At 41.2% G+C, this 144,179-nt stretch overlaps 5 protein-coding genes and 2 long non-coding RNA genes across 11 annotated transcripts in view; 4 read left to right on the top strand and 3 right to left on the bottom strand.

Annotated features, from left to right (window-relative positions):
- Positions 1–39,814: 39,814 nt before the first annotated feature.
- LOC307021464 (dynein beta chain, ciliary-like) lies at positions 39,815–54,641 on the top strand. Of its 3 annotated transcripts, none has more exons than XM_079653592.1 (5): positions 39,815–40,109; positions 47,266–47,448; positions 50,666–50,919; positions 51,013–51,148; positions 52,683–54,641. In XM_079653592.1, the coding sequence occupies exons 2-5, from the start codon at positions 47,290–47,292 to the stop codon at positions 52,908–52,910; spliced, it is 777 nt and encodes a 258-aa protein (XP_079509718.1). In that variant the 5' UTR covers positions 39,815–40,109; positions 47,266–47,289; the 3' UTR covers positions 52,911–54,641. The 3 variants fall into 3 exon arrangements, with proteins under 3 accessions (XP_079509718.1, XP_079509717.1, XP_079509716.1); XM_079653591.1 differs by lacking the exon at positions 39,815–40,109 and adding an exon at positions 40,532–41,110 and having other exon boundaries at positions 51,034–51,148; XM_079653590.1 differs by lacking the exon at positions 39,815–40,109 and adding an exon at positions 40,532–41,110.
- Positions 54,642–73,769: 19,128 nt separating this feature from the next.
- LOC307021607 (dynein beta chain, ciliary-like) lies at positions 73,770–117,846 on the bottom strand. Of its 2 annotated transcripts, none has more exons than XM_079653863.1 (12): positions 117,278–117,846; positions 105,529–105,725; positions 105,297–105,455; positions 104,564–104,694; positions 104,221–104,432; positions 80,854–81,087; positions 79,089–79,256; positions 78,702–78,818; positions 78,469–78,619; positions 78,116–78,278; positions 77,939–78,007; positions 73,770–77,185 (listed from the first exon to the last, which is right to left on the bottom strand). In XM_079653863.1, the coding sequence occupies exons 1-12, from the start codon at positions 117,695–117,697 to the stop codon at positions 77,137–77,139; spliced, it is 2,070 nt and encodes a 689-aa protein (XP_079509989.1). In that variant the 5' UTR covers positions 117,698–117,846; the 3' UTR covers positions 73,770–77,136. The 2 variants fall into 2 exon arrangements, with proteins under 2 accessions (XP_079509989.1, XP_079509990.1); XM_079653864.1 differs by having other exon boundaries at positions 78,116–78,230.
- LOC307022475 lies at positions 97,738–99,149 on the bottom strand. The gene is made up of 2 exons (XR_013803409.1): positions 99,072–99,149; positions 97,738–98,516 (listed from the first exon to the last, which is right to left on the bottom strand). It is a non-coding gene; the product is annotated as an uncharacterized lncRNA (long non-coding RNA).
- Positions 113,010–116,288, bottom strand: LOC307021609 (uncharacterized protein). Of its 2 annotated transcripts, none has more exons than XM_079653866.1 (5): positions 115,210–116,288; positions 114,875–115,032; positions 114,385–114,431; positions 114,214–114,270; positions 113,010–113,132 (listed from the first exon to the last, which is right to left on the bottom strand). In XM_079653866.1, the coding sequence occupies exons 1-5, from the start codon at positions 115,256–115,258 to the stop codon at positions 113,099–113,101; spliced, it is 345 nt and encodes a 114-aa protein (XP_079509992.1). In that variant the 5' UTR covers positions 115,259–116,288; the 3' UTR covers positions 113,010–113,098. The 2 variants fall into 2 exon arrangements, with proteins under 2 accessions (XP_079509992.1, XP_079509993.1); XM_079653867.1 differs by having other exon boundaries at positions 114,875–115,229; positions 115,663–116,288.
- Positions 113,750–114,821, top strand: LOC307021610. The gene is made up of 2 exons (XR_013803206.1): positions 113,750–114,480; positions 114,690–114,821. It is a non-coding gene; the product is annotated as an uncharacterized lncRNA (long non-coding RNA).
- Positions 117,847–125,674: 7,828 nt separating the features above from the next.
- On the top strand, positions 125,675–132,039 carry LOC307021841 (E3 SUMO-protein ligase ZBED1-like). The gene is made up of 4 exons (XM_079654318.1): positions 125,675–129,520; positions 129,640–130,114; positions 130,397–130,523; positions 130,645–132,039. The coding sequence occupies exons 1-4, from the start codon at positions 128,538–128,540 to the stop codon at positions 131,016–131,018; spliced, it is 1,959 nt and encodes a 652-aa protein (XP_079510444.1). The 5' UTR covers positions 125,675–128,537; the 3' UTR covers positions 131,019–132,039.
- Positions 132,040–143,275: 11,236 nt separating this feature from the next.
- Positions 143,276–144,179, top strand: part of LOC307022629 (zinc finger protein 862-like) — a 2,661-nt gene continuing 1,757 nt past the window's right edge. The window contains exon 1 of the mRNA XM_079655470.1: positions 143,276–144,179. This exon is cut by the window's right edge and continues 629 nt beyond it. The gene's annotated coding sequence lies outside the window, so the exon portion shown is untranslated.

Genomic DNA, 144,179 nt, shown 5'->3' with positions numbered 1-144,179 from the left:
TGACAGATGAACTGGGGGGCGAGACGATTGAAGATTTTTTTTCAGCAGGCCCTAAAAGTTATGCTTACCAAACCAAAAATAAAAAAAAGTTTGTGATGCGTGTGAAGGGAATTACACAAACGCACGAATGTTGTGAACGAGTGAACTTTGACAGTCTGGCAGATCTGGTGGAAGGCTACGTTCAAAACTCTGAGAGGGGGAGGTGTCTTCAGGCCCCGCAACACAACATTGTACGGAATAAAGACGGTTTCGTTTTGAGAAATGTGTCATTCACCAAAAAGTTCAGAGTTGTGTTTGATAAGAGACGTCTCCTAGACGGAGGAAATACTTTGCCTTTTGGGTATTGAGAAATAACAAGAAGAGACTAAATATTTTCACCCAGCCAAATTGATTTTGAGCCCCGACTACGTGTTCCTTTTTCTTGTTTAGTAGTTGGCCCTAGTGGGTGTGGAAAAACTTTTTTTGTCAAGAATGTATTGCAAAATTGTATTCATGTAATGGATGTACAACCTCAGAATATTGTGTGGATTTATACTTCTTTCCAGCCAATGTATGCAGAACTGCAGGAAAAGAATACAAATATGAAATTCATCAAAGGTCTGCCTGAATCATTTGAAGACGAGTCTCTATTTCATCCTGATCAAAGTCATTTGATTATATTGGACGATGTTATATTTCAGGCCTCAGAGCATCCGGAAGTAGTCAGACTTTTCACGCAATACCGCCATCACAGCAATATGAGTGTTATGATGCTTACACAAAAAAAATTTGTACCATTAGTTTGAATACTAACTACATGGTCTTGTTTAAAAACCACAGAGACAGATTACAAATGAATATACTTGCTCAGCAGATATACCCTGGTAATAAATAATTTTTACTGCAAAGTTTCGAAGACGCCACCAAGGAACCTCACGGTTATTTAATCGTAGACATGACCCCCAGCTGTCCAAACATCTACAGACTTAGATCGGGAGCACTACCTAATCAGTGGTTAGTTGTTTATGTACCAAAACCAAAAACTTGAAACAGTATGTCGGCCCAGTTACATGTGTAATTGCTGTGCAAAGCTGATACCAACTGCACAGACCTAGTCTGTCACTTTATTTGACTAAATGTGTTTACTTTAATAGTTTTACACCTTCTGTCCATATGTGCTTTTTATTTAAAACATGTTTGATTAAGTTTTGGTTCAAATTTCAATAAATTGTATTTCTATTTGCACTCCTTTTGTCCATTATTTTTACTGAAAATGTTAGATTACACATTCACATCTGACTGAAGATTGGCCCCATTTATTTGTGACATTGCAAACTCTGCGGTACAAGGCACAAGTGATGTGAAGCTCATAAAGCGAGGCAAATAGAAATAATCAGCTGATGGAGTGTAGATGTGGAAATAGGTGCATTCGATCAGCTGACTGTTTTTACAATAAAAGTAGTTGCTTAGTGTACTGGTCTTAAAATCTCATAGCATCAGCTTTTAATTTTCCTCTTGGATGTTCTTCTTGACCCTCAGAGAAGGAGAACATGTCGTGTCTTTCAGGCATGTCCTTTCCTAACAAAAATTACAGGAAACATAAAACATATTATTGCAGAACAAGTATGTTATTTATTAAAGAGGTGTGTTTGTGTGTTTAGGGGTTGTAGATATAATTATTTTGTAATTGTAATGTTTTTTTTTTATTTCAACAGTGACAAGACAAAACAAAACAACAAACAAAGACAATCAGATTATGAATGAACAGTATGAAGTTCATCAACATTGAAATATATGTTATTATCAAAATAATATTTAACTGTTATCAAAACGTAGTGCAACTGTAGAAGCTTGCTCTGTTGTCTCACTGAAAGAATAACTTTTACCACGTTTTTTACAGACAATATTGAGAGATAAATAGTAGCAGTTCTCACTATGTGTTAAATATCTTTGCCTTTAATACATTAAATTAGAAAGCTGACAAAATCATATTTTGCCTGTTAACATCTAAATGTAACTTTTTGCATGGAAAAAACCCTAAACTTCACTGGTGTGTAGGTGATCTAGTATTGTTTAATGGAATGTATATCAGTGTATTAAAGTCATTACTTCATTCATTTAAACCAATATCTTTCTTGATTCTTTGTACAGTATGAAAACAATAGTCTTTGTACCTGAGCTGAAGTTCACTGCTGTGAGGAGTCCAGTTCTGTCTCCCACTCTCTGGTCCAGCCTGTCTGCATCACCTGGACAGCTTAAACAAACAGATATATATGTAAAGTACCATGTTTACAAACAATATAAATGATTATCTTCTGTTGAACATCTTGAATTGTGTATTGTCCGAGTCAGGGTCCTTTTTATTTTACTGTAACTTTGGGAGTTGTGTTACCAATGCTTACTGTTTATTTGATACCCATTTGGTAATGCAATTAATAAAAACAACAAGGTTTGGGTTCGTTCTTCAGATGACTGTGACGTTAACGTGTAAGCTCAATAATGAACTCCAGCTCAACCAACCATATTGTAATATCTAAGTAATCATCTTGAAATATGACATTAATAATTGTAATATACACACATCTTATTGTGAGGTTGATTTCACATACACTACTACTTCGACATTAGCTTGTCTACATACTTGAGCATAGCCAATTTAAATTAACCTTAGTGATGCATACAGTTCCTACCTACATAATAAAATATCACTCTAAGTTACAAGGATGACCTTATTTTATCAACCTCAAACAGAAGCTGTTTGTTCAACAGTATTATCCCACTTTAAACGTAACACTTCTCTATTTCATTAAAACCTTTATATATACAGTCTATGATTTTAACTTGGAGGCTACTATTAGCATCGTTAGTACCAATGTAGCTACCACTCGCTTACACGCTAACCCAAGCCTTAACATTAATTACATAGATTAAAATCATTAACACATAAATAAAGCACTCAAATTTCACTTGCCGCAAAACCGCATTCATGCACCGTCTGTTTTAACCGCAGAGCGAGTCACAATAGCCCGATATATAAGCATGAAGAACAAACAACCACGGCCGGCTTCAAGTTGTGTTTCCTGGATGAACTGACCAGGCAGAGTCCCTGTAGCTAGCTTCACGGAGCAGCTAGCAGAGAGACAAGAAGCTAGCAGTAGCAGTCACTTGACAGAGTGGTCACTCAATGTGACCACGCCCTAATTTATGCAAACACTTTAAGACTTAATATAAATAAAAAGGTTGTGAAACAATTCACTCACAGATCCATAATCATGAAGGTGGAATCTAACTATATCGATAATAAAATGTATGGAGCCAGGGGTAGAAGCATGTTTTTTTCTGCTGTATAATTGGGCATTTTAACATGGGGTCGATGGAAATTGCTCCTTTCTGCAGTCATCGCCTATCGGCCAATATATGAACTGCAGTATGTATCATTTCCGTATTGGCATCCCGGCTCTTCCCCAGAGTTTGCCGCATGGAGTAAACGCATCGTTAGATCTGGTGAGCTTGATTCTCAAATCTACAGAGTTCAGGAGAAGCCTCTCGCTGAAAAATATATCGGTGTGTAGGGCCCCCATCAGATGAAGCTCTCGAGATTCAGCTGTGAATACAGCTCTCTTTACTAGACCCTTGTTAGGGCCATTGGCTATCACTATCGAGTTCATAGCTCCCGCGGTGTCTTTATAAAATAAACCGGCAGTGAACTGAGTTTTAAAGTAGAATCAGAATAATTCAATAGCGTTTCAATCATCGCTCTTGTAAGGATGAGTCGAGCTGGACTGAGAAATCAGCCTGTCCCCTAGAATAACGTCGCATGGGCTAAAAATTGTCTTCAGAGGATAATTAACGAGGGCCACGGGGGCATCAGCTGCCAGATTAGTCCCATCGGCGTTGGTTATTTTGATCCTGAGATGTATCAAGGTGTCATTCATATCAAGGTATTTATCCCCGTCCCAGGGAATGAAAAATTCAATGGGTCCGTCCTCTGTAATGGCAGACAACGGAAGGACCTCTGTGTAGTGTTTTTCATTGATAGAAAGCTGCGTCATGGGGGCCGAAAATAAATCCAGCTTTGCCATACTGCATTCAGCAGATTTGTGATGTAAAAGAGCCATATTTAACACTCTAAAATATATCTCTCCCCAATACGTTCCTTCTTCGGGGGTGTTTTTTCCCTAATGATTTTCTCTTGACTGAGTGCTTCCCCTTTTTAACGCCTGCCGGAACCCGTTTTCCTGGAGGTCTCTTCCTTCCCCTTCTTGCTAAAACCATCAGAACTACTGCTCCTTCTTGAGACCCATGATCTGATTGGCGGCCAAATTTATGGACCGCATTACTGATAACATCTGATGCAATATCTTTGGCCGCCGATTTCAGATGAGGTTTAGCTATTCCAAATCCCTTTATCACCAGAGGTGCTACAAAACAAAATAGTCTTGAGAATATAGAACCAATACCTCGGCCGTACATAACTGGTGTTCCATAAAAACCAGGCAATGACCCCCCAGCTTGATTTTCATAGTAACTCACAAAACGTTGTGGATCGTGATGAATCATCGTTTTGCAAAAGATTGCCCGGCTTTTGAAGGTCGGAAATGAAGTTTCACTAAACTCTTACCGTAGGTAAACTTTATCGGTTCGTTCTGATCGTTTTTTTATCTCTATCTGTATATTCTCGATATGCGTTTTTGTTACCGGTAAGTAATACGCAGGACTAAAATACTGGCTGACGGTGTCGCCAAATGTCCCTTTTATATCTACGGTTCTCAGGAGAGGAGCAAAAGCGTCACCTACCCGCTGGTGACTGACCACGTTACTATAGCAGTAGAGATGAGTTACGCCTGCATTTATATCCGCGGGGTAGGCTGCTGATTTTTCATCATATTTGAGCCACTGGTCTGGTTTTATTCCAAGCATATAAGCAACGGGCTTTGGAAAGCGAAATTGATATTGTCCACCTCCCTGAAATTCAATTTTCCTGTGAATTGGACTATAGTACCGATTGACCTCAGAGTCAATTTTTCTGTAGCAGGACTCCGGTTCCGCCTTGAGCTGACTTATGCTACTATAGTAACCTCCTCGAAACATTTGAAGCTTTACCTTGCTCACTATCTCGGTGGCTTTTGATGTCTTTATCCATTCAAAATAGGCTACTTCTAAAAGGTATGTTATACCAGGTGTGGGGGTATGACATTTCTGTCATGGCGACCTGCCACGAACCATTCAAGTGTAAAGGTTGTGCTAGGTTTACCTGATAACTAGAGCTTGTATTGTTTTGAAATACATCAAGGCTGGCATTGGACGGCAGCGTAATGTAGAACCCTTCATTTATCTCCATGGCTGTAATGAAGGACTGAGCGCTGAGTCTGTTTGTTTTCGCCAGCATCAACCCAGCTGTTGAATTTCTCGGGCCAGTTCTTCCAGCATACAAACATTTGTTTTTTCCCTCTCACCACACGCCTTTTCAGAATTTTCTCCACTTGGAAAGCCTTGTCACTAGATACCTTCACTTTTTGTATCTCTGTCTCATAAAAAGTCCCCTTGATCTCTTCTCCATCATAATCTTTGAGTTTGTAAACAAGTGGTTGACGAGATATGCCTTCAGACACCGTAAATAATTTGTCCTTATAACTCACATTTGTTATCAAAGACCGCTGTCAATTTGGATATTCTTCCAAGCAATATCAATAAATATCTCAATATCTTTCAAGGGTAAACGTTGTTCCGCCTGTGCTCTTTTAAAATGTAGATAATTAAATAATAAAGAAATAACACTACACATTTACTTAGTTATGAAAAATGGTTTTGCGTGTAGATAAAATGTTAGGAATGTAAATTACAATAAGCCTTGTGTTGACTTTTGGTCTTCAGGACATACAGCAGTGGACTCCTGGGTCTACATCTGTATTTTTTATGCATTTGTATCAGCAATTTTTAAAACATCCAAATATAATCCGACACAATACTCTTCACTCACTCAGTTTTTAGGAACTTGCTTGGTATTAACATGCAATAGGCCTACATACATGAATACTTTGTCTGGATAATCAATTCCTTTTCCATTTTAGGGGATTTGAATTTCCTCATCAACAGAATTTACATACCATTTTATCGTCAAAATATTTCATCAGGTGTTTACATAAAAAAAAATGTAGATTTCTTTATTAAAAAATGTTTTTTAACCACAGTAAGTAATCCTGCTGTTTGAAAGAGCCACCAACAACATGTCATGTTTTTCTATAAGATCTGCCTGTCTAATGCTCTGAGAAACTGGGCAGCACGTACGTGATTGGCAGATCACTGGACTTTGCGCTCTCCTTTGAAGAGTCGGGTGCAACTACGCCCATGTTCTTCATCCTCTCTCCTGGAGTCGATCCTTTGAAGGACGCGGAGAAATATGCTAACGCATATTGAACATATCTGTCAATCTTTCTCTTGTGGGAACATGCTACATTTCATTTGGAAAAGCCTATTGAACTCAAGTGCAGGCATTCCTACAAGTTGAGTTACACTTTGATTCCCAACATCACGATACTATGTACAGCAGGCTGTGGGTAGATAGAGACATTGTACTAAAGGTCACAAATATATGAGAGGACACTGGTGTATTAGGGGCTGCAGAGAGTAAATGTCACCTGTTCTAGAGTTCCTTTATAACCTGAATCCTGTGGATGGCAGCAGGACACGCCGTTATTATTATTGACCACAAATATGCTTTTCAAAGCCTTTGTGCTGACCTGGCACGGGGCGCAATCACGGATCGCTTTTGAATCTGCTGTCAAACTATTCAGTATGTGGATATTTTAGGTCAGCTCTATGAAAAGTTCAGTTTGCAAGGATTGTATCAGTTTACTAGAACATAGAGATTTCCCTGTGGTTTCTACTAAGTGAGTCGCCATTCAAATTATAAATCATGATGGACCCATCGTTTTGCCTGATGTTACTTTCTTGGATTTCTATTTCTGCTTTAATTTCCTCCTTAATTGAAATGACATGTTGGTGATTTCAACATGATAGTAAGCTTTTCATTTACTGAAAATAATTGGCAGCCTGCTCAAAGACACTACAAAGAAGAAGAGCCGGTTGGCAGCAGGTGGTGGACAGACCTCGGCCCACCCTGAGTGATAAGATGGAGCCCTGCCTTTAATGGCTGTGATTATGGATTATCTACACCCTTGAGCGTGGTCAATCACATCAAAGCTAAAAGTAAGCAATCAGTGCAGCTCAGAGCATGGTGGCCACATTACGCTGAACCACATTCTGCAGGTCTGCTTTTCCATTATAGCTGTGACTATTAGCTTTCTTATTGGTATTAGGCCTCAATTAGATTTTCAATAGATAGATGATGTGATTATGTATGCTCTGCAGGGGACTTCTCTCCCTGAGACCAAACCTCACTATATGCCTGGTTTCAGATTCAAGCTTTAAACTGTTAAACCCCAAGGTCCCCGTCGGCAGGTCCTTCTTTTTCTTATTTTTTCACGACACTGTGTCTCATGGGATCTTAATATTTAAGAACCTATTAATGTGTTATACCAAATTAACGGGAATAATCTCAGCTAACTGACGATACAAACCATTTTTACCAAAACAAAACACAAGTCTCATAAGGAGCATCTAAATGACCCCTGAGCGAAAAATGCTAACCCACTTTGGCACAGAACTCAAGATAAAAGCGGGGCTGCCAACACTCACGCATTGAGTTTGAGAGTCACGCAATTAACACTCACGCCACACTTGCCTTTCCTCACGCTAAGGTCTCGTCCAAAATAAATGTATATCAATATAAAAATAAAGTGAAGGAACAGCAAATCGAGCGGTCTACGAAATGAGACGGTCTTCTGGCTTAGTTCAGTAAAGTTGGAACGATATTGTGAGATTCTGATTTCACGGATCAATAACTCATGAACAAAACGTTATTCAGACACAAATGACGTCTCCTAAGTACCGTGGTAAGGCTGACAACGAACTACAATCACATTTTGATAAAAAAAAAGCCAATACGCGCCGTCCTCCGAGCTGGACATATTACATTGGTTTCTATGCGCAGCAGGAGAAGAAACGAGTGCTCAGGGACCGTCTGCAAAGTGCAACTCCGAAAAAAGAGAATACAATAATATTCAATCACTATAATACAGCTTATTACTACCAAACTCACTACACACATCAATAGTCTCCTGTGTGTCATACTACAGCAAGGAGTTTGGAAGAATATGCTTTTGAATAATTTTGGGGAATATTTATAATGTAAAATCTTCAATAAATATGGCATCATCTTAAATAACTTTACTATTATACAGTATATTGCTACCAAACTCACTATTTGCATTGTTGTTGTTAGCATCTGGTTAGCTAGCTGTGTTAACGGATATTAGAAGCTGTTTCTAAAACAATGAGGGAGAGCTCTGTCCTGTCAGACTGAGAGAGATAACTACAGCTCAGTGAGGTAAGGGACTCTCTGAGTGTTTAGATAGTTAACTTTAGTGTAGTTATCTCAGTGGGTCTCAAACGTTTTAGTCATCATTTATGAGAATAAATGAAAAACAGTTATGAAATACTATATGACAGTAAAACAAGAATAAAGTTTAAAAGGGGAGTGATTTGTAAAATATCCATAAAGAAAAAGAAAATCTGTTTACAATTTTGTTTCATATGGGTGTTGAGAGATGTATCCATAAATTCATTTTGCTCTCAAAATGCACCAGGTTGATGCATTTAACTTCAATATTTAAAAAAAATAATCTTCCTGGGGGAGCATGCCCCCGGACCCCCCGAGAGGAGGTGAGGACCCCCCCCCCCCACTTATCAAATAGCACTTTACCTCTGCGTACACCTATATGCCATTTTATATGCTGTGAGCTGATTATTGAGCCTTCATTGTAAGAGTCGCGGGTACACTGTGTATGTGCGTGTTCCACTGTAGCGCCAGGTACATTAATGGGAAACCCTAGTTTGTACATGTTCAATACATTTGTAAGACTGTACACATGAACATTTCTTTTTTGGCAGCCCTGATAAAAGATACCCTTATTACTTATCGTAGCTGCACATACAAGATATCCGATTAAAGCTGAGGTTCCACAGATTATATAGGTACAGTATATATATCATCACTGAGTGATCCAAACTCCCGACAGGGGAAGCAAACACAGACATCACAACACGTACCTTTGCGGAGCTTTTACGGGAGATCGTCTCACCGTAGCTGTCAATCTGATCAAAAGACTTGTTCAATAGCATTAAAACGAGAAAAAACGCGGCTTAATCGGTTAATCCATATGTTGATAATGTTTCTGAGTAATCATTTTTTTATTAATGATCCATAATTCCATTTGTATGTAAAAATCAGAGAGTAAAAGTTAGCTGCTAATGGTAGCCACCAGAGTTATCACAGCTTCCGGTCTTGGCTATGCGGCAGTCTCACACACACACATTACCAAATAAGGAGTATGTGGGAGTTCCACTCGATTCCATTGGCTCTGACGGTTAGAAAGAGATGTCAATCAGCAAAATCGAGCAAGGGGGGCCAGAGATAGATCAAATCCACCCAAATGACCCCAGAAGTGTTTTTTTTTTCTAAATCTCTCTAAAATAGTCAAATTTCACTTGTTTTGCATCAATCTTGATACAGGGTACTTATTATATGTTGTAGTTTGGATTCCTAAAGCTTTTAGTCTACCATCCCATCATTCAAGGGTGGTTTTCACTATAAGTAAAAAAGAAATTTTGGACGGACACAATAATTTAAATTGTTTTACTGTGTTCAATCTGAATTTACTTTAAAATAAAAACATCTTTATTGATTCTGACTTTTCTACATCCAACTCACAGGTGTAACCTTGCTTTGAGAAAAAATGTAACCCTTTTAGAAGGGAAGATATGGTCATTTGTTCTGAGAATGTCATTTTCGAGCCTGAGACCTGAAAAACAGGCTCGGGGCTTAACAGGTTAATGAAACAGAAACAGTTTTATTGTTTGAGTTACATCTCAGTGTAAGTTTCACGATCACAGGTACAGATCAGAACCCAATAGCACGACTCAGATACAACCAGTTTTTAGAAATGTTCAGTGTGTTCAGGTCTGGGACAGGCAGGGTCAAAACCAGGAAATCCGTCAGACAGGCAGTGTTGTGCTAGTTACTGAAAACCAGTAACTAGTCACCTTTACTAGTTACTTCATTTCAAAAGTAACTCAGTTACTTTACTGATTACTTACACCAAAAAGTACTGTGAACAGTAACGCATTAGTTACTTAAAAAAAGGGCTCCTATTAATGCCCTTATAGCCTTCATTTCAGTACTGTTATCGCATTGGAGAATAATACAATCTGTTGATCAAGAAATAGCAATAGAAATAGTAGAAATAGCCTGCATGTATTCTACAACATACCGTGCAATGGCTTTATCAACCTTTCCCTGGCTAGCAGTCCCTCGGTTAAAATCCAGCCGCTGCTGCTTAGGTGGAGGTAGAGTGGCGTCAGATGAGCCTGGGTCTGTGGTCTTAGCTACTAGCTTCGTCCCAGCATGTTGTTTCTGCAGATGTTTCAACAGATTTTAATTGCTGTTTTGGGCAGTAGATAGGATCTTTGACCTGCCAAGACACAACTTACATTTAACTAAAACGTTCTTTTCTTTGTGCTCGACAAAAGTGAAATAGTGAGAATATCTCCAGGCGGAGAAACTCGACCTGAGCCCACAGCGCGTCTCCGCATGTGACACAGGAAGTATCTAAGTACATTTACTCAAGTACTCGTCTCGCTGTTGGCGCAGCTCACCAACGTCTGGGAGCCGAGACTATATACAAAAAATAACGGAGTAGCGCACCATGTAGTAACGGTAACTGAAATACTGAATTTAAAAAATAATGCGTTAGAGTACTAGTTACTGCCAAAAATAATGGCGTTACAGTAACGCACAGCAGACAGGCAACCAAAACCAGACGGGGGGCAGGCAGGAACTCGAGATCCGAATACAGGCAGGCAGGGGTCAAAACCGGGAAGGACAAGAATCTAGGATAGAGAGTAACAAATACCGGCGAGCTTGACAGAAAAGACAAGACAATCTGGCAAAGGACAAGAGATAGTGAGGTGGTATAAGTACTGCGGAGTAATGAGGGAATGAGTAACAGGTGAGGGGAATGACTGGGGAGACCAGGTGAGGGAAGTGAGCTGATTACAAGAGCCTGGAGAAAGGCGGGATCTGAAATGACAGGAGAGTTAACATGAGCCAAACCAAACAAACAACAATAAATGTGTCTAACTTGTGACAGTAAGGTGGGAAAGTGAGTCATGGACCGCCTGCTGATTATGATAATAAACACTGGCTTTTGAGGAAACTTTTATCAAGATTATTATCTTTTCCTTTTCTGTGTTCTGTAGTAGTCGTAGTGTGTAGCTCAATCTTTCACTTCAGTGTGTTACTGGTTTGTTAAGTTCTGTACAAAGCTTATATAAGCATTGTTTGATGCACCGTAGTTTCATGCTCTTTCACTATCTTTAAATAATATATAATATATCAAGCAGGAAAACTGAAACTGATTACACAGTATGCTCAGAAGGCCTTGGGGTTTCTGTGTTAAATATTGTTCTGTAAATGTGCTGACCACTTTTAGCCGTCTGCTGGTATGTGTATTTAACTAATGTAGAGCAAAAAACAGGACAACGTCCTTTGGAATATTCACAGTAATGCTGTATATAAATTGTCCTGTTGCTCTAATTAGCGCTGGCTTTCTGCACTATCCAACTCTGATCTATCAATCAATGTTTATTTATATAGCCCAATATCACAAATGTTACATTTGTCTCAGTGGACTTCACAGTTTGTACAGAATATCAGTATGACAATACGACACCCTCTGTCCTTAGACCCTCACATCGTACAAGGAAAAACTTCCAGAGAAAACTCAAAGTTTAAAGGGGAACATGGGAGAAACCTCAGGGAAAGCAACAGAGGAGGGATCCCTCTCCCAGAACGGACAGACGTGCAATAGATGCCGTGTGTAAATTGAAAAGATAATACATTTGCAACATAGGTAGTCCAAATGTTTGGAAATGCATGTATGAATAATAGGAAGATGAATCCACAAGGATATCCATCCAGGACTTATGATCCAGGACCACAGCCACGACTCAAGATCCAGGGCTCGTGATCCAGGACACAAGACCGCAACAACAGGATCATCCATGACTCCGGATCCCGGCGTATATAGACACCAAAAAGAAAGACATTTGGGGAAGCTGGGTTTAACGGAACATGAGAGTAATAATAATAATAATAATGCATTACATTTTTTTTTGTGCGCTTTTACAGGTGCTCAAAGCCCTTTACAATTTCAAATTACACATATTAGACATGTAAGAGTCATTCGTTACTGTGGACATTACCCACAGGAGCGAATGCGGGTGAAGTGTCTTGCCCAAGGACACAACGGCCTGACGCAGTGGCGTGAGGCGGGATTCGAACTGGAGTTCACCAACGCCTCTTGATCTGATCACCAACGCTCTAACCATTGTGCCAAAAATACACAGGTACAGACAGAGAGAAGGAAGGACTAAGATCTCCCGTGACAAACTAAGCCTATATCAGCAAAACTAGGAGCTGAATCTAATCAGCCCTAACTATAAGCTTTATCAAAAAGGAAGGTCTTAAGCGCACTCTTAAAAATGGGGTGTCTGCCGCCCGAACACAAACTGGAAGCTGATTCCACAAATGTGGAGCTTGATAAGAAAAGGATCTGGCTCCCATTGTGCTTTTAGAGACTCTAGGAACAACCAACAACCCTGCATTCTTGGAACGCAATGCCCTAGTACAGGGGTCAGGAACCTTTTTGACTGGGAGAGCCATAAAAGCCAAATATTTCTAAATATATTTCATTGAGAGCCATATAGTATTTTTAAAATATAATAAATTAAATATGTCTTACTTTTAATGCGACTTCTGGTGCTGCATGGTTTTGCTGATGGCCTTGTAGTCTGGTTCATACGTGGTGAGGTTGAGCTTCATGCAGGCGTTGAGGCTTCCATCAGTTAAACGTGAGCGTAGGTTGGTCTTAATGTTCCTCATATGCGAGAATGACTGCTCACATGCATATGTAGAGCCAAACATGGTCAATACGGCAATACTCACACGCTGCATTGTGTGGTATGTCACAGGAAGCTCGTTCCAAGTTTTAAGAATCAGCTGGTCTTCAGGTTGAAGATTTTTCATTTTTGTCCACTTGTGTTCCCTCGCCAGCTCTGCTCGCTGTCGCGCAAGACTTTCCAACTCTCCATTAAGTGACTTGAACTTACTCATCCACATGTCTGATGCCTTCAGGTCAGCAACTTCCAGCTCAAAGTCTCCCGGGGATGCATGTCAGGTCGATTTTGTCCACTGCACACTCATGTGGATGAGTGATGAACTTGAAAAGACCAGTGCGCGCACGAAATTCTCCAAAACGTGCTTTGAATGACTGCAGGAGATTGGACGTAAAGCCAGCTAGCTGCTGGAGATCCAGATGTTGAGTGGAGTCACTTGCTAAGCATGCATCTCTAAATTGTTGCAGTCTTTCAAAGTGCAGAAGACGACCTGTTTCAATGTCCCTGAGAAAGACTTCCAGCTTGCTTTCAAATGCAAACACTGCTTGTTGAAGGGATGAGATTGTATTTCCAATACCTTGCATTTTCACATTGAGCTGGTTCAGATGGCCAGTTATGTCAACGAGATAGTGAAACTGCAGGAGCCAGTCAGTGTTGTCTAGCTCGGGATGCTTGACGCCTTTCATTTCAAGAAAAGTCCGGATTTCACTCAGGCAAGCTGCAAAACGGCTGAGCACCTTCCCCCTTGAAAACCAACGCACGTTGCTGTGTAAAAGCAGACCGGGATAATGATTCCCAACTTCTTCTAACAGAGCTTTAAACTGGCGATCATTTAAAGCTCGGGCAACAATAAAGTTGACCACTCGAATGACCAGCGACATCACCTCACCAAGCTCCTGGCCACACGTCTGAGCGCAAAGCGCCTCCTGGTGCAGGATGCAATGAAAACTTAGGATGGCTCTCTTTTCATGTTCACGGAGAAGCGCTACAAATCCTTTGTTCTTCCCCAACATACAGGGTTCACCATCAGTACAGACAGAAATAAGTTTATCCATCGGTAGTTTTTTTTCTTTAGCAAACTCCATAAAAAACGTGAATAAATCCTCTCCTCTTGTTTCATTGGCCAAACAGCCAAGCTTTCCTCACGCAGTGTGTCACCTGCAGCATACATGGCAATTATACTGCACTGAGATAGATGGCTAACGTCTGTTGACTCATCTAACGCGAGAGAAAAATATGTCCCGGCATTTATGTCCTTAATTTGTGTTTCCTCGACTTGATTTGCCATCATGATGCTACGATCGTGCACAGTTCTTGCTGACAGGAGCATGTCTTTTATTCGTTTGATTATCTTGTCTTTATTTGGGAAGTCATCAAACAGTTCATTGGCCACATCAAGCATGAATGTTTTGGCATACTCGTCATCTGTGAATGGCTTTCCATCCCTTACTATTGCCAAAGCTCCCGCAAAGCTAGCGGAATTCCCGTCACCTTGCTTGGTCCACACACGTAGTTGCTGCTGACTCGTCTGCACTCTCCGCTCTAGCTCCTCGCATGCCCTTTTCCTGCTGTCCCCCGCTGGATATTTCGATGCAAATGAAGCATGGTGTGTATCGAAGTGCCGCTATATATTTGACTGTTTCATCGATGCAATTTTATCATTGCATATTAGACATACCGCAGATCCTGCTCTCTCCACAAACGCAAATTCCTCTGTCCATGCAGCAACCTGGAATGCACGGTAATCATCGTCTTTTTTTCTTTTCGCCATCTTTTCCGTTACAACCCACGGGTGACCCGTGACCCGTGACATTTATCTTCAAAACTAATTTCTATTTACTTTAAAATTACACAGTATTATTAAGAAATATCACAAGTATTTTAAAATCAGTTCCAAACTGATTTTTTTTTTTTTTTTTTTTTTTTTTTAACTCAAAATTGTCTGGGAGCCATATGCCATCACCGGAAGAGCCATATATGGCTCGCGAGCCATAGGTTCCCGACCGCTGCCCTAGTAGGACAGTAGGGTATAATGAGTTCTTTAAGGTAAGATGGCGTCTGCCCATTTTATCCCTCTTTTTGTCTCCTGAAGGTTTTTTTTGGTTCATAAACCTTTTTTACCACATAAACTCTGTCTCCTCGTCCTGGTGTTCAGCATTGTGAGTTAAATACTGTAAGCTCCCGGAGAGCGTAACAGTACGAACTGGTCAAAATGAACTCCGTTGACACTGGATCGGATCCCGCCGCTGTCCAGCACGGCCTTTCTCATCAGGGAAATCTTCTGGGCCAACATGAGCAGATGATTCGAGCCTTTGTTGACAGCAATCAGTCCATGGCACTACACATCTCGAACCTTGCTGCTCAAATATCAACCCTGACGTCTTCTGCTGCATTTCCTGCCCCCTCCAATCCACCTCTGGATTCCACTCCATGCCGGGATTTCCCCATTGCCGACCCTGAGCCTTTCCATGGAGAGGTGGAAAAATGCAGAGGATTTCTTTTTCAATGCAACAAGGTATTTCGCCAGCACCCCTTGTCTTTTTCTTATGAGGTGACTAACATTAACTATGGGTTCAGTTTGCTTTGTGGAAGAGCATTAACCTGGGCCGAAGCATTGAGTTCTTCTGTGGATTACGACACTCTTTCCTTTGGAGTTTTTTCTGATCATCTTTCCACTGTTTTTGATCACCCCGACCACTATGGCTCAGCTGCTAGTCGTCTGTTAAATTTACAACAAGGGACTCGAACCGTTGCAGATTACTGCACGCTGGCGGCAGAAGTCCGATGGGACGAAGCGGCTTTAAGGTCTGTGTTTGTTAGGGGATTGATGGATCAACTGAAGGATGAGCTGTCAGCAAGAGATGAGCCTGCTGACCTCCAATCCTTAATCTCCTTGGTGTCTCGTCTCGACGGCCGGCTGCGGGAGTGCCGTGCGGAGCGAGCGCAGCGTTCACCTTTTGCTTTGCCAAGTAAGCCAAACATCTCACCCCAGTTAGCCCCCTCCCAATCCAGACCTTCTGGCTTCACCTCACCACCTCGCGTGCCCACCTTTGCTAAGGAGAAAGCAATGCAGTTGGGACGCGCCGGATTATCCCCTGAGGAGCGCCTTTGATGTATGAGGTCTGGAGAGTGCCTGTATTGTGGTAAAGTTAGGCATCTCCTTTCTGGCTGTCCTGTCCGCCCAAACGCAGGGGCTCGTCAGTGAATTTGGGGGTCCTGACGAGTCCCTAACCTACACCTATTGTAGCCCCAACTTTGAGCCGTTTTCTGATTCCTGCCAGACTTTGTGCTAACTCTCAGACCTTGCCCCTCTCTGCCCTCATTGACTCTGGTGCTGAGGACAGTTTTGTGGACTTTGAACTAGCCAAGCAGCTGGGTCTAAACTTGGAAACATTACTGGAACCTTTGACTGCTTATGCCTTAAATGGTAAAAGCATTTCAAGGGTTACACAGCAGACTCAACCCGTAACCCTGTTAATTTCTGGAAATCACAGAGAAGAAATTCAACTTAAGGTTATTTCCGCCCCTGCAACCCCTTTGGTTCTTGGTTACCCATGGCTTCGCACCCATAATCCGCATATTGATTGGGCAGGAGGAAGAATCATAGAATGGAATCAGTCGTGCCACCTTAACTGTTTACAGTCTGCTGTGCCTCCCGTTCCTGTAGACCCTATGCCTGCTCTATGTGTCTCAGCTAATGTAGACTTATCTGGTGTTCCTGAGGTTTACCACAACCTGAGTGGGGTCTTCGACAAGGATAAAGCTCTCTCTCTCCCTCCTCATCTTTCGTGTGTTAAATAACATCACAGTTAAAAACAAGTACCCACTTCCCCTGATTAACTCAGCTTTTGAACCTCTCCAAGGTGCGACCATCTTCTCCAAACTCGACCTCAGAAATGCATACCACCTGGTTCAAATTCACCAAGGAGATGAGTGGAAGACAGCCTTCAACACCCGCCTTGTCACTTTGAATATCTCGTCATGCCCTTTGGACTCTCTAATGCCCCAGCTGTTTTCCAGGCCCTTGTAAATTATGTCCTACGAGATTTCCTCAACCGATTTGTTTTTGTTTACATCGACGACATTTTGATCTTTTCCAAGAGCCTGGAGGAACATCAGGACCACGTCAGTCAGGTTCTACAGAGGCTGCTTGAGAACAAGCTGTTCGTCAAGGCTGAGAAATGCCAGTTTCCTCAGGAACGGGTCAGTTTTCTTGGTTACATCATCAGGCAAGGCAAGTTGAAGGCAGATCCAGGAAAGATTCTAGCTGTCTCTGAGTGGCCAGTCCCCACAACTCGGAAGGAGCTGCAGAGGTTCCTGGGTTTTGCCAACTTCTATCGCCGGTTCATCAAGAACTATAGCAAGGTAGCAGCTCCACTCTCCAGTCTCACTTCTGTCAAAGTCAAGTTTTCCTGGACAACAGATGCTAACAATGCCTTTCTTCTTCTAAATTCCCTGTTCACTTCTGCACCCATTCTCATCCAGCCGGACTCAAGCAAGTAGTTTGTTGTCGAGATAGATGCATCCGACATTGGGGTTGGCGCTGTTCTGTCCCAGACTGCAGGGCCAGACAATAAGCTTCACCCTTGTGCTTTTTTCTCTCGTCGTGTTTCTGCTGCTGAGAGAAATTATGATGTGGGAAACAGAGAGCTTCTGTCGGTGAAGATGGCATTGGAGAAGTGGCGACACTGGCTTGAGGGCAGTGAACAGCCTTTTCTTGTTTGGACTGACCACAAGAACCTCGAGTGCATCCAGTCAGCCAAACGACTAAACTCCCGGCAAGCCAGATGGGCCCTCTTTTTTGGTCGTTTCAATTTCTCCCTTACATTTCGCCCTGGTTCGAAGAATGCTAAGCCCGATGCCCTGTCCAGATCGTTTCCTTCTGAGGGTCCTGTAACCTCCTTGGACTCTATTCTCCCCCGGAGTTGTGTGGTGGGTGCCCTCACCTGGGAGATCAGTAGCTCGATCCGGGAGGCGCTTTTGGAGCAACCTGACCCTGGTAGCGGTCCGCCTAATCGTCAGTTTGTCCCCAACTCAGTCCATTCCCAAGTTCTGCAGTGGGTCCACAGCTCCTGTTTTGCCAATCACCCAGGTGCCAACCACACACTCTCCCTTCTCCGGAGACATTTTTGGTGGCCAACAATGGACAAGGACACTAAGGAGTACGTTTCAGCCTGTACTACATGTGCTAGGAGCAAAGCCTCTCATCAGGGACCTGCAGGATTGCTTCAGCCCCTTCCAATCCATAGCCGACCCTGGTCACACATAGCACTGGATTTTGTCACCGGCCTACCTCCCTCACAAGGAAACAATATTGTTCTAACCATTATTGACCGTTTCTCCAAATGTGCCCATTTTGTAGCTCTGCCCAAGTTCCCCTCAGCCCTGGAGACCTCCCAACTTCTCACCCAGCATGTTTTCCGCCTGCATGGAATCCCGGCTGACATCGTCTCCGACCGTGGCCCTCAGTTCACCTCTCAGGTCTGGAAGAATTTCTGTCTTTCACTTGGGGCATCTGTCAGTCTAACCTCTGGTTACCATCCCCAGTGAAACGGTCAAACTGAAAGGGCTAATCAAGACCTGGAATCAACTCTCCGCTGTGTTGCCAATAGCAATCAATCTACCTGGAGCTCCCTTCTACTTTGGGTTGAGTACTCCTTCAATTCACTCACGTCTTCAGCTACTCGTCTCTCACCTTTTGAAGCCTCCTTAGGGTACCAACCTCCCCTGTTTCCTGAGGAAGAGAGTGAATTAGCAGTTCCTTCCGTCCAGCAACACATTCGACGGTGCCGTAAAATTTGGAGGGACACTCGCTCAGAACTCCTCTGGACTTCTGCCAGAAACCAATGGTCAGCCAACCGTCACAGACATGCCGCTCCCCCTTACACCCCTGGACAATCTGTTTGGTTATCTTCCAAGAACACCTCCCTCCTCACAGAGTCTAAAAAGCTGTCCCCTCAGTTTCTCGGCCCCTTCCTCATTGAGCGCATCATTAACACCCTCTGCTTTCCGCTTGAAGCTCCCCAGTACCATGAAGATTCATCCCACGTTTCATGTGTCCCAAATCAAGCCAGTCAACACCAGTGACCTGTGCCCTCCAACCGTTCCCCCTCCTCCCCCCCGAGTCATCGATGATCATCCTGCCTACACCGTGCGCCGGCTCATGGATGTCAGGCGCCGGGGCAGAGGCTTTCAATACCTGGTTGATTGGGAGGGTTACAACCTGGAGGAACGTTGCTGGGTGCCTCTGTCACGCATTACGGACCATATCATGGTGAGGGAGTTCCATAGGGCACACCCTGACAAGCCTGGTGGTCGCAAGGAGGCTCCCATTGAAGGGGGGGCACTGTGAGGATTTTTGCAGTTCTCCCTCCTTCTTCTCCCCTTTTTTTTGTGTTTGTCTGTCTTCCTGGCAGGGCCTGGCTGACCCACTTCGGTTTCCCGCCAACTCATCTCCTCAGCTGTTGCTCATCATCCGGATTACAACTACTCACCTTTACCTGCATATATACCCGGTTTTTCAATCCAGTATTACCCAGTTCGTAATTTCACCACGCTGTATCCGTCTCCCTACTCCTCTGCTTGCCACGTCCAGCCATCAACCCCTCGTCTGTGTTCCTCCGTGCTTCAACGCACACTGGCTCAAGCCTGTCTACTCTCACCGGCTCTGGATCCCTGGCTCTCCTCGCCGGTGTTTTCCCTGTGCTTCCAAGCACACAAGCTCCAACTCCGGGTAATCCTCTGCTCATCTCACCAGCGTACCTCCGTGCTTCTCCGCACCTCCGCTGGTGATAAACCCTGGCCCTGGATTAAGTGGACATCTTATCCCTCTTTTTGTCTCCTGACGGGTTTTTTTGGTTAATAAAACCTTTTTAACACATAAACTCTGTCTCCTCGTCCTGGTGTTCAGTATTGTGAGTTCAATCCTGTAAGCTCCCGGAGAGCGTAACATAAGGAGTTACAATAATCCAGCCTTGAACTAACAAATGCACGGACTAGTTTCTCTGCATCGGTTTGAGGCAAGATAAGCCTGATTTTTGCAATGTTACGTAGATGGAAGTAGGCGGTCCTTGAAATTGATTTTATGTGGGCGTTAAAGGATAAATCCTTTACACCAAGATTCCTTACAGTCTCACTGGAGGCCAAATTAATGCCATTCATAGTTAGTATATCTTTAGATAATTTGTTTCATAGATTCTTCGGACCGAGTACAATAACTTCAGTTTTGGTCGTGTTTAACATCAAAATGTTTAAGGTCATCCACGTTTTTAAGTCCTTCAGGCAGTCTTGAATTGTATTTAGATGATTAATTTCATCAGGCTTGATTGATAAATATAGTTGAGTATTATCTGCATAACAATGAAAATGTACAGAATGATTCCTTATAATATTGCCTAGCGGAAGCATATACAATGTGAACAAAATAGGTCCGAGCACTGAGCCCTGTGGCACTCCATGGCTAACTTTGGTTTGCATGGAATATTTATGGAATATTCATCGTTGACACACACAAACTGAGAGTGTTCAGATAGACAGGACCTAAACCAACCTAAAGCAGTTCCCTGTATGCCAACTAAGTGCTCTATTCTTTGCAATAGGATATCATGGTCGATAGTATCAAATGCAGCACTGAGATCGAGCAATACAAGAATAGACACAAGTCCCTTGTCTGAGGCTATTAGAATGTCATTTGTGACTTTAATCAGAGCTGTCTCTGTGCTATGATGTGTTCTAAAGCCAGACTGAAAATCTTCAAATAAATCATTGTTTTTTAAGTAATCACACAACTGTTTTGTCACTGCTTTCTCAAGAATTTTTGAGAGGAACGAAAGATTAGAAATAGAAATAGGTCTATAGTTGGCTAAAACCTCTGGATCGAGGTTGTGCTTTTTAAGAAGCGGTTTTATCATTGCTACTTTGAATGATTGTGATCATTGTGATTGTGGAGCCTGAAAATAAAGACATATTCATAATATTTAATAAAGAAGTGTAAACTAATGGAAAAACTTCCTTCAACAGCTTAGTTGGAATTGGGTCTAAGATACACGTTGGTGGTTTAGAAGAGAGAATCATTTAATTTAATTGTTCAAGGTTTATGGCTGAAAAGCATTCTAATTTGCTATCTAGTGTAATATTAGAACTTACGTTTCCGGGAGCTGTTGATAACAAGTGGTCAAAGGCAAGAGATCATTAATTTTGTTTCTAAGAGTAACAATTGTATCGATAAAAAAGCACATAAAATCATTGCTACTGAGTGCTATGGGAATAGAAGGCTCAATCGAGCTGTGGCTCTCTGTCTGCCTGGCTACATTGTGAAAATAAATCTTGCATTATTCTTATTCTCATCTATTAATAAAGAGTAGTAAGCTGATCTCGCTTTACGCAGTGCTTTATTTTATTCATTGAGAGTAATATGCCTAATTAAACGAGATTCTTCAAGTTTAGTGGAACGCCATATCCTTTCAACTTGTCTCGACTTTTGCTTTATTTTGCGGGTTTCGGCATTATGCCGTCTATGTTTTATTATCTTCTTTTTCAAAGGAGCAACAGAGTCTAATTTTATTCGCAGCGCATCTGTATCTGTGGCGCACATCATACAGAGGGGAATCACAGCGGCTCTCTGTGACAGAGGCCATGTCCATGCTTTAGCTAAGTGTCGGAAGATTGTCGGACTTCAGGCCAATAATTTGGTTATAATCAAAATCATGTTATGTAAAACAAACCTCTCTAGTTAGTCTTCTGAGTTATGGGTACATTGCGGTTATCCACAATGTACCCATAACTCAGGTCAGCTCCTATAAATACCTGAGAATCCACAGTGATAGTGCACCAAGCTGTAAGGGTCTAAGTTGAAAGTGTCTGAACCAGACTTCAACAGCAGCTTTATTTTTTACGCAGACTTAGGGCCTACGGAGTAGAGCAAAAGTTTATGCTTTTATTCTGCCACCCAGAGCTGCAGCTATTACCTTCCCGTAGGAAATTCAAGGTTCCTAAAAGCAGGCTAAACCGTTACAAACACTCATTCCTACAAACATCCATTAAGCTTCTCAACAGACAGATATAATGTATTCTTTTAATGTTGGCCATGGGGTTTGTGCAATAGGGCGTCAGTGTCAGTATGTTGTCTATGCATACTTTAATGTGCTATCTGTGTGTACATGTAGTGGAAGTCATGTGTGAATATGCTGCAAATGTCCTTACAAGGACAATAAAGTGTATCGTATTGTATCTCTCACCAGTCAATTAAATTATTTTAAAATTGTGACATTATTGTGAATAACGGGATTATTTTTTTCTTTGCAAAAATGTTGTGTTTTCTTTCAGGGAAGAGGCTGGGTTACACATTTGACAACAAGAACTTCCACAATGTGTCCCTGGTTCAGGGGCAGGAGGTGGTGGCTGAGCAGGTATGAACACACACATACAGGCACACACACTAATACCCTAATACCCAGTATAGCAAAGACAAGCAGTTGTTTAAGTACCTTTGCAAACAAATCAAAATCAATAAGCTTAAAAGGCCTTGTTCCCCTCGGCAACAAACCTCCAACTCACTTTATCATCATCATCATTATCTGTCTGTCTGTCTGTCTGTCCCCCCCGTGTAGATAAAATGGTGTCTGTCCTTATTACCTGAGTGTTTTTCTCCTAATTTCTAATTCCACTCTCCTGCTGCCTCTTTGAGGGGGGGCTGGGTCAGTCGGCAAGTTCCCCCCCGCTGACAGGCCATTATTCTGCAGAATAATGGCTGCTCAGATGGGCTTTGGAGACAGTGATGCAGAAACTTTAAAGCAGCGGGTTGGGGGAGGGGGACGTAGAGACAATCAATCAGCAGATTGGAGTTAAAGGTCCTAACGTGGCCCGCCTTGGGACTGCAGTGGACTGCATCTCTGTTGAGGGCACGTGAGATTGTGTAATCATTAGCTCCTGCACCTGGCAATATATAAATATTTGTTGAGTTATCCTTGAATAAAATCTGATCATGTAACATTTAGGGTGTACATTTTCATTGGTGTACACCTTTGTTAAGTTTGATTTAACATTTAAGAACTTGAATTACCAATGTGCTATAAGAGAGACCTGGCAGGCAACACTAAACAAATATGAAACATTTTAACTCAGAAAGGGAAGTTGTCAAAATCCTGTGACATAAATGTATGTTTTTTGTGATGGGATGTCTCTTACAATGATCCTCATCATCTGAACATCTATCATCTGAGTGCACCCACAGTCACATCCCCCCCCCCTCAAACTCTCCCCCTCTAATTGTGCTTTCTCATTTCATTCCCTCATATAATTGAAATGAGCAAAAGGCTTGAGGAAGGTTAATTTCAGCTGTATAGATCCGGTTTTTTTTTTTGTGCAGCACATTTCTGTATTTGATTGTGTTTTCTACAGCAACCACGTTACCCTTCATAGAAAACAGACAGCCAACATCAGAATACATTTCCCATGGCTAGAATGAAATATGAATTGAACGTATAGCGGAGATTTAGCGGACAATGGAAAATAAAAGCCTTCACAGCCTACAACAGTCCAACAGTCTGTCTCTCACCGCAGGGTGCTGGGGCCCAGCTGTGCAGTGCTCCTCATGATGCTGCTGGATGAATGTGTGTGGAAGAGAAATGCTGTGTGTGTGATCTGCATGTGTTTCTATCTGCTCTTTAGGAGCCAGCATGTGTGTGCATAAAATACAGTTTAACGTGCCATTGTGCTTTCTTTCCCTCAGGTTGTGTGTGATAGTAATGCATCAAAGACCTTGCCAGTGGTGTCTTCTAATGGGTTTTAGATTCAACTTTTATATTACTATGTAAATATGAGACTCTTTTTGATGTAGTTTCAGCTCAGTCATCAGAGGGCTGGAAGGCCCCTATCATGAGGCGTTGAGGGAACACAAATGTTGCACCTGGAACTTAATTAAAAAGCCATAAAATAAAACAGCTGCTCCTCTGTCTTGTTTGTCTTTGTCAACCCGCTGGTTTCTCTCCCTCGCATTCTCGAACCCTCCCCTCTGTTGTCCCCCTCACAGCCAGAGGATGAATGGTTTCATTACAGTTTGGAAGCAGTCTCTGAATTCTCTGTTGGCTCTCTTTATTGCCAAACGATTTACATGCCAAAAGGAATGGTTGATGCAAAAGCGCTTGAATTTAGACTTTTAATTTGCATACCATTCATTATTCTCTAGAGCAAAATCACTTATCCCCCCCTCAGCTTCAAGCTCCTCCCACACTTTTTCCTCACAGACATGAAACTTCTCTAGTGTCTGTTTTTTTTTATGACTCTCCCCAAAAATGAGGTTCCTCTCCCTTACTTTAGCCATCATAAGGAAGATTAAATATGAAGAGCAAAGGGAGTGAGAAAGTAAAGAGGCTTATGAATTAATGACTGGAGTTATTAGTGCTGTAATTAGATTTAGGGAATGGGCAGTGCTGCATTGTGAGATGTCACCCCATGAGATCATGAGATGTCACCCCTTATCATTCACAGGATATCCTGTAAGTGTCAGGGCAGTTGAGTTGGAAAATTGAGCTCATCCAAGCTTGCGTGATAGTACAAGACAGCTCCACTGCCCGAGACACACTGAGATATGAATGTGCAGAAAAGTGGAGGAAGCTTATGGCGCATTTCCACTGCAGGGCCTCGCACGGCTTAGTACGGTATATAGTTAGGCCTTGGTAAGCCAACATCAGCCGTTGGCTGTTAGCCCTCAGAGCTCACAGCTCCTCATATCTGTTCAGAAACTAGACAAAAGTTAAACATGTACAAACCACAGACTGTCTGTGTCATGGCGAATACAGTCGCTGGTTTATTTATGTCTGTATAGGCCGTTGTTGTGAGCGTGGACGGAAGGAGCATATATTGCGTTAGCTTAGCCGATCTCCATTCAGAAAACACGCATTTTAAAAGGTTTTTCACCTGCCGTCTGTCTGCAGACTTGTCAAAGCATTAATTCATGGTTTTTACTAACCGGTATCAGTATATTGTTACTTCGGCATCATTTTGAAACGTGTATTACTAAAAGAGCAATCTTTCCACCTTTCTTAAGCTCTTTTCTGTTCTTTGGTTTTAGTGCCTGGCCAACACGCTCACACATCACTCAGAGATATATTGTTTGTTTTTTGGAACATTTATTTCCATGTTATCGTTTCCATGTATTCACTGTTCGTTCTCTTCTTTAAACACAAATGAAGGTTGACAATGTTGAAACAGTTTTTTCGTCACTTAAATAAACAAATCTTCTCTTCTCTGCAGTCTAGAGGTCCAAAAACCGTGTGGCTTCACAACCAAAATAGAACCCAGAGTATAATCAGCAGGACTCTTTTAACCAGCTGAGGCAATCGCAGCACCAATCAGCCGCTCCGCCCAGCCGTGGCTGCGGATCCCGATCAAATGACACCAATCAATTATACTCCATTACATACATTAAATGATTAAATAATGAAAATAATAAATCAACGTTTTGGCTCCTACAATTACAAATAAATCACGGTAAAATATGTTCATTTTGTTGTAGTTACCAGCGATTCTCTCACTAGTTTAGCATACTCAGCCCGGTTGTTGTGGTGTTATTGTATATATTTGTGTGTGTTAGCCAATAGGAGTGAAGCCTTACGAGCACGGTTCAGTGACGTCATAGGAAGACGACATGTTATGGTAACGGAGCATGTGAGCTAGGTGTGTTCTAACATGTGAGCTACCAATAAAGAGACACGTAATTGTGACAGTTGAACTCACGTGTATTATTGAACAACACGACATGGTGTCAGAAGTCCTGTCGACAGTACGTGGGGTGTGACCGGGAAAAAGTATTGTTTGGAGCCAATTGACGGTGAAAAGGGAAGAAAGAGGACATGGCAGACGAGAATGCTAACGGAGATGCAGCGCGACCCGCGGCGGGACCGAGTGCTACCTTTAGCATCCAGCCACCGAAGCCTTTCGACTTTTCAAGACCGCAGGAATGGGCCAAATGGATACAGCGGTTCGAGAGATTTCGCCTGGCAAGTAATCTGAACAGTAGCTCAGAAGAGAATAAAGTCAACACATGGGAGATGAAGCAGATGATATTTTACGTGGATTGACTCTGACAGCGGCTCAGAGAGACACTTACCAAGGTGTGCGGGATGGCTTTCAAGGCTTCTTCGTTGTCAAGAAAAATGTCATATATGAGCGGGCAAAGTTTAATATGTGCAGACAGGGAGAAGATGAACCAGTGGACTCGTTCGTCACAGCTCTATATGCACTAGCGGAGCATTGTAGCTACGGCGTGCAACATGATGAACTCATTTGAGACAAGCTTGTTGTCGGATTGACGGATAAGCGGCTGTCTGAACGGATGCAACTGGACTCAGACCTTACCTTGGAAAAAGTCATTACCATGGCTCGGCAGAGTGAAGAGGTGAAACGGCAACAATCTTCTCTGCGAGGTGATGATAGAACTGAGGCATGTGGCGCTAAATCAGTGGACAGAGTGTTTAAGAGCAGTAGCAAATATGCTAAAAACAAAGCTCAATCTGCTAATAGCTACCATGCCAAGCCAAAGTACAACAAGGGTAATGATGCAAAGTGTTATAACTGTGGTTGTTCTACTTCACATGTAAAGGCTGAGTGTCCAGCTAAGGATGTAAAATGCCATGCATGTGGGAAAATGGGACGTTATATGCGTGTGTGTAAAGCAGCTAAAAGCGTGCATGAGATTAATGAAGAAGAGGAAAGCTTGCTCTTAGGCAGCATTGAGGACGACAATGATCTGTGGATGGCAGACATTGACATTAACAACAAAAGTGTGCAGTTCAAAATTTACACTGGGGCTGATGTTACAGTCATTCCTCACTCCGTGTTTAAGGAGGTCTATAAGCACAAAGCTCCACCAGCTCTTCAAAAGCCAAGGAAGCCACTTTGGGGTCCAGGGAAAAATCCTTTAGACGTAGTGGGTTTTGCTAGTATGCTGCTGAAGAAAGGAGAGCGAGAACTTATGGAGGATGTGTATGTCATTCGACGCTTGCAAACAGCATTGCTCGGGAGGCCTGCCAGTGTAGCGCTGAAGCGAGTGGCACGACTAGACAACGTCACTATGGACACGCTAAAGACTAATTACCCAACAGTATGCAGCGGTCTTGGAGAGGTGCGGCAGCCATATGCCATTAAACTGAAACCAGGGGCTCAACCGTTTTCTCTGAAGATGCCTAGAAGGATTCCACTGCCACTGATGGACAAAGTCAAAGAGGAACAGTCCCGCATGGAAGACCTGGGGGTGATCAGCAGAGTTGAGGAGCCTACAGATTGGTGCGCTGGCATGGTGGTGGTGCCTAAAAAGACAGGGGTTGTTCGCATATGTGTGGATCTAACTAAACTGAACGAGTCTGTGTGTCGAGAAAAGTACATTCTACCTTCAGTGGAAGAAACACTGGGAAAGCTGGCTGGAGCCAAAATATTCAGCAAGTTGGATGCTAACATGGGGTTTTGGGAAATACCTTTAACAAAAGGCTCAGCCAAGTACACAACGTTCATCACACCCTTTGGCCGATACCACTTCAATCGGCTACCTTTCGGCATAGCCTCAGCCCCTGAGCGTTTCCAAAACAGGATGACAACTGAGGTAACCGAGGGACTAGAGGGGGTTGTCTGTCACATGGACGATGTACTGGTGTGGGGCCAAACACAGGAGGAGCACAACGCTCGTCTGTATGCTGTGCTGGAGGAGATCCAAAAGGCAGAAATCACCTTGAATGTGGAAAAGTGCGACATATCCAAACAGGAGGTGACATACCTGGGCCATGTGATCACTGCTAGTGGCATTAGACCAGACCCGAGCAAGACAGAGGCGGTAAGGAAAATGGAAGAGCCAAAAAATGTGAGTGAGCTGAGGAGCTTTCTAGGCATGGTCAACCAGCTGGGGAAGTTTATACCGAAGCTAGCAGAGCGAGACAAGCCACTTCGAGACTTGCTCTCTAAAAAGAACTGCTGGCTGTGGGGCATCGATCAGGCCAGAGCCTTCCAAGATCTGAAAGACTCTCTGGTATCTCCACCAGTGTTAGCCATGTATGACACAAACAGAGAAACCAAGGTCTCAGCAGATGCATCATCATACGGCTTAGGGAGTGTGCTTCTGCAGAAATGGGAAGAAGATTGGAGACCGGTAGCCTATATGTCACGTTCTCTCACACAGACGGAGCAGGGATACGCACAGGTAGAAAAGGAAGCTTTAGGCTTAACCTGGGCTTGTGAAAGGTTTCACAACTTTTTCATCGGTAGACACTTTGAGCTGGAAACGGATCATAAACCTCTACTGAGTCTCCTGGGGTCTCAGGCATTGGATGCGCTTCCCCCACGGATTCAATGTTTCCGGATGCGCCTGATGCGTTATTCCTCAATCACACATGTGCCAGGGAAAAGCCTGTGGACGGCTGATACACTGTCACGTGCACCTGTGAAAAGAGACTCCACACCAGATGAAAAAGAGTTCATCGTGAGCACGAATACATATGTGGACATGATTCTAGATAGTTTGCCAGCAAGCACGGCTTACCTGGAAGAGCTAAAAGAGCAGTTGGCAAAGGACAGTGTGTGCGGAAGAGTGATGCAGCTGTGTGAAGAGAAATGGCCAGCACACAGCAACAGCGAACCAGCCATAAAGTTATACTGGGCGGAACAAGCGTTCATAACTGTAAAGGACGGACTACTGTTAAAGGGGGACAGACTCGTCATCCCCGCAACAATGAGAAATGATGTGCTCGCCAGACTACATGAAGGTCACCAAGGAGTGGTGAAGTGTAGGGAGCGTGCCCGACAGTCTGTATGGTGGCCAGGGCTAAGTCAGCAGCTGAATGAGTTGGTTCTCAACTGCCGGACATGCAGCAAAGAGAGACAGAACCCCAAAGAGCCGCTGATGCCAACACAATACCCAGGCCGACCATGGCAGAAACTGGGTGCCGACTTGTTTATGCTGGGAAGCAAGTCATATCTGCTGGTAGTGGATTATGCATGAAGGTATGTGGAAATGGCTTTGCTGACACCCACAAGATCAACAGATGTAATCCACCATCTCAAATCCATCTTTGCACGACATGGTATCCCTGAGACGCTGGTCGCAGACAATGGGCCGCAGTTCTCTGGAAGGGCATTTGAAGAGTTTGCAGAGTCATATGGATTTAAACACGTCACCAGCAGCCCGAAATATCCACAGAGCAACGGTGAGGCAGAACGGGCTGTAAAGACTGTAAAGAGTCTCCTTAAGAAAGCAGCAGACCCATATCTGGCTCTGCTGGCTTACAGAACCACCCCACTACAGAACGGGTATAGCCCTGCGCAACTTCTCATGGGGAGGAGGCTTCGCACGACGGTGCCAACATTACCAGCACTGCTGGATCCTGCTCTTCCCGACAGCGAGGCTGTAGTTCTGCGAGAAAGAGAGAGGAGAATAAAGGATGCACAGCGGTACAACCTGCGTCATCGAGTGAGAAGTCTCGAGAGGCTTGCACCCGGAAAAGAGGTTTGGGTCACGGATCAGAAGGCGAGTGGAACGGTTATGGGAAGTCACAACACGCCGCGTTCCTACATTCTTGAGGGACCTCATGGGACAGTCCGGCGTAATCGCCATCATCTCATCCCCATGTACTCCTCGTCAGAGCAGAACGGCATGGATGCAGCTGAGCAGCATTCAGGAGGTGTTCCAGAGCAGCATGTTGCAGAACCTCCGGAGCCCGGTGTTCAAGATCTGCCACCTTCCCCGAGAACCAGGTCTGGGAGAGCCGTGGTGAGACCGGCTAGGTTGGACTTGTAAACAACCAGAAGCCTAAGAGATATTATATATAGTCTTATAAGAGAGTAACAAAAACTGGTTATTATTAATGTTGTGTATTAATGTTGTGTAGTACACAAAATATCATCGGGTTCCATTTAGTTCATGAAAGTCTGGAGTTAACTGTTATTTTATATCTGGTTCAGATAGGAACAGACCTTCCACCCTACAGAGGCAGAATGATCCTCTAAGGCAGAGGTGCCCAGTACGTCGACCGCGGTCGACCGGTCGACCGCGGGGGCAATGCTGGTAGATCGCGAGTCATTCATAAAAAAAAAAAATCCAGCTCCGTTAAAATAGACAAAACAGGTTTTGATCCCTCCTCCCTTGGCCTCCCTGCCACTTAATTCAGGAGTTGACTTGATTGACAGAAAAAGCGACCTATTTCTTTCCAGTCTGTTAACCCAGAATGCAAAGCGATACAAAGTCAGTCAAGTGCCGGGAGAGACAAACAACAAAATGAGTGCGGGAACGAGCAAAAAGCTAAAGACATACCACTTCCACACAGAATGGGAGGGAGAATCTTTTTTGTGATGTCACATTCAAAGGTTATTTGCCTTATTTGTAAAGCAAGCGTCGCTCTGCCAAAGAAAGGTAACGTGGAGAGGCATTATCGGAGTGTTCACAAGGCATATGACAGCGACTTCCCTCCGAGTAGCGAGTTGAGAAAGAGAAAGGTCATGTATTATTGCTACACAAACATTATCTCTTAGTCTTAGTGTCGCCAACTCGTTTCTAACATGCAAAAAGACAAACAAATGCGTCTATGGTCGGTGTATTTTCTATCTTTCCAATCCAGAAGAGATCTCTCTCTCCCCCGTCTGTTTGCAAGGGGGCGGGGCAGTTTACACACACGCATCTGCTACATGCAGCAACACACGGAGGAGATGGTGGAGAGAAGCGCTCCAAGGTGTGGTTACATGTTACCCGTCTTGAGGTGGACAATGCTCGTCACCAAAAGTGTTTAGCATGTAAGGGCGGTAACACGAGCAATTTGTCTAAACATTTAGCAAAAGTGCACCACATTCAGACGGACGAATGCACCGGGTTCGACTATCTTTCTAGTAGCTCTGTGGCCCCATCCACGAGTAACGTTTCCACGTCAGGTGTTATGTATGCTAGCAGCAACACACGGAGTTAACTACATTATACAAACATGGGTTAATGATTAGAGGTAACTGAGTTATTTATTTTGTTAAAGTTTCAGCTATTCTGTTTCCAGTTCTGTCATAAGATTATTTAATAAGATTTGTTAAAACATTGTTGTTTCTTTTGATGTGAAATATTATTTATTTAATTCAAATACAAAGCAATGTTCATTTTGTTCACAATTTGTTAAGTTAATTTAATAATATTTGTATTTTTGAATCAAGTATTCATCTTTATTGTCTTCATTGTTAGTTTCCACATGCCTAAAACAACCTCAAACTAAATCTAAAAGTTGATGGCTAAATAAGAGCGTTTGAGAAATTGTGCAAGGCACACAGTAGTAGTCCGAATAGTTGATTAATCGTTTCATTAATCTATAGATTAATCGATAATCAAATTAGTCGTTTGTTGCAGCCCTATTGTAGTTATCCCATGTAAAAATAAAATGTGTTATTCAGCAACCCTTGCAATTTGGGATTTTATTTTTGGTTGGTAGACCTCGGTTAGCTGGTCATTTCAAAAGTAACTCACCAGCCAAAAAAGTGTGGGCACCCCTGCTCTAAGGTCTGTGGAGTCAATGGCAGTCTACCAATTGATTCATAAAAAGGGAGATGTGGTGTTATTGTATATATGTGTGTGTGTTAGCCAATAGGAGTGAAGCATTACGGGCACGGTTCAGTGACGTCATAGGGAGACGACATGTTATGGTAACGGAGCATATGAGCTAGGTGTGTTCTAGCATGTGAGCTACCAATAAAGAGACACGTAATTGTGACAGTTGAACTCACGTGTATTATTGAACAACACGACAGTTGTTGGCCCGGAAAGTACCTCGATTTTGGAGAGCCAGAAAACTGTGTAACACCAATTAACCATGGGCCAAGAAAATCAAAACAGCTCTGAAAGATACAACTTTAAGAGGTTATTCGTCATTTTTTGTAATTCTTAGGCAATATGTATTTTAATATAATCATGTGAAAGGGCCTTTTCCATTTCAAAGGTTCCATCAAATGGTACCACTGGTTACGTAACGTTCATAATTCCTGTTGTAATCTTTAAAGGAGTTCAGTGGCTATTTAACTGGATCAGGTATGTTGGGACCACCTTCCTCTGAAGCCATGAAGAAGAAAAATTCCCCAGAGGAAATTCCAGATTGAGTGGCAGTTGAAACTAGACATTCCAGTTTCACTCCAGATTTCTTATCAAGTTGCCAATTTGTCTAAATGTAGGAGCTAACAGATGTGGGGGGTCATCTTTACTCTGGCCATGGAGGACAGATGTAAACGTATTTCATCTGAAACATGGAGCGTTTGTGTGGCTGTAGAGTACAAGGACAAATTTGTACGTAACCGGAGGAGAGATCACAACAAGTCAACATGCAGGAGCCTCTTTGCTTTCACTTCTGCTCTCTATCCAAGACCTGCTCCACCAACACATCTCCCCCACATCGTGTCCTTAGAACTCGGCTTCCTCCCAGTCTTTAGTTTGCTGATGTCTATCCGCCTATCAGTGCAAAGTGCTTGTGAGCCCTGCGTCATGCAGACAAACAGCAAGGTCCACTGAGGTAATGATGGGGGAATATTCGATGCATGTTTACTCAGTGAAATCAATGTTAGGCTAACTCTCTGTAATAGCCCACCCGCCTGGCTAAAGCCAACGCTATGCCAGAGAAATTATAGTTGCTTTGCTCATAACTTTTTCAGTAGAGCTCTGCTGCCACAATATTTTAGTTTGAACTGTGAGAGCACTTGAATAAATGTGGTAAAGGCTTGCTGGCGTGCGTGTGTTCGTGCATGTGTGTGTTTGTGCATGAGTTTGAGTGCCAGTCAGTCTTCACTGCTTATTTCCATAGGGGTTATTGTCATGCTTATTTACCTGTCTCTCCCAAAGAGATTACAAGGCCATTACATTCAGCATTTTTATTTGCTTGTCTGGAATAATGAGCCCAGGAGACGGTTGAAGGTAGGAAGCACCTGACAAGTTGTGACAATTAATCTCTTTGCCATCTAGTTATCTCATCTGTTAGTGCTTGCACTGCTGAGGACTTGTCAAGAGATCACATGTCTGCCTGCCTAAACCTTTGACCTGTAACACACTGCAGCGGCTTAGTTAATGCAGCTGTTTAGTCAAGAAGGTGTGAGTGTTCTGTTTAAATTTCCACGATTTGTTTTTTGTTTTCTAGGACACACTGGAAATGTGTGTGCGAGAGAATAAGAGTAAGAGCATTCTGTTTGCCCTATGCTACTTCCATGCGGTGGTGGCAGAGAAGAGGAAGTTTGGTCCTCAGGGCTGGAACAGGTCATACCCCTTTAACACTGGAGACCTCACCATTTCCATCAGCGTCCTCTACAATTACCTGGAGGCCAATCCTAAGGTATACGTGTTTTTGTTTTTATTCCTGTGCCAGGTATAACAATGACCACTATTTGTAATCTTAATTGGAAATCCAAACACATGTGCCCTCAGCTTAACACCACAAGCCACCTTCTAGTAAGATAAGATAAGATAAGAATGTATTCATCCCGAAGGAAATTGTTGTGCCAGAGTAACAAAATACAAAAACATAGGAACATAGATGGTCACACAATCAATGCAATTATTATTAGCAGTATTTAGTAGTTAGTAGTGCAAAAAATAAAACGTAGTGGCAGTTACGTAATTGCACGTTATCATAGCATTATTAATAATAATAATAATAATAATAATAATATCATATTGCACATAGTTATATATATAGCAGCGAGTGTATTGCAATGATGTTAATTATATTGATATGTATATTGCGCATAGTGTTGGTATGGAAGTTCTCAGTGCCCTTTACTTAGGGGTGAAGAGTTAAAGAGTTTGATTGCCACTGGGAGGAAAGACCTCCTGTGGCGCTGTGTGGTGGTTATCGGTGATCTCAGGCTATGGCTGAAAGTGCTCCGGTAGGAAACCAGTGTGGCGTGCAGCGGGTGAGAGCCGTTGTCCAGAATGCAGAGAAGTTTCCTCAGCATTCTCCCCTCCGACACCACTGCCAACGACTCCTGATCCACTCCTAGGACAGAGCCTGCTCTCCTGATGAGCTTGTTGAGTCTGTTGGCATCAGCTGTCTTCACCCCACTGCCCCAACATACTACAGCAAAGAAGATCACACTGGAGACCACCGAGTCATAAAACATCTGCAACATATTGCTGCAGACGTTAAAGGACCTGAGTCTCCTGAGGAAATACAGGCGACTCTAGCCTTTCTTATATAGGGCGTCAGTGTTTTTACTCCTGTCCAGTTTATTATCTATGTGGACACCCAGGAACTTGTAGCTGTCCACAGTGTCCACATCCATGCCCACGATGGTAATTGGTCTTGGGGCGGTACTCCGCTTCCTGTAGTTAACCACTAGCTCCTTAGTTTTTGTGACGTTGAGCTGCAGATGGTTCTGACCGCACCACTCCACAAAACTGTCCACCACACTCCTGTACTCAGCTTCCTGATCTCTGATGATACAGCCCACAATGGCAGAGTCATCTGAGAATTTCTGCAGATGGCAGGACTGTGAGCAGTGTCTGAAGTCTGATGTATAGACTGTGAACAGGAAGGGAGAGAGGACCGTGCCCTGAGGAGCACCCATGCTGCTCAATATAATATCAGAGGTGTTATTCTGCAGCTTCACGTACTGTGGCCGAGCTGTGAGATAGTTGGTTATCCAGATCACCAGTGGAGCATCCACCTGCATGTCCAGTAGCTTACTGCTGAGCAGGGCAGGTCTGATGGTATTGAAAGCACTGGAAAAGTCAAAAAACATGACTCTCACAGTGCTGCCTGCCTTCTCAAGGTGTGTGTGTACTCTGTGTAGCAGGAAGATGATGGCGTCCTCCACTCCAATACGAGGCTGATATGCAAACTGCAGGGGGTCTAGTGATGGTGCGACCACTGTACGGAGGTGTTTAAGGACCAGCCTCTCCAGCGACTTTATGGCATGTGATATCAAAGCCACCGGTCTGTAGTCACTGTGTGTGCGTGGATGTATCTTCTTCGGCACAGGAACCAGGCATGTTGTCTTCCACAGGGCAGGAACGGTCATCATGTCCAGGCTCAGGTTGAAAATGTGCCGAAAAACTGCACACAGCTGAGTAGCACATCCTTTCAGCAGACTGGGGCTGAGGCCGTCCGGCCCTGCAGCCTTCCTTGAGTGTAGACGGCTGAACTCTCCCTTCACGTCCTCTGCAGTGATGGTGAGTGGGGGCATGCACAGTGGGGCTGAGAGAGAGCCCTGGTCGGGGGGGGGGGCAAGAGGGATGAGATGGATGAGATGGGAGGAAAGGCTCCATGGGGATCACAGGGGGTGAGTCACAGGTCGAGGAGGAGCTGGAGGAGGGAGGGGTGGTAACCTCATCATCAAACCTGTTGAAAAACAGGTTTAAGTCATTGGCCTCCTGTAGATCTCCTCCCATCACCTGGTCAGTCTTGTTTCCATACCCAGTGATGGTTCTCATCCCACGCCACACTTCCCTGGTGTTGTTTTGGGACAGTTTACTCTCCAGCTTCCTCCTGTAGCACTCCTTGCCCGTTTATATTTCCTTCCTCAGTTGTAACTGTGCCTTCTTCATCTCCTCCTTGTCACCACTCCTGAATGCAGCTTTTTTCCTGTTAAGTGACGCCTTGATGTCTTTGGTCACCCAGGGTTTATTATTGGAAAAACACTTAATTGTTCTGGCGGGGATTATATGGTCCGTGCAAAAATGAATATAGTCGGTGATGCAGTCTGTGAGTCCGTCTATATCCTCCCCATGTGTATCACAGAGGACATCCCAGTCAGTCACCTCAAAACATCCCTGTAAAGTCTCCACAGCCTCCTGTGACCACGTCCGTACAGTAGTGGTAGTCACAGGGGGCCGCTGGACTGCTGGTTTATAAAGGGGTTTTAAGCTCACCAGGTTATGGTCTGATCGGCCTAAGGGGGGAGTGCTATTGAGCTATATGCCTCCTTGACATTAGCATACAATAAATCTAATGTAATTTCTGAAAAATATAAGATTAGATATAGAACAACTATAATACAAGAACATAAAGACGGCACTCTGAGGGTCTCCTTGGGGCCACAAGGTTGGATCTTTGTGGTCACCAGCAAGAGCAAAGAGGCTTCATATTGCTCAAATGTAATCACTATATTTCCACAGGGACTTGGCTTGGCAACTGGAAGGTCACCAGTTCAAGTACTGGAAAGACCAAGTGCTACCGAGGTGTCCCTGAGCAAGGCACGGTTCCCTACACTGCTCCCCTGGCGCCACACAGAAGTGCAGCCCACTGCTCCTAACATTAGGATGGGCTAAATGCAGAATATACATTTCCCCTCTGTGGGACAATTAACGGTATATAAAAAATCAATTAAAAAATAAAACTGTCTTGTTCGTTTCTCCCCCGTTACTTTGGTGTTCTCTATCAAATTTGAGCGGTCTGTTTTAACTGCTCTTACATGAACACAAAATCCATTAATCATCAGCCAAAGTTTATTCAACACCATTTTAATATCTTAACAATATTTCAGAGCACTGGTTGACATGTATAACTATGAGTATACAAAGAATAGACACTGAAAAAAGTATTCCACAGTCACATGCTTGTGGATTTGTGGGTGTGTACTCCAATACAATCCATTTGATTTCTATAGCACATTTAAAAACAACAGAGTTGAATAAAGTGCTGTACATCAAAAACAGACAGGTCACCAAAAAAATGTAAAACACGAGACAATAAAACCAGATCAGAAGCCACAGACTGAGAAACTCTCCTACATGACGTAAAAACAATACAAAACACTAGTAAGATAATAAAAAAGCAAATTCAAAAGCAAAAGTTTCACCTGGTAAATGCCAGGGAAAAGAAGTGGGTTTTTAAACGAGATATAAAAACAAGCAGAGTTGGAGCAAGTCTAACCTGGAGGGGCAATTCGTTCCATAACTTTGGAGCTGCAACAGAAAAGGCTCTGTCTCCTCGCTGCTTTAACCTCGATTTAGTGACGGCCAGAAGGAGTCTGTCAGCCATGTGGGTGTGTATGGTTTTAAAAGATCTGCCAGGTAAGGTGGGGCTAAACCGTTTAGGGCTTTGTATGCGAACAGTAACATTTTAAATTGTATTCTAAAACTGACTGGTAACCAATGTAAAGAGGCGAGTCTGTAAGTACGTGTGCCGCGAAAAGTGTGGTGTGTGAAGAGGAGACGAGAGACGCATCCTAAAACCCGGAAGTAAGCTGCGCATGGCTTCCCTCCACAAAAAAGCAATGAGATTTCTCCATGGGATTTTAGAAAATAGCTTGAAATAAGATCTGTGGGAAACGTACCTGTTAGATAAATGCACTTTTTGTTCAGCCGGATAATATCCACATGTCTAGTACCTACTTTTATAATTTTCTAATCATAAATCTATCGATTAGATTTATGATAGACTTTTGAAACAACAAGAAGATAAGGAGGACTTTTACAAAAAAGTAATAAAGATTTTTGTCCTGAAGGACAGGCAAATGGACTTCATCTTCAAGTCAAGGTAAGACTGCAATTTTATTAAAAATGGGATCTTACTAAGAGAGAACAATTTTTAAACAATATTTAAATGATAAAATTAAATGTGTTGGGTATCCCTTTGTTGAACTGTCTGTTTAAAATTAATCGAAGCATCAGACAAAAAAAGCTTTTGAAAATAATATTATATTTTGATTTAGGTCAAAATATAATATTTGTAAACCTGAAGAGTCAGTGCCAGTGCCTCACCAGCCATGAACCTCACTGCAGAAGCTTATATATAGACATCTACGTTTTTTGTGCCCCACCACCTTTGTACATATAAAAGCGCCACTGCATATAACATCGGAAAAATACGCTTTTTCCGTTTTAACAACTTTCTGATATCTACACCAGGAGCCCTTTAAAATATCATAAGACACATGCAGCCTGTCTTTTTTCCATTTGCGTTCAGCCCTTCTGCACTCCTGTCTGGCAGTACGAGTGGACTCTTTTAACCATGGTTCAGACTTAACTTTAGGGCGAACAGCCTTTAGTGCAATAGTATCAAGGATGTCTTGACAAGAGGAGTTAAAGAAATAAAATAACTCCTCTGTATCACCAGTAATAGGATATGCTCTCTCATCCACAACATTTTTGAAGGCAGCAGAAAACTGAACAGTGGTGGAGGGTTTAAGCATGCGACGAAAATGAGCAGACTGTGGACACTGTTTACCAACAGCACAAGGGATAGTGACGTCAAATAGAACCGGCATGTGATCGGAGAAAATTGGGTCGCATATCTCAACATTAAATATTGATAGACCATAAGACAGGACAAGATCTATAAGAGTATGTCCGTGTTCGTGCGTGGGGCCAGAAACCGATTGAACAAGATTAAAGGCATCAATAAGATTTAAAAATCCTCGAGCCAATGGTTTGTTAGGACAGCAAACATGTATGTTTTACTATCTGATGGATGAGCATAATCTAGGGTTACCATTCCTTTTTTGACCGTGAATATCATAGGTGTTACAAAGTTGAGTTTGATCTTCAAATGCCACCATGGAGGATATCATAAGGCCCTGTGGCAATCAAATGTAAAACACAATATTTATGATTGGTCAGAAGATTGGTCGAACACGACAGGATCGTTATACATAAGAGAATACAACAATGTTAATAGCCATGTTAACTGCGACCTACATTTAAAAAAAGCAATGCAAATTCATTTTTACATTTTGTTCAATGTAATGATTAATGTTTGAATCAGAATATCTTTGTTTTCATTGACATGTTCCTCCTGTATGTTAATGAGGAAGTGTGACGGTGAATGAACACAATACAACTCTGTCTCCATTGGCTGCAGTTATACACTGCATACTGTAAGAACACTACAAAGAATAGGATATTATGTAGCATTCACAGAAAGTAAAAGCATTTCGAGGCATATTGTGGCACGGAGAAGGAAGTCGACTCAGCAATATCACTCCTCTTCACAATATACAGGTGCATGCAATTAGAAAAAGTAAGCCAAGAAATACAGAGGACATCAAACGAGTTGACTACAAAGCATTTCTGCATTAAAGGCCAATATGTTTTACATCAAAACTTTCATCAGGACTTTCATCTGCACTAACTTAAAATAATATTGATAGTCATTATGGAGCAGCAGATGGGCAACGCCACATTTCCTTCTTTTAATGTCATATTCAGTCTGTCAATTGATCCTTACTGTTTGAATCTCACGCAGAAATATCTCAGCATTTCTCGGCTTCTTGTCCTCTGTCAGCAGTTCTGTAGAAGAAACATCTGAGAGAGAAAACACATAATTACTTTCTGTCCTCATGTAATTGGAGTTGCTAATCTTTATGGTGAACAGCGAACTGTTGGAATCAATCAATTATCGAAATGTTGCAGATTAAGTAATTAATTTATAGAATAATGGAATAATGACTTTAGCTCTTACGGGGAAATACCTTTGGCCATATGAATCATGTTTGATCGATGCTACACAGGTTCTTATGGAAAGGCTTGAAGGAGTTACTGCCCCTCTTCTGTCGTGTTGAAGCTTTCAAGCTGCCTGGCGTGTACACATCCCAGACTGTGAATGTCTTTCATTTTATTTCAAATTAAATACAATTACATAAAATATTTTCCATACAAAAGTTGATTCAAGAACAAATCTCTGTTATTAGATCAGTACTTTTCTTATATGACTATTATTGCTAAATTTGAAAGGTCTTTACCAGCTTTGGAATTATATATAGCAATGCAAATCGGGCAACCGTTTAAGTTTAAAACTCGCCCATGCGCAATGCATATTGGGCAGCCGTCTGGACGTCAAGTGTCCTATTTGGGTTGCCGTATTTAGTTCTCCAATATGGCGGACCATCTCGCACATGCGCAATGCGGATCGGGTAGGGATGCGGATCGGGTAGTCACAGGCCGTTTCTCAATGTCGAGTAAAGCTGCTCCAGAGCCACTATTTCAAGTATCGCCCCCAGGGTGAATGTTTATAGGATGCCGTTTTCTGGTTCAGTACTGCTCTGAAATAAAGCTCATTTGAGTTTAAAAGCTCAAACAAATATTCAGTTTGAGGGAGAACAGCCTTGCACATCCCCTCAATAAAGTAAGTGGCACATTATTAAATAATAAATAAGGGTCTTAGTTGGTTCAGTGTTAGCTTCGTTAAAAGTAATTTATACTTACTGTTGCTCGAAACAAGCAGCAACATGTGAGCTATGTACCAGGCTCTGTTTTATTCAGCCTGATTTTCCTTCCGGAGCTTGATCAGTGCAAAAGCTGGTTACTTTTGCACAGATAGGGTTCCAGTTCAACACTCTGTTTGGTCCTCCCATGTATTGCCATCAAAATCCAGTCCCAGTGATAGAAGGATAAAATGTTGGAAAAACACTTAAAGCTGTTCTGAGCCATCTGCAAGACAACATATTTCATCCATGTGATAAAAAAAAAGTACTAACCCTCTCCAAAACAACTCTCAATAAATACATTTAACCACAAAGGTATACAAGATAGATTCCTGCAGCTTTCTTATTTATTTTGTTATCATTTTTTCATATTATTATAAATAATAGTATATTATGTTACGCCCAGACCTAGGGGAATCTAGGCACAGCATAAAATGCACTCTCCCCACTTTTCCCACTCCCAAGAACATGGACGCCAAAACAGAGAAAGCGTTTGGTAAATGTAATTACCCAAAATTAAATTACACACAGGAGTAGCAAAACCACAAAATAAAGAAAACTTTTTAACACAAAAATCTTACCTAACAAATGAGAAAAATAAAATGTACAAAAATCTTACCTACTCTAATGCAAAAACAGGAGAAAACGAATATTCCAAAAGAAAAAGGGTTTTGCACCCCTAAGAAAAACATAAAGTGTGTCTACACAGACAGGTTTATTCGCTTTTCTAACACAGTCTCACAACACAAGAGAATGACCAACATACAGTATAACTAAGCACTCAGCATAAAAGGACAGCCATCGCAACGCAAAGTTGTGTTGGGAGTAGGAGAAGTCTAGTCGGAGAGAGAGACCGAGGAACTGCATGGCTGCAGCTTAAATGCTCCCTTCTTCTTCAGGTGGACCAATAAGCAGGTTGAAGGTAGCTAATCAGCTAACGGGCACCACCTGCTTACTCACACACACACACACACATACACACACAGACACACTCAAAATATACTCGCATGAATATTTCTGGAGTGTATATTTCAAACCAAAGGGTTCACAGGCTGTCAGTGCTAGCACTACTAAGTTTATCTGATTCAGATGACCCCAGTCTCTCTTCTCCTGTGGTTCTCGTCTTCAGTACCTTTCATTTACACTTGGTTGTTTTTTTGTTTTTTTTCACTTACATTTTTATTGACATTTTTATAAACATACAAAACCACATATAGTTCAGTATACACTTGAATTACAAACCCATTGAAGAAGAAAAAAGAAAATACAAATAATAATAAAAACAAGCAAACAGTGACATGGAAGCTTCCTATCCTATTTTAATGCAACATCATGGTCTGGTTCCAACTCTCAATTTGTGGTGTCGTTCATTTTTCTTTTATATTCAACCCATTTTTCCCATTTAGACTAAAATTTCCCTTCCTGGACCCTCAATATGTGTGTGAATCTCTCCATATCAAATATTTCCTGTACTACTCCCAGCCATTGCTCCTTTGTAGGTGGAGCTGCTCTCTACCATGCTCTGGTAATTGTTTTCTTGCTTGCAGCCAGCAGCACCTTAATCAGGTATCTGTCCCCACCCTGTGTGTTTTCCTACACCAGATTCCCCAAGTATAACATCAGGCCGGTCTTAGGAACCTCATAACCTAATATCCCCTTCAATACTCCCCATACTTCCTCCCAGTATCCCTTCATCTTTTGGCATTTAAAAAAAATGTGTGTGTGGTCTGCCCCCACCTCGCCGCATTGCCTCCAACATGCGTTCTGTTCCGGGGCATACCTCCCTTTTATCTTTGGGGTTATGAAGTATCTGATTATGTTTTTCCACCCAAATTCCCTCCATACCCTTGACCCAGTAGTTGAATGCTGCACTCTACATACATTATACCATTCTTCCTCTGTCATATCAATCCCGAGTTCTTTCTCCCACTTTTCTTTTATATATAGAGTTGAATTCCCCCTACTCTCCAACAGAGCCTGATACAGAGCTGAAATCACCCTGCCTTTCTTCCCTTCATATGCTTCAATCATTACCTTAATTACCCCATTTTGTTTAGTGTTTTTATCCATTTTTATTTCTTTTATATAATAGTCTCTCACCTGTAAGTATCTAAAATGGTCACCCCTTTCCAGATCGAACTTATCTCTTAAATATTGAAAACTCTGCATTTCCCCTTTTTCCATCCTACATATTGCTGTGATGCCCCCTCGGGCCCATCGTTTAAAACCTGCATCTTCTTTTCCCGGCTGGAATTTATTATCATTTGTTATCCATCTCAAAATCTTTGTCTGTTTTCCTATTTTGTATCTCTTTATTACCGTGTTCCAAGTGTTTAAAGTGAATTTTGTGATTGGGTCGAATACGTTTTCCTGTGTCCTGAATAATTCTTTATCCCCGAGTAGTTTTTGAATCTGGTAGTTTTCCCCATTTGTTTCGATGTCCTTCCATTTAGCTACGTATTCCATATTACACCAGCATGCCACTGTTCTGATTTGTGCTGCATAATAATAATCCAGGAAACTCGGCACTGCCAATCCTCCTCTCCCTTTGGGTAGCTGCAGTGTCGCAAGCCTAATCCTGGGCCTTTCCCCCCCCCAAATAAAGCTCGAAATCCATTTATCCCATTCCATAAATTGACTTTGTGGAATAGATATAGGTAGTGATTGGTAAAGGTACAGTAGCCTAGGCAGTATATTCATTTTAACTATTTCAATCCTTGAACTAAGGTCTAAGGTCTGTATTGTCCACCTACATAAATCCCTCTTGATATTCTGATTGATCTGCGTATAATTTGCATTGTATAATTTGTCTAACCCTTTTGTGATGTTAACCCCTAAATATTTAATTGTATCCATGTCCCATCTAATTCTGTATTTGTCTTTGATCTCTGGTGTTGGTGTGTAGTTTAGTGCTAAAATCTGTGTCTTTGTCACGTTTAGTTTGTACCCTGAGTATTGTCCATATTCCTCCAGTAAATCCATCAGTATCGGGAAGCCCACGTCTGTTTGCCCCATGTATGCTATCAAGTCGTCCGCAAATAGTCCCAATTTGTGTTCTAAACCTCCTGCCTCAACCCCCTTTATATTCTGGTTCTGCCTAATTGCTTGGGCCAATGGTTCGATGAAGATATCAAAAAGTTTTGGGGAGAGACAGCAGCCCTGTCTTGTCGACCTCTTTAATTTAATCCGATCCGTCAGACTACCGTTCACTTTCACTCTAGCTGTTGATTCATGATACAATGATTTTATACATTTGATTGACTTTTCATTAAATCCAAATTTTTCTAAGACATTATACAAATAGACCCAGTTCACACTATCAAAAGCTTTTTCTGCATCTATACTCACTAAAATTGCACTGTCTCCCCTCCTTTGGGCCTCCTCCACTATATGAATTGTTTTCCTTATATTATCTTGTGTCTGTCTCCCTCTAATAAAACCAGTCTGGTCCTCATCTATAATGTCGGGCATGAATGTCTCAAATCTTTTCGAAATTATGGACGTATACATCTTGTAGTCTACATTAAGTATGGATATTGGTCTAAAGCTACTACATAATTCTTTATCCTTGCCTTCCTTGGGAATTGTAGTAATGATAGCCTCTTTCCATCACGGGGGAGTTTTGTTCTCTTTCATAGTATATTTAAATGATGCCAACAGTAAGGGGCTTAATTCCGATTTGAATATCTTATACATTTCGCATGGCAGCCCGTCGCTGCCTGGTGACTTACTATTTTTCATTCTACTAATTGCATCCCCCATCTCTTTTTCAGTAATATCTGAGTTCAATAACCTATTCTGTTCTTCTCCTGTCGATGGTAGGTCCAGCCCCTCTAAAAATGCCTTCATACTCTCTTCCTCTGCTGCAGTTGGTTGTGCGTATAGTGTCCTATAATAATCCTCAAATGCTCTCTCTATTTCCTCCGGCTCTCTAAGTAACTCATTGGTTTTAGGATTCCTAATCTTATGTATAGTGTTTAATGTTTGTTGTGCCCTTATCTTTCTAGCCAATAATTTATTTGCTTTGGGCCCCCTTCATAATATGCCTGCTTTACAAACCTAGCTTTCTTCTCCACCTCTATTAATAATATATTTTCTATCTTCCCTCTAATGTCCTTAACCTTCCTAAGTGTCTCTGGGTCATTTGTATTTTTATGTTGCCTCTCTAATTCTTTTAGTTGCCCAGTTAAATTTTGATAGAGTTCCAGTCTGGTTCTTTTAAGGTGTGCTGTTTGTGCTATTAGTTTCCCCCTTAATACTGCCTTTAGTGCATCCCACAGAATAGTTGGGTCTACTTCCCCGTTATCATTTTCCTCCTTATATCTGATTATCTCTCTCTTTATTTCTTCCACTAACCCCTTATTGTTTAATAGACCCACATTCAATCTCCAGACGGTGTTCTTCCTCCTACCATTTAGATTCAATGTTAGATATATTGCACTATGGTCAGACAGGTCTGTAACACCTATTCTACAGTCTTCTACCCTATATTTATCTCCCTTTGACATAAAAAAGTAATCTATCCTAGAATAGACTGAGTGTGGGTGTGAGTAGTGTGTGTAGTCTCTATCTAGTGTGTGTATATCTCTCCATATATCTGTGATTCCTAGTTCCCTCAGTTGTATGTTAATGTATCTGACAATGTGCGTCCTAGCCTTCCTTGTACTTGTTACTTGTTGTATCCAAATCATAGTTTAGTACCACATTGAAGTCCCCCCGCAAATCAGGATTCCTTCCATTTCCACAGCTATGATATCAAACAATTCCTTAAAAAAAGTCTTATCGCTGTCCGGTGGGGCGTAAACATTAATTAGTGTAACCATTTCTCCTTTCATTTTCCCCTTGATCACCACATACCTCCCCTCTCTGTCATATATTTCTTTGTTTATTTCAAATTTTACTGAGTTCCCAATTAGTGTAGCCACTACCTTGCTTAAATGAACTATAAAATGTGTTGTTATATTCATACCTTTTCAGTTGTTCATGTTCTTGTACTGATACGTGAGTTTCTTGCAATAAGATAACCTGCATCTCCTCCTTTCTAAATTTGGTTAATACTTTCCCCCTTTTAATCGGATTGTTCAAACCATTGACATTTAACGACACCATTTTGATTCCCCTACGTTGCATTATATTTCCCTTCAAAGCATCTTTTCGTTCCCTCCATGTCACAAAACACAATATATATAGTAGCAGCAACCGCTAAGCTAAACAAATACAAATTAATTATCAGAACTTGGTCTTCCAAGGTTTTTGGGGTTTCAAAAATATCCCCCTTTCCCCCGCTGGTGGGTGGAAGGTAAGGCCTCTGCTAGTGAGAGGGCCCCCCCTAGTGGCGGAGATCTCTCCTGTGGCTGATCTCCCAAGCTCACTATAATTGTCCAGCGTGTGGTTTAAACTCCGGAGCTCCCGGCCGGAACTTTGGGAACATTTTTGATATAGTCTTTAAACCCCTGGTCTCTGTATTGGCGATGGAGGTGATTCTATGTTTCTAGTGAATTAGCACTTCTTTAAATTAGTCCGAATCAAATCGTAAAATGTTATAGATAAATAATTCCCCAGCCTGCATACATGTCCATACAGGTTCCTTTTATAAAAACAAATAACAATCTTACTTACTCACCCACTGCAGTGTTTCAAAGTGGCACAAAATAAAAGGCTATAGCATTTATATAATTTGGTTAAATCTGTTTGTGTCTGTGCTGTCTTTTGATCGCCGTGGCCCGTCACCTCTCATCCTTCTGTCTTTTCAACGCTGTATCTTGTTCCCTCATAGACTACTCATCAACACCCTCGATACGGTGCCGGTCTTCCCTCACTCCCATGACGTTGTTGTCTCCCCGCTCTCGTCTCCGAAGTCTGGTCAACTTGCGCGCTGCCTCCAGTCTCTGCAGCAGCGTAGGTCTCTCTACTCCTGGGTCCGGATCCTGTCAGCCTCTCTGCCGCATCGCCCTCGCCGCGTCTTGAGCACTCTTATACACTATCGTTCCTTCGTTCCAGTAAACCCTCAGTGTGTCCATTGGAGATTGAAAACGAATCCCCTTATCTTTGAGAATTCTCTTGAGCGCCGCATATTTCCGACGTTTAACTGCCACCTCAGAAGAATAATCGTGGTCGAATGTCACTCTCCGTCCCTTCACTTCCATCGCCGTTCTCCAGGCCGTCTTAATGACGTTCTCCTTGACCTCGAACCTCAAGAAGTTGACAATAATGGCTCTTGGGGGTTTGTCTGATTGTGGTTTTGAAGCAGGTGCCCTGTGCGCCGTTTGAATCTCCAACTTAATATCCTCCGACATTCCCAGCTCCTTGTGAATTAACCTGTCGACGTACTCGGAGACCGAGTCTCCCTCTATTCCCTCCTTCAACCCCCCGATTCGTATATTATTTCTTCTCGACCTCCCTTCTATGTCGGACAGCTTATCTTGGAGCTTGGTTTGTTGTTCAAGAGAGGCCGTAATAATGTCCTTGACGTCGGTACTCCACTCCTCGACCCCAGCCGTACGCTCTTCAAGGATCTCCATATCCTTCTTTTGGGCCCGCATCTCCGCCTCAGCGGTCTCGAATTTTCTATTTGTTTCCTCTCTGAAGCTATCAAGCCCTTGCTTCATATCTTCTCCGTGTTTGTCCATATATTCTCTCAGTTGTCCCATTTCTTTATGTACTCCTCTTAGATTTTCTTCCATCCGGCTGCCAATTTGATCCAGTTTAGCATCCATGTTGTGCTGGGCTTTCTCGAGTTTATCCCGCATGGCATCTAAGCTAGTCTGCAGCGCCGACACCCAGCTAGGTTGCTCGTCGTTGCTAGCTTTAGCGTCAGCCGTTAGCGGCTGACTGTGTTCCATCTGGACCTGCATCTCTCCCGGCTGTTTTTCGGCTTTCGTTTTTTTCTCCGTTCCTTTCTTATTTACTAATTTGCTCATGACCTATTATTTCAACTTCGAATCACATTTTCTTCCTTTTTGAACTTATTTGGCCGGGAGCTCCTCTTCTTAGCTGCTTATCGCCTCATGTGTAAACCGGAAGTCTCACTTGGTTGTTGTTTTATTAATCACTTATTATTGACTCACACATTTTCAGGTGCGTGTGGTGCTGGAGGAGATCATGGAGAAGCTCCCGGAGAAATTCAACATGGTGGATCTGCTGGGGAGGGCGGAGGAGAGGACTCCCTACCAGGTGGTAGCGCTGCAGGAGTGTGAGCGCATGAACATTCTGACGCAGGAGATCAGACGCTCCCTCCACCAGCTCAGCCTGGGACTCAAGGTGGGGAGAAGGACATTTTGTCTGTGTTTGTCTGTCAAGACTCAATATACTGTGCTGCTTAGAACAAGATGTTGGCTCACTGCAGGCAGATAGGAACATATTATAATCGGAGGATGAAACCCTCTTTAATGGTCACATGTTCATGCACACAGAAAAATGTGTTCTCTGTATTTAACCCATCCTAGTACTAGGAGCAGTGGGCAGCTATTGTACAGCGCCTGGGAGTGGGGGGGTCCAGTGCCTTGCTCAAGGGCACCACGGCAGGGCCCAGGAGGTGAACTGGGACCTCTCCAAGTACCAGTCCACACTCCATATTTAGGTCTGTTCGGCGACTTGAACCAGCAACCCTATGTCTCCCAGTCCAAGCCCCTACTGACTGAGGCACGAACACTGTGGCTTCCCTCCTCATATCTGGATGTGTCTCCGGTTTGGGAGACTATTTGTTTACACTACAGGCAGAAATGTCTTGGCCAGCCTAAGACACAGTTGAATAAGCAGAGTTGTGCAGAACTGACAAGAGCTTACATCACAAGCACTTCTGTGTTCTGTTTTGTAATGACAGTGTTTGTTCCTTGGCGGAGCCTTTAATGAAACCTTAAACGTGTTCCAGCATCTTCATTTGTGTTTCCAATCAGTGATCCAAAAATAATTTAGGTCAAAGTTACACGTTGCTTTCCAATTATAGTTTACCATTAATACATGTACATACATTTTAAACCTTAATTTTTACTTAATACGTGTATTTTTTCAGTGATTTAAAAGCCATGTAATCAGCAAATGGAATCATATTTCCTCTTTATAGTGGAACAAATAGAAGCTATAAGAATGTTGCCAGGGTGGGATGGTGCAGCTACCCATGGATTCCAGATTCAAAGATTTATTGTCATGTCATATGCAAAACTACGGAGTAGTTCTGCAATGAATTAAACACTTAGGTCACAGATTTCTCAACAGTGCAATTACAAGACATACATTTTTATAAAAATAAAATAGTCAAAAAATTGTAATTGTTCACAAGTGTGGAGTTGTAAAGTTGGAAGATTCACTGTATTCTATACTTTATTGGTGCAGCAAGATCTTTATAAATGTCAAAAAGAACACAAAGACAATGCTAAAATAAAGATTAACTGTCCAATTAAAAGTTGAAATTAAACGTCAATACAATATAACAATACTACAAATAGTTGTATTTTGTTTTGACCCTAAGACCTTAGTTTGTTCAAAAGGAATATTATTATGTAACTTGTAGAAGTAAATCAAAAAGGCTTCGAGAGACGAGAGTGCACATCATATCATTTTAAGAGCTAGCCTGCTAGCCAGGAACAGAAGTACAAACAAGAACAGACATTGTTGTTTCTCAATTAAGTACCAAATATGGTGGCAGTGCACTGTTAAGATCAGCATGTGTTAGATATTTAATTAGGTCATCCTCGAACAAATAAATACAATATAAACAGCAAAGCTTAGCCATAGCTCAAGTTTGGGAAGGCTAAACTAACTTTTTTTACCTGACGCTGCCCGCCTCTGGCGTCTATAGAAAAGAGATCAACTCAGTGAAAGCACCGCCTGCTGACCAATCAGAGCTCAGTGTGCAGAGTTTAAATCTATCAAGTCATATTACAGGAGGAAATACAGTTTAAACTGCCGTATGCAGAGAAGACGCCGACGTGTCGCACTTATCATTCATATCACATCATCAATCAGATCATCGATCATATAATATCATAATATATCACAATATATCATATCCTTATCTGAGTCAGCTTCTCGAGCCGTATCTGGCCGTGCAACACTTACATTGACACATACTTTATGCAGAAGTATTATTTTAAGCAACACATTAGGTTGACGAAACACTCAACTCAAATGTAATTAAAGTCAGATCCACTCGTGTCTTAGATGGGGCAGTATTATAAAACTGTTGTACGCTTTCAAACACTCAGTAGTTTATTTATTTTTTAACCAGTTGTTCTATATTCACCTTGCAGGTGCAACTATGTGGCTTGTATCCTGGATTATATGTTTAAATCATGGATGTTTAAAGTTCATATTTGTCTAATATTAGTTTACTTTTCATTAATGAAGTATGACGCTGCGCTGTCAGTACACTTGTCCTTGTTTGTGATTGGTCAAATGTAGCTAACCCCGCCTCTTTCACGCGAACGCGCTCTCAGCTGGAGAGAGAAACCCTGGCTTGATTTACCGAGTCGATAACCAGCGTCGTAGGACCGCTTAGCGAGATCTCGTTTGTTAGGGTTAGTTAAAGGTGACCTATCATGCAAAATGCACTTTTGTACGTCTTTTATACATGAATATGTGTCCCCGGTGTTCCAGGGAACTCACCAAGTGTCAGAAAACACAACCCTCTCTATTTTCCTCCATACCCAAATCTCTTAAAAAGGGGCTACAACGGATCTGATACAGACTGATCCAGATTTGAACACTTTTCTGACGTCACAGAAGTGGCGCTACGACTATTGGGCCAACTCCATCAATCAGGAGGAGACAGCCACGAACATTGCCGTTCGAAAGCGGTGGAGACGCTGTAGTTCATATGCCAGGCCTGTAGATGGTGCTGATCTCAAAGAATCAGCCCATGCAAAGACAGTGTTAAATTGAGCGAAATGAGGAAAGGCTAAAATGCATGATCTGTTTGGTACTTTGAAAAATAAAAAGTATAAATATGCCTTATATAGGTATGGTCCTACACTATATTATTCAAATATAGCATGATAGGTCCACTTTAAGATAACTCAAACATATCCAGGGTCTGTTGAACTGGCTTCGTAGAACAGGGCACAGGTGGCTGCATGGCAGCGCTAATGTCAAAGAAACAAACATCATACATTATATTTTTATTTTACCAGGATGCAGTGACAAAAATATTTGGGAAGGCTTAGCCTTCCCTACCCACCGACCCTGAGCTTAGCTATAAATGCTAAATGCTATGGTCCTTGTTCCTCAACACCATTATTAATGAAACACTGTCAGTTCTCTGTCTGAAAGCTACTGTTACCAGCACAAGCCTTCCAGCATCCTCTTAGCTTCTCCTTCCATGGTCCAAGCTCTGTATGTTTCCACAGATCTTGCTCAGCTGCTATTGCCAGGACATGTGGATGTCCATGTATCGCTGTTTTGCTGTGACCAAGACATGAAGAAGTGTTATTGATTGACTGCGAAATGGATTATTCTCTTTTTGAATGTTCCCACACTTTAGGGAGAGTTAACCATGACCGGTGACATGGAGAACCTTCAGAATGCTGTTTTTCTGGACATTGTGCCAGACGGTTGGACGAAGCGGGCGTACCCCTCCATGTGCGGCCTGGCCCTGTGGTTCTCTGACCTGCTGCTCAGGATCAAGGAGCTGGAGGCCTGGTCAGCAGACTTTGTCTTACCCTCTGAGGTGTGGCTGGCCGGCTTCTTTAACCCACAGTCCTTCCTCACTGCCATCATGCAGGCTATGGCTCGAAGGTAGGGATGTTTTTGACATTAGACATTAAAGGTGTAAATGTGATAGAAGCTACATGGTGTGAAAAAGCAGATCAACCTCTGTTTGAATGGCAGGAATGAGTGGCCTCTGGACAGGATGTGTTTTCAGTGTGATGTCACCAAGAAGAATCGTGAGGACTTCATGGTACCGCCCCGTGAGGGAGCCTACCTACACGGGCTGTACATGGAGGGCGCACGCTGGAACTCACAGGTACTGCACTTACTGACAGTGTGGATACAAAATCTAAATACTACACTTTTATTGACATTCACAGAAATATTCCTTTACACATTAGTATGTCAGCCATCGCACTTGTGATGATGGCTGACTTACACATGAGTATAACGATGAGCTTTCACATTTCCTATGAATCTTAATCGTTCTGCTTTGCATCCTGCTTCATTCAGCTCTGAGAGAGTATTCCTCAGCTTCCCAGAGCTCCATCTATCTGCATACATGCAGCTCCTGAATATGCACCCAGCTTTCAGGGAGCATCCCTGCAGACTCTTTAATTATGGAATGTGCAACCTCTGTTTTTCATTACATTTGGAGACGTAGGCAAAAAGACAGGTGGACAGGCGGGTTGGGGGGCTCCCCCTCACAACTCTCCTTCCCCTCCTCCTCTCTTCAAACTCTGCTCTCAGCCCCAAGGCCAGTTCTTTGCCACTGGCAAGGAGCAGCAGAGTGAACGGAGAGTAAGCAGAGCTCCATCTGGACACAGCTCTGTGCTGCAGAAAGTTTAAGATTTATGATAAACCTGCTCATCTATATTAATGAAGCTTGCGTTTTATTCAGAGGGAGCTCGATATTGTAAGTAAAATCATTTGTATTTACCCAAACAGACATAAAGTTATTGATATTTAAAAGCTATTTAAAACTTTACAGCTGAGGCAATTAGGGATTTGTCCTCTGAGCGTTCCAAAGTCCTCAGGATTTACATTCATGAAAGTCACTGTGCATGCATGGGGAAACTTGTGTTTGTCAGGCGCTGAGTGTAGGAGGATTAATAATGAGACAGACCTCTGTGTTTCACTGCGTTTAAAGAATGCCTCTGAGGCAGCTCCACTTCCCCTCAAACTGCTGACTTTCAACACTTTTCAAGGGTACCACGATATTATGTTGTGCAGACGTGTTGATGTGGTTAAATTGATCAAACATCATTTTTTTTGTCACATAACGACAACATTACTAAATCCTACCACAGTGAAGAGCATAACTTTGTGAAAAATATTTCAATGCACTCCGTAAAATGTTTCTGTTAGGGCTATCAAAGATTACTGTGTTAAAAAAAGAAATGACCACTTTTAAGCGCATATTTCCACAATGAATTGCATGACAGTGAAAAGACAAAGAGAGCAGAGGAACGGGCGCAGGCTACATGTGTTGTACTGACTAGAGACCACCGGACATCAGGAGGAACCATCTCTTTCTGTCTGTAACATCACACCTGATCCATGACTAATGTGCTGCACTCCTTCTTTAGCTGTGGTGAAACGGAGGAAATACATCCTGCTGAAGCATGCTTCAGTTTCTTAGAGTTGCACAGTAGTGAGAGACAGCGGACAGGGTCCCTAACAGAGAGAATAACACCATACAAGAATGTGCTCTGAATGAAGTATAATATTGTATTTTAAACATGTCATTTATCATTTTATAACATAGATTATAATTGTGATTAATGAGATGACATTTTTTTAATTATTTCTGTGTGTGACTAACTGGCCTGTCATCTTTTGTCCCTCAGACTGGCATAATTGCAGACGCCTTTCTGAAAGAGCTCACCCCGGCCATGCCAGTCATCTTTCTAAGGGCCGTTCCTGAGGACAAACAGGAGAGCAGGAGTGTGTATCAGTGTCCCGTCTACAAAACCCACCAGAGGGGGCCCACCTACGACTGGACCTTCAACCTGAAAACCAAGGAAAGTCCCTCCAAGTGGACTTTAGCTGGAGTGGCCTTGCTCCTGCAGATCTAGCTAGCCCAGCAGGGTCAAGGTTCAAATCACTTTGGACTTAAAGGTCCCATGTCATGCTTTTCCGGTTATTACCCGTCCCCTTGTTTGTTATGAAGGTTGTTATGCATGTAAACCGTCTGCAGAGTCACAAACCCTCAAAGTGCACCCTGTAGCGAGTAAAACTATAACACAGAAAATACCTGTCTATGCTGCCTCAGAACGCCTCGTTGGAGATTTCTCTTTTTTTTCCAGGGTACAATGACGTACCCATACCCAAATGGACCAATCCTTGGAGCTCCTCACACACACACACTCTCTCAGCAGCAAAACTGTGACGCGTTGGGGGGTGCTAGTGGAGCCTCGCAGATTGGGGTGGTGCAGCCCCCTCTCAGCACCCCCCCCTTCCCGCATCCATTCGCGATGTCTCGCTGTCTCGCAGATCCCACGCAGCTAGCAGGAAATGAACCCAGCTCACACTGTCCGCTCGTCGCAGCAGCGAGCCGCGCAACGTCCCGCCAACACGACACCCAGACCCCACGCAGCATTCTCATCTGTTTGTCATTACTGTTGTCATTTTCTGGTTGCTATCGCCATTGTAACACATAATCACTGATGTTCCGCTGTAACGGTGGTGGTCTCATCAGAACAGAGTGGGCTAGCTGACCAATCAGAGCACAGTGGGCTCACAGAGTGAATACACTATACTATACAGAGATGCTGGATGAGAAACCAATGTGAGTTTGGAACATTGAACAATGTACATCTATTTTAGTAGACCTCAACAATGGAATTATGATCAGTTCGAAATGGCCATCACATGGGACCTTTAATATTTGAAAAGGGAGACTTTGAAAAATAATGCTGTCTGCAGATAATAAGAAATAAAACACATCCTTACTCAATTCAGTATAGGCAGGGCTTTAAATATCAACTTGCAGGTTTTAATAGATTTATGCTTAACCTTGCCTGAAAATTACAATTAAAAAAGTTAATGCAGTAAGAAGACATAAGGGCAGGAATTCAGAGGGAAAGGAGCCGTTTTGAACTCTGCTACTAAAAACTGCTTTTTTTTAACGTCATACGTGAAACGCGACATATTACGTCACATGGGGGAGCAACTTTCTCGGACTCGTTCTCTACCCAATCCGCGGTAGTAGTTTGTAGTTGGTTTGAGCGGTTGTGATTTAGTGAGCTGTTTTTTTTTGGGTAATTTTACATTGCATTTCATTTTTAATCATGGTGAGCTGGAGTTTGTACAGGTTGCACAAACTCCAGCCTGTCAGGACATCGAGTCCACAGTTTCCCTAACAGGAAAAGGACCGGAGCTAGCTTTCGTTCCTGGGTCTTTTGTTTGTTATGTAAACCGGTGTTCGTGGCAATTTGTTTGTTTCAGGCTGCTTGCCTGCCATTTTGTTTACCAGCTGTTTAAAATAAACCGCTTATAATTATACCAATTCCAATCTGGTTGTGTTGCTTCCCTCTGATTCCCCTAGCTCAGAAGGGAACGTAATAGTGCAACCCAGTCTCACGGCATTTCGTGTTCACCAACACGATTCCCCCTTTTTTTCGTGTTGCACAGCACGATTTTAAAAGCAATGTATTTCTGTTGGTAGTCTCACGGCATTACCTGTTATAGGAAGACCGGAAGCTGTGTGGTTCATAAAAACATGTTCTTACTCAATATCAAGCCACGATTATTGCTTTTATTTAAAATCGTATCATTTCGGACTTTTGTTGCTGTCTGTGAGGAAAATAAATGAGGCTCATGTTTCCTTCTAATTCGTTATTCTTTTCAAAATAACACACTGTTATTTAGTCAACAATAACACATATTTATCCTTGTTTTTATTTATTTGTTTAATTCTATAATCTCTGGCTTTTTTGCCGTCCTTCAGGAACTGAATTTCAAAATAAAAATAACCGGAAACAGACGTAGGCCTATAAGAGACATTTCGAGCAGCATCGAGTTTAGGATGGCCGAAGACACTAATAATACACATAATCCCCAGCTATCGTTTAGGACTACAGTCCCCGTGATTAAACTTCAAATCGGGATTGGATGTTGGAGTGGCAGTGCGCCAAGGTTACGGAATTGAAACTGGATCGAACGCCGCCCCCCCCCAACAATTAGAAGTTGCCAGTATTAAACACCAATTATTAACCAATTAAAATGAACCGATTAAACATCTCTCTGACACAGTTTAAACGCATTTCAAGTGGAAGAATTGTTTGTGTCTCCTCTTCGTGTCTCGGGAAGCTGGAAGCTGTATTATTTTCAAAAAATTAAAAAATTAAAAAATTGTTTTTAACCATAACCTTACTTTACACAACATTGAGTCAAACTTATCCTTGTTTTAATCCTTGTTTTATTTATGTTAAATTGTTGTTGTCGGTTAATTTTCCATTTTATTTATGTTGGTTTAAGATATCATTATTTTTTATTTATTATTATCATGTTAGATGTTTAAACTTTTCTGCATTTTATAAGGCAATATATACTTTTTTGTTTTTGTCCGTAGGCTACTTAGGTTATTAAAGAGTTATCGTGTCAAAATATAGGAAATGTATTAATATTTTATTGTATAATCGGTACAGGAAATTACATAATTCAGAGCACCACCTATTGGCCAAAGACGCTGCCACCGGCATTGCGATCCATCCTCTGACAAAGTAAGTTGGGTCACTAAAATCTGATACATGTTTTGCTTAGATTGAATAATTGGGGCTTTTTTTTAAGCCTTTACTCGCATGATTCATCATACGTACTGAACTGTTCTAAGTCTGAGAAATGCTTTCGCCATAATCAGCAAAGCAACATTAATGTGAAATTATTCTTGAGGGCGGCTAGCTAGCTAGCTCACGTTCAACATAAGCTTACACTAGTTTAGCTACATTTATATCAGCTCATAAGTGGTGTGTGAAAAATATTTGTCTTAATTACGGCTACATACATTGGTGTTAAAGTGTGAGTTATACGTTATCTTAATCTCTTTTGTTTTACACATGACAGTACTAACGCTGGCCGACATTTTAATATATGTTTGGGGGGGAGGGGCATAGTCCATGTCCATGTGCTTGTTACGCGTATGCAGGGGCAGATCTAGACAAATATTCATGGGGTGGCAAGAGGGTGGCAGGAGAATTTGAGGGGTGGCATCCCCTGGCAGAAGTATATTCTGATTTAATCGCAGTCATATCAATCAATGTTAACTTGGAAAGCCACAATATTGATATTTTAACTCAATAACATTAGGTGAGATTATTGTGGCACATCAGTAAAGCCTTAAATATAAATATATAAGGTGGCACACGTAATTTAATGAATTTTAACTGAATGAGTTGGTTTAACTCTTAGACCAGCAGGGGTACCAAATAATGCAGACTGCTGCAATAAATACATTAATTAACTGTCTCATCGATGTGTGTCTATATGAATATGATAATATTAACAATCATATTATTCCTATCAGCTGTCAATCACTGTTATGATTCACTATTCAGTGTTATTATTAAATAAACTATATTTTTTGGAGGAGTTAATGATGAACGTTCCTCAAGATGCTTGCTCACCCTCCTTCAAATTTGAAAGACCAGTAATTACTATCATAATTCAAAAGAATCAAAGGAACAGTTCAGCGCCCCACAACTTCATTGCAAACAGTTACAACCTTGACTTTACATCAGAAAGAACAAACATTAAAGAAATGACTAACTGCATCAGTTAGGGTTAAAAAAAACTGTGTATTCAGCTAAAACATATACATCGCTGAAGTTATGATCCAGTGGAATGCCCGTACCTACTGGCCTAGTTAAATCAAAGTGGTTACTTTTTTTTGGCTGGGCAGTGAAGTTTTACACACATTCTTATTTGACTTTCTCAGGACTTGAAACTGTTTTTTGGGGGCAGACCCCCACAAAGAAGAAACATATATTTACACATGTAAGGTCATCATCTTAACAGTTTATTATTCTCATCGACTCATCCGTGAGCAGAAAATCAAGTTGGCATGCCTATAACAGGTGAATGTGGCGATTACCATCTTGATCAGCAAAACGCCACACAAACTTAATAAGATTTAAAGCTATGGTGCATTTTGATTCAAAGCTGAGTACAGCCAAACTTGACAGGCTCTTCTTTGTCATAGTATACCGCAAACAGTTGCGGCGCCAGAGTATTTGTGCTGGGTAATCTATGGTAGGGCTAACCAGTGTTGAAAGTGTGCCGGTCCTACCCGGTCCTTAGTACCGGTAAGAGATTTCCAGGCGGTCCGGAGGACCGGGAAGAATTGATAGCTCCACCCGTGGAATTTATACTACGAAGGGCAGATATTTTGGTTTGGATTACTGGTCTGGGGGAAGCTATTGAGTGTGTGTGTGTGTGTGTGTGTGTGTGTGTGTGTGTGTGTGTGTGTGTGTGTGTGTGTGTGTGTGTGTGTGTGTGTGTGTGTGTGTGTGTGTGTGTGTGTGTGTGTGTGTGTGTGTGTGTGTGTGTGTGTGTGTGTGTGTGTGTGTGTGTGTGTGTGTGTGTTTGTATACATGTGTGTGTATGTGTATTTTTGTGTTTGTGCGTATTGTGTTTGTGTCCCGGGGAAAACACTAACGAGAAACACCGGCTGCTGTTATGCCTGCTGTGACCTCAAGTTACTCCGTTCTCCGCTTGTAATTATGCCGTTACAAGCTTCTAAGTTGTATTTATCATCTGAATTTGCCGAAACAAGTTTCATATTCTGAAAGCCAAGACTTTGTTTATTTAAAATCAAACAAAACACCCGAACCCCGAAAAACTATTTTTTTACGCAAATCCACGTTTATTTTGAAATGAGCCGTTGCGACTTCCGACTGATTTCGATAGAGCGGGTCACATATTAGCTTTTTCCCACTTGATCAGAACAGCGGGAGGAGAAAAGAATGGAGTGACTGAATGACAGCTAGAAAATTAGGCTACGTGGTAATTAAAGCAAAAATGCAAACGACGACTCTTCAGATGTTTAAGAGAAAGGAGAGAGATGAAGAAACTCAGAATGTGCTTAAAATTTGAAAAACAACGCCCACAGATGACACAGGTGATGATGCTTATTTAGCCCAGAGAATGGACATGAACATGGCCATGATGAATATAATAAGTTAGCTAACTAGCAAACTGTATATCTCTATATGGGGTGCCCAACCAGTCGATCCCCAGTCGATCTCGAGATGTCTAAAAGTAGAACAACAATATTCTGTTTTATCGTTAATGTCCTACAACAGGGGTGGCCAAACTTTTTGGTTCAGGGGCCACAATGATGTATCAATGTGACAGCCGGGCCGGGGGGCATTGTTTGGTTCCGTCTTGATTCATGTCGGGCTGAGGGTTGTTTTAATCTCATTCTCCCGCGCGCGGGGTGACGTCCACGCGCAGCTGCGACGACCAGGGAGGAAGGGACTTTTTGCGGCGCGCGCGGCGTGTGGACAGTGGGGGATAACATAAATAAAAATTGGATCGTTGTATTTTAGACTTTAAGGCTTTTTAAGATCAGCGCGGGAACCCTGGCTCATTTATACCAATATTGGACGGGCCACATTAAACACATCAACGGTCCGCATGTGGCCCGCGGGCCGTAGTTTGGCCACCTCCAGGCCCGGTTCTACGGGGGTGCATAAGGGTCCCAGTTGAATGTTAAGCACCCTCACTTGAAAAAGAGAAGGGAGTGAAAAATATTACATATACAATAACAATAATAATAATAACAATAGTAGCAGTAGTAATATGAAGAAGAAGAAGAAGAATATCGTTGAAAATAAAATAAACTGTAATTGTGTTCAAATATTGTGGTCAAATAACTATAGTTAATAACCCCCCCCCGTCAACGATCGCCGCCGTCTTGGTTAAAAAAAGGTTGGGCACCCCTGCTCTATATAGTCAATGGTTATTTTACTCAGAACACAACATGTACACAGCATACTATTTTAACATTAAATATTTTGCTTTGATATCTTCTATTTTAATCTGCACATTGTGGCATACATTTTATTTTATTAGTATTTTAATTTATGTAACCAATATTCTGAAAATTCAAAGAAAGACAGAGACTTGTACATTTTTGACTGTCTGCTGAATTTAGTTATACATCTTTATTCTAATTTATAACAGTTGAGGCCCAGAGGGAGGAAGAGGAGACTCAGCCAGAAGAAGTGGCAGCAGGTCCCTCAGAAGCCACCACAGGTGATGCTAGCCCTAATGCATACCCTTCTATATGGAAAGAAGAACAATATGAACAGTTCAAACAGAAAAATGAATGGATGTATGCTCACAATGGAAGGCTAGGCTGTACCACATGCACAGTATTGGCTGATGAGTCAACCAGTGTTGGGCACAAATCAACACTAATTGTGTTCCTGAAGGCTAGTGTTGATGGAGACATGGAGCCCATTGCCTTTCCATTGGACCTGGTTGAGCTGGATAGTATGTCTGCTGCTCATATCAAGGAACAGATTATGGGTTGCTTGCTTAAAAATGGCTTTACTGTTGAGTTGCTGAGAGAAATCCTCATTGGATTTTGCAGTGATGGGGCCAGTGTCATGCTGGGAGTGAAGTCAGATGTTGGGAAGTTGCTCCAGGATGACTTCCCAGGCATCATACTATGGCACTGCCTTAATCACAGACTGGAGCTTGCTGTTGACCAGGCACTGGATGTGACAGGGGGAACAAAGGACTTCCAGGCATTCATGGACAGCCTATATTCCTTATATAGCCAGTCACCAAAAAACATGCGGCAGCTGAGTGAATTTGCTCACAACCTGGATATCGCCCTCAGGAGGATTGGTAGCTTCTTCATGGAGGGCAGTCTCTGCAGTTTGGTAGTCTTATCCAGTCTTGGCACAACATTTCCGTGAGGCATCAGAGGATGATACAAGGGACAGCAGAGAGAGGGCCAAATTCAAAGGTCTGCTTTCTAAGTTGTGCTGCATCAACTTCCTGAAAAGTCTTGCACTGATGGCAGATGTTCTGACTGAACTTAAGAACTTGTCAGAAATTCTGCAGAACAGGAAGACCACACTCCCAAAGGCCCATGACATCATGACGACGTATGTCAAACGCATAGAAAGTTTCAATCGCTACCCAGGACAACATGCAGTTGATGCCAGTCAGGCAGAGGAAGTGATGGAATTCAAGGGAGAGGATTTAAGAGTTGGCAGGTCTCCCATCATTGACTCTGCTCAGTTACTCCAAGCAGTGGCAGACAATATGAAAGAAAGACTCTTCACAACCACAGCAAACAGAGCACAGGCCAGTGTTGCAGCCAACCGAAAAGAGGCTTATAACAGCCTTATCAATCAAATGGCAGTCCTCAACCCTGACAACTGGGACCATGACAATCCTCGATTTGGAGATAATGAGGTGAGGGCTTTGTGTGATGTCCTACATGTGAACCAACAATAGGCCCATCTTGGATTCACAGAATACAAGGCCAGTGGAGGAAGAAACATTCCCAACAAAATGAAGAAGTTGCTCATGGCAGTGGCACTGTCTCCAAGCAATGCTGACTGTGAACGGGGGTTCAGCACAATGAATAACATCATAACTGAGTATAGGAGCAAACTTACAGCAAAAAATGCAGCAAATCTCCTCTTCATCAGCTCTGTGGGACCACCATGCAGACAGTGGGATCCACTGCCTTATGTGAAGACCTGGCTGGGCAAAGGAAGAAGAGCAGCCCACTCAACAAGCTGCATGGCTCGCCGGTACACAGAAGAGGAGAGCTACTTCAGCCCTCTGTGGAAAATGTGGAAAAGTGTGTAGTTTACCTCCCTCAACATGCCTTGCTAATGGTCTGTTAAGTTTTGACACAAGTTGTATGCACAGTTGAAAATAAATAATTGACTATACATATTGTCAAGTGTTTCTAATTTCTACCCCATAAAGGCATTACAAATTTGAAGTTTGTGTTCAGGGATGCATGAAGCTGGGGGCGGGAGGAGAACAATATGAACCAATGAAGGTCGGGGTAGCATTATAGTACCTGCAAGAAATTCAAACCACTTTCACCCCTGGGGCTAACCCATACAGTGGTGGAGCTCAAGTCAGTATTTGCAATGTAATTACATACAGGTTCCCCTTGACAGTGAAACGCTACGCGTGAGGTTTATATTATGTCCCTCTCTCAATCCAAATTGAACTGTCTGAAATAAAAAGGCACATTTGTCTTGTAGTAAATAAAAAGGGTGACCTGGAGCCAATCCTGCAATTTCCCCACAGGTGAAAGAGTTGACGTGCTGAAAACCCAACCCCTGCCGGGGGGTCTGGGGGGATTCTCCCCCAGGAGATTTTTTGAAATACTAACATCAAATATACATTCTGGTGCTCTCTTAAAATAAATAAATATATATTACTACACAACGTATTTAAAAAATGAATGTCATTTTAGTTTTTTGTTACTTTGTTCTGAAAGCTGAACCTGCTGCTCCTCACAGAGAGGAGAGGGAAGAGGCTGTGAATTACTTTACATTGTGGATAAGGGTGGATAGCCCCCATTGTTCTGTGTGTCAAAATGAAAGACAGCCCACACACCTATCAATCATCAAACCGTAGGGCCTTATAGTTGTACCGATGTATATCGAGATGTACTACAGCAAAAGTATTCTCCGTCGGGACTTCCTGCAACAACACCACGCCGTTATCGTGATTCTGATTGGCCAGAAAACATTATCAAAGATGTTCTATTGAGAAGACGATCACTACGTGACAAAAGTTTTCAAAACCGTTTCTAGTCTTCGGTATTTCCAGACAAGTGGCTACTGAAATCAATCTTACTAACTGCTGTCTGTGCAATTTACTCCGCACGAGTTGGCAGACTTTATTTAGCTTACTTTAACATAATTTTTCATGGTGGGGCTAAGCCATTTATTGGTATGGCTGTAGCCTACCCCAGCCATACCCTGACCGCAAATACCTCATTCCTTCTGTCTACTTGTATCCGAAATGCTTCTCGTTTTGCGCTGTCCTCCCGTTCAAATGAAATCGCCGCCAATCATATTTCCAAGCTCGCGCCAGGGTGGGGGAGGGCTTAAAAGGCTCGCGTCTTGTCCTGCATTCACTTGCACTCGGACATTAGAGATTTTCTCTCATAGATGTCCGATGAGCCACAACTTTTCTTTCAAAACAAAGCTGCCAAATGGGGTGGCAGCTGGGGTGGCAAGGCATTTTTCTGAGGTGGCAGTTGCCACCCCGTGCCACCCCGTAGAACCGCCACTGAGCGTATGAAACAGGAAACACGTAAATGAACTAAGTCTGTCTAAAGTAGTTAAACCGTCACAATGTGCATTTAAAAAAGCTAGTTTCACTACATAATTCACTTTTTCTGTTCTCTCCTGCAGCTCCTGTACCCACACCACAAACCCATACACTGATCTACACCATCATAAAACCAACGGCACTTTTAAGAGCCAAACTCAACCTATCTCCCGATCTAGCTCTCTTATATCTATCATCTATTTATTTATTCACCCTTCTATCTATGCTGTGTACTTCTCCACTTTCCTGTGTTTGTCAGTCTGTCTGTTTGTTTGTAAACCCGTGTTAATCATGCCAGGTGGGTCTACAAAAAAGACATGTCCCTTCTGTCAGAACATTTTATTTTGTGCACCGAAGATCTGTGGACATTGCCTTAAGGAGCAGCCAAAAAAGCCGCGCCTTGAGAAGAAGCTCAAGAGGTTTGATGAGAAGCGAGGGGGTTGGGTGTCAGGGCAGAAGAAGAACCACAACATTGCTTCCATCGAGGGTGAAGCCATTGTCTTGGTATGTACACTTTTTACTGTATGTTAAGGCCCGGACACACCAAGCTGACACCAAAAAACTGACACAGACGGACCCTGACTGCTTATATATTATATATATATATATATATATATATATAATATATTGGGCCAGGATCAAGTTGAATGTTGTTTTTATATACATTTATTTCTTAATGATGTTTGTATCTTATTAACCAATATACACTTTGATATCAACTTCAAATATAGATATTATTTCAAAGGTATTATTTAATATTCTCTTTTCTTTCAATTTTAAAACTACTCTTATCTTAACTTTCACAGCCAAGGGACACTATTTTAATTTAACTACACATTTAAATAAACAGAGCACTTCCTTCACTTCCATGTTGTGTTCCATTCTTGCTTATGAACACACTTTTAGACCTCAAAGGTAGGGTATGTAAGTTTGACAAACCGGCTCGAGATCGCTAGAATTTGAAAATACACAACCGGAGAAAATCTGCCACTTCCTTATAGAGCCCCTCCTCCAACACACACGAACGCCCACATGAACAATGAGGGCACGAGATGAGTTTGTGCACAGATGGAAGGCTGACAGGCAGGTAGGCCATCCAGTTACTTTAGCCGGGCTGGCTCAGATGATTGGTCGTGCTTTTTACAGCGCTACGGCTTCCACAGATGAAATGTTTTTATGGATTTTTTGTCAAAGCACTTAAGATATTCATTGCTATCGGGATGTTAAGAGCATTCCGAGGAATATAAAAAAAAGTGTATCTCGAGCCGGTTTTTCAAACTTACCTACCCCACCTTTAACATGACCCAGGAAACAAAAACAAAATATTACTCTTAACTTTGTTGTGAAATTAAAACAGAACGGTAAAAGAATAGTTTCCGGTCTATTCTGAGGCCCGATCTTTGTAGATAAATAAAGAACTACAACACATGTGTAATATTTAATGAAACGAACCATGTATTATGCATTCATGTGATGACTTTCAAAGAGTAAAGCAAGCACTGCTGAATAAAGTATGATTTTATCTTTTTTTATGGAATGAAGTTGGAGGTCAACCAATCACAGAGCTTGAGGACTAATCACGGGGTTTTTCGAGCAAAGCGGAATGATAGCTGAGGATTATGGGTAGTGTAGTGTCTTCGGCAATCCTAAACTCCGAAAAAATACTTGTTTCTCCGGATCGAAGGCGAAAAATGTAAAAAAGCATTGTACACAATTTAAACTGTTAGAAATTAAAATCAATGTTTTAATGGGGAAATGTAGTTTAAACATGCCGTCAGTTTTAATGCTCTTTTATACTGAAAAAACAGAAATTCTTGTGCACAAGCAGTTAAGCTTTTATTCTGAAAATCCTTCATCTACGGTTAGCATTTAGCATGTGGCTAATATACGATTTCCTAAAGAGGTGAATTTAGTAGCAAAATGATATGGAATGGTGCAAACCGAAGCCTACTGATTTAACACTACAACTATAGATGTCGAGATACTACCATGCTGAATATTAAATGAAGGTACAGTTTATTTGAATACATTATTGTTTTACAGACGAGAGTAGCATGTGAGCGGATCACAGCTGTTTGTCTGACTGAACAATATCATGCTTGTGACCAACCCGTAGTGATGGCAAAATGAAGCTTTGAATGAAGCATCGAACCACTTGGACAATTGTGTCGGAAATAGGTTAATTTCTCGAAGCTTCAGTTACAGCGACCTCTCCTGGCGAAGTGCAAGGCTGCAGTGGGTTTAACGTATCTTTGCCTTGAAAAATATTTGATGCACACACACACACTAAGACTGAATATCATGTTCTATTTGCAATTAAAGATTGATAATTGTGTGTATTGGGTTATTGAGAAGAGACTAGAGAGTGCTGGACATGTTTTTGGGCGGAGAAGGCCTTTTATCAGTTATTAAATTATTAAAGTTGAAAAGCAATGATTAAAAGTGTTACTCTTCCGGGCTTTGAACCGGGAGGACATCACCACATCCTGGCCGCTGGCTCTATCCACTGGGCTATCTATTCCTTAAACTATTTAACTGTTTTTATATTTCTCTTTGTCTTTTTGTTCACAACTTCTCCACATTTCGAACTTCGAAGTGTTTCACGAGCCAGAACGACCTATCTTTCTTCCTGGCTTGCTCTATAATAATCCAATTAAAATGCAATACCCTCAACAGCAACAACGCAAACTACGACAACAACCCACACATTGCGCATTGTTTAGAGCGGCGGGTTGGTTATAAAGTGTTGAAGCGCTCAAATTTGAAACAGTTTCAACCTGTCACCTGTCAGAATCGAGACGAGGCAGTGCATTGAATCACCTGATTGGACGGCAAACCAGTGAGTTGATTCATTCAGGAAATGAAGCAGTTGCTGGTTCGGACGTCACATGTCACGTGATTTGAAGCAGTTGCTGCTTCAGACGTCACATGTCACGTGATTTGAAGTAAGCTTCGAAGCACTGCTTCTATGGAAGAGGAAGTCCAGGGTTGAAGCTCCGTTCGAAGCTTCAGTGTCAAACTGCCATCACTACCAACCCGCGCCTTTTTTAATTAAAGTACCCAATTGAACTTTCACAGAGACTCCATTTAGTCTCCTTTTAAAGCTTCTCTCCTGGACGGGAGAATAACGAACACAGTTTACAATCTGGTGAGTTCCCCGACGTGATCCCGCTGACCGAGGAGAGAAAACCAACCGGCTGTTTCCTGGAGACGCTTGCAGCCATTCGACACACGAGAGCTCAAATCAATCGGTACGAAGATGCCTGTTATGACAAAGATTCTTCACTAGTTAAACTAGGCAAAGTTAGATTTGTGTGTTTGACGGCAGCCGGCGGATCCTGAAAATAGCTGTGCATTTTAATGTTAAAACAACCCAAATTGATAAAATAATCACTCTAAAACCACGAGGCGTTGTTTTGTCACAAGCAGGGTGAGTTCACACTTTCTTTTGTTCCATTAACCCTGCATGCTATTAACCATGTGTGGGTGTTACATTTTAAATATAAATGTGTGTGGACATTGTACTTCGGATAGGTGCCTTGCTGTTTTCACGTAGGTGTCTCTTGTTACGCTCGTAGTTAGTTAGCCTATGACGTAAGGGTATATAGCCCATTTGACGATTTTTGTTAAGATCTGGAGACATAGCGAATCGGTTAAGGGCCGAGTAAGTGAAAACCAGCAGGGCATACTCAGGGTTAAGTAACCGAAGTCAGTGCTTTAAAGAAAGTCCTTTTCAAGAAAAGGCTTGGTTAAGGTCTAAGCCTTTATCAGTGGTTAAAACTGTTCTGTTTTTAAACAAGATATTGCAGGTGGGTTACGGTAATCGGAATTACAACAGCAGTGCAGTAATAAGACGACGGTCTATTATTAGTTGCTGATAGGTCTCCATATTGGTCCCGGTTTGGCATGTCCAAATAGCAACAGTTAACCATAGTCGACTATAAAGTCAAATATTACGTGAACAGGTTTATAGCTAGTGCGTAAGGGTTCCTAACTTTAAGTGATGATATCAATAAGATAAAGCCCATAGTCGACTATAAAGTCAAATATTACGTGAACAGGTTTATAGCTAGTGCGTAAGGGTTCCTAACTTTAAGTGATGATATCAATAAGATAAAACCCATTTTTTTCATAGTAAACTAGATAGAAATGTTGTTATTTTAAACTAAGTGTTGTTTTGGCTTGGATTTCAGGGTTTATAATACCACACCAGTGGTTTACTTTGATACGGTTCGTTTAAAGATCACCTCGCCATTGTTTAAACTCCCACCTGAGAGCCGCATGGACAAATCTCTTTGTCTACAGGTCAGAGTGCGAAATAATCGGGTGCCATCTTGTTTACACCCCACATGTGGAAAAACAAAGACAGGGCAATCGCCATTTCGTGAAATGCAAATTCAAAGCACTCCTTTCTTTGTTCTTATGCAGCTGGTTTCACTCCAATGAGGCATTTTCCTGACCTCCATCTTGTGAAGAACGAATAATACTTCTTGTCACAGTTGGAACTAGAAGGCTGAATCAATTTTGGGATATTAAAGGGAAGGATTGTTGTATTTTCAAAGTTTTGAAGTATTGCTGCTGGCAAAAGTGTATTGGCGGATTATTGATCTAATTCTGCTGGCAAATGTGTTTTGGCGGTTTTTGAAATATTCCTGGTTGCAAATGTGTTTTGGCGGTTTTTGAAATATTCCTGGTTGCAAATGTGTTTTGGCGGTTACGTGCTGTGTTGTTTAACCATAGTGTAATGTTCTTCCTATTTTAAAGATATTTTTAAGGAAAATAAGTTTCTCCTTGTTAAAAACAACTCAGTTTTGCAACAGCTATTCCCTAGTGGATTAAGCTAGGAAATTAAAATAGCGCACTCTGGTGGTAGTAGAGAATTATTACACAAATAGAAGAAACACCATAACATTGTGAAGTATAATTTTAAGTGTTATAAATAAACATAAGCTTGATCGCCAGAATAGAATTGCAAAGTGGTTTCTAATTATAAGATGAGAAACTTTACATAATAACATAACCTAGACTGTAGAATATTCAAACACCACTTTATTGAAGCAATAATTTCATACACTTCAGTATGCACTGTACACAGTGGATTTAGATTTTTACCACAGATTTCTATTTTCATATTTCAAAGTCAAAACCATACTGTACACTGTACAATTCTTTTTTTAATTTTTTTTTTTAATTTGCACAAATTTTATATTTTAATTTACTTTAATAATATTTACATACAACTAAAAAAAAACTTTAAAAAACAACCCTGATTTAAAGTTAAGATCGGAAGACATAGGATATTATGTATCAGGAACAAAGGTGCTAGTCGGAGGATTAGTGCTTCAATCTTTGATAACTTCATAATTTCATTCGAATAGGAAGAGAACATGCCACTTAAACAAACTAAGTTGAGACTAGACGCAGAGCCAGGCTCAACAGCAGATATCAAGGGAAGGATAAAAATCAGATCAGATTCTATAACAGTTCCAAATCTTAGACAAAAGACATGGAACCACATGGAGAAACTGTTGGAACAGTGGCAAACGAGAGGATTGTTTCCAGCAGATGATCAGCCTGGACCAACGAAAGCCCATAGAAAAGCTGTAGTTGAACATGAGAATGCTGAATACCTACAACAGGAAAAAGCATGGATCAAAGCTGGACAACCCTCTTGGTATGGACCTGAAAACATTGCTATGAACAGAGCTGAAAAAAGAAAATCTAGAGTTACAAGTCTGGTACTCCATCTAAAATATGTCAGCCAAGAATCAACGAACAGCATGTATGTGGCTGAAGGAGCAGAGCTCACAGCAAAGGAAGATAAGAAAGAAAAGACAGAAGAAGCTCCAGTAATCCAACCTTCAAAGCCCCTTCCAAGCGCCTCCTCCCTACATGACAGAAGAATACAGTTTCTTTCAACCCTCAATACAAGCTCCAACTCTAGGTGTTTTAGGAGGAGTATTGGAGTTGGACGGTCTCCCCACAGCTACACGTGTCAAATACTTGGAGTATGAGGTAAGACTCCTATCTGTTGAGCTCAACAGAAGATTGGAAGAACTAGGCATAAGAATGGAAGAGGAGCTCAACAGAAAGATGGAAGACCTCAGCAAAAGTATGGAAGCACAACTCAAAAGAAGAGAAGGCAAAGGTTCTCCAGACACCACAACCGTAACTGAAGCTGGAAGACTCAGGAACTGCTCAACACTCATGCTACCGGTGATAGCGGCTGGAGAAGGAGGATTGAAATACCAATCATGGACTCACAGAGACATGGAAGCATTAGCGGCAAAACTACCTCCACTTACACAAGGAGGTCAGAAGTGGGTGAATGATCTGGAGAAATACACAGTCCAACACCACCTGTGCTTGGGAGACATGAGGGCACTGCTTGGACGGATAGAAGGAAGACTAGAGGCAAGAGCAGTGGATTCCAAGGCCAAATGCACCAACTCTCCAGATTACATTTTCTTCAACAAAGTCAGGTCGAGGTATTGGGCTGCCATTCGTCAAATCTACCCAACAACACGGAGTTTACATGCCCTCACTACCTGAGAAAAGAACCGGGGGAAGACATGTATGCCTTCCTGAAGAGATGTGAAGGAGTGTGGGAGGACTGCACTGGAGAACGACATGACGTTTCACCGTCTGTCGTAATGCTGTGGAAGAACGTGGTCATTAACGCCCTTCCCCAATCAGTACAGGAAAGCCTGGGAGATGTGGTGGCATTAGATGCTATACCCATTGAAGAATGGAGACAACATCTCATTTACCACGATATGAAATACCAAGCAACCCAGAGGGAAAAGACGAAGAAATTAAAACATTACAACTAAGACTCTTGAAGATACAAATGGCTGAGAAAGATACCGAAGCTAATAAAAAAAAGAAAGCGGCAAGGCAAATGGCAGCTACATCAGAGAAGGCAGTGCAGATTCCTCCAACAATTCAAGCTCAGGAAGAACCAGAGAATGCAGTGCAGACATCTCAAACAGTTGAATCTCAGATAGTGCCAGAGAATCAGATGGAGAACCAACAACCAGGAGGTTTCCGAGGAGGCAGAGGAAAAGTTCTCCGGTGCGAGGGATGCTACACATGCAATCAGCTGGGCCATTGGGCTAGAGATTGTCCACAACAACAAATGAAATACCCACCACATGCACCAAACAACGGCCCACCATGCAGTTTCCATGATGACGACGGAGGCAGGGGTTCCCAGAGATGTAAAAGACGTACAGGATTTCCAAACATGAACCAAATGCCACTGACAGCCTGGTATCATCCACAACAATGAGGAAGCTTAGAGGACCAGACCATCTGGTGATGCATCTTCAGCACTAGAGTATTTTGAAAACCAGCTACATAGAGCCACATATGTCACCACAGGAGGGAGAGGTTGCATGTTATTTAAAAGATAGTGAGTAGAATATTGCATTTACACAGAGCATCCACCAATTAGAAGTAGCAGAGTAGAACATTTAGCAGACTATTTTTGTAATTATGAGAAGGAAAAGACATTACGAGTGATGTTGTTCCCCCACACAGAAAACTATTGTGTCCACACAACTAGTGAGGTCAAGAAGACGGGCTTCCACCCAAAATATGCAAGGGGCGGCGATACACCTGACGTGAAGCTGTCCAGACCTGAAAACAGAAACTCGATTCTGCTGTGGTGAAGTCTGGCTACAAAGGGAGGTGTCCGATAGGGTCGCTTGTCTCAAACCAGTGAAGAAGTCAACAAGAACCCAGCTGAACTAGAGAGTGACTGTTAGCGGGAGAACAGTGACGGAGCGACGGAGACTGGCCCAACATTTTCCAGCCAGTACATAGATAGACCCCGTCAGAAGAGCGGGGCTGTGTTTAAAGTGGAATTTCATTTATTCTTAGCCAGAAGTGCAGTTTTTAATCAAAAAATTATGTGATTTATGGAGTCAGATTACATTTTTCTCATAAACACAATTTTATAATGGGTCTGAAGTATCTGTTTTAAGGCATGAGCCGCAGATTAAATAACATAACACTGATTGAGAGCTTGGATGAAGAAGTTGTAGGGTTTTTACAACAGTTTCAAGAATCAGTCTTTATTTATTTATTCTTGAGTAACTTTACTGATTTATAGTGTAGTGCGTAAGGCAATATCTCATTTTGAGTGAGGGGCACCAGCCCTTCATGCAGGTCACTCTCTGAGAGAATAGTTCATATTTTCCCTCCAGTTTGGAGAAAGATTATTTTATCATATGTTAGTTCAGCAGTGTCAACCAATCCTCTAATCCTAGAATTATTGAGACGCATTAGCGACACCAGGGGTATTGTTTTTCGCAGCAACGATGATGCATAATACCATGACAAAAGCCATTATTGAAACAAGTAAACTATTAGAAGTGCTCATGGAAAATGTTTTGTGAATATGCATTTATGCCATCAGAAAGCCATACATCATACGATATTTTTGTACGCCTTGTGGGTACACGGAGAATTTATATTTATTTAATGCAACGTTATGGGTTTTACATGTCCTGTTCATAATACGGTAATCATTGCAATATTAATTGAGCATTTTATGCTCAAAGGAGGGAGTGTCATGATTATACAGATATGTTGATTTCAGTGACGTTGTAGTTAATAAATAATAACATGTAGTTAACAATAGGTCTCATATCAACAAGAGGTATGCTGAAGCTTGGGCCTTCTCCAAGGAGGGAGTGGTCCAGTTTTAGATATTAGACAAATAGAAGTGGATGAATATGTCAGAACTCTGAGTAATATTATGCAAGTTTTGTCTACACAGGCTAGGAAAACTACAGAGATACCAGACGAGACACCAGAAGAGACTCCTGTTCGGCCAGGTGATTGGGTGAGGGTGAAAGTTCACAAAAGACAGTGGGCTCATCCCCGGTGGACGGAAGCGTGAAAAGTTGTAACAAACTTCACACGCGCTCCGGTTTAAAGGTAAAGAAAAAGGAGCAAATTGACACCACCTCACACATTGTCACCCTTCACTGGCAACTTCCAGAACATTATTGGGAGTTAGGACTGATTTGGCAGAGCTGGAACAAAACAATAAATAGAAATAAGATAAAGATAGAAACAGCTCAAAAGACAAATTGTCTATAGATTTGTATAGATTGTACATTAATGTGAAAACCTATTTTTTTTGTTTTACATCTGAAAAAGAGTCCAATTTTTTGTATGTTATTTTTGCACTCATTATTTAAATTTGGTAACGGACACAACCAGGGATAACATAGAGATGATGACGAGAACAAAGCCAAACCAATTGTGGGGTCCCCTAGGGATACGAGTCAGAATAGCATTGTTGATTGTGCTCATTACACTTGGCACCTTGTTGGTTGGATGGGGAGTACAATATCATGTAAGACATGGATCCATTAGTTCACTCATAGAGAATGCCCACATCACTAACAAGACTCCAGCTGAGTTTCAGAGACTTTCACTTATCCCCAGAGCCAAAAGATCAGCTGAGCAACAAGAGGAGGAGTTAGAAATACTCGGTCCCAAACAAGAGGCGCTTATAATCAAGATGATTCACCCCCCCTATATGCAGTTCTTGTATCAAATGATGAGATGGGTTTAAGTGATCGGGATATGTAAGTGATGGGGATTTAAAGATTAGGGGAATCTCTAAATACACTGGATCCATGTTTTAGTCTGTACCAGAAACACCCCCTGTTAAGTTTATGAACAACCGACCGGTGACCTGAGTAGAATTATTGAAAATGATTACAGTAGAAACAGGCTACTAACCCAAAAGTACAGCTTTGTATGTACAAACTCTATGAACAACATTTCCCAGCAGATAGTGGCGACATTGCAGATATGTCCAGTCACCAAAGTTACTTATGTTCTAAATAACAGTGAGATTTAAAGTGATGGAGAAAATATGGAGAGGTTCCTTTATAGTGTGTGAAATATGTGGTGCTTGAAACATCTAGGTATTTAAATGTATGGAAGAAAGTGGGTTCCTGAAAGAGTTAATTGGAGTAAACATGTTACAGTGGGTGAAAACAATGTTTAGGGATATGGTACAATTATTAGAAAACATTAACTGGGCTTAGATGACATTTAACATCAAAGAAAGATAGTATGGTTAGGAAAATGGAGTGGGAAAGATTGGATTTATTTTACCTCAGTGTGTTAGAATTAACTATAGATAATGCGTCCCGAGATCTCTCTCTCTCTCTATCTCTCCGCCTGTCAGAACGCTACGACCCCAACTTCCAAGCAGACAAAAGACCTCACCACGGAAGACTCCTCCTCCTCCATCGAACAGACAGAGAAGCAGAGCTGAACCAACAATGACAAGACTTTATCCAGAACCATCTCCACCTGAGGAATCCAGAACTACAGGCGACATAAAAAGGCACACTCTTATCGGTCCCCCACAGGACATGAAGTTCCAAGCTGAGCCACAAGATTTGGACACAAGAGCAGAGTGTGGGACATGAGAGCGGAATACGCCCTCCATGCAACAAGTAGAGACTGTAAAGGAGGAGATGAAAAGCAAAGCAGATGGGACACTGAAGAGAGTTACAGCGGAAGGATCCAAGAGCGGATGGACTGAGGAGAAGGTGGACGGAGAAGAGGACAGGACGGAGGAGTTGGCATGGTCCGGCAGAACGTGAGGGGGTCGTGGCTTGACAACCAGAGGGGGAGAGAAGGAAAACGGGAGTTTGTGAGTTTACACATAAACACACTTATTCACCAACGAGAAATACGTAAAGAAAAAGGTTTATTAGCCATGAATTAATAAATTGGTGAATTTATAAAGAAAAAAGAGGAAACTATTAAATAACCCTAAAAACACACTGAGGGTAGAACATATTATTCAATCTTTTCATCATATGAACAAATTATTCTTTAAGAGTTTTTTTTATTCATGTGTGAATTTGGGTAAGATTTATTTTTTTACAGTATAGACCTACAGTTTAAAGGGATTGTTTTAGTAACCACTCTATAAAAGCAGACAAACCTTATTTGTATGGAAAATGTTAAAGGTAGAGCTAGTACCAAGCCAAAGATAGTATTCCAATCTAGAGTATTGATTTCTCCATTGTAGCATGGTTATTACCTCAGGAGGGAAGATTAAGGTGGAAATAACATTTGTTTTTCGTCCAAGATGTAGAGTTTTAAAAAGACACTGGGCAAAGAGAGATTGCACATTTTAATAAAAAAAAAACTAATATAATTGGGAGTAATACATGCGGGCCTTGGATCACTCATTGTGATGGTGCATATTTTACAACAAATATCGTTCAGGGAGAAGGGGTCGCTCGACCCACCCTGCAGATGTTTTAAATCTTACTTGCAGCTTCAGAGGGAGCGCACGGCACCAGAATATGAGTTTTAAAAGACAAGCGCCACCAGCTCCTAAAGGTCATCCATTCAATCAGTGATGACCTGACATTTAGAGATGTTATTTAAAGGAGAAACATATCTGCCATAAGTGTAAATTCCTGAATTGAACTACAAACCATTAATGAAATGACTTCTGTTTTTTAAATCCTTGTTAAAGGAGGAAGTAATTATCACATGCTCTAGCACCCAAGGTTCCACACACTGTTAAAGGGGTTAGCATAGTTATTTAAGTAGACCATAATTGAAGATAAATTAGTATAATGCGTTATTGATATTCCACCGGTTTTCCCACCATTTCAGGGACTTTATCACTGCATTAGAACAGACCACCCAAATTTACTGAGTAGGAACTTTTAAGTGATGAAATTCTACAACTGTTGTAACTGACCAAAATCTTCTCCCTGAAATGACTGTAGAACGTACCGATTGATCACGACGGCCCCTTCTAGAGAACATATTACTTTCATAACTTATGTACCTTATACCTAATGGTATGAAAGGAGGGAGGGTACATTTCTCATGAGGAGACAATTACAAATGCTAGCAGAACAAGACGACCAACCCCCGTATACAGATGTAGATGACAATGATGAGATTAGTTTAAATGATATGGATGTTCGGAGATGAGATTGATCAATGAATGTCCAGCTGATGTGATTCTTTACATCATGAAATCATGTGAAGAAGTGAGCAAAATAAAATGCTAAAATGGAGTGAGTCCATTTCAATTTACTTTACACTATTCCAAGATAGTTTATTTTTATTTTTCAATTTACTTTGCCAATCCAAGATATTTTATTTTATTCTTTATTACTTTATACTATTCTAATATGGTGGATCTCATGTTGTAAAAATCATTGCTATTCTAAAATGGTTTGTTTCTTTTCACTTTGTAAAAACAAGTGCCTTAACACTGAGCGTGGTATGAGAACGGTTTCTGTGAAAGGAGGGACGAAGAAATGTTCTGATACCAAGCCATTGCTGCTATTTTGAAGAATGATATTGAATGTAAACACTAGAAGTTATGCACAAGGGAAAACTTTTATGTTTGAACACAGACAAGAATTTATTTTGTATTTTTGTAAAGCAGGCTGTAAAACCATTCCATTTGATTGTATGTTTGTTAATATGAGATATGTAATATGCAAAGTTCAGCTGAAGAACTCATTGATTTCAGTATTATACACACCTTTTAGGTGTGTAAGGAGGGACTGTTAGAAATTAAAATCAATGTTTTAATTGGGAAATGTAGTTTAAACAGGCCGTCAGTTTTAATGCTCTTTTATACTGAAAAACCAGAAATTCTTGTGCACAAGCAGTTAAGCTTTTATTCTGAAAATCCTTCATCTACGGTTAGCATTTAGCATGTGGCTAATATACGATTTCCTAAAGAGGTGAATTTAGTAGCGAAATGATATGGAGTGGTGCAAACCGAAGCCTACTGATTTAACACTACAACTATAGATGTCGAGATACTACCATGGTGAATATTAAATGAAGGTACAGTTTATTTGAATACATTATTGTTTACAGACGAGAGTAGCATGTGACAACATCCGGAATGACCGGAAACCAAACGAGCCGAGAAGTATTTTTTAGAGTATTGATTACAGCGTTTAGAATGTGTTAAATGAAAAGTGATGAAAGAGAATATGAGGAGAAAAGGCGTGTTAAGCATATATTGAATGTGAAAAGAACCAATCCTCTGTTTAAATGCAACAACGGACATTGGAGACGAGGCGAGCCGGCTGGCGGGGAGGAGCCAGCAGAGGATATATAACAGCACCGGAGGAGCGATCGGGTCTTCTCTTCCCTAACGAGGAGCGGATCACAACTGTTTGTCTGACTGAACAATATCATGCTTGTGACCAACCCGCGCCTTTTTTAATTAAAGTACCCAATTGAACTTTCACAGAGACTCCATTTAGTCTCCTTTTAAAGCTTCTCTCCTGGACGGGAGAATAACGAACACAGTTTACAAAACCAATCAATGTTGTGTAATCAACAAGGATAATCTGGTGTGTTTGAGTTGATGAGTAGTGCAGATATCACTGTAAAATCAATCGACAGTAAGGAGAATACTTACTTCCGGGTGCAAAATCCTCCGTTATCCAATGGGAATGGAGGCTCACATTGCCTTTAACTGGCGCCGACATGGACCGATTCGGTGCTTCCCTGAGCGTCAAATACCGCCGCCGATGGGAATACATAGCAATCAGTTGAAAGCTATTTGCATCCGTTTATGAAGCTGAAGGAGCCTCGGCGCGCCCAACTGCACGCCACGGGACCCTGACCAAGCGTCGCTCCTGGACGTTTAGGGAGTGAGAATGTGTTGTCCCGAGGCCTGACCAGTTGAGAACCACTGCTTTAGCATACACTGTAGCGTTAGCATACATGCTAGCGTTAGCCATACTAGCCTGTACACATGCTTATTGCAGAGCTAGCATTAGCTATATTGACCTTGTTTACACTTAGCGGTCCCATGTGTTAATCTGTGCATGTTACACTTGCATGCATGAGATCATTAAGTGCCTTGTAACTTCTTTTTTTATAGTTTCACTCCGTTTGAATGTCAGTGGACTGCAAATAAGTCAATAAAGGAGCATGGCTGCTCATTCCCTGGCTCTCAAAAGAGTGTGGCTGGCTGTTTAATCTATGTTCACACTGAGACAGTACAACACATAGAGAGAACAGTACACACATATCAGAAAAAACTAAAAAGCATGAACAAACTAGAGTCCACATGGATGATGCTATGTGACTAGCCATTTTTAGGAAAGTCCCATGAAAGCAGTGAAATCATACATCTGTGGGGGTCTTTAATACATTACCAACAACAGTTATGTTAATCACAAATAATGCATGTGTCAATGTAATGAGTATTCTCTCTTGAATGACAATATGCCTGTACTTCACCTCCAAGGTGCGCAATATATTATTGCGCAATCTATGCCTGTGAGCGTGCTGTGCGAGCCGAGATTATGTGTGTGCGTAGTTGAACCTTTTTTATATTTACATTTGTAGCAAATAGAGAGCTGCTGTGTGTGTGTGTGTGTGTGTGTGTGTGTGTGTGTGTGTGTGTGTGTGTGTGTGTGTGTGTGTGTGTGTGTGTGTGTGTGTGTGTGTGTGCCCCTAGTTTTGCTGCTATAGGCTTATATAGGACATCTTACTTCTTCCTTCTCTCTGTCTGTACCTGTGTACTCTCATGTTCCGAATAACCCAGCTTCCCCACATTGTCTTTCTTTTTGGTGTCTATATACGCCGGGATCCGGAGTCATGGCTGATATTGTTGCTGTGGTCCTGCTGTGGTCCTGGATCCTGAGTCCTGGATCCTGAGTCCTGAGTCCTGAGTCCTGAGTCCTGCATCCTGAGTCCTGGATTTCGAGTTGTGGCTGCGGTCCTGCCTGACTCTCATCCTACTATTTCTCTGATGGCTCCCACAGGATTGTTGACATCCTCGTGGATTCATCTGACACATGCATTTCCAAACATTTGGTCTACCTATGCTGTAAAATGTATTATCTCTTCAATTTAGACATGGCATCTATTGCACGTCTGTCCATCCTGGGAGAGGGATCCCTCCTCTGATGCTCTCCTCAAGGTTTATTCCATTTTTCCCCCATTAACTGTGGGGTTTCTTTGGAAGTTTTTCCTATGTGAGGGTCCAAGGACAAAGGGTGTCTTATTGTCATATTGATATTCTGTCAAAACTGTGAAGTCCACTGAGACAAATGTAACATTTGTGATATTGGGCTATATAAATAATAATTGATTGATTGATTGAAGATTGGATAGTCCAATTTCAACAACATAGTGAGGTTATGAAGAAAAATGACAATTACTCTAGGGATTCTTAAATTACTGCCAATATCCAGTTGTATTCAAAGTGTCTGGAGTCTATGTGTGAGGTCATACTGTATGGACATGTGAAGTCTCTCTCTGACTCTCATGCATCTTGAACACAGATTATGATTATGACCCAACAGTGGGGGCTTTATCTTGCAGGTTATGATGGTGGATGGTCTAGGAAGCCATTCCTCACTGGGCATCAGTGAGCAGGGACTGAGTTTATGGAAGTATGTGCTTTGTGAAATAATGTGCGGAGCAGCGCCACAGTAATGAGAACATACATTGTGCCTGGAGCTGCATGATGTTCCACAGGGGCTGCTTCATATGTGTTGTACACTATACTAAAACAATCCCAACTGTTCAATTAGAAAAACAGTGCTGCTGTGAAATGACAGAGCAAAAAAAACACAGACCTGATATCTGCTGGCTTTTACAATATTACTTCTCTTATACCACCGTATATTCAGTTTCATGTCCCTTTCTGTTCTTTTTAATTAGTAATGCATCTGACTATAAGGACATTTAGTGGAAAAAAATAAGATCCACACACACACACCTGTTCAGCAGTTGCGTCAGCTCCTCATACTTGTGGATGACCCTGGCTCCCTCTGCAGACTCCAGGCACCTGAAGAGAACATGTATGAGGCCTTTAAAACAGTTCATGAAGAAATGACTTTACAGCGACAGAACAACTCCAATATTCTTTTTTTGATGTGATGTGTTGCAGACTCACGGGTAGGAGAGGTGTCTGAACTTGGAGAAGGGGGTCAGGATGCGCAGCTGAAGCTCCTGGGCCCATCTCAGTCTGCCAGCTGCTGCTGGCATATTCCTATTCACTGGAGCCCAACCTGAGGAGGTCAAGAATGATTGACTGATAACGAGTAGGTTGTCCAGCACTAGAAGGATGCAACAAAAGTAAAAGGACAGCGATCCCACCCATTCCTACAACTTCCAAAATGGGGGCTTCACATCAAAACCATCACAAGTTGCATAACAACAACAGCAGTTACCTAATCTCAACTATATAAAGGTTGATTTATGCCTAAACCAAATCGTACAAAATGCAGAAATTGTTGCAGATCTCACCCCGCTCCTCTGCAGTTTGGATGTGTTTCTTGTAAAGGCGTGTACAGCAGTCCAGCTCTTTGTCAAACATGGAGACCAGCAGAGGGAATCTTTCCAGAGCATCTGTGGCAACCAACGGGCGCTCCAGCAAGCCTCCAAACATATCCAGAACCTGCGGACGTCAGAAAGGTAAACTAAGTGTGTGAATGAAGATGTGTGGGAGAGAAGCAGAGAGAGAGATTCATTTCTCAGACCTTGAAGGCGTGCTCAAGTCCAGAGGTTTCCTCAAAGGCCTGACAGAAGATGGCTCCTACTTGTCTGTCTGTGTCATCCACCTTGAGTTTGAACTCCCTCAGATCTTCTTCATACTCCTGCAAAGCAGACAGGCCAGCAGCCTTTCACATTTCACTGGCTCACAGGTCCTTTCTTCTCTTGCTAAAACTCAGGAGCATCTAGCTTAAGCAACTTAATGCAAGCAATACGTCATTTCATTGGAGCAGAGACTCATAAATGCTGAAGTGAAAAAAATAACTTGTCCTTTTGCGAAATAAACAAATGTTTTCTACAAATGTAGGGCTTATTTTTCCCAGAATGCAAGTGGACAAAAGCATCATGGATCCTGTAATTATTATGCTGCATACCTTGTTGTTGAGGTCCAGGCAGTGGTAGGGCTTCTCTGTGAACAGTTTGAAAGTTTCCACAAACCCCCGGTGAAGCACCTGGACCTGCTGGCTGAGGGCCCGGCCCCGGACTCCTCCAATCTCTAACTTGTCTAGCTTCAGCAGGTCCACAGCTGTCAACAGGATGTCCTGTATGGCAGAAGGAATGGAAAATAGAAGGCAGTCAAGCTAAGCTGCATAAGGTTCTGGGGCCTCATTTATAAACGGTGCGTACGCTCAAAAGATGGCGTACGCCAATTTCTAAGCAATCTTTGCGAGTTATAAAAAACAACTTGACGGGAAAATGTCCGGTCCTCCACGCAAACTCTGACCCATGCGTACGCGGTACGCACAAAAACGGGAGAGACGAGAAACTGCGACACCGTTGGCAGAAGGAAGAATGGAGAGAAATATGTGGAAAAATACCATAAATAAAAATATTACCTCTCATGTATCATATACGAAGAATTAATTTTCTAAAATTGATTAAAGCCAATCTTAAAATGATTAAACAAACGCCTGTTTGAGACTCCTCAGTGCACACAAAATATATAAATAAATGTTATTGATCACCCCTCGATTATGTTCTCTTGTTAAGAAATGTATTCTCATAAATGGGACTACAGACGAAAAATAGTTAGCCTGTTGGCTAGCTTGACAGTAATGTCAATCAATGTGCACTGTCCCTATCAAATAAATATATAAAATAAAAAGAAATGATGCGGTAAACAGAAGGACAGCATTACGTCTAAACTGACGCCGTTTTGCATTTCTATAAGTTGTAGATACGAGCATGGTTTTATATACTATCATGTTTAATCGGGTTTTATGCCGTTCGCCGCCTACTTGATAAGTCACTCGTAAAACACAGGAGGTATGGAAACTAAGAGCACCATGTGGTAAATTGTACAGCTGATATAACACAACACATTAGTTGTATTTCCTTTAACTGGTGGATATAGAGTTGCTGCGGGGGGTTGAGATGCACGGGCTGCAGTGGAGACGCTGCGCACAGCTGATTGACAGCTGGGACACAAACCACGAAAATAATTCAGATCAAGTCGTCATGACTCCACTCCGGAGGGATTCCCCGATCATTTCTTAGAGTTTCTCATCAAGGGGGGGGTCTCCTGTCCCCGGTACAAACACACTGCCTGAGGAAGCTTATGTGTATTTCTTTTGTCATTAACCTTTTTCGGACCACTTATTTTTTTTTTTTTATTTTGGTGACGATCCGACCCCCATGCTGCTACTCTGGTTCAAACTGCATCCACCAAACAATGTGATTTATCTCAACCACCCCAAAATAACCAAAATCTGACACGGTGTGAGATGTCTTTTTTAGCTGTTCTGTCATCATTTCCTGCGATCTTCTTCATGCAGTCAGTCAGAATGAATATTAATACGGGGCGTTTCTTTTGTGAGATGTCTTTTTTTTATAGGCAAATATGGGCGTTGCGTGAAGCCCGCAAAAGCTGCGCCGCATTTCAAGTTGATTGTGAGTTATAAAGGGAAACCTGCGTAGGACGTACGTGCGCAGTGTTTTATAAATCGGAATATTTTTGTGCATATTTATTTGCTTTGTCCTACGTAAGCCACCTTCCCACATGAATCCTACGCAAAGCTTTATAAATGAGGCCCCTGGTCTTTTACCAAAGGCCGTTTTATTTTGTCATCTCACACAGGGGCAGATTTCAGGTACAGTATATGTCAACTTATAAATAATGGATAACATTTACATCCTCACCTTAATGCTCCTAACTCTGTTAATAAAGCAGTCAAGTCCAGAGAAGACCAATAGTGGCGAGAAGTCCCAGGGCCTCACAGGGACCCCGTTCCTCTGGTACCGGCTCAGATTGGCCCTGCGCTCGTCGTACGTGCTCCTGAAGAGCTGCAGGGTCTCCAGGGTGGTCTGCACCTTCATGAGACCCTCTGAAAGCTCTCCTCTCAGAACCTCCTCTGGGACCAGATACACCCGAGCCTGGATTTGGAGAGCAGTAACAGCATAGTTGTTGCTATAGTAACAGATGGATTCTCCTCCCCATTTTACTTACACGGCAGCTGGATCATAGCATGTATGAAACTATCAACTGCATATTTAACACTTTGGGTGGTGTTTACATTAGGAACCATAGAGGCAGTACAGATGTAGCGCCTAATTTCAGACTCCCGCTTACAGCTTCCTACCTACAACCTGCCTAAGACCAGTATAGAGGAATGTTAAACCCTCCCACTATTTTCCAAGAGGGCGTTGCCAGATTTTCAATTTCAGGTTTTAACCAGGAGATGGCACTTCATTCACAAATACAGAAAGACAAGTTTCATGGACTTTCAGTTGTGTTTTGAAGAGCATTTGAACACATCAATATTTTAGATCAACTAAAGTATATCGAATCTTGTAATTCAATAATATATAGTCTTTATATATTAAATAATCATAATAATAATGTAAATGTTTACATTACACTTCTATAGTTGTTATGCTCATTACGCTCATTACGCTTTAATATGCAGTATATTTTTTGTATATTTTTGTGTTTGCTTCCTCCTGCTCCATTTCGGACACATACTGTATGATTTATTATTATTATTAATATGAAGATATTATTAAGATAAGATAAGATAAGATGTTACTTTATTGATTGCACATTTTAGTTTAGAATGTGCTGTCCCACGGTAATTCAGAAGACTCACAGGTCACATTCCGACCATTATTTAAAACAATAGGTGCTTTCACACCGTCCACAGTTTGATTTGTATAGAGGGAGCTCTGTGGCTGAATGGCCAGCGATCTGCCTGCCGTCAGATTTCATTTAAAAAACAGATCTGATTTTAAGACTATTTCTGCGCTCATAAAGAATGATAAGAATAAGAATAATGCGTATTGAACTGGTTTAATTAATTAGTAAGTTTATTTAACACTAGAACCGTCAATCGGGTCAATTTGTGTGTTGTGTGTGTGCATTGTAACTTTTTTTCAATAAAATATTAAAGTCTCCCAGTCCGTGACTTTTCCTGAAAGATTGTTATGTAGCACCCTGTTGTTAAAAAATTGCATTCTAATAGCGGGATTTGACGGGTTTAGGTAGGCCTATACAAAAACCTCTGGCGGTTCTAGTGTTAAGGTAATTAGGTACAGTAGAAGCCCTTTTTTTATCAGTAACAAATTTAGCAGTTGAACATAAAAGTCGACTAACTGAGGGTAACTTGCAATGACATTGTTGTGTCTAACTGTAAGCTTGTCACTCAGAGTAACCTACCGTTAATTTAGCTGCTGGAGAAGAAAGATCATGGGGGGAGGCGGGGAGAGAGAGCTGTGGTTGATGGGCCATTAGTTGTGTAAATACACAGCTGAGAGCTGCCGTTTCATTCAGACTGTTTAAAAAACGGTAACAACGGACTATTTTTCTTAGCGGATGCATGTCAATTTAAATCAATACAACTATTTTTTAAATCAATAAAAACATTTTCTAAATCCATAAAAGCATTTCAATTAATATTGGGAGTCATGTCGTTACTTTGTTGAGAATGTGGCCATGTAATAACCGGGATAATTTGCAGCGACTTGTTCCTTATGGGGAAAATAACACAAGTCATGCTGATCAAGATACCTCCACTACGCTTTGGGATCCTGATCTGCCGACGAGGCTCCATTAAAATATAAATATTTTTAGTGAATTACTGAGTTTAGGCACGTTAATAACGTTTTAATGAAGTTGAATACAGTATATTCATATTTGTCAGTGATTTCATGTCAATGGTGTGTGTGTGTGTGTGTGTGTGTGTGTGTGTGTGTGTGTGTGTGTGTGTGTGTGTGTGTGTGTGTGTGTGTGTGTGTGTGTGTGTGTGTGTGTGTGTGTGTGTGTGTGTGTGTGTGTGTGTGTGTGTGTGTGTGTGTGTGTGTGTGTGTGTGTGTGTGTGTGTGTAGAGGTGTGTGTGGTTAAAACACTTTCATGAAGTCTATAAAACAGCTGTGGGCAGCAGTGAGTGTTACAGACATTAATTCATAGATCAAGGCAGACTGGTGCACACACTCTCCTGTCCTGCCAGGCGACACGCCCGTTCTAAGCCGTGTCCCTCACTCCTCACATCCCTAGCTGCATCCCCACAAGTGTATTATGTTGTTACATCGTTTCAGATGTTATGTTTCAGTTGTGCTCTGTCTTTGATGCAAACTTGTAACCTTTCGGCGAAATTCGCCGTTTTGAATCCAAAATAGGTCGTTTGTGTGATTCATGTAGATCTGCAATAAAAATATTTTTGGGGTATGGGGGGGGTCTGGGACCCGGAGTAATCTGCGGCCGTGAGCTGTTATGTGCCATCGTACGCATGGTGTTCTTTTTATATATATTATAATGAAGTGCGAGCTGTGTGCTCGAGTCTTCCTGCCTGTCGGCTCTGCTCATGGATGTATAATAAGGCTCTGCTGCAGCGGCGCCGGATTCATTTCAGAAGTGGGGGGGGGGGCCAAAAAGTGCGTGTGTATGTGACATACTTGCCGACCCTCCTGATTTCCGCGGGATCAAGACTCCCGTTTTCCTCCCGGGGTCACATTTCTCCCGCATTTCTCCTGATTTCTGACTAACTCTGATTTGTTTCATTCTAACATAACGCACCAAATGTTACTGTTTCCACTCGGACTTCAATACAGCTACACCATTGTTTGCTTTCCATGGTAACGTGTCTCTTAGTAGCGCGAGCAAATGAAAGCCTGAGAGGGTGTTCAGGAGGAAGATAGTCAGAGAAAACAGAACAAGATTGGACAACTTGACCCTCTGCTCACTCCTTTCCTGTAAATTAAACTATACACGTCCAGCCATATGACAGCGCAGTTGCTCATTCCATCTCTTCTTTTTTCCTGCTACGCTCTTGTTTCACAAGCTGAATGTTGACTGGTGCTTGACTGAAGTAAGCTCTGTGAAAAGTTCCAGTTATTCTCGGTATTTACAACGCTGTCATCTCCACATTTGGAGAAAGTTACAAACCGTTTGACAGCAGCAAATCTGCATATTTCACAGAAGGCTCGTTTAGTGGTTTTGCAAATAAATAACCACTCTCTGTTTTTGTACCATTCTGCATTGAAGTACCTTTCTCTTTGCCCAAATAAGCTTTTATTTGCCCGTCTCAATGTCCCGACAACAAACCTCCACGCAGTCGGAACCAGCCTGTTTCGGTTCAATGATGCCGGCGGGGGTTTTGACAGCCTCTGCGGCCGCAGAGCTGCTGCATGGGGTTCATCTGGAGGCGCTGGTTCTATGATTGAAGGACCAGGCTCCGGAGATGAGGATGTCAGGGATGTGACATTCAAGTTGTTGAATTTCAGTTTAGTTTGACAGTATTTTGTTTTCTTCTGCGCTGGTTCTTCTGACATGTTTGAAAGTGTATCTATTCTTTTTATAGGTTAACGGCTGACACACACAGAACGTAACAAATAAACTAAACAACGTAACAAATAAGCTTTTTTATTGGTTGTAATTTACATGGATACATTTGAATGGTGTGACAATGTCATATTTGATTGGGTTAAAATGTAAATATTCTTCCTGTTATGTCTGCCTGCTTTATTTTACCAAATGCAAAGTGACCTGCTGCTCCATCGAAATCAGTCGCATTGACCCGAAGACACATTTTGAGTTGTATACACTGTTGGAAAGAGGAGATTCCTAGCTTTCTAATGATATCACTGATATCATTAGAAAGCTAGGAATAGCTGATATCATATCAAGATTATTTTTGTACTCCAAAATATCAAGCAAAATATGTCACATTATATAATGACTGTCACCGAGTCATCATTTTGAGAAAAAAGCCTTTAAAGTGTCCTCTTCTCTGGAATCCATCCATCTGATTGATTATTAGCGGAGCAAATGATCAAAATAGTACGGAGGGAAGATATTTTCGTTTGGATTACTGGTCTGGGGGAAACCCGCGAGTGTGTGTGTGTGTGTGTATACGTGTGTGTGTTTGTGTATTTTTGCGTTTGTGTAAGAAACACCGGCTGTTGTTATGCCTGCTGTGACGTTAAATTACTCCGTTCTCCACTTGTAATTATGCCGTTACAAGCTTCAGAGTTGTATTTATCATCTGAATTTGCCGAAACAAGTTTAATATTCTGAAAGCAAAGACTTTGTTTATTTGAAATCAGATGAAAACTAACTGTAACGGACCCTGCCGTGTGATTACTATATGCCTTATACGTTCATAATGTCAGCAGAGGGAGGGGGAGCAGCGCTGTGGAAGAGCAGACTGGGGAGTGAGAGGCGAGCTGTCATCTTCCCTTTGCAAGCTTCAAAAATGCCTGTAGCCAATGAGATTGAATATAACAATAACAAATAACAAAATATACACAGCTAGATCAGATCTCGTTTTAGATGCGACGGGATTTGTAGTGTTCCTCGCCGTGTGTATATACGTGTGTGTTTGTGTATTTTTGCGTTTATGTGTATTGTGTTTGTTTCCTGGGGAAAACACTCACGAGAAACACCGGCTGTTGTTATGCCTGCAGTGACGTTAAGTTACTCCGTTCTCCGCTTGTAATTATGCCGTTACAGGCTTCAAAGTTGTAGGCTATTTATCATCTGAATTTGCCGAAACAAGTTTAATATTCTGAAAGCCAAGACTTTGTTTATTTGAAATCAGATAAAAACAAACTGTAACGGACCCTGCCGTGTTATCTATGATTACTATTATGCCTTACATTCATAATTTCCGCGGGAGGGAGGGGGAGCGGCGCTGAGGAACAGCAGAGTGGTGAGAGGCGAGCTGTCATCTTCCCTTTACAAGCTTCAAAAATGCCTCGAGCTAATGAGATTGAATATAACAATCAAACATAACAAAATATACACAGCTAGATCAGATCGTGTTTTAGATGCGACTTTAGAGTAGAGGGGAATTATTGAAACAGGATTTGTACAGTGTTCCGCAGCATCTGTCGCTGCGAAAATGTGGGGCAGGGCTGAAAAGTGGGGGGGCCAATGGCCCCCTGGCCCCCCCGCTTCCGGCGCCCTTGCTCTGCTGCTCCGAGATGATGGTCTAGCTTCAGCAGCTACATTACCTACGGGTGTGTTCGTTAATATTAACTGTGCGTCCGGAGTCACTGTGGCACAGACTGGACCGCTGGTGAACAGCTGTTAGAACGGGCCGTTCAGGTGTTCAGAGCAGAGCTCCCTGTCGGAGCGGCAGAGCGTGATGTGAACTGAAAGGTTTTTCTGTGGCAATATTATTTAAGGATTCATTGAGCTAGCTAGCTAGCATACATTGTCACTATCTGCTAACGTTAGCTTTAGCCTTCTATTTCTAATAGTTTTTATCATAGGCTATACACAGAGGTGGTATAAGTATATATATATTGTACTTGAGTAAAAGTAGAAGCACTCAGGTCTTGTACTAGAATACAAGTAGAAGTACTCAGATCTTGTACTAGAGTAAAAGTAGAAGTAGGCCTACTCAGGTCTTGTACTAGAGTAAAAGTAGAAGCACACAAATCTTGTACTAGAGTAAAAGTAGAAGTACTCAGATATTGTACTTGAGTAAAAGTAGAAGCACTCAGGTCTTGTACTTGAGTAAAAGTAGAAGCACACAGATCTTGTACTAGAGTAAAAGTAAAGGTACTCAGATCTTGTACTTGAGTAAAAGTAGAAGCACACAGATCATGTACTAGAGTAAAAGTAGAAGTACTCAGATCTTGTACTTGAGTAAAAGTAATAGTACCAGAGTGTAGGAATACTCTGTTACAGTAAAAGTCCTGCATTCAAAATGTTACTCAAGTAAAAGTAGAAAAGTATTATCATCAAAATATAGTGAAAGTAGCGACAGTAAAAGTAGTCATTGTGCAGGTCGGTCCATTTCAGAATAATAGATATGATATGTTTTATAATGATTGATCATGAAAGTGTTCTCAAATCTGGTAAAGGTGTGGCTAGTTTGAATTACTTTGTATACTTTAGGGCGACTGTGGCTGTGAGGGAGTGTGGTCGTCTTTCAACCAGAAGGTTGTGGGTTCGATCCCAGCCCATGCAGTCAACATGTCGATGTATCCTTGGGCAAGATACTTAACCCTGAGTTGCTCACGATGGCATGGCCAACGGTGTGTGAATGTGTGTGAATGTTAGGTCCTAGAGTAAGGTACACTGCTCTGTATGAATGGGTGTGAATGGGTGAATGACATGTAATATGTAAAGCGCTTTGAGGGGTCTTAAAGACTGGATAAAGCGCTATATAAGTACAGTCCATTTTACCATTTAGCTTGTGGATTTACTCCAGGTGGAACTAAAGTCTGATTTAACACTTGATTATATTTCACATCATTCATCCACATCTGTAAAGTAACTAAAGGTATAAGATACATCATGTATCTAATACCTTTAGTTATGTCTGAAATGAAACGCTACATATGTATGTACAGATGTGGCGCTTCATTTCAGACGCCTACCTGTGCGGGTCCGTGATCTGCACGGGGTGGGCCCCTGCTGAAAAGGAAAACCCCCCCGCAGGACTTGATACACCCCCTTGATAAATAAATGTAATTTGAATGAAACCAGCTGCAATGGATAATGGATCCACCAGGGGGAGCCGCGAAAAGCTGCCACACTGGAATTGTGAAATAAACAGCTGATAGATCTACAGGTGTCTGATATAGCGGATATTTGTTAAGATCCATATGTCACGGATAGGATCTTATTCTGTGCTAAATAAGAGACATGTAATCATTTACAAAACATCACCATGTTTTTATTTAACAAAATAATGTTGTTAATTCACGTAGGTGTAAGTACAAAACCATCGCTATGTTTTTTCATCAGGAAATGCAGCCCGGCTCAAACAAACGATTTTCAATCATCATCCTCACGATCATTTAATGTATCATATGTTTTCGAATTGAAATGAATGCACTAATACATGTAGTTTAATCCACGTGAGTTTACCACAACAAAAATAATCGCTTTGTTTTTATATCACATCCGAACGGAGGAAAATGCAGCACGGCTCTCACTACCGATAATCCTAATCCCACGGGCAAACAATAATATGTACAGTGTTAATAGTTTACTGTATTATTAGTGTCTAATATTACTGCTATAACAATCACACATTGAGTTGTTAAAATCAGACCGTTTTTTTTTTTTAAACAGTCTGAATGAAACGGCAGCACTCAGGTGATCAGGTGTGTGTTTACCAGTGTTGGGACTAACGTGTTACAAACTAACGCGCACAACTACCTTTTGCGGTAACTAATAACGTTACTAGTTAACTATTCCCATTCAGTAACCCCGTTATAGTTACTGTGATTTAAATGGGTGCGTTACTGCGTTACATTATGTTATCCAACTGAACCGAATCTCCCTGCGGATGTAATTTACAGGCGAATACAGTGATGTCCTCTCACAGCACCATGGAAAAGTGAAAGTGACCAGAGAGGAGTGATGATTGGTTAACGTGGGGTAACATTTCACGGTAAGCCAATCAGAGACAGAGTTGGGCGGGTCTTGCCTTATGTGGAAAATACACAGACACACAAACACTTGCTAAGGCTAACACACACACATACACGGCAACGCCCACCACCAGCATACACACACTATGGCAGATGCAAGTATCAGCGAGAGCAGCAGCGCATTTACAACTTGGAGATATAACCAGTGCTTGAATTGGAATAAAAAAGGTGCCAGTACTCTAAATCAGCAACAAGTATTTGGCACAAAGTCATAGTATATCCTATAATGCTGGTGGGTTTGTCTCTTTACTGTATATTTTAGAAAGGCTCACTGTACTTAAAAGAAATTACTCAGGGTGCATCTGAGATTAGAGGGGGTGCAGTGGTAAAGTGCTATTTTTATAAGTGGGGAGTGGACCTGACACCCTCTAGTCTAGGGGGGTCCGGGGGCATGCTCCCCCGGGAACATTTCTTTTAAAATATTGAAGTAAGATGCATCAATCTGGTGCACTTTGAGAGCAAAATGAAGAGATATATGGATACCTCTCAACATCCATAATGAAACAACAGTAAACAGATTTACTTTTTCTTTATGGATATAAAAGAAAGTAAAGCTTGTCTCCTACTGGCTGGTTAAATGACTCCTCGTCCCTGAGGCCACTACCAGTTTTTTGTGCCATTTTTCTGGATTTATTTGTCAATAGCGTTGCTGCACAAAGTGATAGCCCTCTAGTTTAAATCTACTACCCAAAAATAAACATATGGAGATGGGTTACTATTTAAAAAAAAAATGCAAATCAATTTGGAAACAGTGGGGCCGGGCCTCAAATCCTATAGGGAGGTCCGGGGGCATGCTCCCCCGCTAAGATTTTTTTTTAAATGTTGGACTTAAATGCATCAATCTGGTGCATTTTGAGGGGGAAATAAAGAGACTACATCCATATGAAACAAAAATGTATACATTTAAATAATCATACAATCATAAGTACATGGCCATAACCAATAACATACAATATCCAATATGAAAAAACATTGAAACTTGTTTATTTATTTGTTTTTGGTTCATTTATAGTTGTGAGTGTGTCTGGGCTCCTGAATCGGCCTCTCCTGTCTCCCTCCTCTCCCCCCTGCTCCTCTTTGAGGCAACAGCAAAGACTAGTTTTAGCTCTCAACAAGTTTATCTGACCTTTTTTCACCTAGTTAACATTTTGTTTGTATTATTCATGCATATTTTACTTATCACTACCCCCTCAAATGGAAATATGTGTTTACATAAATGGTGACCGAACCGTTTGAGACCCACTGAGATAACTTAAACTAAGTAAACTATCTAAAGACTCAGAGAGTAATTTACCTCACCAGAGCTGTAGTTTTCAGCCTCTCAGTCTGACAGCAAAGGACTCTCCCTCCACCTTGTTGTTGAAACAGCTCCTTATATCCGTTAGCGCAGCTAGCTAGCACCAGATGCTAACAACAATACACGTAACCGGTGCGCGCGCTTTCTCGCTCGCTCGCGCCACACATACACCAACACACACCCTCCCGAGCTTGAATGACACACAGAGACCAATCGAGGGCATTAGTATGATCTGTATGAAAGTGGCAATGTCGGCAGGCCACGTCATGTAGACAGCCAGTCACCCTCTGTGAGGCAGAGTCAGACCCACATTTGCGCTGCGTTGCGTTTACAATATATACGTATATTGCCAGCACTCAATAAGAAGTGCCGGTACCACATGGGTAAAAATCAGAAGTGCCGGTACTGCGTACCGGTGAGTACCGGCCCAATTCAAGCACTGGATATAACCACTATTTTCAATTTGTGGGGATAAAGGACGCACAAAATATTACGGTCAAATGTAAACTGTCTGCAGGACAGAAAGCATTGTCCACATCGAATAACAGCAACGCCGATCTCCTGAAGTTGCCAAAGACCCCACCGTCTCAACCACCGGTAGTGACCCAGATGGAGCAACATCATCTAAACAGCCAAAAAACGATTTTTTTAAATCGCCACATGTCACCCAGAGTCAACTAAACAGATTGATTGCTGAAAATAGTTTGTTTGTCTTCAGTGTCAGTCTGACAGTTTATTATTTATCTAATTGTTACTGCCAAAAGAGTGTAGTTCTTGTTTAATTGTTACACTGCCAAAATAGTGTAGTTGTTGTTAATGTGTGCACTGTGGTGATTGACATTATTCACCCATGGATCTATGGGTTGGGGTATTGTTCTGCACGGACATTTTAGTGAACCGGACTTCCTGTTTCCGCCGGTCTTCGCTTCCCGGGCATGAAGTTGTTTACAATGGTTTTCAGATGCTAAATAAAAGTCTAGCTTGTACCTTTGATACCCCGCCTCCGACTCCCATCTCTCGGCACCACAACACTGCCAAAAGAGTGTAGTTGTTTTTATTTCATATTGCACTACTTAGAACTTGATTGTTGAGGCCACAATAAAGATACCTGCTTTATTGTTATTGCACAGATTACAGGTACTGAGACAACGAAATGCAGTTTAGCTTCTAACGGTGCAACAAGCAGTAAAGTGGAAAGTAATGTACACAATCTACAGAATAAAATATAGAATTAATTGAATGATGAATAAACAGTGAGGGGTATGAATACACTAGATATATACAGCAGCCTATGAGCAGTATTAACAGTCTGTATGAATATGCTAAGATATCTAAAGTATGAAAACGATAAGCAGTGCAAGTATAGCATACATGCCAACCTTTCCAAATCCAAAAGAGGTAGGTTTGCGCGTGGCAAATGTGCACGCCCAAATTAGGTAATCAGAAGAAATGGAACCCCAGTAATCACATGTATAAACCATATATTTAAAATATATTGCATAATTTTATGCATTTTTCAGAAAAAGTGGTAGTTTGGTAAACAGTGACATCAACGACATGTCTGGTCTGTAAAATGCCCGAAAAGTAAAAGAATGGGAGATAAATATCCCAAAGTCTCCACATTTTATTATATTTTTTATGTGTTTCTGGTCCTCTTTCAGTTGAGACAGTGTAGATGAAGGATGTGTCAGGATGTAGAACTCTTGTGTGAACATTGGATAAAGCCAGGTTCATATTCTTGTTTCATGTTGTTGACATATTAGAGTCAAAGGTTTGCACAGAGCGAAATATCTTTGTGTTGCGCCATAAATCAGAAAATACTGCATTAAAAAAGTCATTTCCTGCATTTTTATACTGATAAAGTGTGATATAAATAATGTATAGGCTTTCAGATTGCTGTAGTTCACTAAACACATTAACGACATGTTTGGTGTTGAAAATGTCAGAAAAAGTGAAAGAATGGGAGATAAATATCCCCAAATCTCAAAATTGCATTATATTTTGTGTGTGTTTGTGGTCCTCTTTCAGTTGAGACACTTTAGAATGCTTCCGGAAAAGACCAAACACTGGATGTCTCTCAGTCGCCAACATGTGTTTTCGAGACCCTGATATTAACGGGGAAATCCTGCAGGACTCCAATGCCTCGTCGGGGGTAACGCTGCCTTTCCCGCAGCGTTACCCCCGGTCTGCACGTTGTTTCTCTTTCAGAAACACAGAGGACTACTGTTTGTATGATGCGATCACGCTGCAAATTATGTCCACCAAAAGTCGAGTCTAGTGTCTATGGAGTGTCATTTTTATTTGTTATAGTTTGGAAAGATTGAAAATCGGTAGGGAAAGCCAGCTAAGTCGGTAGGCGGTAGAAACATGTCAAAAGCGGTAGACTACCGCTCTAACCGGCAGGGTTGGCATGTAATATAGTATAAAATATATGGATATTAATTTCATGATAAACATTTTGGAACAATGAAGAAAAATGTGAATGGAAGTGGCGACGTAAAACTGACACAAAACAACAACAAACTTTTGCCGAGCCAATGGAGAGTTTCATCAGCAGCGGGTACAAACCACCAATGAGCGCTCAGCTCGAGATACCAGCGAGTCGAGAGAGTGAATTATATCTGCATTTTCTCTTTTGAGAAGCCCCAACCCCCCATGTTGCAAACTCTTTGTTAAAAGATAATTGGCCATCGGAATGTGTGGAGTAAGTCTCCCAAGGGGATGCTCACATTCCACAGCTCCCCCCCCCCCACCCCCTCCTGTGATCTCCCAACCCCCAGTCTGTAGGTTTGTGTTTGCTGCAGCATGTCTGTTAGGCCCCACCCCCCGCACACAGAGAGACACAGGGAGATCGCTCTTCTGGAGTGAAGAGAGCGGAAATAACGATATTGCAAGTTAGAAACGTAAGATGCATTTTGACAGACAAGATGGCCAGTCCGCCACTGCACCCAGCTCAGCCCACGTAAACTGTCAACGGGGGGAGCCTCGCTGCTGGGGGAACGGTGGACCTAGTGTCCCGACCGGAGTGGGAATAATAATAATAATAATAATAATAATCCATGCATTTTATCCATTAATTTCCCCAACATTGTGGTAAAAAAACCACACGTTTAATCCATGTTGGTGTACTACAACTACAAAAAGCATCGGTTTGTTTTCTGATCAGGAAATGCAGACCGGCTCAAACAAACGATTTTTAAATCATCTTCCTCACGATCATTTAATGCAGGGGTGGGGAACCTCCGGCCTTCGGGCTGTATACGGCCCGCGAGACCATTTGGTACGGCCCTCGAGGTAATTTATAAACACAAGCAAAAAAGAAAAAAATTCAAGAAATCTAAACCGTAAAATAATTAAACAAGCTTGTTTTTCCTGGCCAAGTTCAGGGTCCTTGAACACAACACGAGCCTAACGTGTCATCACGTGGTATATGTCTCGTCTGACAGGAGTGTAGTTCTAACGGAGAGCACCAGAACGCGGCTCCGTACCGGGACTTCACAAATTGCAGTACCCATAAGGAGCCGTACACATGCCGCAGTTTTTGCGTGGCTGTGTCTTTAGTTGTAAGCCCAGTGGCGATCTGTTCATCTGTCATACTTATCATACAGTCAATAACTTTGTTGTTATTAGCATCTGGTTAGCTAGCTATGCTAACGAATATAAGAAGCTTTTTCTCCAACCAGTGAGGTAAAGGCACATCTTTATATGATCATTATAGTTATAGAAAAATAAGAGATTAAAGTAAACAGGTATACAATACTAATATGACAGTAAAAAAAGTTGTTATTAATAAACAAGAATACAGTTTAAAAGGGGAGTGATTTGTAAAATATCCATAAAGAAAAAAATCTGCTTACAGTTCTGTTTCATATGGGTGTTGAGAGATGTATCCATAGATCTCTTCATGTTGCTCTCAAAGTGCACCAGATTGATGCTTTTAACTTCAACATTTAAAAAACATCTTCCTGGTGATGCATGCCCCCAAATTCAGCAGCTCTCACTACCGATTTGTAATCCTAATTTAATCATCATCTTCACCACGATCATTTATGTTTATGTTCCCCGAATTGACATGAAAGCACTGACAAATATGAATATACTTTAGTCAACTTCATTAAATCGTTATTAACGTGCCTAAACTCAGTAATTCACCATTTCTACGCATGACAACAAACTTTGTCCGTGTTTGGTTCTCTCGCCGCACAGTGAAGCGTTCCCGCATTGACGTCACTTCCGGCTTCCCCCAAAACTTCAAAATGAGTCGAAGGAATTTCCCCACAATGTTCGAAATTATTGATATTTATCGGAACGGCATCGCACCTTCTTTTTTAAACTGACGGTTCGAGATGACTAGTAGCCCAATATTTCATTGCACAACAGTTGTTGGGATGCTGTCACAGGCTCTTTAAACTGTCGCACTTTCTGTTGTTTCTATCACGCATTGCCGGTATGAAAGGGCCTGTGCCGGAAATATCAAACATTTAATAAAAGTGAAAAACAATGAACAAGACTTAACGTATTAATAATAATTAATTATATTTATTCCGTTTGGATGTAGGATTTTTGACTTTGTTTAGAGCAGCAGTGATCTTCAGCAGAGAGCTAAGCGTTGTCAGACCGGACCTAACCCTGAAAAGTATTATCATCTGAAATTAATCATTATGTTATTCATATTAAATACATATTGTATTTGTACAACTTGTATTTAGAAATACTCTGTTGTAATTATTGATGCATAAATGTGTTCATCCATTCAATGTGGCATATGCTATAATGGGGTTAATGTATGATATTACTTAATAATACAATACATTATAATATATGATATGATAATTATATTTTAGTTTTATTCATTTCTTATTTCATAGTTTCTCATTATTATTATTTTTATCGCTCATCTTATTTTGGATTTTATTAATCTGTGTGAATCTGTGCTATCCTGTTTTTCACTCTTACCCTGTTGCTGTTTGAACTACTGAATTTCCCCACGGGGATTAATAAAGGTCCATCTTATCTTATCTTAATGTATAAATTGATTTACTTCAATCTACTGTACTGTGTAAAAACACCCCAACAATATTACAAAAAATATACTGCATAAAGCAAACTATATACTTTATTTGATCTAAAATATTGATGTTTTTTCATTATGGTAGCCTGTGAAAACCATAACAAATAAGTGATTAAATGCTACAGTATTCAGCAAACACAACTGCAGAGCTGCAAATATTGCAAACAGAATAAGTTTTACAACACCCAGTTGTCTTTGTGTATTTGTGAATGAAGCGCCATCTCATGGTTAAATCCTGTAATTGAACAAATGGGGAAATTTGGCAACGCCCTCTAGCAATTTGGCAACACCCCCAGCCACTGGGATCCGCTGGGCTTTTGACTGGGACACACCCATGTGAGTCCTATCTGGAGTGCTACATCTGTAGGGGAGTAGAAGTACACCATGTACCTCTGAACTGTAGTGGAGTAGAAGAACAAAGTAGCAAAACATTGAAATACTTAAATAAAGTACAAGTATCTCAAAATTATGCCCAAGTATAGTACTTGTTGAGTTTATGAACTTAGTTACTTTACACCATGTGGCTATAAAGATAGAAAGACTAAGCCTTGCACAGAGGCATGAAAATACATTTTCAAAATGCTCAACAGTGCTGCCAAAATTATAAACGGACTGCTACACAATAAAAATAAATGCTTTTATATATTTCTCTTAGATGTGACACTTTGGCATTTCTGTTATTATTAACACTGCTGCTTTAGTTGTTCTCACTGCTGAAATCGTCTGTTATTCCTCATTTTAAAGCCGATATTCCGTGGGGTGGGGGAGCCGGGGGCTCGGATCCTTGTCCCCTTTTTCTTACCTGATGAGTTTGCATCCCTGTATGTTAAAAAGCCTCAGTCACCTTAATTCATGTAATAAAAAAATCTCAGGTCAGTAACACTCAAAGCTAAATGTGCAATACCATGTTCAGCTATGTTACTATTTATAATGTTATTGTTGTTACATCAGAAGATTGGAATGATTTCTTAACTTACAGTAGGCTATTTTTTACAATGTGTGTTGGAAGGATTTATTAAATTACTAAGAATATTGTCATTTTTGAAGGCTTTTAGAGATGGGTGAACTATAAGCCTGAATTACATAACATTTTATACCTAAAAACATAAAAGCCACAATAAATAAATCACAATTATTCTAGTTATTTTTACCTCCCGTATTGCTTTCAACCCACCAGCTTTTATGGTGTTGTTACGTCACTAACTGTAAGCTTGTCACATACAGTCTATGGCAGGGATCACCAACTACATTTCTCCAAGGGCCAAAATGTATCCAATAGACACTTTCGCGGTCCAGCAATTTTTGAAAGTAATCAGAAGACAGTTACAGTTACGTGTCTTAAAAACGTATTCAGATTACTTTTAGAATACTTTTGAAATGCTTTATTTTTCCATAACAGATGGGTATGTTTTGATGAACAGGAGACACTTATTTGACTGTTTTAATGGCTTATCAAGAACTCAAACACAACATCTTGGTGTCATTCTGGACAGCTCTCTCATCTGCACCCCACATAAAAAACATCACCCGGACTGCATTCTTTGTACTGTCTTAAAACCTTTCCTTGGAATATGTTATGAATTGTAAGGTGTCCTTGGGTGCTTTGAAAGGCGCCCCTAAATAGAATGAATTATCATTATTATTTATTATCTGAAACGATGTAATAACTTTTAAAACTGTTTCCAGTCACTTGCCCCATGCAGCAGCAGCAGGCCATTCACTTTGATTTTATCCCGTTAAGAAATGTCATAATTTCGACAATAAAGAAATGCTACATAAACGTTATCTTGCACATTTTATCTAACCATCTCCGTTTCTAACTTTCCATATATATTAAAAGAGATCTCTCTCTCATTTGCGTGCGGGGGCGGGGCCTCACAGACACCATCTCTCTCGCTCACAGACATGCTGCAGCGCTGTGCAGTGTGCACACAGTTCTGCCGGTAATGAATATTACATTTTGTGAGGAAACTTTTCCACCAATAATTCCAATAAGTATTCCAAAATGTATTCACTTCAGGTTTACGAAAGTAACTGTAATCAGATTACTCGTTTTTCAAATGTAACGCCGGCTGAATACAGTTAGCCTACTTGACTTTTGTATTCTGATTACGTACCGCCGTTACATATTCCGTTACAGCCATAGACTGTATATATAAATGGACGTAGGGTCCGTGACGTCACCCATAGGATTCTGCAGAGTTGCAGAGAAGCCCTTAGTAGGCGGAGTCGGCCACTAACGGCTCGACAGTGACGTCAGAGTTCAACTCCCGCCTGCTCCAAATAAGGGCAAAGAGGCGGAGCCGAGACGGGACCTCCTGCCACCGAGCTGAAAGTTCCAGAGCTAGCTGAAGCTACCAAGCTAAGCTAACATGCTCCCCATCTGCACACTGCCGTGGCATTTTACGTTTCTCAGGTAAGCGGACATGAAACTATTCAGCAAAACTATAAATAATAATCTAAGTTAGAGTTTTTAGCATAATAATTCAGAATCTTAAAATCCCTTAACGTTTGTATGCAATTGTGCTAAATTCAACACTGGAATCAAGCAAATATTAATATGTTTGCATGACATTAGTTATTTATATTTTGATATCACTTAATTATACGTTTAATACATTTAAGTCAAGCTAAGGTACATGTGATGGTAGCTAGTTAGTGCTCTTACCTGTGAGGCCTCCTCCAAACAGCATAATAACCAGACTGTATCATTACAACTAAGTACCAGTTTTAGATCCTTGACTTTAGACAAACAATTCAAAAGACAACATGTATTTAAAGACCAATCTTTATTTGAATGTGCCTCTTAACCTGATATATTAGTTATACAGTAATAGTATTGACAATCTAAAAAAACTGAGCAACTCAACAGTCAACTTTATGTTTCTTATTGTCTAAAGCATTTGTTATTTTCATTTTCCCCCTCTCATATTCAGTGTGGACGGATTGAGACAGCATGGTGTCCAGAAAGCTGCAGAGACTTCAGGGAGAAACCTCCGTGTGATGGACGTCCTGTCTGTTGGTTTGGAGAGGACTGAGGGTCTTTCCTCTGCAAGGGGGACTGGGGGGAGGGACTGATGGAGGAGCCCATGCTGGGCAAAGCTGATACCAACTGCACAGGCCTAGTCTGTCACTTTATTTGACTAAATGTGTTTACTTTAATAGTTGTACACCTTCTGTCCATATGTGCTTTTTATTTAAAACATGTTTGATTAAGTTTTGGTTCACATTTCAATAAATTGTATTTGTATTCGCACTCCTTTTGTCCATTATTCTTACTGAAGATTGGCCCCATTTATTTGTGACGTTGCAAACTCTGCGGTACAAGGCACAAGTGATGTGAAGCTCATAAAGCGAAGCAAATAGAAATAATCAGCGGATGGAGTGTAGATGTGGAAATAGGTGCATTCGATCAGCTGACTGTTTTTACAATAAAAGTAGTGTACTGGTCTTAAAATCTCATAGCATTAGCATTTAATGTTCCTCTTGGATGTTCTTCTTAACCCTCAGAGAAGGAGAAAATGTTGTGTCTTTCAGGCATGTCCTTTCCTAACAAAAATTACAGGAAACATAAAACATATTATTGCAGAACAAGTGTGTTATTTATGAAAGCGGTGTGTTTGTGTGTTTAAGGGCTGTAGATATAATTATTTTGTAATTGTAATGTTTGTTTTTTTATTTCAACGGTGAGCTACAAAGACAATCAGATTATGAATGAAAAGTATGAAGTTCATCAACATTGAAATATATGTTATTATCAAAATAATATTCAACTGTTATCAAAACGTAGTGCAACTGTAGAAGCTTGCTCTGTTGTCTCACTGAAAGAATAACTTTTACCACGTTTTTTACAGACAATATTGAGAGATAAATAGTAGCAGTTCTCACTATGTGTTAAATATCTTTGCCTTTAATACATTAAATTAGAAAGCTGACAAAATCACATTGCTTGTTAACATCTAAATGTAACTCTTTGCACAGAAAAAACCCTCAACTTCACTGGTGTGTAGGTGATCTAGTATTGTTTAATGGAATGTATATCAGTGTATTAAAGTCAATACTTTCTTGATTCTTTGTACAGTATGAAAAAAATAGTATTTGTACCTGTGCTGAAGTTCACTGCTGTGAGGAGTCCAGTTCTGTCTCTTACTCTCTGGTCCAGCCTGTCTGCATCACCTGGACACCTTAAACAAACAGATATATATATATATATATATATATATATATATATATATATATATATGTAAAGTACCATGTGTACGAACAATATAACTGATTCTCTTCTGTTGAACATGTTGGATTGTGTATTGTCCGAGTCGGGGTCCTTTTTATTTTACTGTAACTTTGGAAGTTGTGTTACCAATGCTTAATGTTTATTTGATACCCATTTAGTAATGCAATTAATAAAAACAACAAGGTTTGGGTTTGTTCTTCAGATGACTGTGATGTTAACGTGTAAGCTCAATAATGAACTCCAGCTCAACCAACCATATTGTAATATCTAAGTAATCATCTTGAAATATGACATTAATAATTGTAATATACACACATCTTGTTGTGAGGTTGATTTCACATACACTACTTCAACATTAGCTTGTCGACATACTTGAGCATAGCCAATTTAAATTAACCTTAGTGATGCATACAGTTCCTACCTACATAATAAAATATCTCTCTAAGTTACAAGGATGACCTTATTTTATCAACCTCAAACAGAAGCCGTTTGTTGTACAGTATTATCCCACTTAACACTTATCTATTTCGTTTTAACCTTTATAAACATAGTCTATGATTTTAACTTGGAGGCTACTATTAGCATCGTTAGCACCAATGTAGCTACCACTCGCTTACACGCTAACCCAAGCCGTAACATTAATTACGTAGCTGATTAAAATCATTAACACATAAATAAGTACTCGAATTTCACTTACCGCAAAACCGCATTCATGCACCGTCTGTTTCAACCGCAGAGCGAGTCACAATAGTCCGATATATAAGCATGAAGAACAAACAAACACGGCCGGGGGCAAGCCGGTTCCCTGGATGAGCTGAACAGGCAGAGTGCCTGTAGCTTCACAGAGCAGCTAGCAGAGAGACAAGAAGCTAACAGCAGCAGTCAGTTCACAGAGCCGTCACTCAATGTGACCACGCCCTAATTTATGCAAAAACTTTAAGACCTAATATAAATAAAAGGGTCGTGTTAGAAAACAATTCACTCACAGATCCATAATCATGAAGGTGGAATCTAACTATATTCAAAATAATATTTATTGCATCCATGGGTAGAAACATGTTTTTTTCTGCTGTAAAGTTGGGCATTTTAACATGGGGGTCTATGGAAATTGCTCCTTTCTGCAGTCAGTCCCTATCGGCCAATATATGAACTGCAGTGTGTGCCACTTCCGTGTTGGCGTCCCGGTGTTACAGTATAAGTTGAGTCATGACAACTGGCGACATTCTATTATTTTCGTCATAGGAATCCGGGGCGTGTACATTGAGGACCCATTGTTGACTTACCAGGAAAGAAACATCGTTTGTCGTTTACGTTCATCTTTTGCTATATCTGCCTTCCTAAGATCACTTTGCTGCACATTCAGTACTCGTATGTGAGGTTGTGGGTGAGAGTCCGATATCGTGACGCTTACAGGGAGGTATCGAACATTACAAAGTAGGTGACTGTGTGGATGCCTGTTCAAAACATTGCAAACTTCAATAAATCATTTAAATTATATATTTGTGTCCGACTTTCATTTGTTCATCGTTCTTAATGTGATGTATAGTAGCTTTGATAGCTGTCCATACCTTCAGACAGCCTAAAAGTAAAACACAAGTTGTTTATTCACAGCTCGAACGCTCATCGAGATGACTGGATCAGTCATGAAACTTGTGATCAGCTCCGATTAAATTGTGATATCAATTCTGTAGCTAACCTCCAGGGAGCACGTTTATTTTATGAAATACCTGTATCCCTCTCATCACAACAAGACTCTACACTGTGCAGGAAAAACAATTACATACATGAAAATAACCTTGATGCATGGGAATTAAACACACAAACTATCTTCCGTGGCTATACTGATATGTCACAGTAACGGTAAACCACAGAAAAGTAAGTCCAGCGGGGCACAAGTTGAATACATATAATACGGTAGTTCTATTATGCCTTTAAGCCTACGTTTAACGTTTATTTCATAAAATAAACGTGCTCCCTGGAGGTTAGCTACAGAATTGATATCACAATTTAATCGGAGCTGATCACAAGTTGTCATGACTGATCCAGTCATCTCGATGAGCGTTCGGGCTGTGAATAAACAACTTGTGTTTTACTTTTAGGCTGTCTGAAGGTATGGACAGCTATCAAAGCTACTATACATCACATTAAGAACGATGAACAAATGAAAGTCGGACACAAATATAAAATTTAAATGATTTATTGAAGTTTGCAATGTTTTGAACAGGCATCCACACAGTCACCTACTTTGTAATGTTCGATACCTCCCTGTAAGCGTCACGATATCGGACTCTCACCCACAACCTCACATACGAGTACTGAATGTGCAGCAAAGTGATCTTAGGAAGGCAGATATAGCAAAAGATGAACGTAAACGACAAACGATGTTTCTTTCCTGGTAAGTCAACAATGGGTCCTCAATGTACACGCCCCGGATTCCTATGACGAAAATAATAGAATGTCGCCAGTTGTCATGACTCAACTTATACTGTAACACCGGCTCTTCCACAGAGTTTGCCGCTTGGTTACAACCCAACCCTGCTTCTAGGCTACTGTCCCGTAGCGCCTGCCTCTCTGTTGGACTCTTTTGCAGCGGGGCTGCTGCCGTGGTGCCAAACGCATTAACCAGACTCTTCACAACAAGGATCACTTCTTCTTCTTCAAGGCAGGGAAGGTTTCGCAGTATGCAGTCTACTGTCCCGCAGCTGCTGCCTCTCTGTTGGACTCCGGTACTGCACCTTACTCACGAGACATTGTAAAAAAAAACACTCCGCCCACGCCACAGTCACCCCCGTCGTGCGGGCCGGATGAGAATGTCTGGCGGGCCGGATGTGGGCCGCGGGCCGCCAGTAGGGGTGGGCGGATCGATCCCAAAATATCGATACTTCCGATATTACGTTACGTTTCAAAATATTGATACTAGAGCCAATAGGATCGATACTTTTATACTTTTTTCCCCGTCTCCTCTACTCGTCAATTTCTTCAAAAGACTATGTGCAGACGAACACAAGTATATGCTCTTTTCTTCTCTCTCCACTACTGTCCTCCGCTCCTCGAGGCTCGCGCACGCGCAGCGCACTCCCTGCATGAACGCCGATTATCAAGCTGACTGACAGCAGCCGGCAGGACAGCAGCAGCCGGCAGGACAGCAGCAGCCAGCGACTCGCGAGTGCAACACACACACGCGCATGATGGCTGAGAGAAAGAGCAGCATTGTGTGGAGCAATTTCACAACTGGCAATTAAAACTTAGCGAACTGTGATGTGTGCAAGAAGACAGTTCGCTACTCTGGCCGCTTTGTATTGTTATTTTTCATGTTTGCACTTTAAATTTGCAAAAGTAAAACGTTTATTTGTCTATAAAAACTGTCCGGTCTGTATTCATGAAAATTAATTCAAATTTAGTCTATTTATGATGATTCCAGCTCAAAAATCATGCCATGCAGCTATATCAGGGGTTCCCAAACTTTTCAGCCCGCGACCCCAGAGACTGGCGACCCCCTGTCGACGGGGGACGGGGGACGGGTGCAAGTGAATTAATTTGTTTGTACATTTAAGAAAACAGAGCCTCGTTGCGGGGAACTTATACAGATGGCTAGTCCGCCCCTGAAAATGTCTATGCAAACGTTATTATTAATAATAATTTAAATTTAAATGTTCTTTTATAAATTGTTTTCTTTTTAATTGTCCATTTTTATTTTGTAATCATCTCGCGACCCCCACTTTGGGAACCCCTGCCCTATATGAAAGTACATAAGATGCTTTTCATTTTAAAAAGTATCGATATCAATATCGGGATCGGCGATACTGGCCCTGAAATACTTGGTTTCGGATCGAATCCAGATTTTGTGGTATCGCCCACCCCTAGCCGCCAGTTGGTGGTCACTGGTCTATGGTCACTCAGAGTAACCTACAGTTAATTTAGCTGCTGGAGAAGAAAGATCAGGGGGGGAGGGGGGAGAGAGCTACCGTTTCATTCAGACTGCTTAAAAAACGGTAACAACGGACGATTTTTCTTAGCGGATGCATGTCAATTTAAATCAATACAACTATTTTTTAAATCAATAAAAACATTTTCTAAATCCATAAAAGCATTTCAATTAATACTGGGAGTCATGTCGTTACTTTGTTGAGAATATGGCCATGTAATAAGGGGGATAATTTGCAGCGACTTGTTCCTTATGGGGAAAATAACACCCTTCATGCAGATCAGGATCCCAAAGCGTAGCGGAGGGATCCTGATCTGCCGATGAGGCTCCATTAAAATATAAATATTTTTAGTGAATTACTGAGTTTAGGCTCGTTAATAACGTTTTAATGAAGTTGAATACAGTATATTCATATTTGTCAGTGATTTCATGTCAATTTGGTGAACATAAACATAAATGATCGTGGTGAAGATGATGATTAAATTAGGATTAAAAATCGAGAGCCGGGCTGCATTTCCTCCCGTTCGTTTTTTTCGACTAAACAACATTATTTTGTTAAATAACAACATGGTGATGTTTTGTAAATGATTACATGTCTCTTATTTAGCACAGTAGTATGATATCCGTGACATATGGATCTTAACAAAGTTCCGCTGTACATCCAGCGTACTGTATCTGACTTTATTTCACATAAGCTCCAGTGTGGAACCCCACTGCACCCCCTGGTGGATCAATGATCCATTGCAGCTGGCTTCATTATAATTACATTTATCTATCACGGTGGCGGTCTCAAGTCAAGCTGGAGGTTTTCCCTTGAGAGAGGGCAGATCACGTACCAATCACGGCCTTCGCGTTTCAAACTGTCTGAAATGAATCGCTACATCTGTACATGGTACCCTCACTCAAGCTAAGCTTAGTTTAGCAAAACAAAAATATGTTAAAGCTCACACAACAACATGTTACATTTTGTTATGCCTGATCTATACACAAATACAATTAATAAAACAACAGACCCACCACACACACCAACTATGTGCTGACAGGTCATCTCAGAAACAGTTGTTACCACTAAAGTCACAAGGGAAGAGACTGGCCTGCTGAATCAGGAGGTTGGAGGTCTCCTGCAGCAGAACGATGAGGCGTGGGGGAGTGTTGTAGTATCTGGAGTTGGCCCACACCAGGCATACAGTGTGCATCAAAGGACCAATCTGACCCCTCACATCAGGAAACTCAGCACTCTCCATGTCCTCGATGAGTGGCTGCAGGGGCCTCAGGTAGAAGTGCACGTCCTCTGCCTCCTCCAAAGCTGGTGAGGCAACATGTGATTGAGTCAAGAAGTCAAGAATATTGCATCATCAAAAACCACGCCCACCAGTTTGTGCTTTATCTCATTTCAGTTCTGTATGCTGCAGGTGTATACTGTAGATAGTTTCCTACCTGTCAGGACCCCCTGCTGCAGGCTGGTGAAAGCAGGAGCATAGTTGCTCTCCACAGCCTCCAACAGCAGCGCCATCTTATTCACCTTGGAGGAATTTAACTGGGAGTGGATGCACTCCAGGTCTGCATATCTTCATGGAGAAAGCAAATGGAGAACAACAAGGTATCAGTAAAGTTGTCATCAGTAAATAAGATATGGCCACAGGATGTCACAAGTGTTGTTTACATATTGCAGATTTTCTGTTTTTAGAAAATAATAAACTGATCTGAAAGATTTGGTCAGAAACACATGCAGCATCTTTAAGGTGAAGTATATATTTGATATTCAGGGTATTATTGTCTTGTGGTAACCACTTGTTACTTGAAAATATTTTGATGGACCTAATGGTTCCAAACCGGATTCAAACTTGGGTCCTCCTCACAGCAACTGAGCCCTGATACATGACTGTCAGCTAGGGGCCTCCTACTTCACCTCCTACTGATGCTTACAGAACATAAGTCTGTGATGCAGAACATAAGTGCATATGTTGTAGACAGATTGAGAACACATTTTCTGCAGAGGGAAACAAAATTGGAAAGTAAACATTTTCCAGTTTCCCTCGAATGCACAGGTATTCTGGATCTAAAACAATAAGAAGCACCAGCTGGAGGTCCTCTGTCAGGGCCACACACTCACAGCAAAGGAACAAACACTTTTAGCGGATATTCAGTGTGTAATAAGAGAGGAGCACACCTGTCCCTCCAGAAGAGCAGCTCTGAGTGAGGTGTGGGCGTTTGGCCCTCCAGCAGGGCGTCAGAGGAGTCTTTCTTCAGGACCGTGAGGATCTGATGGCTCCACTCAATCACTGCTGACTCCAGGGAGTGGAGGATGGTCTTATTCACCATCTCGCCCCTGGCAAGAGTCACAAGGGAGATGTTTACTTTGGAGTTAGGAAAATGTCCTATCGACATGATTGTTGGTTTACCGTTTGTCCGTCTCAAGGTCAGCTTGCTCCACGTTCTGGCAGCCTGCAGGCAGAGGCAGCAGCGTCCTGCCGTGGACTTGGCCTGACACCACCAGCGCATGAGTCCTGAGGGAGTGGACGTGGCGCCTGACGTCCTGAGACACCACCTGGGACCACTCAGTGTGGTTCTTACTGTTGAACAGCAGAGGGGCCACAACCTGGAGCAGTGTAAGTAAGTTGACATTCCGTACGGAAAAAGCTTGTGCTTTAGAGTAAACGTGTGATGAATACACAGGTGAAAGTGAATCAGGACAAAAATAAATGTGTGTGCGTGTATATTTGTGTGTGTTTGTGTGTGCAATACAATCCCAAAATGTTTCCCTTCAAGAATTCTAAGATTATAATGATGTAATTGTCTGTTACAATTCTAGAAATCAATTTATTGTGTTTTATTCGGAAAAGGGATGAATAAAAAAAGTCATCATTCATTAAACCCCAGTCATCATAGAAAAAGGACATGCAAACAGGTGCAAGCTGGTGGACCCCCTGAAGGTGGATTTACTCGGAGAGTTAGGAGAACTTCACCAACCCCAAACTGAGAATCTGAGACTTAGAGGAAGATGTGGTCATATACAGTTTATTAGCAGTCGTGTCTTATTTTTGTCTCTTTAAATCATACACACTGTGCAACCGTGGACATGTTTACACATGTTATTGCATGCATTGTGTTTTACTATCATGTGTTATCAACGTGTTAGGCCAGAAAATCAAGCCAGGAGGACATAAAATACCAAATATGTTACTTAAAGAACTCGCTCACAAAAAGTAAAACAGTTGGTAACACCGGTTCAGAATGTGACAGTCTGAACTCATGGGAAATATTGAATAAGCTCATCATATTATTTAATGTAAAACCTTCATGTGTCTAACAACAGCACCACACCGGGCCAAGGGTCCGGCTCAGACTGAGTCTGTATCATTTGCTTCAAAATACCTCCTCAATTCACAACTAAATGCATGGGGCCAAAATGAAAACCCATCCATATTTTAGAAGAATATATTAGTTTTAAGACTTTTATTATTTATCTTTTGCATCTATGTAACCTTGGTTACTGAGCATGCTTTAGCAGTAACTAAGGTTACAAACAATGACTCGTCTGTTGGTTGTCTCTAGGATAGCACTTAGACTACATCGAAAAACCTGCCATAAACCGAGACTAACAGGACTGGTGTTCTGCTGACACAGTGGGGTGACGCCAGGTGTTCTGCACCTGTTGGACCGATCACAGAACAACCTGATCTCACCAGAATGCGTGACTCCACCACGACTCCTTAACACCGCATTTCGTGGTGGAGTCACGAACTTTGCTACATTTACTTGTCTGCACCACGCAAATAACCCCAATGTAAAGTGAATGAGGCTCCTTTGTCGTGGTGCACACACGCATTTCTACAACGTCCTGCAGTGAGCTTTTTTCTATAAAACGTTTTTAAAATCTACTTTATAGCTTCTAGTAACTCACGGGAGGCTTCTTTTATTTTATTTCTATTCATAATAATTTGTATTTTTCGTCAGAATGTATTATTGCAACCCTGTCTCCTAAAAATTACGTTCCCACCAGTTCCCACAGAACTAAACTGCATTCTCAATTACGTTTAGCTAGAAACGTATTTTCTCCCACGTTACGTTCGTTATGAACGTATCTCTAATACGTTTATTTTCTACATATCTTCTAGAAATATGTTTTCTCCCACGTTACGTTTCCCATGAACGTATCTTAAATACGTTTATTTTCTACATATCTTTGCCATTTATTGTCTTGCTTATAATAATGATAATAGTCATTTATAAATATCATTTTAGAGCACACATTTGAAATCAGTAGGCGAGGCTGTAATTTCGCCATCTGTTACTCTCATGAGCGAGGCAGAAAATAATAGTTTTAACATGCCAAAAAGCTGCTGTGTCATTTATTGCACCTCAAACATGAAAACAAATTTTTCCACAAAAAGTTGAGAAAAAAAAAAGTTAACTCGTATTGATGTGAAGTAGTGATGATGATGACGTGACGTCATCAACTCGCGCATCACAGAAGGTAAACAACACCGTAGAGTGAACGTGTGGAACTCACACGAGAGAGAAAACACCAAGATGAAAACATCAGATCCATCTCATTTACCAACAAACATTTCTGCTAAAGACTGGGCAAAGCAGTACCCCGATGTCTTTCACAAAAGTGGGGGGAAACTATTCTGCACCCCGTGCAACTGTGTGTTGGAGCATAAGTCTTAGAGAAAATCGACGGTGGCGACCCACTTTGATTCATTCAAACATTCGAAAATGCTTTCTGCTGCTGCGGACAAGAAAGCCAAACAACTCACGTTCACCGAGGCATTAACCTCCAAAAACCTTTCGAGGGCTACAAGAAACGAAGTGAGTAGCCTACAAGATTGAAGCTGGTCAGATAACGAACGAGTAAATGAAAACAGAATGAGGCGGAGAAGTGTGTGTGTGTGTGTGTGTGTGTGTGTGTGTGTGTGTGTGTGTGTGTGTGTGTGTGTGATTAAAATAGCCCAATTGCTTTTACAATAAATAAACGTTAGTGGAAGGTTTTGTGTGAGAGAGAATAAATAAGACAGCCCAATATTTAAAAAAAAATCTATTATAACTTTCCGCATATTTCGCAACTTCCCGCAATTTCACCGCATAAAATCACATAAAAACTCTGCATGTTTAATCGCATAATCAAGGATTTTAGCGCGCATAATCAAGGATTTTAGCCCGCATAATCAAGGATTTTTGCCCGCGTTTTTCTGGAGGTTCTAAGTAACAGAAGATCTCTGTGACGCCAGATGTGGTGTTGTTAATGCGATATGATATCCGAAAAAAAAAATTCAGTTTCGGATGGTCGAAGACACTACACTACCCATAATCCCCAGCTATCGTTTGGGACTACAGTGCCGTTGACAAACCCCGTGATTAATCTTCAAGCTCTGGGATTTGGATGTTGGAGTGTCAGTGCGCCAAGGTTACGCCGAGCGTCAAGCTCTTAGAAATGGAACGAAACCACGGCAGACTATTCGAAACTGGACTCGAACGCTCCCCCAGAACTACACATGCTGGCTATTGTGTTTCGCAACATGTTCTCTATGGCACGTCTCTACTGGGAATTGTAGTTTTAAAAGACGTTCTTGTTTTTCCCAAAATTAGAAGTTGACAGTATTAAACTGTGTAAAGCCCTGGAGGTTTAGGTGATAGGAAACACATGTGTGTACACATTTAAAACATCTAATTAATAAATGGGTGAAAATCGCTTGTATCCATAATGGGCAGCATTAATATATACCCACATAACAGCTCATTGTTACTTTGTAATTCTACTCCACTGCAGTTCAGAGGTTAACCTGGTATTTTTACTCCACTACATTTATTTTAGTTACTTTGCAGATTCTGATTAATGATGTGAAATATAAACAACTCTTAAAGCAGACTTTAGTTACACCTGAGTAACATTCAGGGAAGGTGATTGTCAAGTGCCAACAATCAGGAGAGATATTTGATAGTTGGTGCTTGAGAAGACTAAACATTTATCTGCAGATCCCTATAAAGTATATTCATTACTCGTTATTCTCTACTAATAGTTAATTAAAGACTGTATATAATTGCTATTTTGCACATCCCTTTCAAGATTTCAAGATTTTCAAAGGTTTATTGACATATCATATACACAACTACGGTGTAGTTATGCAATGAATGAACCAATGAAAAACTTGGGTCACAGGTTCCTCAACAGTGCATTACAAGACATCTATCAATATGTGTGTATACCTCCACCATTAAACTGTCAAATTCTGCACATTTCTTATACTCTCTACATACTTATAAGAGTATAATTAATGTCTATAATATCAGTTAAAATAAGTGCTTCAACAAAGTTAACATTGCAGGAAAGCAATATATTAGACGTTAAGTACTTTGTCAGGCTTAATATTTATCTGTAGATACCCCCAAAGCTTTTTCCTTATTTGAAAGAAGACCTTAACCTAAAGTATTCTTTAATGTGTTAATAAAGGTTAATTAGTTTGTCTGTTATCCTCATATTAATATCTTTGTACGTCCTGCACTAAACTGTTTTATTGTAGAGATCACTTACAGTATCTTCTTGATTTTTTATATTCTATATTTCTATCATTGACCTTCTACTTTCCCTCTATGAAAGTATGTACTCTTAATATTTTTTTCATCAAATAACATTATTCAACAAAGATAATTCAATAACGTGCTTTAACCACTAGGCGTTTCACACAAGGTACACCAAAGGTACACACAGCATACTAATAATAACTTTGTATTATTAGTGTAGGACATTTATGTATTGCATAACATCTGAAGATATTTAGTTTTATTCATGTTTTACATACTTTTACAGGATATTGCTATACTATTTCTCATGTTTTACTTCTACACATTAATATCTGATTTGTAAAACATCACAGACAGAAAGCCATATCCGTCATTTAAGTAAGCTATTGAAATTGTGATTCCATAGATGTGTCTCTATATAGTCAAATCCCCTGACTATTCTTTCAACTCAGTATTTACATTCTTATATTCAAAGAAAATCAGTAATATCTTTAAAAACTACAAGTCCTTTTCTATCAGCTGTGCACCGTTATGGTGTAAATATAACCTATCTACCAATTGGATCAAATATAAAAGTCAGCAGAATTACTATTGATACTGCAAGGAGACATATTTTGTGAAAAGAAATGCAAAATGTTGTTTAATTGTTGATATATTTATGATCCACGTCACATATTCAGTTTTGGCGGCAGTTCTTCAAGTTTGTCCAGAAGTCTTCTCATCAGGGCTCTATAAATAGAGAACTATGGCAGATGTGTAATATGTAATGCAGCCGAACCGTCTATTACAATGCCGTTATATGATGACTTTCAAAGAGAAAAGCAAGAACACTCGGAATAAAGTATTGTTTTATTTTTTTTAAATGTTTTCGGATATCATATCGCATTAACATCATATCCCAACATGCATTGCGGCTAAAACATCCAATCAATGAGCTTCAAGCTGAGGATCTTGGGTACTCTGTTCAGTGGGTTTGTGGTGTGTATCGCTCGAAATGTCCCTTATAGGCCTATACGTCTGTTTCCGGTGACTTTATTTACGGCTAAAAAGCATGCTAAAAAGCCCAAGATTATAGAATTAAAACGAATAAATAAAAACAAGGATAATTGTGTGTTATTGTTGAATAAATAACAGTGTGTTATTTAGAAAAGAATAACAAATTAGAAGGAAAAATATATTTTAAAAAATACAGATTTCAGTATTTTGAGGCTCTAAGCCCCATTTATTTTCCTCACAGATGGCAAAAAAAGTCTGACATTATACGATTTAAAATAAAAACAAATAAATAAAAAGATAAAACACTGGCATGTAATTTACGTTAGAGAAAATAGAATGGTTTTGAATAATAGATGAGAGTAACATCTACGTCACTTTACAGTCCCGCCCACTTTTGGGGAAACCAACACTGTCATTTGAACGGCGATCAAGCCTGAAGCCACAGAGATCTTCTGTTACTGTCCTTTGTTCTTAGAGGAAGTACAGAAACACGTAACTCTGGATTTGTTTTAATGTTTGAGATTCAATAAACGACACAGCAGGTTTTTGGCATGTTAAAACTATTATTTTCTGCCTCGCTTATGAGAGTAACAGCTGGCGAAATTACAGCCTCGCCTACTGATTTCAAATGTGTGCTCTAAAATGATATTTATAAATGACTATTCATTATTATAAGCAAGACAATAAATGGCAAAGATATGTAGAAAATAAATGTATTGGAGATGTGTTCATAACGAACGTAACGTGGGAGAGAATACGTTTCTAGCTAAACGTAATTGAGAATGCAGTTTAGTTCTGTGGGAACGTAATTTTTAGGTGACAGGGCTGCCATAATACATTCTGACGAAAAATACAAATTATTATGAATACAAATAAAATAAAAGAAGCCAGCCGTGAGTTACTACAAGCTAGTGGCGAGCCGTCAGGGCCCTCTAGGCCCTCTGTGAGGGCCTAAGATATTCAAAGAAATAATATTTGAAAACATAAAAAAAAAAGACATTTTTTTTTAAAATATTATTTTTTATATTTTTTTGTTGCTACATTTTTTATTAGTTTGACCAAAATAACTTGATTTAATTGTATTTAAAATAACATTTCCAAAGAAATAAATCCTTCGAATCTGCCTGTTCAGTTTCTGTTGGAATGTGAAGGGGTTAAATGCCGTCTCTCCGAGTTACTGTGAAGACGGGAGGGCTTGTTGGTCCCTCTCTACATTCACAGAGGGCCCGCTATAGTAACTCAATGAGAGAGTAATGTCTAATGACAGTACAATTGACCAATCATATCTTCCCTCTAAATGGGCGGGCTTTATTTTCGCGGACTTTATGACAAGTTCCGCCCGCTGTGAGGTCTATCCAGCGCCATATAGATAGAAGAGTTACGACAGCGGAAGTCCAAAAACGGTTATCGTCACGTGGTTCATGCAGACGAGGATCGTTCCCCGGAAGTTCATGGCGGGCAATGTGAATGCATTGATAACAGGAGATAGAACTACGATTTTTGGTAATTATTAGTGAATAAAGGTTTTGATTTACAATATTTATACAACAAATCGATATGTGTATGTATTTACATCAATATGTTTTAAAAAATAAAATAGAATTTGCGAATATTAATTGATAATATTAGGATTAGTGTGAACAACTAGTTTACATGTTAGGCTAACAGTGCCTTGGTTAAAGAGCCTGTTGCGGTTTATTTATAGCTTTGAATTCTTTAAAACCAATATTATCTTCTTAAACTTGTATGGTAGTCAGGAGCATCACTTTCTAATGTTTATTGATATATTTAGAGGGAGGGGATCTAAAGGAATGCTTACAAATTCAGATTAGATTCATTTCTACCATTTTCTTAAATACATGGTAGTTTCAGTTTTCCCATGGTAATTGAGAACACAAGTTATCTAAATGACTAATGTCATCTTTATGGCTTTCAGAAAGGACAGGAGACCGACAGGTGACTATCAAAGGACTAGCAGCAGCAGCAGCAGCAGCATGATGATTATGTTAAATGTGTTGTTTTAGGAACATCCATTGCAAATACATGGAATTCAATAAACATTGAATAGCATATCATGCAGTTTGTCTGTGCCTTTTCCTCCGTGTTGTCCTTGTTTGCTGTGATGCCTCCTAGTCGCCACCATGGTTTGCTGTGCTGCCTGGGGATGCTCAAATCGCTCCGAGAAAGGAGTACGAATGTACGGCTTCCCCACTGACACAGAGCGGAGGAAAAAATGGCTGGCTCAAGTCAGCAGGAGCAATTTCACGACCAACAGCAAAAAAATATGTGAGGTAATTATATACAAACACTGCATTTGCACTTTTTCACAAAACGAAAACTACACCATTGGGAAAGCTTAATGTTTTGTTTAATACAAAAAAACAGGGAAAGGCTTGAAGAACACTGAGAGTTGAGACTCAGGGTGCAGGGTGAGGGTCTCAGTGCAGGTATTCAGGCTCCATTGAATCCCCCTCTGGTTCTTGTGCTGAAAGAGGGAGTAACAGACAGGAGAAAGGGTTATACACACCTATATAGCACACCTATTGGATGGGAAATTGCCTTGGGGAGATAAGGTGTGGTCTTTGTTCCCAACTGAAGTTATGGAACTTTATTATTTGTGAGTTTAACAAAGTATGACAAATGGCATCAGTAACAGATGTGAAATGAATTTCTATAAAGTTGTCTCACATTTTTGGTCATATTTTATATACAGTATGTAATGAGTACATGTCCAGTAAGTATAAAGTGTTTCCTAATACTGAGTATTCAACCACTATGGTATAGTGTATGCCGGTACTATGGTATGGTATCCTAGCTTACTCTGTTATCTGTAAACGTTCCCTAAATCTACTAATTTAGGGATAATCCACTGACATCCTTTAATACACATGTTAATTTGAATCAGATGTACTGATAATATCCGCAATATAGATCTTTAAACTTCTTCTTACCTTTAAAAGTCCGTCAGGACATTGGAGTGAACGGAGATGACGTAACTCTCAGTCTATATGGCGCTGGGTCTATCTATGCAGCGCCGTATAGACTGAGAGTTATGTCATCTCCGTTCACTCCAATGGACCACATTTTTACAGCAATGGCGGATCGTGGAGCCTCTCAATCGTTCCCCGGAAGTTAGCACCAAGGCTAGCAGCGCAGTAGAGTTGCAGCATAATAGACCGTTCGTGACGGACTTTTGAAAGGTAAGAAGAAGTTTAAAGATTTATATTGCGGATATTATCAGTACATCTGATTCAAATTAACATGTGTATTAAAGGATGTCAGTGGGTTATCCCTAAATTAGTAGATTTAGGGAACGTTTACAGATAACAGATAAAGCTACCAGATCAAGTTAGCAGCACACGTTGAACAGCCTTTTAATTGTAAATTCCGTTCTCTTAATGTCATTTCGTCCAACATTGTTGAATTAGAGAAGAGGGGCTTATAAACGGGATTGTATGCAGGGGTGGAGGGAGTTAAATATTAGATAAATATAAAGTTTGGTGCGTGTAAGAGTGAGTGTTTTTAGCAGAGCCATATTGTGTCCTTGTGATTATGTTGATTATTACCTGTCTGTATTATGTTGCAGCTCAGCTGATTTTGGATTGATGTCAAAGGGAGAGGGACTTAAGTGAGAATGAAAACACAAGGTAAGTTTAATACTACTGTTTTATATAAGTAAGCATACTAAACATGTATTCTATCACTGTATTATATAAGTAATCTTTTTAGTAACCTACTGTATGGCAGGTGGAGGGGCAGTGATGTTACAGGTGGAGGAGCAAGACTGCAAACTCACAAGACAGAGAAATCAAAGTTTGTTCTCCAGAGAAGAGGTTGATTTCACTTCAATTTTTTATTTCATATTCTCTAAAGATGTATGATGCCATTTGTCATACTTTGTTAAACTCACAAATAATAAAGTTCCATAACTTCAGTTGGGAAAAAAGACCACACCTTATCTCCCCAAGGCAATTTCCCATCCAATAGGTGTGCTATATAGGTGTGTATAACCCTTTCTCCTGTCTGTTACTCCCTCTTTCAGCACAAGAACCAGAGGGGGATTCAATGGAGCCTGAATACCTGCACTGAGACCCTCACCCTGCACCCTGAGTCTCAACTCTGTGTTTTTCAAGCCTTTCCCTGTTTTTTTGTATTAAACAAAACATTAAGCTTTCCCAATGGTGTGGTTTTCGTTTTGTGAAAAAGTGCAGTGTTTGTATATATTACCTCACATATTTTTTTGCTGTTGGTCGTGAAATTGCTCCTGCTGACTTGAGCCAGCCATTTTTTCCTCCGCTCTGTGTCAGTGGGGAAGCCGTACATTCTTACTCCTTTCTCGGAGCGATTTGAGCATCCCCAGGCAGCACAGCAAACCATGGTGGCGACTAGGAGGCAGCACAGCAAACCAGGACAACACGGAGGAAAAGGCACAGACAAACTGCATGATATGCTATTCAATTTTTATTGAATTCCATGTATTTGCAATGGATGTTCCTAAAACAACACATTTAACATAATCATCATGCTGCTGCTGCTGCTGCTGCTAGTCCTTTGATAGTCACCTGTCGGTCTCCTGTCCTTTCTGAAAGCCATAAAGATGACATTAGTCATTTCGATAACTTGTGTCCTCAATTACCATGGGATTACTGAAACTACCATGAATTTAAGAAAATGGTAGAAATGAATCTAATCTGAATTTTGAAGCATTCCTTTAGATCCCCTCCGTCTAAATATATCATTAAACATTAGAAAGTGATGCTCCTGACTACTATACAAGTTTAAGAAGATAATATTGGTTTGAAAGAATTCAAAGCTATAAATAAACAGCAACAGGCTCTTTAACCAAGGCACTGTTAGCCTAACATGTAAACTAGTTGTTCACACTAATCCTAATATTATCACTTAATATTAGCAAATTCTATTTTATTTTTTAAAACATATTGATGTAAATACATACACATATCGATTTGTTGTATAAATATTGCAAATCAAAACCTTTATTCACTAATAATTACCAAAAGTCGAAGTTCTATCTCCTGTTATCAATGCATTCACATTGCCCGCCATGAACTTCCGGGGAACGATTCTCGTCTGCATGAACCACGTGACGATAACCGTTTTTGGACTTCCGCTGTCGTAACTCTTCTATCTATACGGCGCTGTATCTATGCAAGGGTTATGGCTAGAAAGGATCCGTATTGTGTAAATATGACGTCACGTTCTCGTTGTAACTCTCATTGTAATCGGAGCGGCTCGGAAACACATCGACAGCAGTAACATGATGCAACATACACATTAATGCAGCAGCAATATTAATAGAGAAACATCAGACATAATAGTAAAACACTGCAAGGGAACATTTTATTGCACCAGGAGCTATCTTGGGACTTTTACTGCGACAACGTTTACTTGCCTGTGAATAAAAAATAAACCATAGTGTTGGTGATCTACAGTGTTGTCATTCTTCTTTGAACACCAACAAGACCGCTAACACCCTATTTCAACAATCACACTCCCTGTCATTGACATCATTAATAGATAGTTTAGCTTCTCACCATCATTTGCTGTGGCCCACTGATGTTAACGATTGTAACTGAAAGGCTGCCTGACAAACGTAAACATTCAGCCACGTGACATTCAGCCAAACTCTCGCGAGAGTTTTACACAAGACGGATCCTTTCTAGCCATAACCCTATGCAAGTGGTGCAGTGACGCGTCCTTAAACCCGGAAGTAAGCTGCGCTCGGATTCTCTCGACAGAAAGCAATAGGATTTCTCCATAGGATTTTGAAAAATAGCTCGAAATAAGGTCTGTGGAAAACGAACCTGTTAGATAAATGCACGTTTTGTTCAGCCGGATAATATCCACATGTCTACCCTACTTTTATTATTTTCTAATCATAACTCTAATCGATAGATATCATGTTCATGATGGCTCACTTCAGTGATAGTGATGACATCGTTGCGAAATTATTAACCGAGTCATTTTCAAGATTGAGTTACAATGATAAACTGGAGTGGCAAAGGATCAGCTGAATGACCCCCAAGTGCTTCATCCAAAAGGACAGGAGGATGGACTTTTGATCATCAAAGGTAGGCCTAAGTCATTTTCAATGTGGGCCGCCGTGCCGACTTAATTAATTTGTAATTGTTACTTGGCTGTGGGTGCCCTGTCATGATAGGTGTGTTTATATAAATGGTGTTGTTTTGTGTGGTATGGGGTCGCTGTCATTGATGCGTTTTGCACCCCGGGCCGCTGTTTTGATATTCCGCTGAAGTATACGCTGTGACGTAATATCTCTTATTTTTAAGAGGGAAGGGGGGGAGGGTCAGAGGGCCTAGGTATAAAAGTCACGGCTCGCCACTGCAGATTTTAAAAACGTTTTATAGAATAAAAGCTCACTGCTGGACGTTGTAGAAATGCTTGTGTGCACCACGACAAATGAGCCTCATTCACTTGGGGTTGTTTGCGTGGTGCAAACAAGTTAATTTAGCAAAGTTTGTGACTCCACCACGCAATGCGGTGTTAAGGAGTCGTGGTGGAGTCATGCATTCTGGTGAGATCAGGTTGTCACAGAAGATGTTTGGAAGACAACAATGACTAACTTCATGAACACAGTGTGCTGCTCACCTCCTCAACCAGAGCAGAGAAGTGCTGCAGTGCATTGTGGGACAGGTCTCCGTACAGCAGGCTCTCCTCCATGCAGTCCCGACGCAGCGCGCTCCGGCTCCGCTTCACGAAGTACACCGCCCTGCCCCTGCTGCCAGAGGCGGGGGAGGAGGGGAGGGCGGTGGCGGGCTGCAGCTGCCCGGCCGCGGTCACAGACACCACCAGTGTCCGCTGCTCGGCCCGGTCCAGGAAATCCTGCAGAACCCGCTGGTTGTCCTCGCTGGACACACAGCTGTGCCAGCGGTCCGGCTGCAGTCTGAGGGTCCTCAGCACATAGTCCCGTATGAAGGCCAGTCTGCTGTCCTCTGCGGGGGGCTCCATGTCCGCACGTGCTGCTGTCCTGGGCCTGACTGACTGGGAGCTCTGTATCTCCGTCTCCATAGTAACCAGAGTTTGCTTTCACCAAGCCGTTGCTAGGGAACTTGAGAGACCTGCAGCTGACCCAGGAGTTCCCTGTCTGTCTGCCTGTCTGTCTGCCTGCCTGCCTGCTGTCTCTCTGTCTGTCTGCCTGCCTGTCTGTCTGTCTGTCTGTCTGTCTGTCTGTCTGCCTGTCTTTCTGTCTGTCTGTCTGTCTGTCTGTCTGTCTGTCTGTCTGTCTCTCTGTCTGCCTGCCTGCCTGCTGTCTGTCTGCCTACCTACCTGTCTGTCTGTCTGTCTGTCTGCCTACCTGTCTGTCTGTCTGCCTACCTGTCTGTCTGTCTGTCTGTCTGCCTGCCTGCCTGTCTGTCCGTCTGTCTTATTCTTGATTGGTAGCCTACTTTTAAGAAAGTAAAGAACTTGAAATGAAGTCATTAAACTATTTTGTTCACAAACCCGCAAAGTACATCCTGTAGCGAGTAAAACTCTAACACAGAAAAGACCTGTTTATGCTGCCCCAGAACGCCTCGTTGGAGATTTCTCTTTTTTAAATTACATTAAATGTTACTTGTTCGACGCTTTTATCCAAAGCGACTTACATACTCAATACTGGGGGCAATCCCCACAGGAGCAATTTCCATTTTTCCATTGTTTTCTTCCTGGGTTCTGTGACGTGTGAACACCCAAATCAACAACAAATGACCGGATTGGCCCAAATAGACCAATCCGCGGAGCACCTCACACCAGAGTCCTGCACGGGGACCTGCTCCCGCCCCGCACCCGTGACGTGCAATACCGAACCCGCCCCGCTACCCGCACATATTGCCAATTAGTTCCGCAACCCGACCCGACCCGTCGGCACAAGATCCGCAACCTGAACCGAACGCGCATATAGGCCTATGTGAGCAGTGAAAACATGCAATTATGAACACACGCAGTTGCATATTTGGCTCAAAAAGCGTGGGATTTTGGTTCTTTTCTCCATCTAGGATGACACCAACAGCCTCCCAGACGTTGGATTTAGCTCTTGAGGAAGTACTGAACATTTCAGATCACCCGTCGGGTTACCCGATGCAGGACTCTGCCTCACACACCAGGATCCCTTGGCTAACATAACACGGAGTCCCCATTGACTTGCATAGAGCTCCCTGAACCCTGGTAATAGACAAGTTGGGATCGCGGAGAAATGCTCTCCGCAGACCCATCATGTATGTGTTGCTTCTTTGGGGCTTGTTTTTATAGACCTGGTTGCTTATTTCTCTCAAATCTGGCAACAGAGTGGGCAGGGCGCAGTGTCTAATTGTAGCAGTAAGCTAACGAGTACTGATAAGCTTCATTTTGTTTTGATCCAAGGCTGCACAACTGAACTGATCCAATGCTGCTGTGAAAAAAATAAGCTATATCCATGTTGGATAGAATATCCGATTTAAATAAAAAAATAACCTTAAGGGACAACTTGAATGCTTTTTTTCTTTTTTTTCTCTTAATGCATTGCATAAAGATCGGATCGGGAAAAATCGGTATCGGCAAATTGTCAAAATCAAATGATCGGAATCGGATCGGGAGCAAAAAAAGGTGGTCGGGACATCCCTAGTTATAAACCTTTTTTTTACTCAATATCAAGCCACACTTATTGTTTTTACTTTGGCTGTCAGTGTTTGTGTGTGCTCAGAATGAGTTTCGCCTGAGCATAGAATATCTTTATCAACTTAAAAGTAGCCTATAATTACTTAATTATTTTCAATTGTATTCAAGTGGACACTATTATTGTATCCATTGTAGTAGTTTGGTTTATAAGCAGGAGGATGTGATGCTGTAGGCACACAGAGGCAGTCCTGTGTGAGGACCCTCATCTGACAATACACGTGAGGAGCATTCAGTGGGCTCGCCCCGTCAGGAATGACTACTTTTATGAACGTGTCAGTGAGATGATCTTGAAGCACCTGAGGAGGTTGAGCTCCTATAAGACTTTGAAGATCAAATGGTAAATGGAGTGTATGATATAGTGCTTTATCTGTCAGGGTGAGCGAAGCAGGCAGGACCCAAATGCAGGAACAGATCGAGGTATAACTGAAAAAATACCTTTATTTCAAGGCTACAACTATACATACAGAGCAGAACTTTCTCCCCCGTGAACACACTCAACAACAACAAGGATCTCACTAAGACTAACAGAAAAAGCAGAACCATTAAACATGACACTGTATGAAATGTGTTATTTAATAACTTATCAGCATAAACTGTATTTAGTTATTTCAGATTTATAAATACATTTTAATTTCTAACGCTGATTTTTATGAATTATGAATCATTATCAAAGTGTGTGATTGAGTTTAATTGTGTCATGCCTTTGCTATGTGCAAACATTATTTGACAGAGACCAGAGAGTTCATTGTAGACTCATTAGGCAGTTTATCAGGTAGTCCTAGCTGTCGGATACCACAGTGCTCCATGAAGGTTATGGTGTATACCTGTACTTCCTGCACGTCACCAGCAGAGGGCGTTGCAGGCTTTGATTGCTTCCAGCTTCTCTGGGACTTGTCTTCAGGCTAACAGTGTCATAATTCAGTTCAGATTTGGATGAAGTCTTATCCATATATTGTTAAAAGTACATGATTTTACTTTATTAGGTTTTGAACGTTCTTTGCAGAGAAGAAGGTCCACTGAATGATCTGAATGAGACAGACGCAGACCCGGCCTCCTTAACTCAAAGCATGAATGTGAATTTAAAACCGAGTTTAACATCAATGGTAGCCTACCCAAAACATATACTGTAGTAACAAACCTTTCATTAAACATGATTTTACTTTGTAAAATGTATCCTGTTTCAGCACCACATAAGGTGCAGTAAACCAAAGTGTTTCTTAGTGTCACGGAAAACTGTCTGTTTTCCTGTTTTACTTTGAAAGTGTTCATCCCCTGGCCATTTCTCAATGTCGAGTAAACCTGCTGCAGAGCCACTATTTCAAGTATACTACGTCATCGAGTGGCGCCGAAGACCTGTTTAAATGCATGTTAAATGCCAAGCATTCTGCACCACTCGATGACGTAGTATACTTGAAATAGTTGCTCTGCAGGAGGTTTACTCAACATTGAGAAACGGCCCCTGTCTCATGTCTGTCTTTGCTTCCTGTCTCTGTCTGATTATCTGATTCTGGTCACCTGGTGCCTCTCCAGCTGTGTCTTGTCTTCTTCATGTGTCTCGTATGAATATAGATTTTGTGGGTTCTTTGAATTTACAAAGGAGAGATTTTTGGTCTGGTTGATGTTTGTAACCTTGAATAAAGGTCATTCTCAGTTTAAGCCTTTGCCCATGCGGCACTTGGGTCCTACCTGCCCTGCTCTCCCTTAACACTTAACTGAATACATTCAGGAGTACTTGTGGTGGTGGTATTTGTCCTTAACTGTCCATGGACACATCCTCAATGATCTAAAATGAATATGAACTGAGTTCACTACATTAAGCATCAAAAGAGCGAAAGACAATACTTGTGTTTAAATGCTCATGTTGCTGTAACTCACTCATATTAACACTGGGTGCACACAATGTTAGAAAAGCTTACTAGTGGCCTCTGGTGTCACCTTGTTTCAGAAAGAGATGGAGAGCACACCCATAGACACAGCTATTTGTAGGTCCTCAGAGGGACGTGTAGAGCTGTATATCTTGCTCCATACATTACTACGATCAGCAGGCCTTGTGCTCGTTGGATTATTTATAAGGTCTTACAAATGGCTCGGAACGACCCTGGTTACTGTGTTTCTCCGGAGGGAGGTAGGCGAGACGTATTGTGGTCAGTGGTGGTGGGGGGGCAGAGCTGTGCTCTGCCAGTCAGGTCTGGCCTCAGAGCCTCTGAGGTTTGTCAAAAGAAACACTGATGGTTTTTAAAGAGCTGCAGGCCATCACTGGATGGGTAATTTACATACTTTCTAGATTTTGGTGAGGGGCCAAAAGCAACAGGCTGGAGGCTCACTCGCTCTGGAACAGGATATTGGGTTAGTAATGGCTTTCAGGGGACCAGCAGAACGACATGAAAGGCTGTTTTCACACATATTGAGAGCTTGCAGAGGATTGGGCATGAAACTATCTATAGATAGGACAGTCAGGAACATGCTGGAATGAAAACATTTCACTTTTGACCTCGCACAACACAAATTACAATTGATTTGTTTTATAGCCCAATAGCACAATAGTCTCAGGGGGTTTTACAGACTGTACACACTTGGTGCATAGAGATCAGCAATGGATGAATCTTCTCCTCCAGTCAGTGACATTAAACCACGGCACAGAAGATGGAAGTGAAAGCAAAAGTAACGTTTTAATTTCGTGAAAAACTGGGAATTGACAAACATTAAAGCTCATCAGAAAACAGCACAAACAAACAGTTGGGCCGAACTGTGGGTCAGTGTTTAAAGGTTAAAAGATGTTCAGATCCGGGGACTGAAACAAACATTCTCTACTGAATGAGGAACTTTTAAAAAACACTCTTTAAGAGCATTATTTATTATGTGATTATTCCTATTTGTCCACTTTGAAAGTGCATACAACAGCAGTATTATAATGGCCTTAATGTCAGCTCTAACTGAGGGCCCCTCTGGGTTTTGGCCCTTGGGGGACACCTTACCTGGGCTTCAGCCTCTGGCAGCAGGGTTAACCCCCCCTGGGGCTCGGCCTGGCTGAGCTCTTCCTAATTGTCATGTAATCAAGCCCAATTAGGAGCCAATTAGAAGCAGAATTTCACCTCTGCGGATAGCGTCCACATCAACCCTGGACGCTGAGCAGACTCTGGTTTTATTATTCATTCCTGGGTTTATAACAAGCACACACTTTAAATACTTCTCCTGTTGAAATAAAACACAGAGATAGAGCTGGCAAAAAAAACGTGCTGGAAAATTGTTTGTGATAAAATATGTCCTCTAGCAGTGTTTGAGGTACAGATATAAAGATATATTTAAATCAGACATTGACTCTTTGTGTCATGCATCTTCCACAGCGGAGCCCAGAGGCCACCAAGGCCTGCAGCAGGGGGGGGTTACTATGAGTCCAGAAAGCTGTTGATGAAAGGACTGACATGACATTAAAGTCTCTGTCTCTGGCATGGCTGCAGAGTGTCCTTTACCCCACAGATTCCTGTGATACGGCTAAAGTAAATGTGGGCCTTGTTGTATATGCCTTACCGAAGTATACTGTTTATTTAACATCTCTAGTGTGCTGAGTTATGAGTAGTAATGATTACGCAAATGCCCAGTGTTTGGGCTATTGTACCAGGAGTGCCTCCAAACAGGCCTACTGGTGTTTATTTGAATTTTCCATTTTATATTGCCATGTGTCATTAGGCTGTTTAGAGTTTACTCTGAGTGATGGATAGTTTCCTTCACCCCTCTCCACTCACTAAAACCTGCAGGATGGCGCGTGCTGGTCCTGAAGGTGGAGACTACATGCATTTGTGTGTCCTGTCTCCATGGCCAGAGATAATGGCATGACAGATGTCTTATGTCATACAACACAGACAACAGCTGTACAGCCAGTGCTATTTCTGGACTTCAGTCTTCAACCGTGCTTCGAAAGGAGATGATTTCTTTCTGACCACCTGCAGGTTGAATGGAAGTCTATGAGAAAATGACCTCACTTTTTCTGAGCCACAACCTATGGTTGCGGTTGAATTGTCAGTTTAGCTTAGGAACCTTCCTAACGGAGTGAAATGACCCGGAAGTCCCTCAGTGGCAGCCATGATAAGAGAACATTTGAATTCTCTAGAATGATAGGTGTAGCGTCCCCAGCTGAATAATGGTCATACTCTCGAACTGATGGTATCCTGTTATTGTACACCCTTGCATGTATACATTAAGTATCAACGTACCAACGTAAGATCTATGAAAAGAAAGAAAACACAATAATTAGCCACCATCTCACAGATAAAACATCTCCATTTCTTGCATTTATAAACATTACATTTCTAATACAAACTAAATAATGCAATTATAGCTCACTACCGCCCCCTACCTAACAGAGCAGAACACATTTAGGCTAATATAGCAGTTTTGCTAATTCAAAAGCATGGACTCAAAACTGTAAAACTACGAAATAACACCACATAATATCAATACACATATACATTAAAGTAATAACAAACCTTGTGCCCCTATCAGCCAGATGCTAAAACCCCAACGTAACTAATTATTTGATGTTAATTTCTCCGTCATTACACGTGTTTACACTCCTTCGTTCTCTATTCACTTCCGGAAAAGGTCCCTTCAAAATAAAAGTCCGGATATTATAACTATCAAAATAAAAGTACAAAACTAAAACTTACATTTTGAAACAACATATATCTATTGCAGTTATGATGTCATAATAACATACAATTATATAAAACACAATTTGCTTACATCTTTGTTCTCTTTTGAGAATCAAACAAAACAGATTTAAATAAAAAAAATTATGCAAACAAACAAGTGAAATGAACTAAATTGGCTGAATTGCTTTTAAATCACTGGCAGGAGCGACAAGTGAGAAGGAGCAAAAAGTGAACAACGAGGGAAAGATTGAACAAAGAGAAAGAGTAGAGGACAGAGAGAGTAATGAACAGGAAGAAGACAGAGAGACTAAAGAAGATGGAAGAGAGGCTGCAGGTTATGGAAAGGAGAGAGACATGGCCTCTCCTGCATATACAGATCATTAATATTAACAATCAACTGACTCTTATCTGAATAATGTATGCTGCAGCCCACTGACATGGTTTGAAATCAATATATTATACAATTTGAGACCCCCCACAGGACTTAAAAAGCACCTAACTAGATCATGAAAATCCCCAAAGCCTCAGGGGGGGGAATACCCCCGAACCCCCCTAGCATGTTTGGACGTCGGTATTTAGGAAATCCTGGATACGGCCCTGGCCACAATAAGTGAATGGTGGTGATGGATCCACACGCTCGGACGGCAGATCTGCCATACGTTGTTCTTCTGTGAACCTCCTGAGTTGTCTGCATGTAACACACTGATGCAGGTAGGTTGACACAGCTCTGTTGATTCCTTAAATCCAGTATCCATGTGATCTTATCTCATTAATAGTCATGCCTTTACCTTGATGTTGTACCTTCTCATGATAATGAGCTATTATTGTCCTGGTAATGGGATGGTCCTTTGGGATTATCACTGGATGTTTCAGTGAGTCAAAGAGAGATGCATTTTTCAGTCTTCCTCCCACCTTGAGCAGCCCGTCTTGATCCAGAAAGGCATCCATCTTGTACAGTTTACTCTGTCGAGGAAGCTGAGTTTTCTTACTGAGCAACTTTATCTCTTCTGGATATATATTTGTCTCTGTAAATCCTTTATGACGGTATGCTGTGCATCCTCTCGTTCTTGTACTGTGCTGTGATTCGTTGATTTATCTCTTCTAGCACAACGGATGAGACGAGCGACAGCTTGAGTTGCCTTTGACCATGAAGAAAACTTTGACGATCTGTCTGAAAGACTCACTTGTTCCACTGTTTGTGTGTTTAGTGTCTGAATCTTTTTGATTTCAGGATCTCCAATCTGCATTTCTGTGATGACTTCTACAGCTGGTGGTATGTCCTTCTCCAATAGAAACTAAGGTCCTGTGAGCCAGCGACGTGAGAATCTCATTTGCCCATGAACCTCTAGACGCAAGGTCAGCAGGGTTATCGTTAGTAGAGACATATCTCCACCGCTGAGGAGTTGTACTTAGGTGTATTTTCTGTATCCGGTTTGAGACAAACATGTGGAAATGACTTGCTTCGTTGTTGATGTGCCACAAAACAACCTTGGAATCAGTCCAGAAATATTCATCAATATCTTTCAAACCAAGTTCCTCCTTTAAGGTGTTGACACAACAGCAGCTGCCAACTCTAGCCTGGGGATTGTTGCCAACTTAATTGGAGCGACTCTGGATTTTCCCATAACCAGAGCACAATGCACATCTCCATCTTCCTTTACTTATCTCGGATGCGAGCACACATGGTTATGGTCAATGCTCCTTTTTCACAGCTTGTCCGAATTCAGCGGGCACACAGCAGCGTGGTATGATTATTTTCTCCAAGTTTGCAAGATCATTCTTCCACTGTTCCCACACTGGTTGCAGTTCACAGGGAAGAGGGTCATCCCAGCTGGTGCCATGCCTACACATTTCCTGCAGCACCTTTTTCCCCATTAGCAGGAAAGGGGCAAAAAAAAACAGCGGGTCATAGAGGGAAGCAACTGTTGATAGTATGCCTCGTCTTGTTGCTGGCTGTTCCTTTAGGCAGACACGATACCTGAAAGTGTCAGTTTCAATATGCCAAAGGATTCCTAAGGCTCTCTCCATAGTTGATTCATTAAAGACCAAGAGAAGTTGTTTCAGCTGGACGTTCAGATGGTGGTATGCTTTCCAGCACTGATTTGTCATTACACACAAACTTGTGCAGTCTCAGACCACCCATAACACAGAGTTTTTGAGCTTCCTTTGCAAGCTGAATGGCGTAGTTTGCACATGGTACACTAGTAACACCGTCGTCAACATAAAAGTGGGAACAGGCTCTCATTGTCCGTGGCAAGTTGTTTTAGTCCATAGTTGGCGCATCCTGGTGAAGATGTAGCACCAAAAAGATTAACCTTCATGCGAAATTCTTGTGGTTCTGCACAAAGATCGCCATCTTTCCACCAAAGGAAACGCAGATAGTCTCTGTCACCTTCATACACGTGGAACTGATGAAACATATTTTCAATGTCACACATCAGTGCTACACGGTGCTGCCTAAATCTGATGAGAACACCGGACAGATTATTCAGCATGTCTGGGCCTGACAGGAGATGATCGTTCAGTCTAGTTCCCTTGTACTTAGCGGAGCAGTCAAACACCACACAGAGCTTATCAGGTTTCTTGGAGTGATATACCCCGTGATGTGGAATGTACCACTTCTCTCCTTCCTTTCCTTCGCTGTGAACTTCTTCTGCATCGCCCTTATCAATTACTTCTTTCATTAACTTCACATAACGTTATTTGTACTTATCATCTTTCAGCAGCTTCCTTTTAAGGTGACTGAGCCGGATTAAGGCTAGTTGCTTATTGTCAGGTAGATAAGGTCTCTCTTTAACAGGGAGTGGCATCTTCCTCTGAATTCCTTCCTTTAACATGTTCAGGAAGAGGATGTCGTCCTGAGACACAGTCTTTCCATCTTTATTGGCATCCTGAAAGTCAGATTCCAATACCCTTAATGCATCTGCTGGAGTCACTGGAGGGAGCTCCTTGACAGCAACTCTGTGGCACATATTTTTAAAGATTGGTGACTCATTCTGTGATGATGTGTAACTCACAATACTTCATCCTAGATCTGTGCGAACTGCATAGGGTTCACTATCTCCTCCCATGATTACTTGCTGTGGTGCCAGTGCTCTTGAGCAATTAAAGCCTATCAAAAGGCCAACTTCACAATGTGGTGGGATTTCATCTGTATTATGCGGAGATGATTCCAGTGCCTTGCCGTTTCACAGGTAGGAATGTGTTTTCGATTCACTGGTATGCAATCCTTAGTGTAGGTTGGAGGCAGATCGATGAGGATTGTGGATTTCAAACCTCTCACTCTGAGACCTTGGACCCTTTCACTGTGCACCAATACAGATGTAGCGTTTCATTTCAGACGCCAACCCGTGCGGTTCCGTGATCTGCACGGGGTGGGCCCCTGCTGAAAAGGAAACCCCCCCCGCAGGACTTGATACGCCCCCTTGATAAATAAATGTAATTTTAATGAAACCAGCTGCAATGGATCATGGATCCACCAGGGGGAGCCGTGAAAAGCTGCCACACTGGAACTCATGTGAAATAAACAGCTGATAGATCTACAGGTGTCTGATATAGCGGATATTTGTTAAGATCCATATGTCACGGATAGGATCATATTCTGTGCTAAATAAGAGACATGTAATCATTTACAAAACATCACCAGGTTTTTATTTAACAAAATAATGTTGTTTAATTCACGTAGGTGTAAGTACAAAACCATCGCTATGTTTTTTCATCAGGAAATGCAGCCCGGCTCAAACAGACGATTTTCAGTCATCATCCTCACGATCATTTAATGTATCATATGTTTGCGAATTGAAATGAATGCACTAATGTAGTTTAATCCACGTGAGTTTACAACAACAAAAATAATCACTTTGTTTTTATATCACATCCGACCGGAGGAAAATGCAGCACGGCTCTCACTACCGATAATCCTAATCCCACGGGCAAACAATAATATGTACAGTGTTAATAGTTTACTGTATTATTAGTGTCTAATATTAGGCCTACTGCTATAACAATCACACATTGAGTTGTTAAAATCAGACCGTTTTTTTTTTTTTAAACAGTCTGAATGAAACGGCAGCTCTCAGGTGATCAGGTGTGTGTTTACCAGTGTTGGGACTAACGTGTTACAAACTAACGCACACAACTACCTTTTGCAGTAACTAATAACGTTACTAGTTAACTATTCCCATTCAGTAACGCCGTTATAGTTACTGTGATTTAAATGGGTGCGTTACTGCGTTACATTATGTGATCCAACTGAACCAAATCTCCCTGCGGATGTAATTTACAGGCGAATGCAGCGATGTCCTCTCACAGTACTAGGGCTGTGCAATTTAATCGATACTGCGATATATATCGATATTTTGTTTCCCGAGAAAGTATCGATATTTCAGCGCGGGTATCGATACATTAAGTCCCATTCAAATCCCCCGTGTTCCGCCTGGCACTCTGCTCGCTGCCCATCCCCCCCCGTTCGCTTTGCATGAAGAGCGAGCCGAGCCGCTAGTGTTGCTGTAGAGCATTTCAGACGCCGGTGTCTTCTTCTCGCAGTGAGTGCGAAGCGGTTCAGGAGAATGGCGGCAAACATTAACCCAGCACCTTCGTGCTTAAAAGCAGATGTGTGGGAGCACTTTGGCTTTAAAAAGAAGAAGGAAAGCGACAATTTAGATAAAACTATGGCAGTTTGCAAGCTGTGTCACACAAACGTGAAATACTCTGGAAATACCACTAACCTACGAACCCACCTACAACGTCACCACCTGGACAAGGTAATGCTAACTGGGGAACTCAAGAAGCTGCGGCCACGGCGTGACCCAAAACAAACCGTGCTGGACAGCAATGGCGGTTGTTCCCACAAGTTCCCATCTACTTCTCCTAGGTCGCAGAAGATTACAGAGTCCATTGCCTACTTTATTTGTCAGGATTTGAGACCTTATTCCGTGGTGGAAAACATAGGCTTTCGGCGCATGGTGAACGCGATGGAGCCCCGCTATCCTGTTCCAACCCGCCAACACCTCAGCAAGGTTTGCGTTCCCAGGCTGTATGCTCAGACAAAGGCACACGTCAAAGTCTCCCTGGGCAAAGCAGAGAGAGTTGCCCTGACGTGCGACGGGTGGACCTCGCGAACAACTGAAGCATATGTCACCATCACGGCCCACTTTATTAACGAGGAATGGGAGCTTGTTACATATGTATTACAAACCAGGGACATGCCCGAGAGCCACACCGGACACAACCTGGCAGAACATCTAAAAAAGGCCCTCGCTGAGTGGGAAATCACAGAAAAGGATCCAGTAATTGTCACTGACAACGCTTCAAATATGACATTAGCAGCTGAGGAGGCAGCGTTCACACTTCACGTCAAATGCTACGCACACACCCTAAATCTGGCTGCACAATGTGCCCTCAAAATCACAGCAGTCGCACGCCTGTTGGGAAGAGTGAGACGCATTGTGAACTTCTTCAGACGAAGCACCACAGCCAACCACATGCTGAAAGAGAAACAGAGGCTTCTACAACTACCAGAGCACAAGCTGATGACGGACGTTGTTACAAGGTTTGTGCGCAGTTACTTTTCATTTGTTTATTTTGTTTTTATTACTAATTTATTTTGTCATTAATAAATACATTTAAATAAATCTATAAATAAAGTTTCTTACTTTTATTTAACTACAGGTGGAACAGTGCACACGACATGCTGGAAAGATTCCTTGAGCAACAACCGGCCATCTGTGCAGCCCTGCTCTCGAGTGAGGTGAGGAAGACCGAGAAGGATCTGTGCACACTGACTGAGTCAGACGTGACAACAGCTGAAGAAGTAGTCAGCGCGCTGAAGCCCATGAAGGAGGCTACACAGTACATGTCCAAGGAGAAGACCCCAACGCTGTCAGTCATCGCACCCCTCCAGGACACACTGATCAATGGAATGAAACCGATCGAAGGTGAATCTGCTGTCATAAAAGAGATGAAGGCTGCCATGTCTGGGGATCTTCAGAAGAGGTACATCGACATCAAGGCAACTCTCCATGCATGTTCAGCAATGGATCCAAGATTCAAAAGTCTTCCCTTCCTGACTGAGAGCCAAAGAGAGGAAGTTTTTGATGGACTGATTACAGAGGCTCAGGCTCAGCCAATGCCATCAGACTCAGAGGTAAGGCAATGATGGCACTGCTAGGTTTAACCCTTGGCCTTGTATCCTATGTAACATCTCCTGGTGAGAGTAAGCATAGGCCTAAATAATACATTGTTCAAAGTTTAAAAGGCAAATCCTACAACGTTAACTGTTTAAAATGCATAAATATTAAATTGTTTAAAAAGCATAAATACTATAATGTTAACAGTTTTAAAGGCATAGATTTTAAATACACTAATTAAAAGATTTATTACAGTGAAATCTCATGAATTTCATTTCATGTTGACCTATTTCATTTAGTTGTCACTTTGGAGTGTGGTCGAAGAGGGCACAGGAACATTTGATGGTAGCGCTGATGAAGGGATGGCATCCGAAGAAGAGAATGTAGATGATGGTGTGCAATTCAAGGAAGGAGAGAGCAGTCAAGGTCAGTATCACCCATTGTTATCCAGTGAAGCACACTGTTGTCTGAACCTCTGAGTAGGAATTATGGAATGTGATTAACTATAAATAATGTGTTTTTGTTTTTATTGTTTATTTATTTGAAGGTCATCCTTCACCCAGGAATCCAAAGCCGTCTTGTCCACTGGCTGCCCTTCTTGGTGGTGAACGATACGGTGGTGGAGCACAACCCAAGACAAATACCCAAGAGAAGCAGGCCAAGGAGCAGATGACCCACTACAAGGAGGCAGATCTCTTGGAAGTGAAAGAAGATCCACTGGTCTGTTGGAAGGAGCACCAGTATGAGTATCCACTCTTGTCACACCTTGCTAAAAGGTACCTGTGCATCCCTGGGACTAGTGTCTCCTCGAAGAGGGTCTTCTCTACCGCCGGAGATATCTTCACTGCTCAGAGAAGTGCACTTCAACCAGACCACGTTGATCAGATTATATTCCTGAACAAAAATCTGAGTAGAATGTAGATGCAGTTATGTAGAGAGGAGCCTGTTTAGTGTTTTTGGCTTAAATGTTACTCCTTTGGAGTGGACTTGAATTATTTTACATTTAAATGTTGTTCTTAGTTACTTGAATTATTGGCAGGTACATTTTACATTTAAATGTTGTTCTTAGTTACTTGAATTATTGGCAGGTACATTTTACATTTAAATGTTCTTAGTTACTTGAATTATTGGCAGGTACATTTTACATTTAAATGTTGTTCTTAGTTACTTGAATTATTGGCAGGTACATTTTACATTAAATGTTGTTCTTAGTTACTTGAATTATTGGCAGGTACATTTTACATTTAAATGTTGTTCTTAGTTACTTGAATTATTGGCAGGTACATTTTACATTTAAATGTTGTTCTTAGTTACTTGAATTATTGGCAGGTACATTTTACATTTAAATGTTGTTCTTAGTTACTTGAATTATTGGCAGGTACATTTTACATTAAATGTTGTTCTTAGTTACTTGAATTATTGGCAGGTACATTTTACATTTAAATGTTGTTCTTAGTTACTTGAATTATTGGCAGGTACATTTTACATTTAAATGTTGTTCTTAGTTACTTGAATTATTGGCAGGTACATTTTACATTAAATGTTGTTCTTAGTTACTTGAATTATTGGCAGGTACATTTTACATTTAAATGTTGTTCTTAGTTACTTGAATTATTGGCAGGTACATTTTACATTAAATGTTGTTCTTAGTTACTTGAATTATTGGCAGGTACATTTTACATGAAATGTTGTTCTTAGTTACTTGAATTATTGGCAGGTACATTTTACATTAAATGTTGTTCTTAGTGACTTGAATTATTGGCTACCTCATATTCTGTGTTAAGCTAAAAATGCTGTAAAAGAATCTGTTCAGAACAGGCCACCTGCTGCACCTATTAATTGTCCATTGTGATACTGCACTTTATGTTTCTACGTTTCAAAGGCTTGCAAGCTACAGTTTGCACTGTTTGCGTTTCAATAAATGAAACAAATTTTCTCACCACATCTTTTGATTCATTTTGTCCAGCATTTGCAAGCTGTAGACTCTGTCTAGTCAGAGCCATATATTGTATAATTGATGCTTTCAGTTTTCAGTTTAATTAAATCCAAGTCAATGGAACACTCACAAGATGTCACAAAAATCACACTGTCCCTTTAAAATCTTTCAGAAAATGATGTAAGTGTATCGAATTATATCGAATCGTATCGTTGGGTGAATATCGTGATATATATCGTATCGTGAGCTGAATATCGTGTATCGTATCGTATCGTGAGATTAGTGTATCTTTACAGCCCTACACAGTACCATGGAAAAGTGAAAGTGACCAGAGAGGAGTGATGATTGGTTAACGCGGGGTAACATTGCAGGGTAAGCCAATCAGAGACAGAGTTGGGCGGGTCTTGCCTTATGGGGAAAATACACAGAAAAACAAACACTTGCTAAGGCTAACACACACACATACACGGCAACGCCCACCACCAGCACACACACACTATGGCAGATGCAAGTATCAGCGAGAGCAGCAGCGCATTTACAACTTGGAGATATAACCACTATTTTCAATTTGTGGGGATAAAGGATGCACAAAATATTACGGTCAAATGTAAACTGTGTGCAGGACAGAAAGCATTGTCCACATCGAATAACAGCAACGCCGATCTCCTGAAGTCGCCAAAGACCCCACCGTCTCAACCACCGGCAGTGAGCCAGATGGAGCAACACCATCTAAACAGCCAAAAAACGATTTTTTTAAATCGCCACATGTCACCCAGGGTCAACTAAACAGATTGATTGCTGAAAATAGTTTGTTTGTCTTCAGTGTCAGTCTGACCGTTTATTATTTATCTAATTGTTACTGCCAAAAGAGTGTAGTTCTTGTTTAATTGTTACACTGCCAAAATAGTGTAGTTGTTGTTAATGTGTGCACTGTGGTGATTGACATTATTCACCCACGGATCTGTGGGTTGGGGTATTGTTCTGCACGGACATTTTAGTGAACCGGACTTCCTGTTTCCGCCGGTCTTCGCTTCCCGGGCATGAAGTTGTTTACAATGGTTTTCAGATGCTAAATAAAAGTCTAGCTTGTACCTTTGATACCCCGCCTCCGACTCCCATCTCTCGGCACCACAACATTGCCAAAAGAGTGTAGTTGTTTTTATTTCATATTGCACTACTTAGAACTTGATTGTTGAGGCCACAATAAAGATACCTGCTTTATTGTTATTGCACAGATTACAGGTACTGAGACAACGAAATGCAGTTTAGCTTCTAACGGTGCAACAAGCAGTAAAGTGGAAAGTAATGTACACAATCTACAGAATAAAATATAGAATTAATTGAATGATGAATAAACAGTGAGGGGTATGAATACACTAGATATATACAGCAGCCTATGAGCAGTATTAACAGTGTGTATGAATATGCTAAGATATATAAAGTATGAAAACGGTAAGCAGTGCAAGTATAGCATACATGCCAACCTTTCCAAATCCAAAAGAGGTAGGTTTGCGCGTGGCAAATGTGCACGCCCAAATTAGGTAATCAGAAGAAATGGAACCCCAGTAATCACATGTATCAATCAATCAATGTTTATTTATATAGCCCAATATCACAAATGTTACATTTGTCTCAGTGGACTTCACAGTTTGTACAGAATATCAGTATGACAATACGACACCCTCTGTCCTTAGACCCTCACATCGTACAAGGAAAAACTTCCAGAGAAAACCCAGTTTAAAGGGAAAAATGGGAGAAACCTCAGGGAGAGCAACAGAGGAGGGATCCCTCTCCCAGGACGGACAGACGTGCAATAGATGCCGTGTGTAAATTGAAAAGATAATACATTTGCAACATAGGTAGTCCAAATGTTTGGAAATGCATGTGTGTATAATAGGAAGATGAATCCATGAGTATATCCATCCAGGACTTATGATCCAGGACCACAGCCACGACTCAAGATCCAGGACTCGCAATCCATGACACAGGACCGCAGGATCATCCATGACTCCGGATCCCGGCGTATATAGACACCAAAAAGAAAGACATTTGGAGAAGCTGGGTTAATCGGAACATGAGAGTACACAGGTATAGACAGAGAGAAGGAAGAAGTAAGATGTCCCCCGACAAACTAAGCCTATATCAGCAAAACTAGGGGCTGAATCTAATCAGCCCTAACTATAAGCTTTATCAAAAAGGAAGGTCTTAAGCGCACTCTTAAAAGCGGATAGGGTATCTGCCGTCCGAACACAAACTGGAAGCTGATTCCACAAAAGTGGAGCTTGATAAGAAAAGGCTCTGGCTCCCATTGTACTTTTAGAGACTCTAGGAACAACCAACAACCCTGCATTCTTGGAACGCAATGCCCTAGTAGGACAATAGGGTATAATGAGTTCTTTAAGGTAAGATGGCGCCTGCCCATTAAGGGCTTTGTAGGCAAGAAGAAGAAATTTAAATGCTATCCTGTGTTCTATAGGGAGCCAGTGTAAGGCAGCCAGAACAGGAGTAATGTGGTCCCTTTTCCTAACTCTGGTTAGTACACGAGCTGCAGCATTTTGAATCAGCTGAAGCGACTTGACTGACTTCTTGGTACACCCTGATAATAAGGAGTTACAATAATCCAGCCTTGAAGTAACAAATGCATGGACTAGTTTCTCTGCATCGTTTTGAGGCAAGATATGCCTGATTTTTGCAATGTTACGTAGATGGAAGTAGGCGGTCCTTGAAATTGATTTTATGTGGGCGTTAAAGGATAAATCCTGATCAAATATAACACCAAGATTCCTTACAGTCTCACTGGAGGCCAAATTAATGCCATCCATAGTTAATATATCTTGAGATAATTTGTTTCGTAGATTCTTCGGGCCAAGTACAATAACTTCAGTTTTGGTCGTGTTTAACATCAAAAAATGTAAGGTCATCCACGTTTTTAAGTCCTTGAGGCAGTCTTGAATTTTATTTAGATGATTAATTTCATCAGGCTTGATTGATAAATATAGTTGAGTATCATCCGCATAACAATGAAAGTTTACAGAATGATTCCTTATAATATTGCCTAACGGAAGCATATATAGGGTGAACAAAATAGGTCCAAGCACTGAGCCCTGTGGCACTCCATGGCTAACTTTGGTTTGCAAGGAAGTAGGGGTGTCACGGTTACCGGTGTAGACGGTAACCGCGCTAAAATATTTTGACGGTGAGATAACCTTCTGAATTTCAAAACACGGTGTTATGTCGGTGGGTTAAATTACCGCACACCGTTACACCGGGAGAGCTTTCATTTCCCTAATACTCCCACGGTTACACTGTATTACACTGTTACCGCGCTAAATACTTTGCATTTCAAAACATAATGTTATCTATGTGCGTTACTAGAGCTCTACACCACACACGTGACACTTTCGAACGTTCGCAGGCGCCACTAGTCCTAGGTTCTTTTATCACACTCTCTCACTTTAAGCATGGCAGCAGAAGAAGGAAGCCGCGATGGTACCATTTTTCCACCTTCTAAGCGCAGAAGATCAGAAGTGTGGTCCTACTTTGGATATTTAAAAAACTCCGAGGGGCAACTGGTGGAGGACGGTGCCCCCGTGTGCAGGACATTCCGGCGGAAGGTATCCGCGAAAGGGAGCAACACATCGAATTTGCTCACTCATCTACGAGACCATCACCCGCAGCTGCACAGCCAGTGCAAGGTATATTTGTTAATATTAACACATAGTTTTAGCTGAAATGCTCGAAATAACTTTTGCCTTCGGGTAAAGGGGAAATGTAACAATTATATCCGACTGTCAATAATGTTAAATCTTGATAATAATCATTTACATTACATTAGCAAATGCACCTGCTCTCGTGTGTTCACCATTCTTAGATCGGCGCTAAACGCCATTCTAAGCTAAGTTGAATAGCTAAACTTTGATATGCCATGAGACAGTGAAAATAGTGCAGTGAAACACATTAATGATTAAGTTACTTCTGACTTTGGGTCAAGGGATAATGCAACGATATACCCGATTGTCTAAAATGTTAAACCTTGATATTAAATGTCAGTGTAAGCACGCCCACTGCTAGCATTTTAAAATACATCCTACTGCGGTGCCATGCTCTATTCGTTGGTAGCTAGTGCACTACTAAACGCCATTGTAAGGCGCTAAACAGCTTAGTTCTCATACAGTACTGGCTTCTTGCCTAATAACCTAAACTTACCATTTACCTGCATCAACATTACACTTTTAAGGTAATAAATTAATGTAGGTATTTGACTTCATACGCAAACTTGATGATTGTTGAATAGTATTATTACTATACATAGTACATACATTATTACATTACCTTACTTATTATTACATTATTAAAAAAAATTACCGAGATAATATCGTAAACCGTGGTAATTTTGGTCACAATAACCGTGAGCCGAAAATTTCACACCGTGACACCCCTACATGGAAGATTCATCGTTGACACGTACAAACTGAGAGCGTTCAGATAGATAGGACCTAAACCAGCCTAAAGCAGTTCCCTGTATGCCAACTAAGTGCTCTAGTCTTTGCAATAGGATATCATGGTCGATAGTATCAAATGCAGCACTAAGATCGAGCAAGACAAGAATAGAGACAAGTCCCTTGTCAGAGGCTATTAGAATGTCATTTGTGACTTTAACCAGAGCTGTCTCTGTGCTATGTTGTGTTCTAAAGCCAGACTGAAAATCTTCAAATAAATCATAGTTTTTTAAGTAATCACACAGCTGTTTTGCGACTGCTTTCTCAAGAATCTTTGAGAGGAACGGAAGATTAGAAATAGGTCTATAGTTGGCTAAAACCTCTGGATCGAGGTTGTGCTTTTTAAGAAGCGGTTTTATCACTGCTACTTTGAATGATTGTGGAACATAGCCTGATAATAAAGACATATTCATAATATTTAATAAAGAAGTGCTAATTAATGGAAAAACTTCTTTTAACAGCTTAGTTGGAATCGGGTCTAAGATACACGTTGATGGTTTAGAAGAGAGAATCATTGAATTTAATTGTTCAAGGTTTATGGCTGAAAAGCATTCTAGTTTACTATCTAGTGTAATATTATTAGAACTTACGTTTCCGGGAGCTGTTGATAACACTATACTGGTTAAAGGCAAGAGGTCATTGATTTTGTTTCTAAGAGTAACAATTTTATCGTTAAAAAAGCACATAAAATCATTACTACTGAGTGCTATGGGAATAGAAGGCTCAGTCGAGCTGTGGCTCTCTGTCAGCCTGGCTACAGTGCTGAAAAGAAATCTTGTATTATTCTTATTCTCATCTATTAATGAAGAGTAGTATGCTGCTCTCGCTTTACGCAGTGCTTTCTTATATTCATTGAGTGTAATATGCCAAATTAAACGAGATTCTTCAAGTTTAGTGGAACGCCATATCCTTTCAAGTTGTCTCGACTTTTGCTTTATTTTGCGGGTTTCGGCATTATGCCATGGAGCTAATCTATGTTGTTTTATTTTCTTCTTTTTCAAAGGAGCAACAGAGTCTAATTTTATTCGCAGCGCATCTGTAGCACTATCAACAACATGATCAATTTGGGGTGGTTTACATTTTGTATAAGTTTCCTCCCCTACATGCAGACATGCTATCGAGTTAAGTATTGGTGGAATCTCTTCCTTAAATTTGGCTATAGCACTAACAGATAGGTTTCTGCTGCAGGAGCTTTTGGCTAATGCTTTGTAGTCTAGTAACAGTACTTCAAAAGTTACTAAGAAATGGTCGGATAAAGCAGGATTATGCGGTTCGACTAATAGTTGCTCAATTTCAATACCATAAGTCAGAACAAGGTCAAGAGTGTGATTATAACAGTGGGTTGGTTTATTTACACTCTGACAGAAACCAATAGAATCTAATATAGAGTTAAATGCAACAGTAAGGCTATTTTTATCATCGTCAACATGAATATTAAAGTCACCTACGATAATTACTTTATCTGTTTTAAGTACCAAAGCTGATAAAAACTCAGAGAATTCTGATAAGAATTCTGAATAAGGACCTGGTGCACGGTACACTGTAACAAATAAGATTGGCTGCAAAGTTTTCCAGGTCGGATGCGTAAGACTGAAAATGAGGCTTTCAAAGGAGGTATAATTTAATTTTTGTTTAGTATTGATAAGTAAACTTGAGTCAAAGATTGCTGCAACTCCACCTCCTCGGCCCGTGCCTCGGGCAATATGAGTATTGATATGGCTGGGTGGAGTGGCCTCATTTATGCTGACATATTCTTCATGTCTCAACCAAGTTTCAGTGAGACAGCATATATCAATATTATAATCTGATATTAAATCATTTACCAGTATTGCTTTAGATGCTAGAGATCTTATGTTTAAGAGACCACATTTAATCTTCCTGTTTTGTTGCACTGTAGTAGTTGTTACATTTACTTTTATTAGGTTATTATGTATGACACCTCTATTAGGTTTTACCTTAAATTGTCCTTGGGCAGACACACACACCGTTAATATTGGGTATTTTATTGGGTTCGGGATTCCTATGGATGACTGCCTAGGAGAGAGCGCAGAGAAGCGTGTAAGACTGCGACTCTGCCTCCTGGTCTCAACTCCAGTTTGTCATGGATTAAGTCCACAGAGCCCTGAAATGTTTGCAGAAATGAGATTTGCACCTTCCAAAGTAGGATGAATGCCGTCTCTCTTAATCAGACCAGGTTTTCCCCAGAAGGCTGTCCAATTATTCACGAAGCCCACATTGTTTGCTGGGCACCACCAAGACAACCAGCGCTGAAATGATGACATGCGGCTATACATGTCATCATTGATCAGATTGGGGAGGGGACCAGAGAAGATTAGTATAAGTAGATAAGTATAAACAGTGTATTTAAAATATATTGCATAATTTTATGAATTTTTTCAGAAAAAGTGGTAGTTTGGTAAACAGTGACATCAACGACATGTCTGGTCTGTAAAAGGCCCGAAAAGTAAAAGAATGAGAGATAAATATCCCAAAGTTTCCACATTTTATGATATTTTTAATGTGTTTCTGGTCCTCTTTCAGTTGAGACAGTGTAGATGAAGAATGTGTCAGGATGTAGAACTCTTGTGTGAACATTGGATAAAGCCAGGTTCATATTCTTGTTTCATGTTGATGACATATTAGAGTCAAAGGTTTGCACAGAGCGAAATATCTTTGTGTTGCGCCATAAATCAGAAAATACTGCATTAAAAAAGTCATTTCCTGCATTTTTATACTGATAAAGTGTGATATAAATAATGTATAGGCTTTCAGATTGCTGTAGTTCACTAAACACATTAACAACATGTTTGGTGTTGAAAATGTCAGAAAAAGTGAAAGAATGGGAGATAAATATCCCCAAATCTCAAAATTGCATTATATTTTGTGTGTGTTTGTGGTCCTCTTTCAGTTGAGACACTGTAGGTTGCTTCCGGAAAAGACAGAACACTGGATATCTTTCAGTCGCCAACATGTGTTTTCGAGACACTGATATTAACGGGGAAATCCTGCACTCAAATGCCTCGTCGGGGGTAACGCTGCCTTTCCTGCAGCGTTACCCCCGGTCTGCACGTTGTTTCTCTTTCAGAAACACAGAGGACTACTGTTTGTATTTCATTTCATTTCAAACCTTTATTTAGACAGATTGGTCCCTTGAGATCATCGATCTCATTTACAAGGGAGACCTGCATCATTTAGTTCCACATGAAACATAAAAACAACATACAAACAACAGAGGATATCATATTTACATATTCAACATTTAAAAATACCCAGAGTGTCAGAAAGCATTTCATTTAGACATGCCTTAAATACATTCAGAGAAATAAAAATGCTCAATTTCAATTTTGCCTGTAGACTGTTCCAAGCAAGTGGAGCTGCGCACATAAAAGCTGTCTTACCTAAGACAGTCCTTACTCTTGGCACATCTAACAAGACTATATCCTGTGATCGCAGACAATAGCTGCTTGCAACTTTCTGCTTTATCAATGAACAGATATAATACGGGAGTTTGCCCAACATAGCTTTATAGATAAAAGTGTACCAGTGACAGAGCCTCCGTACAGTGAGTGATGGTAAACCTGCCTTGGTATACAATGTACAGTGATGAGTAAGTGCTTTACAGTTTGTGACAAATCTCAGAGCACTATGATACGCAGCATCTAGTTTGCTCAGGTAGTTGGCAGGTGCATTCATATACAGCAGATCACCATAGTCCAGCACAGGTAAAAAGGTCACAGTGACGAGCCTTTTCCTGGCCTCAAGTGAGAAACAGGACTTATTCCTGAAAAAGAAACCTAGCCTAACCCTCAGTTTTTTAAGCAGGTTATTGACATGAAGTTTAAAAGAGAGACAGTCATCAAGCAAGATACCAAGGTATTTGTAACAGGCAACAACTTCAAGTTTTGTTCCTTGCGTTGATACAATATCTGGTGGATCCAGTGTCTTTTTAGCTTTTGAAAAGAGCATTATCTTGGTTTTATCCACATTTAAAAGAAGCTTTAGTTCAGAGAGCTGAGTCTGAATAATGTTAAAAACAGCCTGTAATTTAACAACCGCCTCCTGAATGGAGGGACCTGCACAATACATCACGGTATCGTCCGCATAAAAATGTAAAGTAGCTTCATCCACATTTTCACCTAAACTGTTGATATATATGGAGAATAAAAGTGGACCTAAAACAGAACCTTGAGGAACACCATTAGCAATGTTTAACCACTCAGAAGACAGCCCATCAAAGTGAACACATTGGGACCTTTCAGAGAGGTAGTTCACAAACCACCCCACTGCATGGCTGGATATGCCAGTACTGAGTAGCCTCTGTTTTAAGACGCGATGATCAACGGTGTCAAACGCTTTGGAAAGGTCAATAAACAGAGCTGCACAACTCTGTTTATTATCTAGCATACTAGTAATATCATTTACCACTTTCATTGTTGCAGTGATGGTGCTATGTTTCTTCCTGAAGCCTGACTGATGTTTAGACAGGATATCATTTATACATAAAAACTCCTTTACTTGTTCACACACAAGTCGTTCGAGCACCTTAGCCAAAACTGATAATTTAGAGATTGGCCTATAGTTATTTAAAATAGTTGCCTCCCCTCCTTTCAGTAGAGGCAGGACATAAGCAGACTTCCATACTTTAGGAATTGTATTTGTGCTGAGGGAGAGGTTAAAAAGAGAAGTAAGAGGTGGAGCAATAAAATCTGCAGCTATCTTTAAAAAGAAAGGTTCTACGTTGTCCGGGCCAGCCGGTTTCCTAGGATCTAACTTGGATAAAGCTTCATGGACAATACCAACAGTTAAAGGAGTAAAACTGAAAGGGTTTTCCAGACCACATTGTTCAGAGTCAAGGACTGGAGCGTTCACAGAAGCAGAAGCACAGTCAGTGACAGAATCAAACAGAGAGCCACAAGAGACAAAATGCTTATTAAAGCAATTTAGCATGGTGGCCCTGTCTGATATAATGCCAGATGCTGTGGTGAGGTACGGAGGTAGCTCATTTGGGATATCACCAGTGGAAATCGATTTTATGGCTTTCCAAAATTTCCTAGGATTATTCAGGTTTTCTGTGGTAACTGACAAATAGTACTTTGACTTAGCACTTTTGACATGTGAAGTAGAGCTATTCCTTAGCTGCCTAAAGCGTAGCCATTCTACCTCTGAGCCTGATTTCCTAGCCTTTGCCCAGGCATTGTTTCTCTCATGAAGGAGACTGGACAGTTCAGCAGAAAACCAGGGATTGTTTCGTCCCTTCACTCTAAATTTACGCAGAGGTGCATGTTTATCTATAATTTTTATAAAACCAAGATAAAAATAAGACCATGCAGTTTCTACATCAGCACACAGATCGATTTTTCCCCAATCAAAATCAAAAAGATCATGTAAAAAACCCTGCTCCACTAAGTGTTTTTTATCTCTCTTTGTGATGATGCGTGGTTTAACTTTTTGGACCTTAGTGTCCCTAATTGTGGCTACAACACAGTGGTCACTCACATCATTAGCAAATACTCCCACAGATGAGTATTTATATGGAACATTTGTTAAAATGAGATCAATTAAGGAGGATTTATTTGGGGACTTAATATTTGGGTGAGTAGGACTGTCTATAATCTGAGTAATGTTCAAAGAGGTACACAGGTTTTTAAAATCCTCTGACACAGAAGTTAACCAGTCCCAATTAAAATCACCAAGCAGCACTATTTCCTTGTAGGAAAGTTGAGATAACAGTTTTGCCAATGAAGATAAGGAGTCCTTGACAGCCGAGGGGGCCCTGTAGCAACCCACCACCATGACCTGTTGACCCTTTGTTACTTCGACATTCACAGCTAAAAATTCTAGTTGTTTACTAACAGATTTGGAAACCATTTTTGTTACACAAAACTTATTTTTCACATAAATGGCAACGCCACCACCTTTTTTAGGACGGTCAGTGCGATATACATTGTAACCATTTATGTAAATGTCAGAGGCCAAGATCGATTTGTCTAGCCACGTTTCTGATAAGACAATGACATCAGCATCAGTTGAACTCGCCCAAATACGGACAAAATCTAATTTAGGTAACAGACTGCGCACATTTAAATGAATTAAACCTAACCCCGATCTAGAAATAAAATCAGCAGGAGTAGCTATTTGACTAAAACTACCAGGTGGACCCGGATTTGGCTGTACATTTCCTGATAGTAACAACAATAAAAATACCAAGCACCTTTTCCTCTTAATCAACACACATACATTTTTCATTGTATGATGCGATCACGCTGCAAACGATGTCCACCAAAAGTCGAGTCTAGTGTCTATGGAGTGTCATTTTTATTTGTTATAGTTTGGGAAGATTGAAAATCGATAGGGAAAGCCAGCTAAGTCGGTAGGCGGTAGAAACATGTCAAAAGCGGTAGACTACCGCCCAAATCGGTAGGGTTGGCATGTAGTATAGTATAAAATATATGGATATTAATTTCATGATAAACATTGTGGAACAATGATGAAAAATGTGAATGGAAGTGGCGACGTAAAACTGACACAAAACAACAACAAACTTTTGCCGAGCCAATGAAGAGTTTCATCAGCAGCGGGTACAAACCACGAATGAGCGCTCAGCTCAAGATACCAGCGAGTCGAGAGAGTGAATTATATCTGCATTTTCTCTTTTGAGAAGCCCCCACCCGCCATGTTGCAAACTCTTTGTTAAAAGCTAATTGGCCATCGGAATGTGTGGAGTAAGTCTCCCAAGGCAGTGTGCGAAAAAGTGCACGTCCCACCGTCCGGGACGTGTTATTTACAACATCGGACAAGTAGATATTTCAATTCACTTGTCCGGTGGACAAGTGACGTTTTTCGCCGCTAATTAATGACAAATTATTGATAAATTCAGCTTACAAAAGGCATGACTCATTCGCAAATTGTCCGTGTCCGCCGTTGTTGTTTGCGACCGCTTTACGTTTCCTTTTTGCTCACTTACGTCGTGTCGTAAAACTGTGTGAAAATGTAAAATACAATGGCGAAGAAGAAGGTTCTAGTGGCCCCAAGAGGGCAACAAAAGATTTCTTTCTTTTCTAAGAAGGTTTGTACACATCATTCTCACAGTTGTAAAATAGTATGTTAAGTTAACAAGGAAAATAATTGAAATAAATTCTGTCAGAAAATAGTGGATTAAGGGCTTGAAAGGGGACTCTACAATTTAAGATAAAATAAGATGGACTTTTATTAATCCCTGTGGGGAAATTCAGTAGGCCTAGTTCAAACAGCAACAGGGTAAGGGTGAAAAACAGGACAGCACAGATTCACACAGGTTAATCAAATCAAAAATAAAATCGAAGATACAAATAAATATAATGAAAAACTATGAAATAAGAAATTAATAAAAAATAATAATAAAAAAGCGGTATGTAAAATAATTTTAGAAAAAAGGGGGGGGGATTGAAAGGGGGGTCTATTATTATGTACCAAGGGGCTTGAAAGGGGGCATATCAAATTATTTCAGAAAAAAACCCCAAAAAATGCAGAAAGGTTCTATAATCTATAATTTTTCTGCAAGAACAGGAGTCTGAACAACAGCCTGAACATGCTGAAACGAGTCCTCAGAAAGTCCCAGAGTGTGAGCAGAACGATGACTCCCCCAGTCACGAGAAAGCCTCTGCTAAA

Source organism: Notothenia rossii (assembly GCF_949606895.1).
Source record: "Notothenia rossii genome assembly, chromosome: 10".
Lineage (NCBI taxonomy): Eukaryota > Metazoa > Chordata > Actinopteri > Perciformes > Nototheniidae > Notothenia > Notothenia rossii.
The sequence above is the reverse complement of the archived record's forward strand: the minus strand, read 5'-3'. Positions and strand labels throughout refer to the sequence as shown.

Coding starts and splice junctions, on each gene's coding strand:
- LOC307021464 (XM_079653590.1), top strand. CDS start 41,069: ATGCTCCCTTCTTCTTCAGGTGGACCAATAAGCAGGTTGAAG. Junction 47,449..50,665: donor AGCTCAGCCTGGGACTCAAG/GTGGGGAGAAGG, acceptor CCCACACTTTAG/GGAGAGTTAACCATGACCGG. Junction 50,920..51,012: donor ATGCAGGCTATGGCTCGAAG/GTAGGGATGTTT, acceptor TTTGAATGGCAG/GAATGAGTGGCCTCTGGACA.
- LOC307021607 (XM_079653863.1), bottom strand. CDS start 117,697: ATGGAGACGGAGATACAGAGCTCCCAGTCAGTCAGGCCCAGGACAGCA. Junction 105,726..117,277: donor TCTCTGCTCTGGTTGAGGAG/GTGAGCAGCACA, acceptor ACACTGCTCCAG/GTTGTGGCCCCTCTGCTGTT. Junction 81,088..104,220: donor CCAACCTCCTGATTCAGCAG/GCCAGTCTCTTC, acceptor CTCCAAATCCAG/GCTCGGGTGTATCTGGTCCC.
- LOC307021841 (XM_079654318.1), top strand. CDS start 128,538: ATGGCGGCAAACATTAACCCAGCACCTTCGTGCTTAAAAGCAGATGTG. Junction 129,521..129,639: donor ATGACGGACGTTGTTACAAG/GTTTGTGCGCAG, acceptor ATTTAACTACAG/GTGGAACAGTGCACACGACA. Junction 130,524..130,644: donor GGAAGGAGAGAGCAGTCAAG/GTCAGTATCACC, acceptor ATTTATTTGAAG/GTCATCCTTCACCCAGGAAT.
- LOC307021609 (XM_079653866.1), bottom strand. CDS start 115,258: ATGACTAATGTCATCTTTATGGCTTTCAGAAAGGACAGGAGACCGACA. Junction 114,271..114,384: donor GCCCCTCCACCTGCCATACA/GTAGGTTACTAA, acceptor TTCTCACTTAAG/TCCCTCTCCCTTTGACATCA. Junction 113,133..114,213: donor CTGCAACATAATACAGACAG/GTAATAATCAAC, acceptor TCCCTCTTTCAG/CACAAGAACCAGAGGGGGAT.